The 144,179-nt window shown below is 45.2% G+C and overlaps 1 protein-coding gene across 1 annotated transcript; it reads left to right on the top strand.

Moving 5' to 3' along the window:
- The first annotated feature begins 22,826 nt into the window (after positions 1-22,826).
- Positions 22,827-123,952, top strand: LOC138527267 (galectin-1-like). Its single transcript, XM_069638362.1, has 6 exons — positions 22,827-22,887; positions 26,816-26,839; positions 33,561-33,582; positions 48,732-48,808; positions 95,682-95,865; positions 123,538-123,952. Coding segments are annotated over exons 2-6 (444 nt in total). The 5' UTR covers positions 22,827-22,887; positions 26,816-26,837; the 3' UTR covers positions 123,697-123,952.
- Positions 123,953-144,179: the final 20,227 nt, after the last annotated feature.

Genomic DNA, 144,179 nt, shown 5'->3' with positions numbered 1-144,179 from the left:
ATCTACGTAACCCACTGATGGTGTGATTAAATATAACTAGATCGCCTGCATAAGCTAAAACCAAACAATGAACTTTGCCGATACTAGGAGGACACTTGTTAGCTAAAGATATTACTGCAGGTATGTCATGGACATATAGATTGTACACCAGTGGGGCAGTCATGCACCCCTGTTTAACCCCTCTAGTCTGCGGGACTTCTTCAGTCATATGACCTTACTGATCTAACTTCAATCTCACAGTTGTGTTGTGATGTAACAATCTGAGGTAGAAGAGGAGGTCATCGGGACAGCCCATCAACTTTAACTTACGCCACAGTTTAGACCTTGGGATGGAATCAAATGCGGCCTTAAATCATTGTACATTAGATATAGAGGAGGATACCCGCTTTTCCGAGCTCTAGTTCGCATAATGTCCATACCTAAAATGTTATGTACAGTGGAATATCCCTTTCTAAATCCACATTGGAACTGCAAGAGGATGTTAGTCTGGTCCACCCTTACCGGCAATTTTTTAAGAATTAGAGAAGCAAATAATTTTCCTGTCGTGTCTAGCATAGAGAGCAGCCTGTAATTATTTGTATCAAGGCGGTTTCCCTTTTTAAATACCGGGATTAAAATCACTGTTTGCCAGGTGTACGGAATTTTACCTTCGGCTAAGATTTTTTTAAACAGGATGTTAACAATGAAGCCCAAAATTCGGGCTGAGATTTCATAACAATGTTGGCCTGTCCATTGGGCCCAGGAGCTCTAGAAGATTTCAATAATTTGATCTTGGTCCGAAGTATAGCGTGTGAAATATCAATTGTGGTTTTAAGTGGAACCTTCCCCATAGGTATTGTTTCCTCTAGGGAGGTAGTAGCATTACGATGTTCAAGAAACCTTACGTCCAGATATCCCGTGACCTTTTGGAGCAGCTTTTGACAAGATCTAATTCATTCATCACTTCTCTTGGCCTTAATCATAGCACGATATCTATTCTTAATTTTCCTGATCGTCATCAGATAAGACCCTAAAGGCATGCAGAGTTTCTTAGCCTGCCGGAGCTCGGCCCTCATTACTCTCTTAGCGTCTCATATCTGTCTGTCAATGGGAGGTTGTTTCCCACAGTCACAAATCATGGCTTTAACTGGAGTGAATGCATGTTTACCCGCAAATGCAGAAATCCAGTTTTCAATCGCATTTACAGACATCAAGTGGAATTCCGAGAAATCAGGGTATTCTTGCACTGACAGTGCCTCCTTCGCTAACTGCACATTCTTATCCAACCAACAAATTGTTGTCCCTGCATGATTTACATTTATGTTTCCTATAACTCCACATTCCTTGTTCCCGACTCAAACAGAGAATGTGCATGCTAAGGTGGCGTGATCACTCCACTTATTAAATTCAATGCTCATGTCTTCAACATGCTGCACCATTGTTGGGCAGACAAACATGTAGTCTAGTGTCCTAACCTTTGTACCATTTCTCCATGTGTGTCTGCCCGGGTGGTCACTGCTCATTCTTCCACTGATCATTTAAAACTCCCAATTTTCAAAAAATTGTGACCATCCCAATCCCTCAATGTCAGACTTTCCATGGACCGTCACACAATCAGATTTTAGTTTCACGTTGTTTACTCTTCCCCTTACCCCCACCATATGGCAGTTGAAATCGCCAGCAATGCATACTGCTACATTCTTTTGGAACATCAACCAGTTTGCCAATAGGTCATGCAAGGCATCCTGGATAGTATCTCTCAGTACTGCCCCAGGGGGGTTATAGAGGTTCACTAACAGCAATCTTTCACAGATTCCCTTGCATACATACTCTATTTCAATTGCTATTATATTGTCTTCCTGAAGCAAATTAATTTGCCTAGAGTTCAGGGCATTTGTTACCCCTATTAGTAATCCCCCATAGGGTCGGCCTCTTTCTCCTCTCTTGGCAAAGGCCTGATACACCTTGAAGCCATCAAGAAACAAGTTATCCATAGCCAAAGTCTCTTGTAGACATAAGCAACTGTGCATGGCTATGTGGTCCGTAGATCCCTTAGGTGATAATAAATGGGTAAAGCCTCGACAGTTCCATGACAAAATGGAAAAATCTCATTGCTTTAAGATCATCGTAGGCAATGAGTCTGCCAGCCACTTTAAGATCTGTTGAATGTCTGTTATTTCCGCCTTCTTGTCAGTGGGTAAAATAGGACAGGATGTATTAGTGGCTGGTGCCGTGGTATCCGTTTCTACGCAATCAGGGTCTGCTTGATTCAAGTCAGCCTCTATCTCCACATCTACTGCTAACATTTCATCTTTGTAGGTCCTCAACATTTGAGCTGTAGACAGAAATTTACAATGCAATGCTGAAATGTTTGGGTTAGGTCCACTTAATGGTTCCACAAACTGGAAATTATCTGATTGCAATACTTGTAATTGCGGGACTGAGTACAATCTTGTCATAAATTCTGAGGGCGAGAGCCATTTAAGATCACTACTTTGGTAAAGGTTTTTAATCAGGCAGATACGATTACCCCAGACTTCTTTCTTGTCTTCGCTTGGGGATGATATAGCAGCTACTCGAGCTTTTGATGTTTTGTGTGGTCTGTTGACATTGGACACCCTTGAGGGGGTAAGATCGTCGACCATCCGTGATCCCTCATGAGGACTGGGAGCATTAAGCTCTCTAGACGGAGTAAGGTCGTCATCTATTTGAGACTTTATGATCGCAGCGTCCAGGTCTTTCGCCAACTCCTGGATGGTCTCCTGTTCAGGTATCAGCCAACTAGTCAGACGACCCCCGCCCAGTGCATTCCTTTTCTTAGCTCTGGCTGCTCTTTTTTTTTAGCTTTTTTAGAGCGAAAGGGGACTGCCCCAGAGTCTGCTAATGGTGAGGCCAGAGTATTCGGTCTCACTCTTCTGGCCAATCTTTGCTGTTTACAGGAAAAAAGTGCCTCAGTATCTTCTGAGTTTTCCGATTCCTGGGGTAAGTCCTGCAGCTTCTGTATATCCTCCGCAATCTGGATAGCCTCCGACAAATTACAATCCGTATCAACCTCGGCTTTCCTTCTTTGTACCTTTCTATTGCCAGTAGATTTGTGTTCACCAGGATACGTCCTGACATTTGAAGAAATATTTTAAGAGCAAATTGTAAAGATGCCACTGATGATTGGAGCTCAGCAATTTCCACCGCCCCAGGGTAAGCACCCACAGCTCTTTCCATTTAGTATCAAGCGTAGTGTCTATGACTAAATTGGGGGAGTGTGATAGTCTATCCATACCCCCCACAGGGCTAACTGGTACTACTGGATCTCTAATCGACTTTCCGTCAACAGCATGCTTGTGGTCCCCAGACTCACTGGAATTTGTGGTGTCATGCCCCTCTGAATATTCAGGCTTAATTCCAATAATGAATTATTGTCAATGTCTTCAAAGTTCATGGAATTCACCAAACTAGGAGCGTTGTCCTCTAGGCCAGTAGTTTCCTCCATGGCAGTAGAATTAATTTCCACTAAGGGAAAAAAGCCGGTGATTACACCCTGCTCTGGCGGGACCGTCCTCTTAAGATTCTTTTTTGCGTTAATTCTCTCTCCTTTAGGTTCCTCCTCCGAGAGTTCTTTAGCTTGTGCTTTCTTTTTCCTTCAATTATATTTAGGCTGGGTAATCTTCTTTGTTGCTGGCATTTCGTATTATCCAACTCAAGATTTCAATGAAAATTTTGTATTGCTGATCCCTTTAGTTGATTTGAGATCAAATACAATTCAGTGTGTACTTTAGTATGGAGTGCTTGCACCACTAGGCGCTAGTAGTTGGCAAAATAGGAACACACTCAGACAAAAGGAAGATCAACTCTGTAGTTCGCAGTTCCAGAGAGTTAGGGCCGTTACTGTCCTACAGCACTGCAGTCATTAAATTATCTTTTACCCCAGTATCTCTAACAAAAGAACTCAGCTTGAAGGAGATCACTCAGAGGGAGTCCTGAGGCCACCGCCCCTTGATACCCCAGGAGTCCCCCTATTTTACAGGCAGCTATGTATCCTAGCAAACCGTAGATAAATGAAGCGAGCAGGATCAAAGGGTAACTCTCCCCATAGTCTCCTGCTCACTTCAGTAGTGTCTTATGTGTTCTACAAATGCTCTTGGTGTTACTAACTCAGAGCGAATACAAAAACACAGGTAAACACTACAGGGTGCCAGCCACAGTGTCTGACACTGGTACACTAGGCAGCCTCTCAACCCGGTGTCAGAGACAACTAGCACATGGCTCACCTACTCCGCATATAAGACTGTATGCCAGATGTGAGATAACAGTAGAGGATGGGCCGTACTTGCACCAAAAGGCCGTGCTTGCACCAAAAGGCACAATAGCACAGCACTCTGCAGTGGTTGCAGAGGTTGTTTTCAATCGCCTCCTAGCCCCTCCAGCAACACCAAAGATGGGGCGTCACCGCTCCAACCACTCCAACACCACATCTCGCCTTAGCCTGGTGTCAAAAGACAACTAGCGTATGGCTCACCTTCTCCGCATGTAGGAATGTATGCCAAATATAACATGACGGTAATGGTGGGGCAGGACTTGCACCAGAAGGCACAGTAGCACAGCACTCTGCAGTGGTCGCTGGGGTTGCTGTCAATCGCCTCCGAGCCCCTCCGGCAGCCCCAAATGACGGGGCGTCAACGCTCCAGCCGCTCCGATACGACCTCTCGACTCACGCTGTAGCCGCTCGGCTCATTCAGCCCAGCTCAAGGCGATCCAATGATCAGAGTAACGGACCCTCGGTCAACGTAACACGGCGCAGCCTATCCAGTGGGAATACGTGTGTCAAGCCGCACCTCGTTAGTCTCCAGTGAACAGCGAACAGGGAGAGAGGCTGCCTCTATCACACGTCTCTGCACGCTCCACCACACGCTCTAAGGCACAATGAAAGAATGCTACATCAGTGAAGCACTCTTTCCAGTGGGTTTGCACCCCAAACTTTACAAGTTATATAATTTTATCGAATTAAATCGCGTTTGAACACTGAAGTAGTGCAAAGCTCACCCGCAACCTCATAACAGAGTCATTTCTACTCAGTGATGTCTTTTTTTAGTTTGGGCTATGTGGTGGTGCTTTTCGCCACCTATAAGGCACAACTACTGCATCAGTTCAGATAGGGAGACATGGAATATGAAGAGAGACACAAATCTTACAGGTGTTGTTTGGTTATTTGCCCACCCATTGACTGCCCATGGCCATGCTAATACCTATGGCCGTTCCCACCAAGTTCCTGCCCCTCCCCGCACAAAAATCCTCCTTACAGGGACTCTGAGCTTGCTTTAATTAAACCTTACCATAAAACTTTGCAATCAAGTGCCGGCCAGTGTTTTTTTCAAAGCAGTCCTCTGAGATTTAATACCATAATTGTAGCTGTAAATGCACTACTGATGTAAAGAAATGTCTTAGCCAGATCTGCCATCAGCCACTCGATTTATAAGTATAAGCACTTTGTCATTCGGTAAAGTCCAGTTAAAAAAAAACAAGGGCAAAGCCAACCGTTTTGGCTTGTGTATAAGTATTTGGTATTGGCCAGGTATGTTATTAGATACGCGGGTACTAGCACCATTTTGCACATGCTATCATCAATGGCCAGTTAATACCACTAAGGCAGTGCCTGGCAAGTGCCTTTCCAATGCCTAAACAAAATACAAAGTGGTTGGCATTGCCAATACTTGTTTAAAAGTGTGACAGCAGCAGCTTGAACTGCTGCTGTTAAACTTGCATTTCTATTCCTCAATAAGGGATAGAAAGGCTTTTTTCTATTGAAAAGTGGATTGAATGTTCTGCAAATACTAGCTATTTCTGATATCTTTTGTTATGGTTGACTAGGCTTGTTTCTAGATTGGTTGGCACTATTGATTTAATTTAATACATTTTTTTTAAAGTCCTGATTGCTACTGAATGATAGATAGCCACTCAAATGTAGCCAGCTGAAGAATTTCACTCATTGGCGAAAAGACAAGATATGACCAGGTTTCCAAAAACTGAGAGGTATCATTTGGGCTATCGCTAGGACTTACAATGTTAACTGGTCTTAATGAAATGTGGTCTTGCAGTGCTTAATGGGCATAATAGCCTTGCAGTGCTAACTTGGCACAATAGGAATTCTAATTCCATTGATAGAATCACAACTGTCAGTTGAATCTTAGGACTGATTGGTACTCTAAGGCATAACATGCAGGCTCCTATTATGCAAATTTCAAAGGCGTGAAAAAACAGTTGTTGAAGCATGCAGGACAGGTTTGTAACAAAATTTACAACATGTGGATATTCAAATGGTGTGCGGCAATAGTGTATGCAAAAAGAAAAGTGTTAAAGAAATAATATGTCAGGATAGTTGAGCAGTTGGCTTACCTTCCCCACGTTTTCAGCAAAGGTCAAGGTAGCATGTTTGAGCCTTGCACACACTCTAGCTTCTCTGCCATGAGGATGCAGTTCAAAGCATATGTATCAGGGCTTTCTGTCAAAGCATCTTTCTTAATAACAGTCTCTCACTGCAGAGGGCCTGTCGTAACAAACAAGCACCAAAGTTCCTTTCTTATCAGGATTTTCACATTCACAAGTTCTCACCTCCAGTGTTCATCATGAGTCTCCCCTTCCTTCAGGCTTGGGCCCCTTTTCTACAAAAATGATCACAATTCGTCTCCCTCCATCGGACCATGATCTCCCTCATTCAGGTTTGGACCCCTTTAGCGCAATGTTCAGAATTGGTCTCCCTCGCTCGGGCTCAGACCCCTTTAGCACAATGTTCACAATTGATCTCCCTCATTCAGACTCGGACCGTGTAATCTCACTTTCTACATTTTCCTCTTTATAAAAAAAATGGAAGACTTTCAAATGTGCGATGGGTTTGGCTTGAACCGTTGCCGGACCACTTCCATTCACTTCACAGGGATAGACGTTGTTATATCTGTGTACACATGTGACTCTAACTAGAGTCACATTCTCTAGGTCTGTTGTTGTTGTAACCAAATCGGCTCTTATGGTGGTCTGCTTGCTGCCTGAATCAATTAGTGCCTTCACAGGTCTTCCATTCACCTGGGGTTTTTCAAATGTAAAGTCAGTTAAAGACTGGCATAGACATATGCTGAAGTTTCTTAGATCTGCCTCTGTTTCCTCCCACTCGTCCTGTCTTAGCACCCTGTTTCCATAGGTTCTTCTTTTAGATTTTTAGGGTAATGTCGGGCCAAAAACAAATAGGAGTGGACTCTTAATTCCTTTAAGTTCTTCTCTCCTGCTTTCCTCTCAACCCTTTGGGTCTCGTCTTGACTTCTATTCCATCTTTCAGGATCCACTCTTTTGGTTTAGAGAGCCCTCCCCCCTTATCTGGTACCTGGGATTGGGGGCAGTAAGGGGTTTTGTGATCTTTCCGCTACTCCCTTCTCTGTACAGAGTGAAAGTATTTTACTGTGTCTGAGTGCTTTTGGGAAGTCTCAATATACATGGCTAGGGTGGGTCGGTCTAGCTGCAATACTGCTTTCTGTAAAAGGAGGCAAAGAATTGGAGAATTGTTCCAGAGTGATCGTTACTACCAATTCTTCCATGGTCTTGTTGTTAATCCAAAGGGATACCGTGTACTTAATTTGTTCGCCCAATTCGAGAGGGGTTTTGCCGGAGTTTAATCTAATGGCCCTTAATTCTGTCGATAGAAGTTACAGGTTTGGCCTAACCTTTTAAGAAGTCCCTCTTTTATGGAAATAAAGGTAACCCCCTTGGCAAGGTTGCCTTCTCCTGCTAACAGTAGCATGAAAGAGACAGTGCCACCCTCCCCCTGACTAGGGTTTACCCGAGATGTCCAGCCCTTCATTATCTCTGGTCTCCCTTCCTGGTCACATGCGCACAATTTTATAAAAAGAGATGCTCCTGCAAGCAGGTTCCTGCTTACCTAACTACTCTGTTACCAAAATGGAAACTTGCCCCTGCCCCCACCAATTCCGTCGCCCCTTGAGTTAAGGTCATATAAAAAAAACAAACCCAATCCACATAAAACCCCCTGACACTTGCTGTACTTGCACTTTGCCTCTCCAGAGAGAATTCCGAGTCCATTCTGTAAAATTCAGAGTGTGTACGGCAGAAGGCAGATGAGGGTTTATGGGGATAGAAACTCCCAAACGCACCCACCTGTTCTATGAAACAGAGCCATGTTGCCACCTCCGCTGTCACTCCCAGACTATGTTCGACAGAAGGGACAGGGCTCATGTGAACCTTGATTTGGTTGGATAACATGTTGGGAGAAAGAACTGTGGTCTTTAAGACCCCACCACCACATATCCCTCCTGCCAAACAGAGATCCACTCCATAGGCCTCACCTCTATCTACTGTACAGCTGGTCACTGGCCTTACTTTGCTAACTGGGTATAGTAGAATCTGGCTTCATTGTGATAACCGGCCCTAAGTAGATTTGCTTCAGTATGCTAAGCAGTCATGCTGGAATCTACCCGTACTGTGCTTCCTAGAATCTGGACCTGCCTACCTAACTTTGCATACTTCCATCTGCATTTATTGTGCTAGCTGAGCACATGTTAATCTGTGCTAACTGGACCTCTGGAGTCGGTCATACTCTGGAAACTAGGCCTACATAATCTGCTAAGGAGGCATACTGTTATCTCTCCATGCTATGTTAGTTGGTCAAACTATAATCTGGTCCAACCAGGTTGTTTGGTATACTGCAATTTGGCCTCATTGTGCTAATCGGGCAATAAATGGCTCTCCTATACCAACTAGTAGACAGGGTGGCAGCTTCCCTCACTGCTTTCATTGAGCATGAAGGAAATGTACCGTACTGTGCTAACGTCCCATACTGTAATATGTGCTTGCACCCCTAACTTGATATACTGAAATGGCACCTTATTGTGTTAGCTTGTCATACTGTATAATATGTGCTTGCAGCCCTACCTTGATATACTGAAATGGGACCTTAATGAGTTAGCTTGTCATACTGTATAATATGTGCTTGCAGCCCTAACTTGATATACTGAAATGGGACCTTATTGTGTTAGCTTGTCATACTGTATAATATGTGCTTGCAGCCCTAACTTGATATACTGAAATGGGACCTTATTGTGTTAGCTTGTCATACTGTATAATATGTGCTTGCAGCCCTAAATTGATATACTGAAATGGGACCTTTTTGTGTTAGCTTGTCATACTGTATAATATGTGCTTGCAGCCCTACCTTGATATACTGAAATGGGACCTTATTGAGTTAGCTTGTCATACTGTATAATATGTGCTTGCAGCCCTAACTTGATATACTGAATTGGGACCTTATTGTGTTAGCTTGTCATACTGTATAATATGTGCTTGCAGCCCTACCTTGATATACTGAAATCGGACCTTATTGAGTTAGCTTGTCATACTGTATAATATGTGCTTGCAGCCCTAACTTGATATACTGAAATGGGACCTTATTGTGTTAGCTTGTCATACTGTATAATATGTGCTTGCAGCCCTAACTTGATATACTGAAATGGGACCTTATTGTGTTAGCTTGTCATACTGTATAATATGTGCTTGCAGCCCTACCTTGATATACTGAAATGGGACCTTAATGAGTTAGCTTGTCATACTGTATAATATGTGCTTGCAGCCCTAACTTGATATACTGAAATGGGACCTTATTGTGTTAGCTTGTCATACTGTATAATATGTGCTTGCAGCCCTAACTTGATATACTGAAATGGGACCTTATTGTGTTAGCTTGTCATACTGTATAATATGTGCTTGCAGCCCTAAATTGATATACTGAAATGGGACCTTTTTGTGTTAGCTTGTCATACTGTATAATATGTGCTTGCAGCCCTACCTTGATATACTGAAATGGGACCTTATTGAGTTAGCTTGTCATACTGTATAATATGTGCTTGCAGCCCTAACTTGATATACTGAATTGGGACCTTATTGTGTTAGCTTGTCATACTGTATAATATGTGCTTGCAGCCCTACCTTGATATACTGAAATCGGACCTTATTGAGTTAGCTTGTCATACTGTATAATATGTGCTTGCAGCCCTAACTTGATATACTGAAATGGGACCTTATTGTGTTAGCTTGTCATACTGTATAATATGTGCTTGCAGCCCTAACTTGATATACTGAAACGGGACCTTTTTGTGTTAGCTTGTCATACTGTATAATATGTGCTTGCAGCCCTAACTTGATATACTGAAATGGGACCTTATTGTGCTAACTAGGGGTGGGAAACATTCGATAGGGTGAACCAAAATTAGCACATTTCACTGTATAATTCGGCTCTCCCATTATGTGGAAAATTACTTCTGGACAGATAAGCGCCTCACAAAACCCGAAAAATGTGTGCTCCACTAACACATATTTTTCGGTTTACAACTGCAATAGGTTTACAATAGCCATTTCGCCTGCAAAATGCAAAATGGATACACTTCAAAGATTGCGTGTGGGAAGCAGGAATTATGAGTGGAATGGGGTGCAAGCGAGTAAATGTCCTTGTGCTAACTCGGTAACTCGGTATACTGAAATGTGGACGTACTATGTGAACCAGGCATGCTTAAATCGTACTATGTAGTGTTAGCTGGGGATCTGTACTCTGCCTGTACTCTGACCAGTAGACACACTGAGATCCAGTGCCTACAAATGGAATTTGCCCTCCCTGTGCTTATTGGACTTCTGCAATCTGCTATGTTATGTCAACTGGCCATACATAACTATGTCCTTACTGCACAATGGAGCCTTTGTGGAATCCTACCTTATTGTGCAATATTACCACACAGGGATGCGCCCTTGCTCTGCGAACATGCTTCCTTAAATCTAGGCTTAGCATGCTATTTGTGCATACTGAAATGGGGCAACGCTGTACTAACTGGGCTATACTGTGCAATGTAGACATAACGGACCTTGTCACTATTTCTTTTAATGAATCTAATGCAATGTGGCACTTCTATACTCTGACAAAATTGCTGCTGCACTGTCTGAGTACAGCGATGAGTAGTGGCTAAACTGTCTACTGAGCCCCACACTATTGCTAAACTAGCAGTGATCCCAATTATAAAGGTGAAGCAGGCACAGTCCTTATGCTGTAGTCCAGGCAGGGGGCACACTATCCTCAGGAGGGCTGTGAGCTGGTAATCGTAGCAACCATAACAACTATAGTACTTAGACTACAAAATAAAATAATGTCCAATCAAGGTTCTATACAAATATATACTTTTTAAACAATACAAATGCAATCAACTAACTAAAAAAACGAACAAAATCCCACCTCTTTAAATAAAACGTAAAATGCTGACTTTTGTACAGTGCGGGGTAGATGAGCCGGGGTGATCAAGCTTTCAATTAGCATAATGTCAATGTTCAGGAATGTCTTACAAGACAAAGGCAGAGAAGGAGTCACTAAGGTCCCAAAAGGTGGACCAGGGACCCTTCACAGTACCCAATTTCTTTGTCTTGGGTGCTCAACAGCAACAAGCTAGGTTTCTATACATTTTCCTGTGTTCGAGCCGGTGTCGAGACTGGGCGGAGTGCGCTGATGCAGCAGCGATTCAGTGTCAAATCAGTTAGGAGACAGACTCTGTGTGGAGTGAGTCAGTGCTCGAGACAAAATGGGTCAATGATTGTCAACATCTATGAGTCAGCGGTTGGGTCAGGTTGAAACAATGCTTCTGTTTGGTTGAATTGGCTATGACATGATGGCTTCCAGCGGTTCGAGCCTGGGGTTGAGTCAGGGGACGACACGTTTCTGTTGGGTCGATGCACTGCTCGAGATAGTGCAAGTCACATGTTTATGCTTCCACACCGTGAACCGATGTGCGAGTCACTATAGCGGTGCTCTTCACTGGTGTGAGATGCCACTGAGGGCTTGAGTAAATGGGTAAGCAGTTTGAAGTTTCTAGAGTGCAAAAAGCAGCACCGTGGGTCCTGCATCAGCTCAGAGGGCGTTGAACACGTTTGAATCTGCTTGAAGATGTCTTGAGGCAGTAAAACAGGACTGAAGTTGCTCTTGGCCATCTAGGTTGCTGGGAGTCACAATCCATGGGATCCAGGGAATAGCGAGTCTTTCTGATGCATTCCCACTCAAGGGAGCTACACTGTTAGCCACAGGGGTTCATTCACCTCCAGTGGCAGGAGCCTGGCTCCATTGCAGCCAGCAGAGAGTGTCTTTCGTCTCGCAGCAATCGCCACACTGTCCCCCGGGATGGTTAGGGGACAGAGCTCTCTTCTACAGTGGATGCCTTCTGTCTTCATCTGTACCCAGAAGAATTTGGTATTGACGGCACTCCCAACAGAGGACCAAAAGTGCTTCTTTTGGTTCTCTTGAGGGTCCAAAAATGAATCAAAAAATGATAAGGTTCCCCTCGTTTTATGAAGACAAAATGTCACCGGGGATTGGTCTAAAGCAAACCTGCTTCAGGTGTCTAATCTCTTTTGTTGTAATGAGTGCCCTTTGCCTTATGGCATCAAACCCAGACTGCTTTGCTGGTAGGAAATGGAGGGGGCATGAAAAAGTAAGAGAGTCCTAAACAAAAACCAAGATGGTGGGACCCCTTCCCAGACATAACTTCCATATCTGGCTATTCTAACCTTACCCTCTTTTCATGCCTGCTGACTTCAAAGAGACTCCAGTGGACAACACCCTGGTGTGATGCTGGCTTTGCTTTGTCAGTGCTACCCCCGAAGCACCATTCCCAAAAAGACCTGCTGGGGATGTTTCTATTCCTGAGGAAAGGTACTATCCTTCCTGGAGGAGAAGCAGCATGGAGCTTCCTTGCTATTGTGCCACATAGGAGCTATAGTGACAGTCAGCCTAGATACCAAAATACATCACTCCTGTTATAGCTGGCCCTGCTCACAGAGCTGACACTGTTGTAATTTCAAACTGCTGTGGATGCATAATTGGTTGTCCTTAGCAGTAACCATGCCACAGCCAGGCATGGCTTATGTTTGAAGATGTACGTGGCACTTGACCGACCAAGGCAAGCGATCATAATTTACATTGAAGGTGGAGAAGATTAAAAAGACTTTGTGTTCCAGTAGCAGTCAGGGTTCCACAGGTGACCTTTCAATCTGCTCAAACGAGAACACCGAAATAATTTCAAGAGCACTTGCAAGATATTTACAAGAAAAATTACAGGATATTACAAGATAATTACGCAGTAATTACAAGGTGATTAGGCAATGAGGCAGAGCCTAGCAACGTAAAGTAGCAGAGAGCAGTGTGGGTTATTGAGATTGTTGAGACAGGTGGAGGATTTGAGTGTCCTGCGCTATGAGCCACATTTTAGCTTTATTCTTGAAAGCGTGGAAGGAGGATCCAGATCTAAGTGGATTGTGCCATGCCTAGGGATGTAACGGTATACCGTTAAAGATACCATGAACCACTTAATTGAACAATAATAACCGTCACATTGTTTATACCGGTATACCGTTTATACTGTTAAGTGTGCTTTTCAATCTGATTTGTAAAGGCTGCAGTAAGAAAGTTCTGCGCAGTCTTGGTCTTGCACTGTTGGATGTGTCGTCTGCAAAGTAGTTTCAGTTGGAGCAGTTTTTAATGCCATTCCATAAACCACACATGCCTGACACAAAATCAATGTTAGCAACAGGAAGAATAAATACAGTGCCAAGAAGGAAAAGGGTTTACTTTGGGTTGGTGGCTTTGGGGTTTATATATTTATAATGGATAATGTTGGCTAAACATATGACAATGGGGGATTTCCCTGGCTCTATCATTGAATTTACATATAAGTCACACTGCAAAATTCACTCATCTCTGTGGGTATTCCCTGCTGCCATACCAAAGGGTAACATGTCCGTGATTACTGAACACCTTTTGGCCCGCAAGTAAACTAAAGGCTGTAACGTAAAGCGAGAGTGCGTGTGTGTATGCGCACAAGCGTATACTACCATCAGCCTCCATTGATCTGTGGCATGCAGGTTATCAAGATGGCAACATGTTCATCTTCACCAGTAGCCAGTGGGGGAGCTAAAAGCCTAAATGACCACTTAAGAAAAGCTATTCAGTTTGCTTTGCCAGTCGCAGCAGGGCTCCCCACCCCCCCTCCTCCTCCTCTCCACACGTGCGTTTGTGTTTGGTGGAAGCAAGGGGTGACATTTCAGTGGAAAGTATGTTGAAAAGCCCAATTCTGGCGCTGGGTGCCTGGTTTTGTTTGTGTTGATAAATCTGACAATTTATGACCTTTTAGAAAATATTTGTTAAGATTAGTTAACTCCACCTGCTATACTGCGATAACCATGATATACCGTCATTTGGCAAGAAGGTTATCGTACCGTCATAAAACTAATCTGTGATACCCCTAGCCATGACTGCTTGTGCCTTCTCCGTACCGGTCTTCTAATGGCACAATCGTGGCATGTGCATTATAGTGCCACCACTAGTGTTGCAAAGGGAGTGGCCTGACATACAAAAGAGCATGAACAGGACTGACACTATCACATCCCCTCCTGCCTTCCAGAGAGCACTGCAACAGGGAGGGTTGTGTGTTTATGTGTTTTTCTTCACTTTTCCTTTGCCCCTGAACTACGTAATAACACATTGTGCCATTCAAATGCAGAAGACTGCAATGTTTTTGCGGTTTTGAAAATCTGTATGCATGCCTCTCTGAACAATCTACAAATCAGGCCTACAGGCAGGCACTTGTAAGGGAATCAAAAATCCCAGAAGGGGTTAATTAAGCCATTATGCTTTTGAAATGCTTCATTCCATCTCTGCATGAGGAAGCGCTCAAGACCTCAAAAGCTTGCAAATAAATGACTTTAGCCAAATTCATGTATCAACTGATTTTCTTTTGGAACTACCCTTGCCTAAAGCAGTACAAGCAACCTGAACTTCACATTTGGAAGATTACATATTCACATTCTCTGGGTAATTTGTATGTGTTGTTCTTGTAATGTCTTCCTGTCTCTGAGTGTTTCTCCACAGTTTTGGGGCATTTTATGGTTCAGTATATTGTTAATCATGTTGCTCTGTGTTCAACTGCCTTGTCAGTTGGATATCCCATCCATTATTTAATGTGTCCCTACTGATTCCTATGGATCAAGATCCATTCGGACAAGATCTTATTAGCCGTCCTTTAGTGGTCATAGATTGCGGCAAAGAGTTTGAAATTACTAAAATTAGTGATGTTTTAAGTTCCTGGGGTTGATTGCAGCTTTTGGTTTCTGTGGAGAGCAACATAGCGAGTGACAGATCTTGGCAACTTCCTATGTGATTTAGGCACAAACACCACCACTAACTTTCTTGTTATGTCGATATAGGTGACATGTCCATGGGGGCGTGGCCAAGGTCCAAGCTGCGAGGATGTGTCTGGTGTGAGCTCCTGCTCTGATCCTGAAGTTAATCCGATCTGTGGTGTGAAGGATCCTGTATCCATCCTGATCTACAAACTGGAGCGTTCCTGAAGCGAATCACATGCCTTGTGCAAAATCTGGCAATCGGCGGCGCCGCCTGGAGCCGCTGCAAAGTAGGTGGCATGCTTGCACCTGGTGCCGACAAGATGGCAGGCTTGGAAGTTTACTTAGTGCTGTGGCTGAGGGGAGGAGAGCCCGTACAGCTGGGGGATGCTGCAGGAACTCCCCTGATAGTGGCGCTCAGAAGCAGGGACACGCAGTGCAGGACTGCATTGGAGCTGCCAGGGATTGCGGCATATCACCAGTGATGCCGCAGTATAGGTGACCCCATACCAGGTAAAAAAGTACCACCACATCAACCTTCAGATCCCATCCACAATTTATCAGTCAGTGGATCAGCTCCAAACACTTCAGGAACCTCTCTACCTTTTTTTAGAAAAAAGACCCGATGTGGGCACAAGATCAAAAAAGAAAAACAAGTGATAGGGTCAATTGTTCTAAACATTTCCAGTAAAACCTTATCAGATAGCCAATTGGACATTTTGAACAAGGGACTTTCCTTTGTTCCTACTTCCAACTCGAGTCTTTTCGAAGAAAAGGTTAATCTCCATCTTTTACTTTGTAAAATCAAACTTAGATTGTTTTTTGCATCACAAGCAGAGAAACCAGTATTTGAAGGTTTGGATGATCAACTAGAGATGAAGCCTAAAAGTATGTTCGATCCACCGATTGACAATCCTGTAATTAATATGTTTAAGTTGAAAGTTGAGAATGATTTAAAGAAGATCAATTTTCACTTAAGGAATCCAGTGAATTTGAAAGATTTTCAATTGAAGGAGTTGGAAACATTGGCTAAAGATCTTGAATTGACCATAAAACCGGCCGATAAGGGTGGGGCAGTGGTAGTAATGGATTCTGCATTCTACCACGCCCAGTGTAGATCTATGCTGGATGACACCACCACATATCTAAGGTTGAATGGCGATCCTACACCCCAAATTAGGGAAATAATTGAAGATTGTGTTAATGAGGCTTTAGATAATGACTGGATTACTGTGAAAATTAGGTCCTTTTTATTGAAGAAATATCCAATCATGCATGTTCTATATGGCCTTCCTAAAATACGCAAAGATCGAAATCACCCCCCCCCCCCCATTAAGACCGATCGTTGCTGGTACAGAAAGTATTCTAGACCCCTTATCTAAATATGTAGATAGAGTCCTACAACCATTGGTACAATCAATACCCACGTATCTAAGAGACACTGCAGATTTTCTTTTGAATGTGAATGAATTTACTTGTCTGTCATCAGATTGTATACTTTTTTCAATGGATATATGCAGTCTATATACCTCAATCCCACATCAGGAGGGTATTGAGGCTACTGAGTGGCTGCTATTACAATCAAATTCTGTTACAATGTGATCCACAATTTATCACTATTATCCTACATAATAGTTTTTTTTTCGATATCAACGAGAGTATTACTCACAAACATCTGGTACATCAATGGGGTCAGCAATGGCCCCAGCATATGCAAATATATACATGTACTGGTTTGAAAAATTGTTTGTATTGGATAATTTGGAATGGTCTTCTAAAATTATTATGTGGAAAAGGTATATAGATGATATTTTTGGTGTGTGGTGTGGCTCTAAACAAGAATTGGAAGATTTTTTGAACTACCTCAATTCAGTACACTCTCGGATCAGGTTTACCTTAAAAATGGGGGAACCCACACTTCACTTCCTGGATGTTCAATTGGAGATTTTTGAGAACCAAATTAAAACATCTATATATCACAAACCTACCGATGTGAATAGCCTATTACACTATGCGAGTTTCCATCCCAATCCAATGAAGTCTAGTTTACCATACAGTCAAATGTTACACTTAAAAAGAATAATTACAGACAGTTAGGTCCTAAATGATGAATGTATTACTCTGTCTAAAAAATTCACCTCAAGAGGGTATCCTGAAATGAAATGAAATAGTAGAAGGTGCTCATGTCACGACACTTCCCATCTCGAGGGAACAGCTATTAACTCCGAAACCTAAAAAAGGTAATGTTTTCATTCTTCATATTTCTAAATATTCAAGACAATCATTCCACATCAGAATAATTTTTCAAAAACATTGGCCAATTTTGCATTATGATCCTTCCTTGCTTGAATTGCTCCCTGAACCTCCAATGATGGTTTATAAACGGGGCACAAACATCCGTGATAGGTTGGTTAAGGCTGAACGAGTACCTAAAGATATGCAATTGACATTGGCCACCAAGAAGAGGGGAACTTTTCCCTGTCTATCTTGTAGCCACTGTAATAATGTCTCCAAGGGTGATTATATCATGCGTCCCCATACAGGGCAAAAAATTAAATTGAGACATTTTGCAACCTGTCGTTCAACTGGAGTTATTTGCAGTATTAAGTGTCCGTGTGGACTAATGTATATCGGGCAGACTGCAAGGTCTGCCCGAGAAAGGTGGACTGAACATAAATCAAACATCAGATGTAATAATGTTAAATCACCGGTTGCAAGACATTTTTCAGCCGCACGTCATACAATAGCCCAGATCAGATTCACCATTTTGGAAGTTGTTAGATGACCCACTAGGGGAGGTGATTATATGAGGATGTTATCACAAAGGGAAATGTTCTGGATAGACACCTTGGATACTATTTCACCTAGATGACTCAATGAAGAGTTCTCCCTCAACTGTTTTGTATGAATCCCCACGGACATGTGCATTGTCCTCTTTTGGGACAATTGTTTTCTATCTCTGGTTTTTACTTTTTTCATTTTATATTATTTTTCACTTGATCTGTTTGACTCCTGTCTTAAGTTAGTTTAACTCTACATTTTTTGCTTATTTATTTAGTTTGTGTTTGCTTTTCCTCATTAGTATTTGTTTAATTCTATTACTTTTGAATTTTTCTTCATTGCCCCATCTCCTTTCGTTTATTAGGTTCTGGAGATTTTATTTCGAATAACCATTAATGTGTTATAGATATTTGAATATTTTGAGCATATTTTACTTTTTTAAATTAATTTGTCTTTATTGGACTCCGTTTATACTTGACTTTATTAAAGAGTTCAAGTAACTTGATTCCACATTTAACAGTTGCTGTTAGCAATCACTGCTTATATGTGGTGCCCGCTCGAGATAGGGACCACGATTCCGCCTCCATGGCAATAAGATATGGCCCGGTACTTTGTTCTGGTTTACACTTATATGCACTCGCTGCGGCTTTATATGGGACATTTTTTTCATTTTTTTTACTGGATTTACATATTAGTTCTGTGACGAACGCATTTCCGCGTCGGATCAGACTAGATTAGAATTAGATTTTTAACTCACAGAGTTGTCTTGAATAATGTATATCCCTGTTTTTCTGAAGTGCGTCATCTACGTTTGTATGTTCTTGCCGTTTGACAGGAATACTTATATTTTGAGTTGGGTTGTGTTTCTGTGGAAACGAGTAATGCAGTCACATGCTTAAGCCACATGACTTGGCCACGTGACTTTTTATAGTCACGTGTTTAAACACCTTTATTCAGAATATGTCACGTTTTTTTCACGTGACTCGGTCATATGACCAAGAAAATGGCCGCCGCCATAGAAAGGGAAAACGGAGTCCGTTTTCCCTTTCCATTGCGGCCATCGGGAGCGGACGCGCTGGGAACATAACTGATCCCAGCGCGTCCGCTCCCGAAAAGGATTAAAAAAAAGGTAAGTGGGTTTGGGAGGGCGGGAGAGGGAAAAAAAACAAAAATAAAACATACCTGCATCCCCAGCAGGGGACGAGGGAAGCCCCCAGCCGTGTGGAGGCGCAGAGCGGGGATGGCCCCGCTCCGAGTCTCCACACAGCTGGAGGCTTCCCTCGTCCCCCATTGGGGACGCAGGACTAAGAAAGTAAGTTGGGGAGGCGGTGGGAGGGAAGGGAATTAAAAAAAAAAGACTTACCCCAGTCCCCGGTGGGGGCGAAGTCAGCCTCTCAGCTGCAGGGAGGCTCGGAGCGGGGATGGCCCCATTTCGAGCCTCCTCATTGGCTGAGGGGCTGCCACGCCCCTCGCCGGGAACAGAGTAGCCGGCACTCACGGCGTAACTGGTAATACCATGTGGTATGGCTCGCAAATGAGCTAACCACCACACATTATTCCCTTTGTGGCGCGCGTGCCGGGTACTAATGCTTAAAAATTGATTAACTTCTCTGGCTAGCGATAAAGGTGTGAGAAAACAGTGTGAAAAGTCAAAACACATGATTGAACATAGAAGTTGCATTAAAAACAAAATTAAAACAGACCACTCCATACATGGTTACCAGAAAAGTAATCAACCAAAATGGAGAACAAAGTACTTAATCCATCTGTTGGAGATGTGGCAGCACAGTCACCCACGCCATTAGTTATAGTCACAATCACAGCCAGTCAATCCACAAGACCTACACCAATAGGTGTACAAGTGGAATCTGTTCAGCAGTTGAAACGTCAATCACTGATTAAGCTGAAATATTAAAAGGGTCTGACACATCCTTTGCAGAGACATCCATGGGTTCTTTCCTGCTCACCATATGAAGTTGTGATGTAGTTTTCACAGCCTACATTAATCCTGTGGTACGAGGATAAACAACACTTTAAATGTAAACAGGATTTGGCGCAGCACCTTCCTTTTCACACATATAACCCCTTATTGAAAAGTTTACTTTAGTCAATCTTGCCATGTCTGTTTCAATATCCCTTATCAGGCTCTAAAGATTAGCTTTAATTACATAGGACTTTCTTGAGAATTCGATACCCAGCTATTAAAAATGCTCTGCCAACGATTCCATCCTCTAGTTCACCAGGTGGCCTTGGAAACTGCCCACTGAAAGAAAGAAATCCTCTGACTAGTTTATATTCACTTTGTGCCCTAGGAAATAGCCATCATAATCTGTGTTAGACACTAGGACCTACTTGCCATCTGGCCATATTGCCTTTATTTTCTTCGACTCACCTATAGTGTCAGTTGGTGGTTCTAGGCATGATGATAAAATATAAGTGGGTTAGAGGGCATCTTAGCCTTGAACCACTTTCTAGTTTCAAACTTGCTGAATGACGGCCATTCACAGAAACACATGTAAATTCTGCATCCAACCCAAACAAATCCAGTGCATTGAACATGAAGTTCAACTTGACCTGATCAAATGCCTGCATCTATTCTTATTGCTGACAGAGTACATTTCAAACTGCTTGCCATATTCTGAATGTCCAACAAAAGAAAAGTATTAGGTTTGCCCTCTCTTCCAGTTATTAAGCTATGCGATTTTTGTCTATGATTTTCAGCAACACCATACTCGGTCTGTTTACCTCCACATCTCCATATATCTTTGCATCATTGTTAATCAATGGGATGTGCCTTTGGCTGGGGCAACTGTGTTTGCCGTTGCCTTCTTTATGGAGAGCTGTTATAATTTCCTGGCTCATTGCTGGTGGGGTGTATTTTGTTTCGATTCTCTAAACATTTTGGCAACAGATTAGCTAGCCTGTTTTCAAACAGTTTAAGCAATTCTGCTGTATATATATGTCAAGATCAGGCATCTTTCCAGAGTACAAGCCCTTGATCACACTTTTTACCTTACATTCCTCCAACAGTTGAACCAAGGCTTCTGCTTCATGTTGTGAGAATCTTGGCAGGTTTTCCTTTCTCATAAATTCATCAATTTCAGCATCACCCAACTCGCTGTTCTCCTGGTAAAGGTTGTTGCAGAAATCGGTTTATTCCTTGTTTATTTTCCCAGAGAAGTACACATCTTGCTTATCTGTGCATCCGTCAAGTTCTTAGTGAGCATGCTAGCAGTATGAATGCCTTTTCTGTGGATTCCCAATAATTATGACTCATGCCCATTCTGCATGGCAGGTGGGTGCTCATGATTTCATTCTTATTTGACAGCCAGCAGTTCACAGAGATTCAATTCACATAAATCATATTGAAATCTTCACACATTTCTATTTTTGTTCCTGTGCATTTCAGTCTTACAGTCCTAGCTCTCCGTTTTTCTTTTGAGTAGGACATACAACTGCTCCTGAGGTGCCCTTTAAATGATTCCCACAAACTACACCTGATTGACACTTTTTACATTAATCTCTCACAAGTATCTGATTTCGTTGGCTATCAACAGAGAGCAGGGTAGTTTTGAGTGTACAGATTGTGTTCCTTAGCAGAGCATCAGTGTGAAGCAGATTTATTAGTTGGTCTGGGATACTAAAAAATCTTTTATCCTAGAAAATGTGTCCTATGCATCAGAGTACAAAAGTTTAATCTCTGCTCGTGGGATTATTTTAACTCCATACATCCTCCAGCACTGGGTTCTTCATTGTTTTCAAAGACCTCCTTGCCATTGAACTGCGGCATGGGCCACTGGCAGTCTCCTCAAGAACTGGATCAAGGCACAGATCATAGCTATCGCACTGAGGTCTAGAGGCATGGAAGGCCAAGCATGAACTGCCAGCTCGAGCCTAGATACGATGATGTTTCTCTTCTTTTTTCTGGTTTATGGCGTTTCTGTTGCATGTTTTGGTATTATTCTTTATACTATTTGTGTATATGTTTGTGCTAGCATCAGTATGCCTACGGGCCTGCATTTAGGCACTTTACAAATACATTTCTTTTAAAAATGTTAGCTATTTGCACCGCAGGGCTCTGTCCCGGGTGCCAATATTTTAAATGGTTTTTATTGGCAGCAAACAGGCTGCACACATTTTAAGTGCCCAATCTCTCACAAAAAGAGATGGCCGCCACCATAGAAAATAGAAAGGGGCTAAGTCCCTTTTCTGTTTTGATTGCAGCATCCTGGCGCAGACAATGGGAAAGTGCTTAGCAGCCGTAGTCAGCCTGCAGGTAAGTTAAAGGATCAAAAGGGGGTTTGGGGATGAGATGTGCACAAAGGGGGCAGGGAAGGGACGTGTGGGATGGACTGGGGGCAAGGTCCAGAGACACCAGAAAAAATATGGAGGCTGGTGGAATGCTGGTGGTCGCTAGCAGTTGCCTCTAGTGTTTCCAGCCACCTGATTGGTTGAGCTCCCTTCCCCGGTGGGAACGGTGATTGGGGAGCATTAGTATTCTCGCTCTAGACCAGCCTAAGTTCTTGACATACTTGCTATAATTGAGGAATATAAATTAACAGAATCTAATAACGAAGCAATTCACTATTGGGCTTAGTTCAGGTGTATTTATTTTTTAAAAGGTTCCATGGGGTTAAAACATGATTCCTGTGTGAGTTTATATTCTTTAAACATTAAAATGCTATCTGGGAAAATATGACAACGCTTGCCCTAGGGCAGGTCTTTATCTGCTTCTCATAATTAATTATAAAATGCAAACTTTAGTCTGAGTTTTGCTGAGCAAAGCATTTGGCAAACAAAAGCAGGAGGTGGGAGGCGGGACTGCTGGTTGAGGGCTTTAAAAGAGTGAGTTCTGGGAACGACAGACCACCTTTTCAGCAGAGCACCACTCGCTAGCAGAACAAATCAGAGACCGCACGACCTGCTTGGGTAATTATTCTATTTCTGACTAGGAAATATTAAAACTACTGAAATCTTGAAATTTTTATTTAATTTGTAAATGTTTCTGTGGGCTGTACTATTTGCTTAAGAAACATAACTCCATTTGCTAAAATGTAAGTGTAGAAAGCTATTGTTTATGAAATAAATCATATATCGCACCATGCTTAATATTTGTCGATTTATAGAGCACATCAGGGCTTTTTTAAGGGTGTTTCACCTTGCTGGAGAAAGAGCAGAGATTGCAGCTAGAAGTAGCAAAGGTTACAGCTGTGCTGGGCTTCCAGCGAGAGGAGGAGAGGGGGGAGGGACTAGGGGGGAGGGAGCCAGGAACAGATCCTTTTACTCAGGTTTGTAAAATGTATTTTGAAGACAATGAACATTTATTTTCTGATATTTTATCCTTGGCTTTTACATGTATGTCTCTTTTTAACAGAATAACAAAATAACTCAGCTAATTTATTTAAGAAAAAAAACTTTTGCTAATCACTGCATCTTTTGTCTAGGGGCTCATTTTCAATGGCGAGAACATATATGTCCATACAACTGCACTAGTGCAAACATCCTCTTCCAGCCATGGCATCTCTATTTAAATTAAATTATAATATTACAATGGCCACACAATAGTGCACTGTTGCCCTCCAAATGTTATTGCAATATTTTAATTTAAACAGATGTATATGTCAAGAATTTACGGTTCGAAAGCTGGTCGTGTTGTGCTGCAGAAAACCTGAAGTTCATTTGCACTGTCAGAACCTAGCACTCTAAAGATGCACAGAGACCAATGCACACAGGTTTGCACTGTGGACCACTCAGCTTTGCACCATCTACATTAAACCTGATTTTAAAAGTTCTCCACCGGAGGAAAGCTGCAGATGCCTGAAGAATCCCAGAGACGCTTCAGTGTAAACACGATTAGCAAAGATTTGCTCAAGTGCGTCTCAGAGATTCTCCAGTCACCGCCAGATCTACTCCAGGTTTAGTCTTTAACAATCAAGTATAAAGTGGTAGGAGCAAGTATGCCATTTAGCAGGAGCAAATATGCCATGTAGCAGGAGCAAATATGCCATGTAGCAGGAGCAAGTATGCCATGTAGGAGCAAGAATGCCATGTAGCAAGAGCAAGTATGCCATGTAGCAGGACCAATAATGCCATGTAGCAGGACCAAGTATGCCATGCTCAGGTCATCATTCCCGGTTTTGTTCCAGTGCAATTAGTGTGCATTAGGCCCGCACCCGTTTTTGCATGATTGCACGCTTGCTTGTATTGAGTTAAGAAAACTTAAAAAATAAAAAAAGCCTACAGCTGTTTAAAGAAATGTTCTAGTTTTGTTTTAAGAGAAACACTTTTGTAAGTGCTAAATGCAGTTGTTCCAGTATCTGACAGATGGAGGAGGATATTTTAAATCTTATGATTTTGAAGAAGATCCATTTTTGAGGAAATGGACACAGGTCATCCTTTAACAAAGGGCAGCACTGGCAGGGTGATTGATGGTCGGCATTGATTTTGGCAAACCTCTCCCTCGGGCGCTTTGGGCCTCTGAATGTCCCCCAATATATAACCTTTGCTAAATTTCTTCTCAGCAAGAGCGGTAAAAGGTGCATTAAGGAGCCCAGGTTAAATCATTCATAAGTAGTTCATTACAGCAAGAGGTCTCCAGCATTTGGGCTGCCACAGGACTACATGCTTGGTAACAACTAGCAAGTAAGTGGTTCCTAGTGTTGGGGGCGAGTGGCATTACAATATCTCACTAGTGGATCGGGACAGAGGGTGAACCCCAATCGTCCAGCCCATGCTGCATGAATACCAGAAGGAGGCGTGCTCCAGAGCTGTCCACCTCAGAAGGCCAGGTCCTCCTGACACCTGCAGCCCAGCACTACTTTGCCACTACACACAGCACCATTCTGTTAGTACAAAGGTGGGAGAAGTAGGGAGGCTTCTGGCGTGGAGCCCAGAGGCCTTTTGGAAAGCCACAACGGCACATTTTACTTAGTCCAGAACATATAATGATGGATGTGTGTAAGTTTTAATGCACTTACTCAGTTGCAGTAGGTATTCTTTGATGGCAAACATTAAATTCTCATGGGAATATAATGGGATGTAAGGAGGTGGAATATTATACTGGATCAGTGGTTACAGTTTTAAATATTGCAATGGCATAGTGGGCACAGAGAAGGGAAATAGATGATGTTCAAGCAATTTCTCCCAGGTTCCATTCATTAGAAATCATTACTTTGACATTTGCAGAAGATTGTTTAGGTTCAAAAATGATAATGTTTGCAAATAATTTTATAGGTAAACTTTAGCTTATGAAAAGGGTAACAGATACAAAAGAAACTCTCAATTTTATCAGTTTTGCATGTGTTCAACGCAGAGGTGTTGCCAGGGGGTGGCTGAGGGGGCTATAGCCCCTGGTCTTTTGCGTGTAGCCCCGGATAGAAGCTCAGGGGCTACAACCAAAAGGCTAGCCAGCCCGAGTCCCAACAGTCCCGACATTAGCATAGCCCTGGATCTTTAGCAGACCTAGCAGCAGGTTCAACGTGCAATTGCCCTAATCAGTTGTTCAAATATTATACATTTTTGCAAGGGTTTAAAGAAACACACAGTAACGCTACTGCACAATTGGGTGTGCTTGTTCCCTTAAGGTGATCATCAGCATGCCAAGCTGTCAAACCTGTTTCAGTCACATTTTTCTAGCTGGTCTTCAACAGGTGAAATAAAAATGTCGATACATTTCTATCACACTCAGTCCCATGGCATTACAGCAGGATTATGAGTGGTGATATGGCAGTGTAAGTCCCTTTCTTAGAGTCCGTAGGACTACATGAGGTGTTTTGGCAGATTTACCATAAACATCAGTGGGGCCCAGTATTTGTACTTCCGAACCTCTGGAAAAACTAACAGTGTAAAAACACAACTCCTATGTGAGAGTAATAAAAAAAATAATAATACACTCCTAACTTTTTCATACATCCACAGCTTCTCCTACAAAGCTCTGCACACCAAAATGTGTTTAGTATTTCATTCAAACCTTCGCACACAACTGCATTCACTTAATTCAATTAAATAAAAAAATTAAAACAGGTACATGAATACAACACACTCATAAAAAATAAAACCGTAGAGTGGGGGCTAGTAGGTGAGGCAATGCTGTACTCACGCCCAGTTAACACACTTTTTCTGGGCTCTTAGAATTCACCCATTGTAGATACTGAGGCTTGAGGCACACAGCACGTAAACAGTTTTTCAAGTGAAACATCAGTGTCTCATCACAATTCTGAAGTACGGTTTCCCTCCTGCGAACACAATCCAACACCACAGACACTAGTGCGGTGCTCATGCACCCCCCTTCAAAGACATTGGTTACTTGATTGCCACGTTATACAATGTCCAGTTTAAAATGGCCAGCCCAGAAAAAGTGTGCCAATTGGGCATGAGTACAGCATTGCCTCACCTACCTTATCAAAGAGGTGGCGCGTGGGGGATCTTCTCACTCCAAGCCTCGGCACGCCCAACACACTTAGAATGACTTGTGCAAAACTGAACAGTGTTGGATGGGAGGTTTTGAATGCAGTGAGTGCCTAACGCTTTATGTCCCACAGCCTCTAAGGGTGAAGTCTGTGTTTCACACTTCAAGAAATGCACCTTTTCAGATCAACATGCCATGGTTTATGGCTCCAAAGTATATTCATCTCGAGGTGCAAGTGGAATTATTAATTTACTTTAAAACTATGAAATATTCATTACATATGCATTTCTAAACATTCATCTATTAAATACAAGTGTAAAATCTGCGCTGGTTGCATAAAGTACATGTCGGTTTTGGGAGTATGGAAATGTAGAGCAGCACTATAGATGGGGCACAATTAGCACATTGCTATGGATAGATAATGAATGCATGTTTGCTTTTATCTGCCAGGTGCTCCTGCCTTCTTATCACAATGTAAGTACAATTTACATACAAACATTTTGTTTCATGGATGCATTTACTATTTTAAGAAATACAAATATTTGTATTCTACACACACACAAAACTCTCTCTCACTGGGCTGGGGGGCATGGTAGGAAGAAGGGGGCACATGCCCTCCACAATATGGCAAATAGTACATGTACAAAAACAAGGTGGACGTTGATGAGAACCCTATATTCTCAGGGGGGAGGGGCGCATCCCCACGGGAAGGAGGGATTCACAGTCAAGCAATCCGACATCTCACCAAGGTGGTAAAGGCCTGAGAGGGGTAGGTGCTGTAGCAGGGGCAGGGAGGGAATAGATGCAGTAGCGAGGAGGTTAAGTGAAGTAGCAGGGGGGATGGGTGCAGTAACAGGGGCAGGGAGGGAATAGATGCAGTAGCGAGGGGGGATAGGTGCAGTAGCAGGGGGGATAGGTGCAGTAGCAGGGGCAGGGAGGGAATAGATGCAGTAGCGAGGGGGGATAGGTGCAGTAGCAGGGGCAGGGAGGGAATAGATGCAGTAGCGGGGGGATAGGTGCAGTAGCAGGGGCAGGGAGGGAATAGATGCAGTAGCAAGGGGGGATAGGTGCAGTAGCAGGGGCAGGGAGGGAATAGATGCAGTAGCAAGGAGCTTAGGTGAAGTAGCAGGGGGGATAGGTGCAGTAACAGGGGCAGGGAGGGAATAGATGCAGTAGCGAGAGGTGATAGGTGCAGTAGCAGGGGGGATAGGTGCAGTAGCAGGGGCAGGGAGGGAATAGATGCAGTAGCGAGGAACATAGGTGAAGTAGCAGGGGGGATAGGTGCAGTAGCAGGGGCAGGGAGAGAATAGATGCAGTAGCGGGGGGATAGGTGGAGTAGCAGGGGCAGGGAGGGAATAGATGCAGTAGCAGGGGGATAGGTGGAGTAGCAGGGGTGGGGTAGGTGCAGTAGCGGGAGGGGGGGATAGGTGCAGTAGCTGGGTAAAGCACCACCCCATAGGAAACCTGTGGCTTTTAACCCACCCAGCAGGCAATGGACACACTCACTAGATACCCACACCCACCCATACACAAACACACAATCTCATACCACCTCACATATCCTACCCAGGCCCACTCACTTCGGTGTGCCTGGATGGGGGAGTTGGCAATCTCTTACTCACCTCAGTCCATCTCTTATAGTGCTCAGAGTGCTTAGTGTGGATGTACAGACTATAAGAAAGTGTCTCAATGCCTGCTCAAGCTATAGCTTGCGTTGCTCTGGATTGCCTGTTCGAAGCTTTTATCCTGCACCCCTCTCTCTGCGGTGCAATACATTGCAAAGAGGACATTTAGTTATGCAGTGCCCACAATATAAATGAACTCCCTGACTCGCTCTTTTGCAAACACTGAAAATCCGTATGATACTGTATAATATTTATTAATAAAATCCAGGGAAATGAGAGCCGCTGTGACTTCACCTACCGAGATTTTAAAAACCGTAGTAATTCCTATCATAATTTGTGTCATTTCACATCATGGAGCGTCAATGATGCGTGTTAGAAATAATATGGTGTGCTGTGTGCTTCATGAAAAGGACCCCGCCAGGTGGTCCTGCATCACTGTTTTGCTGTAACCTCCATCTTGTAAATCACTATTGTGATGGGACCCTCTCCTCCACTTCCTTCATCCCCTAAGTGTTCCTCGGGGTATTCACCTCAGGCAGACAGGGGTCTAAAGTGGGGGTGCCCACCTCAGCATGCATCCCGCCTCTGCTGTCTGATAATGTTGAAATATCTGCATGCTGATAGGTTTTGGGGGCCAGAGCATGAATGCCTACAGACGTACGCTGGACTTGGCAGTTCTGAGGCAGGGAAGTTAAGGGTAACTACTTCTTTTGGTACCAAAGTGAGTGCAACAAGACCTGCCTTCCTGTGAGCTGTGCTGGAGACCCTGGGATTAAGAATAATGTGGTTGAGAGGGGGAGAAGAAGCTGTTGTGGGCGGCTTGCCTGTTACTTCCCTTTCATTGTTCTTTTCTTCTTCACTCTTTTTCCACACATAATTTATATGACCCCCATGAGTGTAGTTTCTGGTGGGTTCCACCACTTTTGGTTCCTTGAATTCTTCAATCCCCCCTCAGTCAACACAGAACCACAATGACAGAAACAGCAATTGGCCAATGATTACAACATTTACGATGGTTACCAATTCTACTCGGGGATATTAACGAGGATCCAACAGAAGGGTGAAGGAGATTGAGGCAGCAGTGGAGAAAATGCACGGGCGAATGTAGAGTCGCAACGGTCTGGTGAAAGAACTATCAAACTGTCCTAAAATGAGAGTATTATCCAAAAAAAACTTAAGATTCAAGGTGAAGGAAGCTTGGGAAATAGATTACCCAGCATCTGGAAAGCACAGCAGTGGGCATACCTATATTGAAAAAAGTGATTGGAAATTTACAAAGTTTCAACCAAGCTCAGCCTGAAATGAAGGGGCCCCATGTACAAGCACAACAATGGCAAAATTAGATGATTTAGAGAGCAAAGTGGAAATAATCCCGCCTCAGGGAGTCAAAACCCTAAAATGTGATGGCCCGGCTAAATATGTTCACTGAAGTCAGTTTAAGAACGATGCACTATGCACTTGAAACAGACAAGCAGGAGGCTACGTGTCTGAAGGAAATATTAGAATAGAAAAACAGGAATGATCCAGTGGCATATAACCCGCATCAGATCTCCTGCATGACCACAGAATTAACATCACTTATAACTTTTTAGGCGGATCCTAGGAGCTAAGGTGGATTGTACTGAGCAAAATATAACTAAGTGAAATATGAATACTTAGTGAGTATTAAAAGTATTACAGGGAATTCAAGATCATTTCCAAAACTCCATTTACCATAAACCACTGATTTGGGCCCCATTGCTGATCAATTCAGATATTTGCCTGATGCAGAAAAAGGCACGGAAACCCCTGCTCCAGTAGAAACCCCTGCTCCAGTGGGATTTCTGTGTGTGTAAGCAATCCAGGGGGGCAATCTTGGGAATCTCCTAAACTAAGCTTTGGCCATGGAGGAGGATGCGGTTGGGTACTCTCTGCCAGATTCTCCAGCACAATCATGAAGAGGCTGACAGCAGCACAGAGAAACTCAGCATAATATTGACAAAAAAGCGTGCAACCACTCCAGATAATAGTTAATGTAATTTTATTTCATACTTTTTATTTATTTGTATAGCGCTTTTGCCAAAGCGTTGAACAGAAGAACATATATTTTAAAAAACAGTACAATCAAAATGAGTAATACATTCCAAACATATGAACAGTCAAAAAGTATAATCAGTTATTTGCGAGAGCAAGTAAGAGATGTGTTTTTAGATTGGTTTGAAAGATACGCAGAGAAGAGTTTGAACAGACAGAGGTGGAGAGTTGGGGGCAAGCAAGGCGAAGGAGTGGAAAAGGGACGATGCGCTTGGCGGCTTGAGGACAGAAAGTAGGAGGTGGTTCTGAGAGCACAAGACACGGGTGGGGGAGCAGTGAGCGATTAGTGAGGAAAAATAGAGGGAGCAAGGCCATGGACACAATAGTGAACAATAGAAAGGAGACAAGACTCAAAGGGAAGGCAGGATTTAGAAAGCAAAGAGGAAGAAATAGAGTAACAAGGAGGGAGAGAGAAGAGAACATGAATGGATTAATTATATACAGAGCGAAGAAGGGTAAGACGAGAGGCAGGAAGAGCAAGAATAAGGGCAAAGCAATAGTCGATGCGAGAGAAGACCAGGCAGGAAAGAAGCAGCGTAGAGGCGCGAAAAGAAAGACAAGGACGGGTGCTGCAAACATTAAAAAGAGCACAGCGGCAAGAGCGAGCAGTGGAAGAAATACAGCTGGAAAAAGAAAGAGGGGCAAAGATGACACCTAGGCTGCAAGCTGAAAGGGGGAAAAAGAGAGGCAGGAGGGGGAAAAGAAAGAAAGGGAGGAGGAAGGGGAAATCAAAGTAGCAGGAAAGAAAAGGACCTCAGATTTTCAGGGGTAGAGGTGTTGAAAATGGGACGATATCTAGGGTTGAACCGCAGGCAAGCAGTTAGACACAGTAGAGTGGGATGTGTCCGAAAAAGAGGAGAAAGAGAAAATGATTTAGAGATGAAAAGAGAGCTGAGCATAGGAGATAAGCGTAGCGAGTGGGATTGTGTAAATGGAGAATGACGAGCAATGATAGACCCTTGATGGACCCCATAAAGAGGGGTATAGGGAGGAGAGGTTTGGCCCAGCGAGTAAGAACGATTAGAAATATATGAGTGAACCCACCTAAGAACAGACACAGAAAAAAACAATGGAGGAGTAGAAAGAAGAAGTAGATGGTTGACAGTGTCAAAAGCTACACAAAGGCCAAGAAGAATAGAAGAGAGGATTGTGTGTCGGGCATATGATGGCATAAGTGTCCTCTGTTGTAGTGATTGTCCTGCTAATACGTTTTCACTTTATTATGCAGCTTCTAGTTTTCCTGAAAAGAGTGGATCCCCCCCTCACATAATTGTGTCATTTGAAGTCATGAATGACAAGGTGCCACAGTTCTTCTCTGTGATTGGCTCATAGTATTTTCAGAGCATTGACAGATTTAGAAACTTTCACAGAATCCAAACCTGCAAAATGTTCGGGGCCAGGTGAGCACAAACTGCGCTAGCTGGTGTAAATCAGCACAAACATACAATTTACTAACAGAGTCAATGCTGACAGATAAAATAATTTACATTAATGATATAAAATGAAATGATTGATTGGTTGATTGGTTGATTGATTGTTTATTTGTATAGCGCCTATACACAATGTGTTTGAAAGCGCTTCAAGGAGGGAGGGAAACAAGGGAAAATACAATACATTCTTACAAGTCCTTGAAGCAAATCAGAATGTGAGAAATAACTATCATATCATAACTGATAGTACAAGTGCATGGAACAAATAATGGAGAGGTGAGGGGGGAAAAAAGAAACAATACAAGCAGTAGCATTACTATGCCTGACGGCAATTGTTGCATTGCAAAAATGACAGAAGGAGGGGGAAGAGGGGAGGAAGTGGGGGAGTGTAGGGAATGGGAGGGGAAAGGAGAAAAAACGGGTGACTATCTTAAGGGTCAATGAACAATCAAGGTAGTGCTAGGGGGAGGGGAGGAGAAAACACCAAGGAGGAGGGGGAAACAGACAAGCTCTTTATCAGAGGCCAAGGACCGTGATAAAAGTAAGTGCTTGTAAAATAGAAGGAAAAAAAGGGGGAGGAGGGAGGATGGAAGCATAAAGCAGGCGCTACACTTAATATGCCTAACAGCAATTGGGGTAGTGCCAGAGAAAAGACAGAGAGGGGAGGGAGGGGAAGGAAGGAAGGGTGGGGTGAGGGAGACAAGAGGAGGCAAAGGCAAGTATGAGAGAGCAGGAGGAAGAAAGGGGAAGGGAGAGGAAAAGAAGATGAGCCAGAGGGGGAATCAGAAGGATACAGGGGGGCACAAAGATGAACATGTGGCAGGGGGGACGAGCAACAATGGATGCAGGGGCAAAATGGGGGGACCACATGAAAGGACGCAAGAGGGAGTGGGGGGGCAAACACAGATGGACGTAAGGGCAAGGAGCCACCAAAACAATGAGGAATGGGCAGGAGGGCACAGATACAGGACTATATCTTGACTTCAAGTGGGTAGGGGGACACAGAGAGACAACACAGGGCATAGGAGATGGGGGTACAGAGAGAAACATGGGGATTCTGAGGAGGGTGGTGGGGATAGGGAGACAACACGGGGCATCATCGGAGGAGGGGGGACAAGAGCACAACACGGGACATGAGCGGGGGCTCTCCGCAGAACCGTCACCGAACAGGAAACGAACAGGAGCCTTAGAATCGAGCCTTGGAGGCGGGCCGTCATTCGCCTGCCGGCTCGCCCGATTGGTGCAAATGTAGGACAGCTGCACCTATCATAGGCAGGCAGTCAGGGCTGCAGGGAGGCACTTCGAGCCACGAGGAAGGGGTCGGCCATGTTGGAAAGGCCTTCGATAACACAGGGCTCATTGAGCAAATGCAAAAAATAAACAACACACGATGGAAAGCAGTGAGGGGCACAACGTAGCAGCAGGCTACATAATCCATCAAAGTCATTGGATGTTCCAGATGAAATATGGAGCTCAATTTCTCCCAGCATAGCGTTCAGTACATAAGCCACAATGGGCTTACCTTCCATAGAGAGTCAGGTAAAGGAATCACAAGGCCTCCTAGCCACACAATGTGAAGAGGAAGGGGTCCTCCAGGGTCGAAAAAAGGCAGAAGAAGAATGAATATTGAATGAATAAGAATGAATATACAGCATGAATATTGTTCCCGGTTCAAAGAGATCCACCAATCCAGTGTGCCCCATAGTACCCCAATTAATTACCAAAAATACACTTTTTGCACTGTTCAGTGAACAGCAGGGCAATGCTGCCTTTTGAAAAGATATGTTTCTAGAGGTAAGCAACGGAAGCAGAAATAGGACTACAATCATTTCAAGAAGAGATTTTTCAAAGTTGCAGCATGTGGTCTCAGCTGCCAGTGGTATTTATAGTGGAGCAAGAAGCTACTATGTGCCTGCTACTGTACATATTGCTTCATGTACACTGCATGTATGTGAGGTCTGGTCAACATACGTTTTAGTAATTTACTTTTTAATATTTTAAAGTAATGCTATTTGTGGTCAATATTTCACAACATAACCTTTTTGTTTTAATTTATTTTGGTTTTAGGTGCAGCGTCGCAAGTGTATTTGTAAGTTTACATTTATATATATTGTTCCATGTATGTTCCTTGATTTGTTAAAAAAATAAATCCAATGGACCCCTGAGCCTCATTGGATTTCTTTGCTTCTTATAAACATTCCTTTTTTTTGCAATTAGTATGTGATGTTTTGGCCAATCTGCTAGGAGTTGGAGTGGGCCTGCCATGTCACATTCAGTGCTTGTGCATTGAAGAGGTTTTGCTTCAATACCAAGTAAATGTGTGTGCAGTAAGAATAAAACCAAGACAAAGCACGCTGCACTATAACGCAACAGGCGTATTTGTAAAGTGCACTTCACCCGCATGGGGCCTCTTGGCGCTCATAAGGCATGTTTATTGTTACCCAACTTAATGGTACTCATTTTATTGACCTCGGAAGGATGAAGGGCTGAGGGGACCTGCCTGGATTTGATCCTGTGACCATGAGGTAAAACGCAGGCGCGTGTAGTGGATGCATTAGTTCTCTGAGGCACAATGTAGATTACCCCTGCTATCTGCGCAGGGAGTATTAATTCTATTAAAGACTAAGGAGGCGAGCATTATGCTTCATCTTCTTTTATTACTACTCCTCAGCAGTTGAACAACATATATAAAACCATGGAAAATACCCAACAAACTTTTCCATTTTCATTTTTTTTTTTTTTTTTTTTTTTAACTACAACCCCCATGAGTCTCTGTAGTCCGTGCTCATTCCACCAGTCCTGATCTCCTTCCTGTACTTAGGCTCCTCCTCTGCTTTTACTCGCTCTGATATTCACTCCTGTCCATTAACTGATCCTCGTCAACGGTGCGAAGAATCTTCAGAACTCTAACTCAACTGCCGGTGCGCTCCCGGCCTCCTGATGGTCTTTTCTACAATCCTGTCTTCAGTTATTCTTCTGCTCTTCCCCTATGAAGACACAATCATAAATCTTAGGGTGGTGCGTATGTACTGTACTCTCACATATAAATTTCTCAACATTTTATACAGTACATCAATCGGGCGGGAATTTAATGCTCGCCTCCTTAGTCTTTAATAGAATTAATACTCCCTGCGCAGATAGCAGGGGTAATCTACATTCTATGACAAGACAGGAGGCGAGCATTATGCTTGTTCAAAGCTTCCCCAAGACCGTACTAGCCAAACCCTCTGCTGGCTTAAAGTAAAACTCTTTAAATGTACGATCGCTCGCCCAATCCGCTGCTCTCATTATTTCACTCAAAGGCACTCCTGCTCTCGCGGCTGACGAAGCCATCGCCCCTCTCACTGAATGAGCTCCATACTCGTCCACATTCACTCCTGCTGCGCACATAATCTCTTTGACCCATCTGGCTATGGTGGCCGATGCCACAGCGTGATAAGGTTTCCTACGCGCTATTAACAACTGAGTAGTGCTAGCTGCTCTGTTCTCTGCTGTTCTGCTCTCGTACTCTTTAATGCATCGAGCTACGCACCATTTCGAGTTGTCCGGAAAATAAGGGTAATGGACTGCGAAGGTGCCTGTCTTAGTCCTCCTGACTATGGAGAACGTAACTCCCTCCGGTCCGAAGACTCGTCTATTAATCTCTAGCGCCTTAACGTCTGACACTCGTTTACATGAGATCAGACACAATAGCATAGCTAATTTACCTGATAGCTGTTTGAGAGAAAGGTATCTATCTGCTGGCCAGTCTGATAGTAATCGTAGCACTGTCGCCACGTCCCATGTAGTACTATACTTAGGCCCTGGTGGCGCTCTAAATCTCGCTCCTCTGATGAGCCTCACTACCGCTGGATGTTCCCCTGCCGGTACTCCCTCAATTGACATATGTCCCGCTGATATAGCCGACCTGTACACTCCTATCGTACGGAAAGCTTTCCCATTCTGCAATAGATGCACTAGGAAATTTAGGATCTCCACTACAGGTGCTGAAACGGGATGAACACTTCTGTTCTTGCACCAACTCGTCCATTTTGCCCAAGCTGCGTCGTAGCTCCTCCTAGTGGAAGGAGCCCAGGATTCAGCGATAAGCTGCGCAGCCTGCTCCGAAATTCCTGGCAGAGCCCAGCGTCTCCTGATATCCTGCACGCGACTAATGGGAGTGTCCCTCTCACTCTCAGAGGATGACACGACCCAGCTGGGTCCGTGAGCAGTCGCTCTCCTTCGGGAAGAACTCTGGGAACGTCTGCTGCTAGCTCCATTAACGTTGGGAACCACACTTGAGACTTCCACAAGGGTGCTACTAATACTAGTTCTGCCTTCTCCCTCCGACACTTCGCTAGAACTCTGCTCAGCATCGCGAAAGGGGGAAAGGCGTAATGCGGACCCCCTGTCCACTCTTGCAGAAATGCATCCGTCCCTAGAGCTCCCGGATCCAGCCTCCAGCTGTAATATAAGCTTGTCTGAGCGTTGAGCCGGGAGGCGAAAAGGTCCGTATGCAATGGACCCCACTTCCTGTCCAGCCTCCGAAACACTCCTGGGTCCAGTCTCCAATCGCTGGAATCTGTCAGGTAACGGGAGTTCCAATCCGCTACTACATTCAGTGAACCCGGCAGGTACTCTGCAGTCACTGACGTTTCTGACTGAAGGCAAAAGTGCCATAAGTCCTTCGCTAACTCCGCCAGCATCTTGGACCTCGTGCCACCTAAGTGGTTTATGTACCTTACTGCCGAGATGTTGTCCATCTTCAGCAGCACACAAGACTTCACTCTCCCTCTCGTGAAGGCCTTGATCGCGAACGATCCCGCTAGGAGTTCCAGACAGTTTATGTGAAGCTGGAGCTCCTCTTCGCTCCACTTGCCTCCGGTCTGTAGGCTCCCGCATCTGGCTCCCCAGCCCTGCCGGCTGGCGTCTGACTCTATGATCAGATCCGGCTTGTCTCCGAATATGGCACGCCCATTCCAGGCGTCCATATTCTTTAACCACCACTCTAGCTCTGTAATGGAGTCTTGATCTAGAGGTACCTGTTGGTGATACTTCAGACCCTGTTGAAGATGTTTTATCTTCAGCCTCTGCAGTGCTCGGTAGTGTAGAGGCCCAGGGAATATGGCCTGAATGGATGCTGCTAATAGCCCGACTATCCTCGCCAATGTCCTGAGGGATATTAGCCTTCTCTCTAGGCATACTCTGATCTCTCTCTTTATATCTCTCATCTTCCGCGCTGGTAGTTCTAGAGTCGCTTTCTTTGTGTCTAGCACAAACCCTAGGAAGTCTAATCTCTGCTCTGGTATGGTATCTGATTTCTCTATATTCACTAGGAATCCTAGCGATATCAGAAGGTCTTGTACCCATCTCGTTTGGTATAGCAGCACATCCCGATTTTCTGCTAACAGCAGAAGGTCGTCTAGATAGATGATCAGCCTGACGCCCTTCTCTCTGATCGCCGCTGCTACGGGTTTCATTAGCTTTGTAAATGCCCAAGGAGCCGAAGCCAGCCCGAACGGCATCGTCTTGAATTGCCAGAACTGTTTGTGCCAGCGGAAAGCTAGGTAAGGTCTGTACTCCTCGAGCACCGGAATCGTGAGATAGGCATCCTTCAGATCTAAACGCGTCAGCCAGTCTCCTTCCCTTAGGGAGTCTCTGAGCTGATGAACGCCCTCCATCTTGAAGTGGCGGTATACGATCCATCCGTTCAGCTCCTTGAGATTTATAACTGGACGCACCTTCTCTTTCCTGTGCACTAGGAACATATTGCTTACGAATTTGGGCTCCCTCGCGCATCTCTCTATCGCCTGTTTGAGCGCTAGCTGCGCGATCTCGCCGTCTAGCCATGCTTGCTCCGCTTGCGCTAGTCTCTGGCCCTGTGGCCTGTGCCTCTGAATTGGGGTTTCTATAAAATCTAGCTGCAGCCCTCTGACGGTCTGCAATATCCAGGAATCGCTTGAAATCATGCGCCAATTTTCTAAAAACATGCGCGTCCTCCCACCTACTGGAGGATACTGAATCGCTCTCACCTGGCGTAAATCCTTGGCCTCGGCCTGATCCCCTGGATCTGCGACCTCTCGGGAATCTTCCTCTGGACGGGAAGAATGTATCCTGGCCCTTGTTCTCCCAGTATTGTGCTCTGGGATTATGGGGTCTTCTTCCTCCTTGACTGCGACCGGCTGCGCGACCCCGACCGCGGCCGGTCCCTCCAAAAACTCTACTCGGAAAGATTTTGCGGATCGATGCTTGGGCTTTCTCCAGGGAGGCATATGTTCCGACGAATCGGCCCATCTCCTTCCCGAAGGTCTCTCCGAATAGAAGGCCTTGAGCCCCTTCTCCCGCTTCATACGATGATAGATCGCTGAGCTTCGAATCAATCTTGAGTAGTAGCCCCTTTCTCCTCTCTGAGGCTATGGCGCGATTCGCATTTCCGAGCAGACAGACCGCTCTCTGCGCCCATCCGGCGAGAGCCTCCGGGTCCACTGCTTCACCAGTGTCCTTGGACCTCTCTGCGAGGTCCATTATCTTTGCCAGTGGCCCTGACAGGTCTAGGATCTTCTCCTGGCAGCTTCTCCAGGACCTATCGATACCTTTGCGGGGGTCCTTATTCGTCTTTGACACGAAGGTCAGCATTTTCGGGTCGAGTTCGGGGGCCTCTGCTACTTTGCCCGGGAGATCCGGTCGCGGACACTCTGCACGCAGCCGTTGTCTCACTTCCTTGTCTAATGGCTTGCGCAGCCTAGCCGTCATGTACTGAGCTACTCGGGGGGATGGCTGCCACTCGGTGGACCTTGGATTCCTGATGCTGTCCGGGTCAAACATATCTTCTTGGCCATCAGTCAAGTGTTTCTCTTTCCGAGCTCTCTTGCCCCCACTGGGCTGGGCCCAGTCTCCCTCGGTCTCCTCGTCTCCTTGTGAGGTCTGATCCTCCCCCTGCTCATCCTCCGAGCCTGGGTCATCTCCAGTATTGTCCTCCCCTGGAGAGGGGGTCATGAGGTCTGGCACCGCCTGTCGTCGTAGATAAGCTTCCTTCAGCTTTGCGAACGCATCAGGCACCTCTGGGGCCTCCTCTTCTGCCCCGTCCCAAGAGCCCCGGGGGTCGGCAGAGGCTTTCCTCTTAAGGGCTAACTTACTCCCCTTGTGTCCCTCTATCAAGGGATCTGTGGGCGTGCGCTTGCGGTCTGTGGTGCTGTCCTCAGGCTGTGAAAGCATAGCTTCCAGCGTCTCTAGCCTTTCTTGAAGGGGCCTAACGCCCTCCGCCACTGCATCAATGAGGGAGCTCCCTAGCACTTTTTTGAAGCTGGCAGCGAGGTCATGTGACTGCTCCTCCTCGCTCCACTCAAATTCTGACATTTTTAAAACAGTGCTGTGTGCCAAATTACCTGGATCAGGTGTCTTAGCACGCCCACTGCTCCCTCCTGATGGTATAGAGACAGTAGGGTCACCTACTTGTATTCTCTTATGTTTTTTTTTTTTTTTTTTCTTTTTCAGTGGCCGCACCTTGCTTGTCCACAGCTCAGTGGCTCTTGAGAGGTATTCTCTCCTCAGTAGCGCCGGTCCTCTGCTAGGAGCAGTATCGTTATTTTTTTTTTTTTTACACGTGAGCTGCCGTGTGATGTCTTTCTTAGGCATGGAGCTCCCGAGCGATCTGATCGCTACGGCCTGGCGCTTCCCTTGTTTAGGGGAATCCTGTCCGAACTAGCGGCGTCTTAAATGTCGTGTGGTCGCGGAGTTTGAAGCCGTCGCAGAATGTACTGCGCGGCACGTCTTTGGTAGGCTCCTCCCACCCGCGGGTGGGGGCTGCTCTGAGAGCGTCGCTCTTCGCGCTCCTCACGCGGTAGTTCCGCCCACCAGCGGGTGGGGGCTACCTCTGCGAGAGCCGTCTGGCGGCCTCGTACAATTCGCTAGCGCCGCGAGTGTCCCGCGGCCTCAGCCGCGTAGTTCGCGAGGCCTGACTGAGCCCCTGCGGTGCCGGGTACTCGACACGGGGCCGTCCGCCTCGCGAACCGGCTTCTGTCGTCTAAAGTGAATCCCTGAATCGGCTGCCCGCGTGTACGCGAGCTCCCCTCGAAGTAAACTCGCCTATGCGTGCTATCAGTAAACTACTATTTTATACACATTTTTTTTTTTTTTCTTTTTCTACATAAACTACAATCTCCTATACACTCCAGCCGTGTCTCAACTTATTTGCCGATAATCACCCACTCTCACACAGGCATTTTACCCCAGTCGTACAGAGAGTGGAGAAAAGGTACTTATCTGCTTGAAGAGCAGTAAAAGAAGAGGAGGAGCCTAAGTACAGGAAGGAGATCAGGACTGGTGGAATGAGCACGGACTACAGAGACTCATGGGGGTTGTAGTTAAAAAAAAAAAAAAAAAAAAAAAAGAAAATGGAAAAGTTTGTTGGGTATTTTCCATGGTTTTATATATGTTGTTGAACTGCTGAGGAGTAGTAATAAAAGAAGATGAAGCATAATGCTCGCCTCCTGTCTTGTCATAGAATCTCATCTCATATGTAGGCCTAACAAGAAATGGAGTGAGCTCATTTCTGTCCCAACTCGTTTATACCACCAGAAGCCTCTTCAAGAATTTTGAAATGAGGTAGCACCCATAGAAAGGGATTCAAATACTTTGGAAAACACCTGAGCCTGAGGCGCTAGGGTCGGTGGTTGTCCATATGTTCTTCATAAAGGCCCTTATAGAGAGAACGATAGAGAAATCCAAAGCTCTGAAAGGGGTCCAATCCCAAGGCAAGGATGGACAGAATCACAGAAATGTGAAAGTGGAGCAAGGGCAGCACAACATAAGTTTGCTCACATGTTTTTATTCACCGTGGTACAAAACATTATGCACTTAAAGACCTGGCCAGATCTGGAGCTTACCCTGCAGATCCCACCTTCCACATTAGCCACTATTCTCTGAGGCGTATATTACTCAAGCAGCACGAATTGCCCAACATGGATGTGTTCATGTCTTTGCACCATTGTAAACTAAATAGGGCAATCAAAACTTTTTGGGGCTAGCACATCTATTTTGACCAAAGGAAAGGTGCGCCCCAATCCACAAAGGGCAATTGAATGTGTGCATCTCTGGTGTGCACATTCAGATGCCATTGCTCATTCCCTTTGCACTTTTGTGCAAATAGGACAGTGTTTCTGCACATGTCAATGCATATATCAAGCTCAGCAATGCAGTCCACTTTGAAATGCAGCAAAAACCAAAGGCGCCGGTTGCACCTGTTTGGACTAGCCACACAGGCAGGCCCAATATAGGAGATGCTCCTTTCTGAACCTTTCATGCATTTTCTTCGAAGTGTTAGAGCAGCGGTCTGATCTGCTATTCTTTCACCTACGTTTTCATCTTTTGAAACGGAATGCATCTGCCTCAAGGCCAGCAAAACAGAAATTCTCCCTATTGTGTCCCCTGCACCATACTTCTTCCATGGCATTCCTCCATGCAGACCCCTCCCCCCCAAATCCCCTCCACTGTAGGCCAGGAATCTCAGAGTCACCTTCAACTCCTCCCTTTCCTTCATCCCTCATATTTAGGACATTGTCAAGAAGTCCTACTTTCAACTCTTCTCAAAGGGCCTCTACCCTTCCTCACCTTCCCTCAGAGACTCAATGTCACCCGTGCTCTGGTTCTCTCCAGGCTAGACTACTGCAATAGCCCCCTCCTTAATATTCCTTCCTCCACGCTGCAACCCCTGAGCTGGTGGGAGATCACTTTCCTTGACTGGCTCCCTCCTGTGGAACAGCCTCCCTCTCCCTCTGCATCTTGAGCAAAACCTCCTTAAGTTCTGAAAAAGCCTGAAGACCTTTTTCTTTACCTCCTGCTTCTCTGCTAATATTACAGCTGTGTGACTGATGTGCAGGGCCCTTATGTGTCCTCAGGGCCTTGACCCCCCACATCTCTTATCCCAGCCACTGTCTTTCTACTGCACTTACTTGGCTCACACACGAATCGGTGGTTGCACTTACTTTCTCCTCCTCTTAGCACTTACCCGGAGCACTTATCCATGAGCTTCAAAGCACCTTATCCCTTTCCCCTCCCCACTTTGCACCTGCACATTATGGACACTTACAAGCATAGTAGGTTTGTCTCCCCTTCCCTTACTCTCATTATTTTGTACTACATTGTCTTACCCTGTCCCCATCCTGTCTGCCCTGTGGGCGCTTTGAAACAGTTTTGCTAACTGCATAAGCGCCTAATAAGTGACCAATGGATAAATAAATAAAATAAAGAAATGCATTTCTCTTTCTTACCACCTTTGACAGTGACAGGAAAGGCTCCCGACACTAACGTATGCAAGGTGGCTGACCAGCACATGTTTGTGCTACTGTTCAGCCCGTCCCAACCCCTGTGGAAATGTGCAGGTCATTTTTGAGAATTTCATCAATGGGCCCAAATGAAAAACGAAAATCCTCTGCACTTTTCAATCACACCCATTTAGTTCTCAGAATTGCATCTCAGAGACATCACCAAAAGGTATATTCCACATTTTGTTTGACTATCAAGCTGGTTGAATTACATTGTGCTGCATTATTAACCACCTTTTTAAATGTATTTTAAAATATAGGTGATCAGTTGCGGTTTGGTGTAAAGAAATTAGTGCGAGACAGTAATTGAGGGAGGTGTGTGGGACTCCCATTTTTCAGTAAAAAATAAATCAATAAAAATAATGTGAATTGACTAGTTAGAAGCTTCAAAGATCCCTTCACAGTGGTGAACATCTAAAAAACATTGTCTGCCACCGCCCCCCGAGCCATGTTTTTTCTCCAGTGCACCCTAAAATCTAAAATGCTTAGTTCAATCTTCTAATTATTAATTTCTTCTAATAGCTCCATGTCCAAAAATTAGGTGTGCAGGCCATACCCGAAACAAATAGACACCTAAGTAATGGATCACTGGGGTCCATGCAGTGAAAAACCATCTGGTTTTTCACACTGGTATGTGGGATGGTGCGGCATCCCCCATTCTGTTACCTCCCACATCTGCTCTAAATGTGCCCTACCTTTCTTGTCTGCACACCCAACACTGGGGTGGTCCCGCCATTGGTCTCTGATAGCCCTCCTGAAACCTCTCTTTCCCTAGTTGCATTTGATGTCCACATCCTCTTCCACTGGGCGCTTCTCCATGACCCTCTAAACCTGTGGTGTACGTCTCCTCGCCTGGCGAAGCCTCCTCCCATCGTTGGCGGTCTGTGCTGTGCCTGCAGCTTACTGGCACTTTCCCCACTGGTAGAGACTGCTCCTTCCATTGTGTATTTTGATAATTTCTTCTGCACTAGCCTGGCTTCCTCTTATTTTCTCTCCTCACACTTCTTTCTTGCGTTCTCTTGCATTAGTCTGAATAGTGCACTATAGCTGAATTTCTGACCAGGATTTGGCCCCCATCCCCACTAGTTTCTTGAGCTGCTTTTGTACCTGGTCAGGCAACCCCTGACACAATATATGATAAAATAACCCCACAGTTTTATCCCACGGTTTCCATGTCTTCAAATGCCATTTCTCTTGAATAGATTGAATATATTGAAGTGAATCCTCGTCCTCCCTCATCTTTCATGCCATAATTGTGCCGATGTCTGATGTGTCTGGGTATTGCACCCTTAGAGCATGCCATACAGTCGTTTGGCAATTATTGAAAGGCGCACTATTGTGTGCCGTGTTTTGTACTGTCACTCCAGGGTATCCAGCTCTTTTCCATACATCATCTGCTACTTCCGCGAGAATTGTAAAAAGTAAACTCTTCATGTCCCCTAACCACCAATTTTGTTCCTGCCGCCAGTCTCTCTAGTTCATAAATCCATTTCCCAGCCCCAGCAGTCAACAAAGGTAACTTGCATCTCAAATTGTCTTTTTCCATCTTCTGCCATGGTATGTATTGAGGTCTCCCTCCTCCCTCCTCTAACAGTGGACACTGTGTCTGTCCTATCCCTCTGCTTTGTTTCCCCATGGGCTTGGTGGTGGGGAAAGCCCTTGTCATTTCTCCTTTCCTCCACCTCGACAGGGCCCTAAGCTTCTGCGCATGTGGGTTAATATTGCCTGCGCTGCGCGATATACCCTTAGGACGTGGCAGCCATTCTCCCACAACTTCCCTTTGTCTGTCCATGTCTCTATTGTCTCCCCACACTTTGGGCATCATTACACGGATGGCGGTGAACCATGGCACTATTAGCGCCATGGCTCATGCCGGTAAAATACCGGCACCGCCTTGGTGGAAAGGGGAATAACTGCCCTATTCCAAGGTTGGCGGGACGGTAATTCCCCCTTCCACCATTGCCCTTCCCCATTCCCATTTCTGCCCCATAGGGCTCTATGGGAATAGGGAAGGTGCTAATTACGGTACCGCAAATTGCGGTACCGTAATTAGCTCCCTGGTCGTCCCTTTGCGGGTTGGTTTTTACCGCCTGCAAAAAGCAGGTGTTAAATTCCCCAACCCGCAAATGGGCCTCGTAGTAAGGCGGTACGGATTTACCGGTACCAGTAAAATACTGGTACCGGTAAACCCTTACCGCCATCCATGTAATGAGGCCCTTAGTCTCTGTCTGGGTTTACATCTCTGGAGCGATGAGAGGCTCTCTCCTCTACGTCATCCTCACTCCCCAATGAATCGTTGTATGACCCAGTGGTCCCGTTGGCACTGTCACTGTCCTCTTCAACTCTAAGCCTCCTCAATACTACATCTCCCTGCTGCTTTCCTCCTGCTTAGCTGATATTTCTGCATTCCCCTCTCATTGAGTACTCAGCCTCCTTTCTATCCACCCATGCAGTAGCCCTGCTATTTATCCCGCTTCTGTCTGGTTCACTCCTCCATTGTGTCTCCTTGTCCTCGCCATCACTAAAATGTGCCAAATCCAACTTGATTTCTGTCACCCTTAAACAGCGTCCCTCGTCTTCACTGCCCCACCGCTCCCTGAGGAGTCCAAGTTTCAACTTACCTTTGTTCTTATTAATTTGCGCTTGCCTCTCCTGCTCTTCTTCTGCCTTCTTTTGGCTATATCCTCAATTTTTACTTCATATATTTATACCATCCACCTAGGGACCCGAGGCTTATGGGCACAAGCTCTCTCTGTCTCCTCTTTTCCCTTTCCTCTCTCTCTTGTGCATCTGCTCTTCCTTTCTCTCTATGTGCCCTTTTTCTCTCTTCCCTTTCTTCTCGCTCCCATCTTTGTACTTCTTCTGCGTCCTTGTTACCCGTGACTTCTCTGCTCAAGCACATTAAATCTCCTGCTCTCTTCCCATCCAGTTTAAGCAATATCTGTCCACCTACCCATTCATTCAGGACTATTGCCTCTTGCCCCTCATTAACTCCCTCTTACTCCAGGTCATTCTTCGTAAACCTTGCCTGGATCTCGCTAAGCTCCTTGCCTTCTCTCCCAGCATTCTGCACTTACTTGGTAACCTGTCCTGCCTTGCTTTGCCCCTTATCCTTACTATACTCTGGCGGTGCATCCCGCTGTTGCTTTTAATTCCCCCGTAGGGTATAATCCATGACTTTTCGCTGCTGTTCCTTCACCCACCATTTGAGGAGGAGGATGGGGAGCCAAGGGTAAATCACCTCCCACCTCTCGCTGGCTCAGCATCCATTGTCACCTCGCCACGTCCTCTTCCTCGTCCTGAAACATTTTCCACAACTCCATTATGGCCATTCCCTTGCTTAACCTTTTCCCCTTGTAAGATGTATGTAAGTAAGTGTGTAATTGTTGCTGCACACATTTGGAAAAGCTCTCCTTAGGCCATTGCTTTGCCAATTTGCCTTCTATACCCCAAGTCCATTATGTGCTATACTTACAGATTTTGTCCTTTTATTGTGGGAGGGACTTGCACATATGCTGTGGGGGTGTTACCTGGATACATTTGTCAATACTTACTTGACCGCAAATCGGGATGTCGTCACCTCCACTTACTGGAGTACTTTTATTCAGTTTTTCACCTCAATACCACTTAACCGGTACCACTCATGACCATTAAATCACCACTTTAACCTCAGCCTCTCTGGCTTAAACCCATTACCATGGGTGTGCTCCACGCACGCCCATCTGCAGCCCTGCGCCCCAAAGTCTCACCTAACAACCCTGCTCATGTGCTTTCCATGCATGGCCCCAAAGGTGCGGCCACTGTTTCGAACCTCAATTGTAGTTTTTATCCACCTAAAGCTGCGCACCTCCAGTGTACCTGAAGTCCTACACAAAAACCTTGTTGGTGACATCACCTCTACAAAGAAGAAGAAATCATCATCCCCCGCCCCTTTGAATCTGTCTGCCTATACAGTCCCCCGAGCACAATGCTAAACCTGAAAGAACATAAATAACATATACAAGGCCACTTCCCTGCCTAACCAACAGGGAATACCAATAATTCATGTGATCCTGTACCTATAGCGTCACATTATAGATAAAACATCTCTGCGAGACTTAACCAGGAGAGCACCTTCCGTGACACAAGCTAGCTTCCTCTACTAACCCCTATACACAGGAATACCATCATCCATGACGCAAGCTACAACGCTCAACCCACAAGCAATATGATATTTACATGTATTTTGTCATACGTACCCTGAAGTCAATCGTCTAAGCTGACTGCCAAAACCGATTGACCCAAGACTGAATGTTCCCTAACTAAGAACAAAAATTCAACAACAACACTCCCTGCTAGACCAAAACCCCAACACAACCATGAAGTGAATCCTTTGAAAACCCTCTCCTTTTGCCACATAGCAAAAGTCTATACTTAGATTCTGTGATCCGCTGATGTCGCTTGGACAGCGACTCTGCCCTAACCTGCTGCTCTGCATTTCCAGTCTGCTGGGCGTCCCACGGAAAGTGGGCAGGAATTTCTCCAAGGTGGTTCTTGAGGACCTCTTCACGCACGGTGTGCACCTGCCATGTGACTCAATTTCTGCCGGTCACCTTACAGCCCTCCAGGCATGCAGCAGGACAAGACAGCTTCTTGCCACCCAGACGTAGCAACCATCCTCTACTGCCAGCTTTGTGGACTGGCATGTGGAGAACTCACTGTATTTTTTCCGGTAAATAGCGGAGACACTTGGGCACATTAAAGACTCTGCACCGCAAGAACGTAGCTCCATCTACTACCACCCAAAAAATGTTGCAACCTATACTGTTGCAGAGTTGCAGGAAGACCATTGGCCCATGCACCATTTTATAGCATCTCATGAAGAGGGCCTCTGGATTGGCTAAAGCAGGGTCTCCCAGGTCTGGGACCCTGTCTGGTCACAGAGCTCAGTGTACCTTTTTGAAGGTGATGGGAAGGAACATTGAGGGCTGTGTGTTCCATATTGTTGCCACTGTTGCTCATCTAGCCTGAGAGAGTGCCTGCAGATTACAGTTATTGGGAGCAACACTTGTATCATTCCACTCCCCGTCTTGCTGGGAACGGCTCCATTCCCACCACGAGTGAGTGAGCATTGTCCTGCTCTGCTGGGTCATGTGTGAGAGGACGGCAAAATAAAGCCTTTCCATCGGTAATTATTAGGATTTTTAGTCTTAATTCTTGCAGGTGGCTTGTTGCCTTGGGAACCATGAACTTTCCACCTGCCCTTGTCCTGTGATGTGAACAGATGCTCTGCACCTGTGGCAGGGATAATGTCTCCTCCCCTTCCATGTATCTGAGGCCTCTGTTTCCTTCCTGATTCACTGAAGTCACCCTGTAGGCTCCTTATGTGTCTCCATGGCTTCTAATGGTTAGTTGCAATAAAGCATGAGAAAGCGTGGTCCACGTGTGTTCGGCATCTTGCTTTTTCCACTTTGTTGAAGAAATGAAAGGTTCTCAGCGTTTTGTAAATGTATCCATCCTTTACCTACCGGAGTCATAAGCATGTTTTTCATGTCTATAAGAAATACACTAGTGCATGTTTGTGTAGCTTCATGCATGGTTGCATATATGCGTCATGACTAATGCAGCTATGTCAATAATGACGCCATCGATATCTGGCCTTATTGTCAGTTGACCTGGTCTATTGATGAGACCTCTGTGTGCTTGAAATCATCAACTGGATATGGTTTAAATGGTTGTCTGAGTGAGTAGCGCTTCTTATATCTGTGGGGTAGTCGGTGACATCATTCCTTATCCTGCGAGCTGACATTCACGTAGGGGTCATAAGGGCCATTCCTGGGACCCACTCTTCAGACTTGTGCCTGGTAATTTTCTCTTTTTTATGAATAAGGTCCATGTAACATACAATAGGTGCAAATTGTGCCTTGTGCATAAGGGGTCCTTTGTGAATCCCCATCCATGTGCAATTTGTATGTCATCACAGTTGCACATTTTGCCTACCTCACTTTACATGCGTAGATGGATTTCCTTGTCAGGTAGTGTATTTGACTCAGCAGCAGTAGTGTTAAGCTTGACACACCCTTCATGGGGTACCATTTATAATTGAAATGCACAGCTTCCCTGTGAATTTTCTGGGGATGTATGGATTGTAAATGGAAGTTCTGCCTCGGCACCTTCTATTCAGCTGTTCTGCTATTCTGAAAGCAGATTAAACATGATCATTTTTTAACTGTAATGAGTGCATTATGTGAACTGTGAGTGTTTATTTAATCTATTTGTGAGCACTGACACTGCCTTCTTAAATTAAGCTTTAGTAACTACTTTATTATTTTCTTGCATATTTCTGTTTTTTTTATCCCAGTTACAGAATATAATCTTTACCTGTGGAACAGCCCATGTACACGGGCCAAAGTGTGTGAGGAAAGACATTTTCAGAGTGTGAATAGAGACATTGTGGCAGAGTGATATGGTGAAACTAATTGTATTTACAGAAAGCTCTCTGGATGGGGAAAAAAGTAATTTATTTTGTTGGAGAAATAGTGTTTAATATAATGAATTTGTGTTTATATGTTTTTTTTAATGTATATATTTTCTTAGTGTATGCAACTTGAAGTCTTATTATTGTATGCATAAGGCAACAGCTCCCTGTAGCGGTGATAATAGGTGAAGCAGGCAGTCTCTACTGTGCAACATGAAGTTATATTGTTGTATGCGTAAGGCAACAGCTCCCTCTATTGGTGGTAACAGGCGAAGCAGGCGCATGCCTGCTTCGGACAAACATATCTGGCCTTTTATCATATAGTAATATGCAGGTGTGATCAGGTGGAATTTTCGATGTGCCAACTTTAATGAACTTTTGTGAGCAAAAATAGGTGTTGAAACATCATAAACATTTTGAAGAAAAAATGGTGGGTATCATGAATACACATTTGTATTAATGATATGCTTTCTTCCACAGCACCGTGATTTATGTGGTCCTTTGCAACCTATGAAACGATTGATAGTGGACTTCAATGTACCAGCTGATGTAGAGAGGTATGTACCCAAATCTATTGATGAGTGTTTGTTGTGCAGAACATGTACTGATTTAGTAGCGATTTGTAATGTGCAATATGCACAGATTAGCATCACCACTTTGTCCCTCTTTCATTACCCAGTACTTAAATGAGGTTGAGAACATGAATGTAAGCAGTGGATAAGGCAGTTTCTGGTGCTGATGAGGCAGGGGACTGCCTTCCTAGGGGGCACAAGCGTTCTAATTAATAACAATCAGTTTAGCCGATGAATATTTGCAATGCATGGGCTAAATAGCTTCCAAAATTAGTGTGCGTGACTGAGCCTAGTAAGGTAGCACAACATAAATTATGGGTGAGGGGGCTTCTCCACTCAAGATCATTTTTTGAAATAATGAGTTGAAATGGTGCAATTAAAGCACAATTTCTGTCTGAGAAAAATGGGGTAAAAGCAATGCTAATACATGCCAGGTAACCAACAGTTAAAAAGCATTTTATGATGCTCTGCCCACAATATATGCCAGCATTACCATTGTAAATCCCTTTCATGATGCTGTGCTAACAAATATATGCAAACATTGCTACTACAAATAACTTTCAAGAAGCAGCATTCACAACATATCACAATGATCAGGGTCAGGATGGTGCATCCGCCGAGAATACATTCCAGCATTGCCACAGTAAATCACTTTCATGATGCTGAAGCACAATGTATACCAGCAATGCCACTGTAAATCACTTTCATTATGATTCTCCCACAATAAATGCTGGTTTTATTAAAGTAAATCGTTTCATGGAGCTGTGGCACAACGATTTATGCCATCATTGCTAGGGTAAATCATTTTTATAAAGCTTCCCCCATAATGTATGCTGGTATTGGCACTGTAAATGACTTACAAGATGTTGCACCCGCTATACATGCCAGCATTGCCAAGGTATATCTATTTCACAAAGCTGTAACCACAAGGTATTGTGGCATTGCCACTGTGAATCAATTCCATGATATAGCACCCATAATTTATGCTAGTATTGGCACTGTATATAACTTTTCTGTGGCCACAATGTATGTCGGTATTCATATTGTAAATCACTTTTATGATGTTGCCCCTGCAACATATGCCAGTATTGAAACTGTAAATCACATTCATAATACAGTGTCCAAAACACATGCCAGCACTACAATTGTAAATCACTTCCATGATGCTGCGAAAACCAAATATGCGGGCATTTTCACAATTAATCACTTTAATGATGTTGCTATCAAAAAAATGTGTCAGCATTCCTAGTGTACTTTCTTGAAGATGCACCCAAAATATGTCACTTTATTTCACTTCCACAATGCTGGTGAAATATTGCTCACCATGAAACAAAGGGGATGCCTGTCACGACCCTCGCCCAAAACCCCCTCTGGCAAACCCATTGGCCAGGTGGAGTCAGGACTCGGGCTTCTAGAGCCTGGCATCCTCTTCAAAATCCCTCCTGGGGCCAGTCCTGGCACCTATGGCGAAAGGCTCATACACCATGAAAAACATGTGCTTGGGAACTACTTTATTGTGTTTGTCAGCCAACACGGAGGCATCCACATAACTTGGTTCCTAGGAATTAAGCCATGCGGTACAGTGTTTTGGGTGTGGTAGCCTAGGGACTACTTTACCTGGACTATTTTGTTGGGGCTATTTCCACCACACCCGAGCAAGACAACACGCTTCGCGTTGCTTTGCAGTTTGCAACATGACGCTCACTGTGTCCAGCTATACCCACGAACCTCAGAGAAGCAGAACCTGCAAGGAGACAAAAGGAACATCATTAGCAGCAGCATCTTACCTGCAGTCTTCATCTTTAGCTACTCGCAGCTCCTGAGAACAGCTTCCTTGAATCTGTACGCCTCCCGGATTGAACGACCTGAAAGAGGAAGATAGAGGCAACATTAAAGAAAGCATACGAGACATTGCAAATTATGAACTGCTCTAAAGGCTTACCTGGCTGGTCGCCTCTCGGCTGGCACCACTCTGGAAATTCCACACCCGCTGAAGAACACCGCAACCTACAAGGAAAGAAGGAAAAAACAGGTTAGCAAAGGCAAGACATCGTAGCGCTGCGCATAGCGCTTACCACATCATAGCACTCTTAATGCGCCATCATTTACCAGCGAGGCTCAACCAAGCCAGTTCGCCACGCTGAAGCTCTGCATACCTAAGGGAGAAAAAGAGACATTATTAAACAAAGAAAGGCATGCAGGATAGCAACAATACTAAAGAACAGCAATAAGACCTACCTGAACGATATCAAACAGGGCGGCGTCAGTGAAGTAACTGGACCTCACACGCCCACGAAAGACAACGCGCCCCTGCAAGAAGGCAGGACGGAGAGCACGTCTAACTCTACCACAAGGTGAGGAGAGGGCCCCAGAGCAGCTGAAATCATACCGGGGTGGAGGGAGGATACTTACCCCGGTCGGCCAGTCCTGAACACAGTCCTCCTATATTTTTAGGCGGAACCTTCCCTGCAGACCACATCTGGGCACCACTGAGAAGTATATTAGCAAGTAACCCGGCTGGGTGGCGTCCTTGTGGATACCAGATGAGCGTAATAATGTCCCTATGCACTTGCACATACAGTGAGTCACACTCACAGAGACGCGCATCGAAACATACATGTGGGCGAAACATTCCATTTTTATATTGTGATTGTCAGTGAATAAAACCACCAGGGATACATTTTTCAATGCACAAAAATAAGTTACAGTTAACAATGCTCCTAATAATCCTGATAGTGTAACAAGAACGCATAGTAAAAAAAGTATTTTATCAAAAATGTTTTGTCACAGAGTCCTTCAGAATCTACTAAGAAGAGGACCGAAATCATCCTCACCCCTTAAAACCTACCGTAGACAGTTAATCCTACAAGGTCTTGTGGACAGTGAAATCCTTCTCAAAAGAAAGTTGTTTATATTAGTGTTAAATAGGATGAAAGCACTAACAAAACTAAGTACTAAACTACAAAAGAAACTGAGCAATAAACAGAATGTGAACAAAAATAATTTCTTACATGTTTGTGGTTGTGAATGGAGTCACACAACAACCACAGAACCATATTTTAATGAAGAAGCATACAAACAAAAGCAAAAAAACACAATTGCCATCCATAGCAGTGGACGAGGGTATGAGAAAATCAATACTACCATCATGGAACAAGAAACACTGCTTACAAATGTATTCCCTGAAAACTCGGAATTACCTCTCGATTCAGCAGAACCACACCATGCAGTATACAAATGGCTGTGCACATCAATGTGTACCATTCCAAACAAAGCGTTCAAATCTTTATGTCAGTTCCTTAATCAATATGTAAAAGGTAAAGAGAGAAGTAAAATGAAAGTGCTGCAAAATATGGATATTTGTCCAGTGTGGAAATACACAGGACTAAAAAGACATTCATTAGCCTGCATTTCTGGACCTATTTTCAAAAGCAACTTTCATGCTATCAAAAGGATATCAATACATCATTCCAATGTAAAAAATCTAGTGTATAAAATATACTATGCAAAAAGTCCAGCTTCAGAATTAGGCAACTTAAATACCACTCTTCTGCATGGTACACCCAAATACTTACAAGAAGAAATTGACCGTATTCAGAGAAAGTATTTTGGAAGTGAGAGCCACTTACAAAATGCAACAGTTTTAGAACATAGTAGCAACAATTCTGCACATACCAACCTTCTACTACACACATACAGAAAAGAAATAGTAAAATTTAAAAGGTCATCGGCTGAAGTACCAAACCATGTGTGTGTGTTGCTGCAGAAAGTTTTACAAAAGGAACACAAAAAATGTGGACATAGCATACAAAATAGAAGACAATGAAGATTCTAAATGGTTTGAATGAGCTCTCTATCTTTTAGCAGAAAACAAATATGAGCTAACTGAACACCTAATATTTTGCAGTTACTGTACTACAAAATTAGACAACAACCACACTCCTTCACATGCTATTACAAATAATTTAGAATTGTTTCCATTACCAAAAATCTGGCAGCAGCTCAATTTGTATGAGAGCATAATAATTCAAACAGTTCACGCATTTCAAGCAATTATACGCCTTCATCCAAAAACAGCAAATTTACCTTCCTCTGAATTGATGAAAGGCATTCGTGGCAAAGTAGTGTATTTGCCATTAGATCTAATGGAAAATGTACACACTCTAGGAGTGAAACGTTCAATAGAGCATTCTTTAATAGTCTTGGTAAATGGAGTACCAACAAAGGACAAAAAAATTTGGCAACAATTTGTAGACTTACACAAAGTTAGACAAGCATTGCAATAGCTAAAAGAAAATAATGAGTACTACAAGGAAATAAATATTGATGAAAGCTTAAGGGAAACAACTGAAATAATTCAAGAGCCATCGGAAACTGGACAATTCGAACTTCTGGATCCTGCTACAGTATCCACTCTTTTGGACCATTACACAATTCATCCATTGCATTCCAATGAAAGCATAGATGATGCACTAGATACTTACCACATGCGACAAACCAAAGGGTCACCAATGAGTATATGGGAAAAAAGTATAGAAGCACGTGCCTTTCTACTGCTATTTCCTACTGGCAAAGGTGGAAGACACGATGATAGACCCACTCAGATTGGGGCATCAGAATACTGTTCATTACAAATGTATTCGCAAGATCCCAGATTTAGACAAAATGTGGAATACATATTCCACCTACTCTATGAAAGTGAATTAGCAGCACTATGTTACGGAGTTGCACACATTCTTAAATCTGGTACCCACTTTCAAAATATGTCAGCTACACAGTTAATACAAAAAGTACAGGAAAAAGATGAGGTTTTACAATCAAGTATAACAAATTTGTTTGCAAACATGCATGGTACAAAGGAATACTGGTTCCGACGGCACATAGACGTGCGTTGTATGATCAGAAACCTAGGACCACCGACTTGGTTTGTTACGCTAAGTTGTGCCGAATATGCAGGGAAAGATTTACATGAGTTCCTACGCATACCAAACAGCAACAAAAACAACATAGATATAGTAACACCTGGAGAACTTTGCTCTCTAGATCCAGTTAATGTGTCAAGATATTTCCATCATCGTTTCACTGCCATGCTACACTTTATTTGCAATAAAACTGTTCCTCCCCTTGGAGAAGTGCAGCACTTCTTTTGGAGAAAAGAATATCAAGCGAGAGGAGCACCACATATTCACATGCTGTTATGGATCAAAGGTGCACCGAAATGTGGTCACGACAGTGACAGCACTGTTTTGCAGTTTATCCAAAAATATGTCACTTGTGAAATCCCTTCTGAACAGACACATAGTGAGCTGCATGGGCAGATTTTACAATTTCAAAGACACACATGTGGCAAATATTGTTGCCGCAAATACAAACACAAAGGTAAATACTACACCAAATGCCGCTTTGGTTTCCCTAGACCAGTTACAGAAACAGGTGAAGTAAACAACTTCATGTCTTCAGTTCGACAGAGTGTTAAAGGTAAATCACCTAAGAACACGAATTACATAAAAAGAAGGGAAGAATCAAAATATATCAATGATTTCAATGTAATCATTGCCCTCTTATGGAATGCAAACATGGATATGCAGTACATTGCAGACAATTTCACTGCTGTTGCACGATATGTTACAGCCTACTTAACAAAAGCAGAAAAACAGAGCTTCAAAACCTCTGGGATGACCTAGCATCAGACAAAACATTACCACAGAAATTGTACAGCCTAGGCATAAAAATGCTCTCTCATAGAGAATGTGGCACCTATGAAGCAGCAGATCATTTAACCAGTATTGCTTTGTATGGAAAATCAGACAACATAGTATGGCTCAGTCTTGGTCCTGCAACATCTAGAAAAAGAGTGCTAAAATCATATGAGGATATAGAAACAATTGCCAGAAATGATCCCAACAGCCAAGACATTCTGAAAAACAATTTACTGGACACATACTATTCAAACAGGAGTAGCACTCTGGAAAGCACATGTCTATACCACATAGCTCAAAACTTTGCATACAAAAATAATGTAAAACCGGATTAAAGTAAAAGTAGATATAGAGTGACCGATTGTGAAGGGAGCTTAGTGAAACTAACCAAACGAAGCTTAATTAATCATGTAAAATTGTAATTAAAAAGTCCTCAACAGAAAGAAGTATATTACATGTCTCTGTTACAACTTTTCAAACCATGGAGAAAAGAGGAAGACATACTAGATGACTATGACTACTATGAAGATGCTTTCAAAGCAAATGAAAGCGCTATCATCAATGTGAACTTTACACAGTATAAAACAATGTTACACAATGAGCAGCAACAGGAAGAACTACTTCAGGCCCAACTAGATAAGGGCTCTTCCAACAATAGTCAACCTTCTGTAACAGGAAGTCAAGAACCACTAGGACAACCACTAATAGCAAATGAGGCTGAAGTAACTATGGCAGAAGTAAAAAACACCATGTATCAGTATCAAGAAGATACAGAAGACTTAACTGTACAACAAGCAAAACTTAACAACGATCAGTGCACCATTTTTGAAGATGTAACAAAACTAATTGTACATGGTGTACAACATGAAAATAAAGAATGTACCTGCCAAAAATAGAAAACTATACTGCTGTACGTCAGTGGTGAAGCTGGATCAGGGAAAACATTCTTAATCAAAATCATCAGCAAGTTCATTCAACAATTGACAAACAACAAACTGCCAGCTGTTGCTACGGCCCCCAAAGGTCTAGCTGCCTACAACATAGTCGGTGTCACTTTACACCGATTGCTACTGCTTCCAGTAGAACATCAAAATAAATTAGACTACTGCAAACTTTCTGCAGAAGCTGCAATGGAATTACGCAGAGTATTGAAACAAATGAAAATGCTACTAATAGATGAAGTGAGCATGATCTCCAACCTAATGTTGGCTTTGATTCATCTCAGATTGCAAGAAGTACTTAAAAGTAACAACAAAGAACTCTTTGCAGGGAAACACATTATCATTTTCAGAGATCTTCTACAATTGACACCAGTGAAAGGTGAACCACTTTTTAAAACCTTAGGCCACAAACTCTGCCGGAAAACTGTTGGTAGCATAGGTAATGTTAACCTTTGGCAACATTTCCAATATAGAGAATTAACTGAGAACATGCAGCAATCTGCAGATCTCACTTATGCCAACATCTTAAAGAGTAGTAGAGTTGGAGTATTATCGCAAGAAGCAACCAATACTGGAAATTAGTGCCACAGACAAACTAGACGTACATGGTATGACAGTACCCATGTGTGAGCAAACCACAACAAGACTAAATAGTTTAAAAAATTCAATCTCCAACATAGCTGGGTTGGAGAAAATATTGAAATTATCCTTAAATTGTAGAGTAATGCTTAAATGTAACCTTGACGTAGCGCAAGGGCTAGTTAATGGAGCACTGGGCACAGTTGTTGGCTTTCAGTCATACCCATGTGATAGCAACATTCAGTTTGTCAATATTCGCTTTGATAAACTTTCAGAAGTGAAAAGGTTAGGGGGCTCAATTGCTTGATTCCTTCTCTTCAAAGACATGTATGTAGGTAGAGAGCAATTTTCTCTAACTCTTGCATATGCAGTTACCATTCATAAATCCCAAGGTCTTACCCTAGACAAAGCATTGATAGATATAGGAAACACAGTCTTTAAGGAAGGCATGAGCTACATAGCATTATCACGCTTACGTACACTTGACGGTCTATTGCTAATGAACTTTGATGCAAGTAAAGTCAAAGCTGATATTCCTTGCATTGTAGAATACAATAGATTGTGTTCACTGTACACCCCTCATCTGAAACAATACCCCGTTTCAGTTAAAGTAAAACGCGGTAAAAGAAAACTAAATGAAACAGAAATGCAACAGAATCCAACAGCAAATTCCGGAAAGAAAAGAAAAGAAGCTAAACTTTCATCAATTACTGCAAACATAGAAGAACCTACTATGGAATGTAAACCAGGGACGTCGGCAAAGAAGCAACAGAAATTCCGAAAAATGCCCTCAGATACAGAACTTGCTGGACCATTCAAATTTGCAAACGAAAGTGGGGTAAGTTGCTATGCAAATGAAGAAAATGATATTCTATTTCAATTGCCACCGATTGTTAACAATATTTACCTCCACAGTACAGACCAGTTGTGTTTGAAAATGTTAGTGCTGCATAGAAATGCAACAAGGAATCCTGACAACACATACAGTGTTCATGGTGTGAGGCAGCAATTGGACAACTGTGCTGGAGTGGTGAGAATGACCATGAACTCACAAGAAGATCCACAAGAATTTCTAATGTACATACTGTTAGTGTTGGAAAACAAAAGCATATCTGTAAATAAAATTTTCCAGATTTCGTACATGTGGAAACACACATGCACTCTCTGTAGCAAAATGATACAGGAAGAAATCCCAAATGAGCGATTTGTGTATGTTTACATACCAAATTGTGAGAGCATTCCATTTCAGCAACTTGTACAAAAAAACAAACCATGGCAGATTATGTACTCTTTGCAATTCAGACAATCGCTCCACCTTACTGATACAATCACATAGTGCCTACATAATACTTATGCTTCTACGTTGTAATCCAGATGGCACCAAAAACAATTGCAAACTGATTGGATTCACACACTGTCAAGTGTCACTTGGAAAGAAAACCTTTACAACAGTAGGTATAATCTACCATGCAGGAGCTACAACCAATGCAGGTCACTACACTGCATACATTAAAAAGAATTGTGGATGGTTTGAATGTAAGGATAGCACCATTACTCTAAAGCAGAGATTGCCAGTTAATCTTACAAATGCGTATTTAATGTTCTTAATGCCAAAATGTATGAAATAATGTGTACTTCAAGATTTAAAAAAAGAATTATGGGAAAGACTACAAACAGTTAGAATATGCCAACAGGTATCTAACTACCCAAGAGGTTGGAAGAATGACACAAAGAAATGAATATCACAGATCGTTGGAAACACATGCACAGGTAGAATACGCCTACAGGTATCTAACTGTTGGTAAAAATCGGCAGGAAGACAACAAATATTACATTAATGGAAAAGATGAAGGAAACAGGATATAACAACGACACAAATGAATGAATATCATGAAGCTGTAGGAACAAATGCACAGTTAGAATACGCTTACAGGTATCTAACTGTTGGTAAAAATCGGCAGGAAGGCAACAAACATAACATTAATCAGAAAGATGAAGGAAACACTCAAAGGAAACAAGGAAGTAGTTACTACCATAGTAAATGAAGGTTTTTTTAATCCAACAAGGATTTTTTTTCCCCAGACCCAAGCATTGGAAAAGCAAACACAGAAACTGAGCGCAATGCACAGTACACTGGTTTGTAAACTAAATATGAGGGTAAAAAAAAAGGTAAACTGTCTATTAAGAAATGTAGTAAATTTTCAAAAAATGCAAAGACTAACATACCAGTACAATAACCATTTAAAAATTGTATGTGGATTCTGAACAAAGTAAGGAGTAAGTATATTGGCAATCATTTTCTACACATGCAAATCTACACGTCTGATCTATGGTACTAATATGCTGCAGTGCCTGTAGGCTGGCCCTTGCATCTCTGGTGTGTAACCTACCATGTACGTCTTACGACCAAGGTACAAGGAGTATAGGTCCTAGCCACAACCATTGCTGCATATCAAAATCATGGTCCTTGTAAATTAGCTACTTATAAATTTACTGTTCGGACCAGCGTCTGCAGCCATGCAGGCAAGACACTAGGGCGCCAAACACAACAAGCGCATTACACCACACCCATATTCACTTGTAACCCCACTGCTTATGACTTCAGTCTTGGGTGCATGGCCTTTGGGCAAGCAATCAAGAGTCTGGGTCCTGGCTAGAAACACCACAGCATATCAGAACCATTGTGCCTTGTCATTGTACTATGTACAAACTTGGTTTTGGGAGCATGGCCTTTGACCATGCTCCCAAAACGCTACGCACTCCCCACAACCATCTTAATGATGTTGCATAGTACAAGTGTACCAATAGCTGTGATATGATGCAGTAGTTTGTAGCCACAGGCTACAGAGGTGAGTTTGAAGCCATAGCATTATGAATGTATGGGTATACAGTATTTAAAATGCGTAGTTACTTACAACTGCAGTGCTTATTACTTTGTTCAAATACTCTGCATTCTGGCCACTACTACCACACCATATGACATCCATTGTGGCATATAAGTACACTACGAACAAATCTACTTTTGTGGGCATGGCCTTTGGCCATGCACCCATGATTGCAGCCCCTCCCCATAGCCGCCAGAGTGATGTACTACCACACCATATCGTACCCATTGTGCCTTGTAAGTACACTGCATATAACTGTGCTGTTGGGTGCATGGCCTGCGCCCATGCACTCATGACTGCGGACTCTCCCCACAGCCACCTGACTGATGTTCAATACTAGGGGTGTCTCTGTAGCTCTGAAATGCTGCACTGTTTGTGCGAGGGGCCTAACATTGTAGGTGTATGGCCATACATTTCAATATATGGTTGTGAAGTGTCTTATAACTGCAGTGCTTACAAGTTTCCTGTTGGGTACATGCTTGGGTGTATGGCATACAGCCTCCAACCATGCATCCAAAAGTACACATCTTGTCCACAACCACCGCACTACATGAAACCCATGTGGACTTGTAAGTGAAGAGGTTATAGTGTTGTTGTTGGGGGCATGGCCTTCAGCCTTGCACCCAAGAGTACACACACTCCCCACAACCAGGCAATCGATACGCATTAGTAAGGGGGTATCCATGGGTGTGACATGCTGAAGTATTGGTGGCCAGGGCCTAGAGTTTTGGAAGTAAGGCCTTTGGCCTTCGGCCGACGGCCATGCATCCAAGACTCTAGGCCCTTGCCACAACCACTGTAGCATGTGACACCCATGGCGGCGTACTAATGATTATAATAATAATAACCATCGGGGAAAAGTAATGCAATCACGGCATGTTGTCAATTTCAATGTTGCCTACCACTACGCGTGTGCTTTCAACAGTTAGAAGTTTCCTGTCCACTGCATGGACTAAAATACTGTCCTTATTGGACCCCTCATTTTCTGTGCATACAAGGTGGGCATAGGAAATACATCATGAAGAGATCATAGCTGTGTTATTGGTTGCAGGGTCTCTCCACAACCACCTCAGTGATGTGTGGGAGTAGGGGTTTTGCTATAGGACTGGTGTCCTTCAGTGCTTCTGGCCAGAGGCTTCACTCCTAGCTGTATATCCATAGATTTTACATGGGATGGCTGTGCAGTGGCTTCCATGTCTAGTACTTATAACTTTGTTCTTGGGTGCATTGCCTTCGGCATTGCACCCAAGATTGCACGCACACCCCACAACTTGCCAATTGAAACGCAATACTACAGGTGTATCCATGGGTGTGACATGCTACGGTGGTTGTGGCCAGGGCCTAAACAGTCTTGGAAGTAAGGCCTTCGGCCTTTGCCGACGGCCATGCATCCAAGACTCTAGGCCCTGGCCACAACCACTGTTGCATGTGACACCCATGGCGGCGCACTAATGAATATAATAATAGGCATCGGGAAAAGTAATGCAATCACGGCATGTTGTCAATTTCAATGTTGGCTACCACTATGCGTGTGCTTTCAACAGTTAGAAGTTTCCTGTCCACTGCATGGACTGAAAAGCTATCATTATTACACCCCTCATTTTCTGTGCGTACAAGCTGTCCATGGAAAGAACATCATGAAGACCGACCCCCATAACAAATTCATTGATCACCCATGTCTTACTGTCTGAACCTTTCCCAACGGTCTGTGACACAGCAAAACAGTTTTATAAATAGAGCATGTGTACGATGGTTCTTGCTCCGCTTTCAGCGGATCAAGATGTCGGCCGCATCCAAACAATCTGACGCAAAACACGTCTTGCAGCAGCCAATGGGCAGAGACGTCGCGTGTCCGCGGTCATGACGCCAGCCCCTTAGCCAATCGGTATCTTGTCTGTGGAATGAACAGGTAAGTGTGACCGCGAAGCGGACATGGATATCACTAATTTTTTCAGACCTACTTTTTGATAATTTAAAAGAAAAGTACAGCACGGCAGGTCACCAAATTTACAAAAGCATGCATTGTGGACCAAGCCCCTGTACCTGCTGCAGATTTTGTGAAAATCCGTCCAGCGGTTTGAACTGTAGCCGTGCACAAAGTTTTTTCCCCCATTCAGTCTATGGGAAAAAAAGACGTTTTGGGACCCGCCCTATAACTTTTGCCCCCTGGACCAAACATCTCCAAACTTTGCAAACAAGTTCAGAGTGGCACACATACTTCCTTTGCAAAGGTTGGTGAGGGTTCGTCCAGGGGGAGCAAAGTTATAATCCGCCCACAAAGTGCTCTTCCTATGGAAACCGCAACTTAACCATAACTACACAGCCACTACTGTGGCCGTGTAATATATATATATATATATATATATATATATAGGTGGCACGTCTGGGAAGGTCGCTGGCAAACCCTTTATGAAGGTTTTAACTGCAGGGTTTGAGACAGAGGATGTAACTCCAGGACCTCAGGATTAAGGCATGATGTCTGGGACATTAACCTTGACAGAATCCTGTGACCGGACAGCTGTAGCCAAGTGAATCAGGTCGGGCAGCAATTTGCTTACTATGGCAGATGAAGGGTCCAGCTGTTGTGTCCCACCACAGGTTGTAAACTGGTTTTCTTCCTTTCCATATGGCATGCATGGGGCACCCTGGATTCTCAAATAATATCGCAATATTTGCCTGCCAACGTTAGGTTGGTGTGTTTTTGTAGTTCAACAAGCAAGTTCTGAGAGAGAGAAACGCGCCGGCGTGGTTAAGGATTTGCTTGTTGTCTTGCAATACTAGCGCTTGGTGCACTCTGATATGGGTGGGTGTGGGACTCGCCGTGTGCAGGAGAATTGGATACCATACTTGCTGTGCCCATGCCAGTTTTATTAAAATCATACTGCAGGGTTGTTTTCCTGCTTGCCTCAGTGCCCTGACTAACCAGGTCATCGTCAGGAAGGCATCTGGGGACTTGCCAGTCCATGCTAGGGAGAAGACAACCCCCAATGAGTCCTCTTCTAGGTAAATGAATTCGAAGAGAGGGCATTCGCTTTTGTGCCTGGTGGCAAACAGATCAGTGTGGGGGAGTCCCCATCTTTTGAAAATTCATTGGACCTCAACCCATACAAATTGCCATTTGTGGGATGTGGTGAAAGTCCCTGTTCAGTTGATCTGTCAGAATATTGCTGTGTCCCTGCAGACCACAGTGCAGATATGATACCTTCTTGCTTGTTGGTGTCATGCGTTGAGGTTCTGTTGTCCATCTGTACGGTGACCACCTTCGCTGTGAGGACCGGTTGAAAGTGTTCCGGAACCCATTGAATGGCTCTTAATTCAAGGATATTGATGTACAATTCTGACTCTTGGGTGGACCATGTGCCCTTGGCCTGCAAGTGCGCAAGATGGGCTCCCCATCCTGACATTGACGTATCTGTCCCGAGAAGAAGCTTGGAAGTGGGGGCCTGAAAAAGGCATGATTTGCTCTAGGTTTTTTGTCCACCCACCAGGAATGTAGAGTATGGTGGAAAGTGTGTGACCAATGTACAATTTCTTCCCACGAGCCCGATGCTTGAATCCATTGTCGGTCGTGTTCTTCCTGGATTGCTCTCATTCTCAACCTGCAAGTAGGAACTAGAAATATACATGATAACAAAATGCCCAGCAGGGATTTGTAGTGACGCACGTGAGTGTTTTTAAGAACCCATTGACCGGATGGGAGAGCTGCTCTGCTCTTGGATAAAGGTCTGACTTGCAGAATGTGGGTGTCTAATTCTGTGCTTAGGAAAAGGGCGTTCTACGCCAGCATAACTACTGACCTTTTGTGATTGATGGAGAAAAACTAGATTTCTGATGGTCTCTTTCGTCTGATGGACCACTCTGGTTTTCTGTACCTTTCAGGTTGCTTTAATGAGCTAATTGCCAAGGTACAGAAAGACTTGTACACCTGCTCTTGTTAGGTGTACTGCCACCGGGGCAAGACATTTGGTAAAGATCTTTGGTATTCACCTTAGGCCAAAGCACCCGGAACTGATAATACTTGTCTCCTACTGTAAACCCAGGTAGTGCTTGTGCGTTGGATGAATGGGTATGTGGAAATATACATCCTGTAGGTGGATTGTAGCTAGAAGATCGCCTTCTGAAGCCAAGGAAGGCCCTGTTTGGGTGTGGTCATTTTGAACGGCGTATATAGAATCTCATCCCTCCTTCATTGTGAAGAATAGCCTTTAAAGTGGCTTTTTGTAGAAATGTGTCCCCTTCTAGCTTGAGCAGGGCCCGGTGGCATGTATTGCGTGCACGTGGGGGTATGGCTGGTGGCCAGGTGAGGAACTTGATGTTTTGTCCATCGTTTATTATTTGTAGCACCTACTTGTCTGATGTGATCTTTTGCCATTGATGCCGGTGGTGGTTGATCTGGCCGCCAATGGGGGTGTGATGTGGCAGGGGATGGTGCTTCCTGTACATTTTGCTTGGACGACTGAGCCCTTGTCTGGCCCGTCCCATGTCTGCCTCTCTGTATCGTGTATCTGGATGACGGCTAATATCTGTCGCAGATTCATTTGTTGACCTAGCCCTTTTGTGTGGATTATGGCTTTTCGCTTGAACAAAACATCCCTGATCCATCACAAAATGTGCAGCTTTCTTTGCAGTTGTCTCTCAGTGAACTGATGGCCCGGTCTGTATCAGTGTCCAAATTAATACTGTGAGGGGTCAGACATGTGAGGCGGACAACTTTGCAAATGTTTTTCAAAAGATGCTATTTTATTAATTCAAAAGATTTAATAAACGCCTCACTGCCTTACCCTGGGGAGAACTTCCATGCCTATCAAAATAAACTAAAGGAAAACAAGTATTCTGTCCCTCATACTTATACATAAAACAAAATTAACAAGGTATTGTATGACAATTCAAATATAACAGACATAAAACTTATTTTCAAATTCTGACAACGGTTTCTCCTTATAACCTGGTTGAATCCCCTTCCCCAGATTCCAACAGGATTTCAAGCAACAGTTCAAAAGGATAAGGAAATCCCGTCTTGCAACAAAGTTCCCATAAATAGCTTCTGTCAAAAGCGCAGCTTTCCTGCCACTCTGGTCTTCTCACTCTTGTATTAACCAAATGCTGATACTAGTTTTCTCTCACTCTTACTCTTGTTTGGCTCAAGCAATGCTTGTTGAGGTCCGTTTCCCCTATTGCTTTTTTTTCACACTCTGGTGATAGGTTTTACAATCACCTTCATTCTTTATTGCCCTCTCTTTGCTTTGGCAATGTTGCTTCTTTTAAACTTGCCTTGCAAAAGTTCTCTTTGGGAAATAATAATTTGTGTTGGCTTCTCGTAGTATTGACCTCTTTTGTTGCTGGCAATTATTCTGACCCACATAAATACAATGGCTTCCCCATTTCTTATTCTGCCACTTTGTCCTCTTTGTACCAGCTTGGTTTTCAAAAGGATCATTATTCTGCCTTTAATTCGGTATTCGTAACCCCACTCTTGGCCATCGGGTGATCACAGCGCGCTCCGATGTCACAATACACTAGTGAACTCACCTGGTCTGGTGTGTGCATCTGCTCCCTCTGCTGATTCCAGGTCCTCTGCTCCTTCCACTCTACTCGGCCCAGGAACCTGCTTTCTCTTGGTTTCTATGGCCGGTGCCAGTCAGAAAAGGTGCACTCCTCTGACCAAAGGCTCTCCGGTGCTCGCCTGCCACCGGAGCCTGACTTGCTAAGGGGAACGTTTTCAAACTACCCGCTTCCTGCCATGTGACCTCTGCAGCTATGGTCTACAAGGGAAAGCTTCCAAAGCTAATGCTTTCAACCGCGCAACCTCTCCAATCAAGGTCTCTGACAGTAGTGACCCTCTGAGGACAGGGATCCGTTCGGCAAACAACGGTGGCCCCAGCGTTTCTGCTCTCCTCCAGCTTCTGCTTACACAACAACATGTTGCTACAATGTTCACTCCAACTTCTACTACTGCTGTCTATGTCCTGCACCTGAGGGGGCCTTTTAAGCCTCCCAGTTTCCCTCAGGTGTGGGTCATTAATCCTATTAGGCTGCAACTTGCAGCCTCGTGCCTCTGCAGCCCTCTTCTTCGTCTCAGTACTTTGGGCATTGTGGGACTTGGAGTGCCCAAGGTTCCCATCTTTCTTTAACAGGGACTATCGTTGTCACTTTAATTTCTATCCTTACTTACACTTTCTAAATAAATATTATAAGGATTTAATGAGTAGTTTGTTTGTGCAGGAGTTTTAGGGATTTCAAAATCTGAGATGTTAACATTGGAAGATTCACGGTTGACATTCCCTTGTTGACTACAGGAGCTTTCACCTCTATGAATGTGAATGACTTTGAGAGGGGGTTTATTATTCCTAATATATGACTCCTTATGATAGTTTTCAACAGCATTACGATAGTTAGCTTTTGGAAATAATAACTCTCTCTGACAGCAATTCATTACATATAACGGTATCCCTGATATTTCATCCTTCGAAGAAGACAAATACTGCGTCTCACCCAACAGAGTCCTCCTGTTCCCTTGGGGCCCTTCTCTTCCCAGGTGATCCTCCAGGCTAATACCACCCCCAAGGTCAGGATCAGGAAGCAGCTGCCTTCCCCTGGGCACCTGGGAGGAGACTTTAGGTAGGGTCTTTGTGAGGACTCATCACAATACCTGTCAGGTGATCGTCAAAGGTTTTGCCAAAGGAGTTTTGTCCTTCGAATGGTATATCAAGGATCTGCAGCTGCATTTCAGGTCTGAAGTTGGCTTCATGCATGATTGGCCCCTGAAGACCAGTCCATGAGCCATCTGCCTGACCCGGACTCTGCGGCCTCCACAGCTGAGTTAATCATGTGGTCAGATGTTGCTACTCCATCTCTAATGATGGCCCTTGCTTCGTTTTACAGTCCGGCTAGAAGGTGGAAGACAAACTTGAACCTATTGTGGCACAATTTCCTGTCATATTGCACTGTCATGGTGAGGACATTGGATGTCCTAATAGAGAATTATGACGAAGCCGAAATTTTCCTGCCTACAGCTTGGAGTTTCCTGCCTTCTTTGTCTGGCGGGGCGTTAGTGATGAAGCAGGATTCACAAGTTTCTTCCTGGTGGCCACAGTGATGACTGAGACAGGTTTTGTGGGGCCTTGTATTTCTTTCCTGGCCTAGCTGTTGTGGAACGAATAGAAAGTGGATTGGCCAGGGTCTTCTCGCATGCTTCCCATATAGTGTCTAGAAAGGGTATGGCCGTGGCCATCCCCCTTATCTTGTCCCTATGCTCATAGATCGATGACTTCTTTTCTGTGCAAAATACTTGGAGATTGAACATTGTTGGTGCAATGATTATATGGAAGGAAGTGATGTCGTCTGGCAGTGAAGAGCTTCCAGGGGAGTCAAGCCTCTTTTGCTACTGACCAACGTACTCCTCGCATTTGTCAGTATCTTGTTGCAGTGAGTGTTGTGGGATTATGCTTATAAGTCCAGCTCTGAAAAAACCTTGTAGGGGTCATCAGCGAGATCTTGTCAGTAGGTCAGAGACAGTAATAAGGGTGCGCTTATGAACTGTGGCAGAGCAAGATGCTCTTTTGCCTTCATGGTAGTGAAGTGTCCATCCGTCCCCGAGGTGGGGAGATGATTATGGGACTCCTAGTTGGAACAATATGAGCTTCTTAGCGAAGCGAGACCCTTGCCTCCTCTGAAATTTGTCCAGGATTCTTCATTCAATTGACTGTATCAACAGGCTTAAAAGGGGTCTAAAGTATCTGCCGAGGGCAAGTGCCATGCAGGGCTGTGCTCCTTGGGCACAAACTGTGGCATGTCGTCTCCTATGTCAGATAATTCCTCTTGTAAAATGATGTCTGTAGGTTTAATCATTTCTAGACAGGGGACAGGTTAACATTAGCCACTGAGACCTGTGACAGAGGCATGGTGTGTTTATCACTGTGCTCCACTCATCATTGTGCTCCGTGGATGGGCTAGGTAGGGGATTTACAGTTTTTTCCCATGAACGGCAGAGTAGTCTTCTCATTAATGTGTTTTCCATTGACTGTTCAGTCGTGGACGAGGGTTCCTTCATGGACGAGTAAGTGGTGATGGGTGAGTGGCTTTCCAATAGCCGTGGATGAGGGTTTTTTCATATACAGTGGGTTAGCCATGGACAAACTCCTCCCATTGATGGTTGTGGATAAAAAGGCTGAAAAGGTTGACTCACAACTCGATTATGAGGACATCTAGATTTGACAATGATCCTATGTAAGAGAGTATTAGCTGGTAAGGAATTGAGAAGAAATGTGCAGCCTGCTAGGCCCCTAGGACTAAGAACACCAAGAAGGGAGCAGGACACTATATCCCTAGGACTGAGACTGCTGGGTGTTGATTAGGAGTTGTATCCCCGAGACTGTAAGCTTGAATCATGAGACTGCCTCTTAGAATAGGGAATCAGGAGAAGATCGGTATTACCATTGACAGGCCATTGAGTTTTAACCATCGTGATCCTTTTGTTGCATACATTCTTATCAGAAAAGAAGATCCACATTACAAATAAACTTTGATTGAACCCACACCTGAATTGTGCATGTTCTGTTGATCTTTCTCACAGGCCTGTCTGCTATTCAGCCACTGAGTACCCCGGAAGAGGAGCAGTGTTGAGAGGTGTCATGAGCCTGGTCCAGGGGAGGACAAGCAGTATGTGGGTGACCTTAGGGTTGGAGGTAGCACACCATTGTTTCTGATTTTGGGAAAGAGCTGGTAGTTCTGTGAGAACAGGATGAGGTGTGATTTTGACTTTAATGGAGATATATATATATATCCAGGTAGGACTGGATCCTATGGGCTGGCTGTGGTTTGACATGGACCCGGAGAACTGATTCTGTCACGACTTAGATGATGGGGGCTATTTTTGGTGTGTCCTGGACCCTGGTGACTGGTTGCGGTGTAAACCAGACCTTGAGGGATGGTTGTGGTGACCTGGACCCTTATTCTAGTTGCCCTGTTTCTATTTTCTGCCCTTTCCGTGGCCAGTTCACCAAGTCAAACACCCACACACGTGACCATGTTACCACCATTCGAAAGGATTGTAACTGGCTGCTTCTCCCAGCCAGGATCCATTTTAAAACCCTATGCATTAAATAAGAGGCATGCTTAGAAATCAAGTGATTACCTCTCACAAAAAGTGACCTTCTCGGCGGGACTTTAAATCAGAAAATGCAACAAAATAAAGTCTGCAGACATGTCTCCCATCTCCATCCAAAGACTCTGGAAGGATCACACTCTCTGTCTTTTTTACAGATGCAAATCAATATGCACTCGCAAAAGCCTTTTTGATTAAGCCCTTCATTTATAGAACGTTATCTGATCCTTGAACACATAAATGGGCCTGTACGTTGCATAATTATTAGAGGCTGGTGTATTCATTATTATTTATGCAAAGTTCAGCTCTTTTGAAGAAGACAAGTCAAACTTGTGGGCGGAAGGGTTAATCTAGTTCACCCGAAAGCGCTTTCTGACTTGCCTGCCAGGTACCATCTGTAGATAGTAGAGTTAAATTATTGGTTTCAAGTAAACCATGCTAAACCATATTGCAATCACCAAGCAAACGCAGCAACACGTCACCCATCAGATTTGTTTTGGACTACGCTAATTTTCTCATTCCGTGTACCCAGCAAAAGCTGAAAGCAGAATGTTGTAAACATTAGTTTACTTTGCAATTCTGTTGTTACATTGAACAATGTGTAACCTTGGATCCAGTTTGACCTCTGTTTAGGAGAATAGCAGAGTGAAATAGTAATTAGGATTGACTTTGTGGCTCCTCTATTATTCAATCTGTACACTGATGCCTTGGAAGAACATCTTCAAGTCTGCTTTGCTGATGTTCCCACTTTCCTGGGGCTTAAACCCCACGGTTAGCATATATGGATGATGCAGAGCTATATTAGTCAGAACACCCAAAGCCCTTCAAACTTCAGTCAACTCCTATCTTGATTTTATGGAATCCAAACGAATGAAAGTGAATAGTTCCTTATGGTGCACAATAGGAATACACAGGCTAATCCTTTCTATGGCCACTAGCTCCCGGTCACGGCAAGGATCAAGCTCAAAACCCTCTGCATCGACCACAGGGCTTTCTGGGGCCGGGGCTCGCACTACACCAACTCGCTCTTCCGAAATACCTCGCTTCTAGAGACCTTTGCTCAGCTACCACCAACTCTCTGAGCGCGACACACTTCTCCAGGTAGAAAGTGGGGATCTCTCTCCTCTGCAGGTGCCTCACTCTGCAACAGCCTCCCTGCCACCCTCAGACTTTTCACCAGAGCACCTGAAGTTCCAGAAGCAGCTTAAGACCCTACTTTTCTCTTCTGCTTTCTCTCTCTCACTCCCTTGCTAACTAAACTGTCTGCTACGCCGACTGGTTGCTTGGTTCTCTCAGCCTCTCGCTGGGTACCAGGCTCCTCCACGACCAGTCTTCCTTTGCCTCCTAGCCTAGCTCACACTTAGGGGCTGTAAATGTAACCTCTATACACCGCCTGCCTTCCTGCACTTACCCAGAGCTGTGATGCCCTGGCTGCACTCACTCATAGCCATGCTGCCCTGATCGCACTTCCCCCTTTCCTTTCCTTTCCTTTGCACTTCCCGCTCACCTTCTCTGTGCACTTCTATTGTCACACTTGCAAGATCCAAATGACACAAGGCCTAGTAGGATCATTTATCTTGTCCTCCCCATGCCTTCCCTCCCTTGTCTTGTGGCGACTATAAACAGTTGTGTACAGGCGGGTTATAAATGCCATATCATATCATACTGGGTAGTACAAAAGTATAATGGGTGAGACCATTGATTAGCTAGGCATAAGGTTTCTGAAAAATAACAAATGGTGGGCATACATGTTAAAAACAATGAAACTACTTAACCAATCCAATGCTGAGATTCTGAGCTTCTATGTCACTTCTGGAATATGTGCAGTTTGCCCTTCGTTAAGGCATACCTGGCAGATTACAGAGGGTTTGCACGCAATGGTACTGGCATTTGGGGGTTTACACCTTCACCAGAAATTCCAGTGATTGTGCATACATTTCTGTGCTCATTGTTGGGTGTCTCCCCGGCAACAGCTGCCAAAGCTCATTTTCTTGAAACTGTTATTACACCACTAGTCAACCAATTAAAATATAGCCCTATAACCTTATGGCTCTTCATTTGTACTAAAGTCAAGGCTAATTTGAGCAACATTGTTGTATGTGATATGTTTGCCTTGATAATAGACAAGCGATCTAGTTGGATCGATTAATTCATTAAAATACTGCACCTTCTATTTTTCCAAGTTCGGTATAAATCCACATTCTGTGTCTCTTAGTCAAAGGAAATGAATGTCACACCGTTTAGGAGGAACCAAGTTAAACATGATGGTGTAAATGAGATCCTTACAAGAACTGTACAGGCCTTTCTGACTTGCATGCAGTAACAATTCAGCAATGAGGTTTGCTTGTCCTGTGTTTATAACACACACGCCAGGAAGCTCACAACAAGCTTAAGCTCCAACCAGCTTCCTTTGGCAGCAAATAGGATGTTGTGGGAACCTTTCGGTGATTCTAGATGCCTTTATGACAAAATACTGTTCAAAACCAACATACTTGCCATGTTCTTCTGCCCTTGGTATACTAACACCAGGTGGAACTATTTAATTCCTCTTCTGAGGCCACTGGGGTTTACGCAGTGCAGGGTTGCCTACTATAAGTTTTGAAGTTCTAAGTCTCACATTTCTTTCCTGTTTTCTGAAAGATCGGAGACTCTCACAATTCTTCCCTGCTACTTTTTTGGTCTAAGAATTGTCTTTTTGTTTTTTTGAAAATCAATTTTTATTAGCATTTTATAACATGGAGAAGGACAATGCAGAAATTAACAACATTAACAACAGATCGCTAGTCGAGACCACCAATATGAATTCTCCCCACCCTCACCCGTCAGCACCAGCCCCTAGAACAACATGAAACTACCAATGGTAGAGGCAGCTTCATTTCCCTTGCTTTTCCTCCCTAATTCGGTCTGTCCACCCAGTTAGCTGCCATATTTAGCAAAAAAGGGTAACCACATCTCTCCAATCTTTACCCTGGGCTCATTGAGGATATGTGTCAAATATTCCATTTCATAAATCCCTCTTACTTTCCGCTACCATTCCTTTTCCGTAGGGGTTCTGTTCCGTTTCTACACTATCATGGTGCGGGTCATGTGATTTCCCAGGTCTTACACTTCATTTTCATCCCATACCTCACACAAGAGCCCCCATTGGGACAGCTGTCATGAAATCCCATCAATCCCCTTGATCCATGAGAGAACCTCCCCGCAATTAATCTTAATATGGGAACAACCCCACCATGTGGTAGTAATATGCACCGCGGTGTCGCATCTCTAACACTGTGAGTCTACACCTGGGTACAATTTAGCCAAGAGGGTGGGCAGGTGGTGCCACTGATGAAGGATTTTAAATCGCCTGCATTCTATATTGGAGGGAGGCTGTGGAGTGTGTGATGCTTTTGCACATAGTCAACCATAAATCATCAGGTACCTCCTGCTGAAAATCCCTGGCCCATCGTCCCCTGGTCACTGGGCCCTGTAGGGTGTCCGCCCTTAATGCTTTAGTGGGGCTCACTAAACAACCCTTTGTGTCTCTGCCCTGTAAAAGTAATAATTATAAAGTCGTGAGGTCCTTCCGCAAATTGTTCACCCATTTTATGTCGTGAAGAGCACCCTTCAACTGCAAATAGCGAATGGGGAGAGTCGACCTATCTGGAGACAGTTCTCCAGTGCCTCCATAGGTAGGAACTCCCCATTCTCCCAAATCTGACCCGCTCTACTGAGGCCCGCCTCATACCATTTCTGAAATTGCAGGGGTTCCGCTATCAGATTCCTTAATGGGGGGCCCAGATGCAGCTCAGTGGGGAGGGCCACATTGTGAACCATCTCATACTACTTCCTTCCTTTCAAATCGACCACATCACCTCTAGCAGGGGATGCTGCAACACTATTTGGAAAATCTCCTTCTGGGGCACCCACAGCCATTTACCCAGGGAGACCGTGCTGAGAATCGAATTGTCCATGGCCACCCATTGCTTTTCAGATTGCGGTTGCGTCTCTAATTGGTCAATGAGTATCTGTAGCTGGCCCACCTTATAGTAGGTCTTCAAGTCCAGAAGCCCGACCCCTCCCTCATCCTTGATATGCTATCCTGAGCATTTTCCCTGCCCACAAGAACTTCAGGAGTCTGCATTTGACCGTCTCTAAGAAAGCCAGGGGAAACACCACCGCATTTGGAACAGGAAGAGGAATTTCGGGCGGACTACCATCTCATATAATTAAGTTTAGCCATCCAGGACAGGTTAAGACTGGACCATCGGTCGAGATCTGTTTTAACTTCATCCCATGGGGTGGGGGGGGGAGTTTTTACTGAACAGATTACCAAGGTCCCTCAGAATCGTCATCCCTAGGTACTGAAACCCATCGCTTCTAACATTAAACCTCACTCCCTTTGTGTACTCTCCAATGTGGTCCCTCTCAGATCCCACCAGGTGGGCCACTGATTTATTGAGATTCTCTGTGAAACCGGATAGTTGCCCATAGACCTCGGAGGGCATCATCCGCGTAAAGACTGTTTATTTTCCATCCCACTCACCCAGACCCCATGGATCTGGCTAACGCCTATGGTTTCATTACCAGTACATATAGGGGATGCGACCAGCATCAGCCCTGTCGAGTGCCTCTTCCCAACACGAACGGTTGTGATTCTGACCCATTTACTACTATTTTCACCCTGGGCCTAGAATATAGGGCCGAAACCCAGTTCGCCCATATTTCTACTATTCCTGCCAACTCCAAAACCCCCCGCAGGAACGACCAGCTAACACGGTCAAAGGCCTTTTCGGCATGGAACGATAATATCAATGCTCCTTGACCCTAGGCGAGTGCAGCACATGGATGGTTTTACTGATGTTGTCTGCCCCCTGCCTTATTCCTGATAAAACCCGTCTGATCAGGGAGGATCATCTTTAGGAGGTATCTTTCCAACCCTGTTGCCAAAACCCCTGCAAAAAGCTTGGCATCCACATTGAGGAGCGGGATGGGCCTGTATTTATTTTTTACATTTGTAAAGCACACAAGGCGGCCCTGGGGCATCGTGGCACTGTTGCATTAGGGCTTGCTTAGTTACATGAGCGTGACAGTAGACAGGAAAAAACACAGAACAGTGCAAAGTTACAGATTTGAAATACTATTTGAAAGAGACGCAGAGAGGAGAGCTGTCAACTTAATGATTCCGTGGAACAAGTTGAAGCTTGTGGTGTGTATCTGAGGCTCATGTTTAGTTTAATAGCTTGGTTTTCAGACCCTTGTGGAAGGCAGCATAGGATGTTACATTTCTGAGAGATGGGAAGGTGCTCAATTCCCAACATGCAATAGTAGATAAATAATGAGGACACACCCCAGTAGGGAATGAGACCAAGAGATTGGTTGTTAGTGAAATAAAGGTTTATGTAATTCAGCATCCAGAGACCTCTGCTGCCTTGAGAGCGCTCTGGCAAACATTACAAAAATCATACATTATATGGACTGGAAACATACTATTGACGTCTCCCTATAGGGATATAGGGTTACATCAGGATTGGTGGAGAATACAACTACATTATAGCGACATAAGGGCCGTCTCCATGGGATAGGCTGGTTCAGATCTGCTGCTTCGTGTGACACGTTGGTCGGCCAGGTTCATCTGGGCGGCGTGAAGGTCAGGTTATCTCCGCAGGAGGGGGGTCACCCTGTCTAACTAAACTACATAATATTTTCTGACACATGATGATCAATGTAGGAGATGAAACAACATTCTAGAATGTGGGGTTACCAATAAATTGCAAACACATATAAACACCGTTCTGCTTTGTGTCAGATGTTTGGCCGGGGAGCACCGGGCAAAGGTTATATCTCACAGTATGCACTGCGGATTAGGGGAGATTCCGGAGGCAATGCTAGCATATAACAGAAACAGGGTACATACCAAGCTGATCTGAATTGAAACAGGTATTCACAGGAACTGCAGGGGCAGAAGCTGGCTGCAAACAAAGAGACAGAGAGAAAGCAAAGCAAGCAAATACACTGGGCAACACAGATTGATCAGAATTAAGGGTGTACTGGAATATGATAAGGGGTCTCCAGTGAATAAGGAAAGACCTTGGGATCGGTACCAGCAGATTACTCTTAACAATGGTCATACAGCAGCATAATGAGTTAGGCATGCCGAAGAAACTGTTGTACTTGGTGCAAGGGTAAAACTGGAGACCATATACTGAAGCAGGTAAGACTTCAACGGACTAGGGGAAGGCAACAGAAGTCTTTCCCTTATCTAATCTGAACGGAGACCAACCCAGGGGACACACTGTAAACAGATTCAAAGTGGAGGCACAACAGCGGACCAAGATGTAACACAGGTAGAAAGCAGCGTTGAAAGAAATAACCAGGTACAGGACTGGATAGAGAAACAAAGTGCAAAGCATAGACTGGAATATCAGTATACTCAAGGCAAAAGACTAAGGCAAGATAGATCGCTTCCAACACAGCGAACACGAGGGATTCAGGAAACTCAGAGAGTACTTAAGAACAGGCACTAGAACTATTGACTGAAGTCGGTAAATATCAGGGGCAAGGAACAACCAGGAAAACTTCAAAAGGTTGGGTTTGCAGAAGGAAAGGGAGAAAAGCAAGGCGCAAGGCAGAAACAGGACAAATCTGTGAAGCAGAAATGCTTACAGAAAACAGGGCGTTTACAGAAAGTCAGAAAGGCAGAAAAGATATCAGTTAAGAACTGACTGTCTCAAAAGGTGTCAGAAGTCAATAGCTGGAATTCAAGGAAAGGTTGAATAACAGGCAGGCTGCAAGACAGGGAGCCCAGATGAGCAGGGCAGAAGGCAGAGGAGAGTGGCAGGGCTGCCAGGCAGGGAGCCCGAAGGAGCAGGGTGGATGACAGAGGAGAGTGGCAGGGCTGCCAGGCAGGGAGCCCAGAGGAGCAGGGCAGAAGGCAAAAGCAGACTGGAGAGGGTGCTGCAGGCAGCAACAGCAACATGATTCAAAAGCCAAAATGAGGATTTTCAGGAAAGGTCAAAAACTGGTAACAGGAGCACAAGCACAAACTCCCAGTGGAAGCAGTTGACTGACAACTGCTTCTGTTCAAAGTGAGTTTATAAAGGCCCTCCCTGCCAGCAGGCCAACACAGTGGAGCCGATTGCAGTCTCAGGCAGCTGTGTTCAATTAAGCCCAGCCCTGGCTTCAGTAGCCTGCAGCAGTGGTTTCTAATTAAACTAGCTTGGGACAAGTGAATGCAATCAGGTCCTCTGCAGCTCTTAGTAGTTTACTGCAAACAAATGTATTTAGTATGCCTCCTCCAGCCCTCTGCCTTTTGGACAGCATACATGTACCAGAATGCATCTGCTGGTTTAACCCAAAAGCCGGAATGGAGCATGCAATTAGATTGGTCCAAAACTGCAGCAATAAAACAAGTAAATAAATGCAGGGGCAGTTTTAAGGTTTTAACTCTGCAAGTATACCATAAACAGAGTCTCTGAATGTGTGCATGTAGCAGTGCTGGGTGGCAGGTGAGTAGGATTGTGACATTTTGGGACTTTGTAGCAGTAGAGTATGGGTGAGGGTCTCGCCCCCCAGGTGCGTTATCTGAGGGTTTGGTCTGAGATTTACTGTCAAGGCGCCACAGAGCTCGGATGGGCAGATTGATGTATGTTGGTTATAAGTATAATATATAATGACATGAAACCAGTTATATGGGGGGCACTTAGGAGTGGTCAGTGGTGAAGGGTCACACTTCTGTTACATCAAAAGGGAGAATGGAGCGGCACAGGGTTGTGCAGGCAATAACTTTTCCAAAGGTGGGGGTGACTAGAGCAAGAGCAGGTTTGCTGAGATGAATGAGCTACAAATCAGTATTCGGCCCGGTCACCCACAGAGCAGTGAGCTCAGAGGAAGGATAAAAGAATACACTGTTTGCTTGCAACAATTTGTGCCAGAACATCAGTGAGAACATGAGCTTGGGCCGCACGGACACAGGAGCGGGAGGTGGGGGCTATCACTGATCTCTGTGCACGGCACTGCTGAGGGGAGAGGAGGCTTCACACTTACTTGAATGCAGCCTAGTCTCAAAATAGAGTCTGTGGTGTCCAAGATGGAGTCCAAATGTATCTTGCCGTATCCCCTCTTCCATTGGTACCAGGGATCTCTTCCACTGGGACCAGGAAAGGGCAAGGAAGGCTTCCCCCCACTATTACAAGAGCTGTTGATCTCCTTCGTATCGAATGTACAGGGGTCCAAAATGACCCCTCCTTCCTTACATTCCCCCTTTCGTTGCATTTAAGTAACACATTATTAATTAGTATTACTAACATCCCTGTAGTGTTCTGCCTCCAATACTGCCTCGTCCCATGCTGGAGTACCTTTTATGGGCATCCGTGCCCTACAAAAACCTACAAAAACCTCATAAACTCTGACCCCTTCTAGCATATTCATCCTGAGTGCATGTCATGTATATTCCCCCATCCCCATTCAGGTCCACCCAGGCCTCTTTATACCATTCCAGCTCCCAGGGTTCTTTAATAGTTGTATGATACAAACTGTCCACCCTGTCCCCTGGATTGCAATATACTGCTGTCATACGAAATTTGGGTTCCTTATTCTCCCCAGTTTGTATTTGCGCGTCTTTCATTGTTTGCATGTTTGTCGGGCTGCCCATGGTTACCATCATCATTGTGGTACAAGGCACTGATTTTGCACAGCATTGAACACCTACCTGGTAAACACTAAAAATCAGTAACAGGAAAACTGTGAGAGGGATAAGTATTTTCATAACAGTTCCAAACCAGGATTGGATCCAGTCAAAAAGGAAGTCAAACCAATCGGTTGGCTCTATTCCCCCTTCTTTCTTCATGCTTCCCATGGTTATCGACTGCCACATGTCGGTGGCGGTTATCACATGTGTCGGTGTCAACAAAGGCACAAATGTGCAACATGCTCCCCCGATTTTTCAGCAAACACCACCGTCCATTGCTGTGAGGAGCTCTAGGATGTAGCGGTTCTGTATGGTCATTAACCGCAGGGCTCTAAGTTCCACTTTGATGACGTTGAACCCTTCTTCAGTGTCATTGGACAACTGGATCAGCTCCCACTGGACAATCTGGAGCCCCTTGGCGTCTACTCGAGCCTGGATGCTTGGTACGAGTGATGCGAAAAATATGTCTGCTGAGTTGAAAAGTTTATATTGATCGGGTATCTGTTCCAGGAGTTCTGAGGATTCCTTGGAGAGGTAATTTGATGCTCTCCTTTTGCGCGACTCCCTCTCCAGCATCTCATCTTTCGATAGGATATCATAGGCAGGGGGTTCTTCGGTTGTTGACTGGGGTGCCGGGGATGGTCTGACGGGCACCCTCTCCCCCTGGACATGGCTCTCTGGAATTACCATTAGAGCTGAGTGGAGCGTGGCCAGGGCACAGGTGCCTGTCCATGATGATGGGAGATGCAAGTAAGCTTGTTTGCCACATACCAAGTAAGTGTCCATTATTGCTGCTGTGCCTTACTTCATGTCAGGGAGAATGATCGTTTTGTTGCAGTGTTTGTTTGATTCCATAGGCACTTTTCCTTCTCCATGGAAGCAAACTTCATATTGGAGCTGACGCTGGATCTTGATGGGTTTTTCAAGAGCTGTTACCCATGTCAGTTTGGCAATGTGTTGTGACCAAGATGGAGTGCATGCTTTTTTGACCCATTGGAATTTCACATCAGACAGTCTGCGCAGTGTGTCTGCTTTGCACATTACTGTTTCGTCTTGCCACCTGTTTGCTGTGAACATTGTCCCTTTTATGATAAAAAATTGCTCCTTGATGCAGAGTACTCCCTGCAGTTTGCTGTGGCAGGATTTTAAATTTTGTAGCAGCTGTAACGTTACTTTATGTGCCTGGAAGGTACTCCAAATTCTACAAAGGGCTAGATGAACTAGACATTGGGCGTCCGACAAAGGTGCTTCTTGGGGTATGAGGACTTTGGGCGTTCCGGAGGCATGGGGTATCAGGGAACAGGCATAAAAACTTTCGCTTGTTGTCTGCTTAGCCATTGCACTCATTTCAGAGTACCATTTATTGGATTGATCAGGGTGGCAGGGATCCTCTACTACGTCTAATCCCAGGCCATGATATGCGTCATATCTCTTACGCTCCACCCCCCTTCTCTGCCTTCTGTTCCCCCTACAACACTTTGTAACTTCATTAATGTTTGGTACCTAATTGGAAAAATGCCTGACTATACTTCATCATTGTCTTCAATATTGCACTCCCAAGGTTGTGCGATAGAATATATTTGTGGGGCGGTTGTTGGGGACATAAAGTGCATGTACTCGTCATTTGAAGTAGCTTCATTAGTTGCTGGCATATACATATATGACGGTGCTGTTACATCAACAATTGCATTATCATCATAATAAACAAAAAACTGATTTGTGGCATTGGTTACTTTCGATATTTCAGACCACGGTGCTTTAATTGTGCGGTTCTTGTGTAACAAGGTCATGTTGGTAGGAGCATTGTGATCCCACATTAGCTTTACCCCGTCCCATATCAATTGGATTCCTTCTTGTACAAGAGTGCCCCCCCTTGCTTTATATAACCCAATATAAAGCATATACTCCAGTAGAGCCCCATGCAAAATAACATTGTGGAGAATACAATGGCCACACAATAAAGCCTGCAGTCATATGAATATGTTCTAGTACCACTAAGACTTCCCCTATTGCTATCTACATCTGTGACATTGTCAGTGAGGGCCCTCGTTTCTGCCATGTTTGAACCTGAAGAGGGTGATACAATGGATTAAGTACACACCTAATTATCATAAAATCGCATATTTTAATTACGAAGGAAAAGAGACAGAGAGAACTACAGAAGGAGAGAAGGAAAGAAGGAGAGAAGAAGAGAAACTAGAGAAGGAGAGAAGAGGAGAAAGAGAGGTGGGGAGAAGAAGAGAAAGAGAAGGAGGGATATATATTTTACGTTTTTAATCACTCTTTAACATATTATACTTTTAGCAACTACTTTTGATAATACATTTTACACTTGTCTTCTATGCTGTTATATACATCTGATTTTACCTCAATATCATTTTCCCCATTAGGGTACAGCTACCTCGTGTTCTTGTTGCTGTCCCTCTTCTGTTACCATGCTACCATGTGCTTTCCTTACATCAGATAGATGTATCCAGTACTTCAGGCCCTTAACCTTCACTGCGGAAGGTGTGCAATATATTACTTCATAAGGGCCATGAAATCTTGGAGAGTCCCATCTCCGTCCAAAACTGTGCATATACACCCATTCCCCGGGCATTAACAGAGAGGTGGGGCTGTCTGTTGCTGGCGTGTTCGTGCCTGTTTCTTCCTCCCTTGTAAATGGAGGTGCTATCTGTCTGGCTATGCTTCGTACTGTCCTTATGAGTTGTGTCAGATATTCTTTGCACTGTGGCAGCTCTGTGAGCATCAGATGCTCTTCTTATTGGGGATAACAGTGTCTGAATATGTCTACCCGTCAGTATTTTGTGCAGGGACCAATGTTGGTACTTGTTTGGTTGAGTTCTGAGCTGGAACAGTGCTAGGGGCAAGCAGTACACCCAATTCTTTTTTAGGGTGTGGCATAGTTTAGACAGTCTGCTTTTAAGGAGGCCTTTTTTTCGCGACCCCCCCATTCGCTTGCAGGTGGTAAATCGAACACAGTTATGTTTTATTCCTAACAGCGATGCTACTTCTTTGAAAAGGTCATTTACAAAGTGGGTCCCGTTGTCAGACCTTATGACATCACAAATGCCCCACTGTGGAAACACCTCTCTTACCATAAATATGGCTGCACATTTCATGTCTGGGTGTGCACAAGGACCTGCTTCCACCCAGCGAGAAAAGGGGCACACTACTACTATAAGGTATCTTGCTCTATTGCATCTTTCACCCACGTCTGCATAATCTATATGCAGCTCTCTGAAGTGTCCAACAGGGCGGGGCAGTGTTCCTCGCAGTGTTCTGAGTGTAATTGCTGAGTTATATATTTGGCAAGTGATGCATTCTATTGTTATTTTTGTCCGGTGTTCTTGAAGGTTCCGAACGAACCATTGTTCTTGTATATCTGCAGTCATCTTTTGCTTAGAAGTGTATGCTGGGAAGTAGAGCTGTTGGAACCCTATGTGTAGTAATTCTACAGGCATTACTACTTTCCCAGTTATTTCCTGCCGCCAGATAAGAACTGTTGGTGGCTGCAATCTCTTTTTACCCAAATGTCTTGCTCATTGTTCAGTACTCGTTGTTGAAGATCTATTATCTGTTAGATGGGCAACAAGTTGTATCCTTCCTCCCTCTCTTCAGTTGCGTTATTTTTTAGTATGCATTCTGCTGTTTGGCGTTTGTGGAAGTATGCTGCCTGCTTTAAAGCTGTGTCGGCTACCTCGTTTCCTAATGAGATGACGTCATTGTTGTTTGTATGGGCCTGGCATTTCACTAAAACAATCACTGAGGTTCAGCTAACGCTTCTATCAGGTCGTTCAGTAGCTGGGCATGCTGTACTGGGGACCCATCCGCCCTTCTGAAACCTCCCCTTCGCCATTGTGACAACCCGGGATGCACCGTTGTTGTCATGTATGCTGAATCTGAGTAGATTGTTACTGCGCATCCTTTTGCTGTGTATAGCGCCTCAATGAGTGCTATCAACTCTGCTGCTTGTGCAGAATAATATGAGGAAAGTCTTTTCTGCACTATAATCTCATATTCCTCTCCCTCCAACCTTACTACTGCTGCACCTACATGTTTGTCACCTGTCTCTGGGTCGATAGATGCTGACCCGTCCACAAAGTACACTTCACCTTCCCCCAGGGTGTTTTCACTAGCTTTGGAAATATCGTCACCCTCTCCTTCATAGGTGGCACAATCATGTTCTTGCATATCTGCCACTGTGCATGGCTCTGTGATAAAGGTAGCTGGGTTAACAGTTTTGCAGCGTACTACATATATATTTGAGCTTGAGATTATTATCTCATATGCATTTGCCCGCTGTTTGGTGAGAGTTGATTTTGATTGTTCAAGTATTGCGAATAAGGAGTGCTCAAGAAATAGAGTCACTGATCATCCCATCACTATTGTAGCACTCTTCTCTATTGCACAGGTGGCGGCTGCGAGAGCTTGTTCGCACACAAAATGTCCTTGCATCACAGAGTCTAGTGTGCCGCTGTAGGAGGCCAATGGCTTGTGGCCTAAGGATGTTTTCTGTGTGTTTTCTGTGTTAGTACTGCTGTCATGAGTGTGCCATTACAGTGTGAGAACAAATAGAATTCCCGATCATAATCGGGGGTCGCCAGGACGGGTGCTGTGGAAATGAGATCTTTCAAATGCAAAAACGCTGTGATCATCTCCTGTGTCCAGTTTAGTGCTGCACTCTCTTAATGTGCTTCTTTGAGTGCTTGAAGCAGGGGACATGTGTATGCTGCATAATCCAATATCCAGGCTCAGCAATAATTACATATGCCGAGGAACTGTTGCATATCCTTCACACTTTTGGGCATCCGTGTTGCACGCATTGCTGCAGTCCTGTCTGGGATTATTCTCTTCCCATCCTTAGATATAAGTTGTCTCAGATACAAAACCTCAGCTAGGCAATATTGCAATTTTCCTTTGTATACCTTGTACCTCTTCTGTGCTTACAGGTTCATCAAGGCTATGGACTCTGCACTGTTCTTCACTTTCACTGCAAACTAGGAGGTCATCTACATCCTGAATTATCATACTTTTGACATCAATATTGACAAGATCTTCATGCAATATCCTGTTGAATAGGCTTGGGTTTTCACAATAACCCTGTGGTATTCTGCAATGTTAATTTCTTTCCCCCCCCCCATGGTAAAGACTGTCAAGTTTTAGGTACTGGGGTCAAGCGGTATCGAGAAAAATGCATTTTTCAAATCCACCACTGTGAAACATGTGGCTTCTTTTGGAATACTGCACAAGATGTATGCTGAGTTCGAGACAAGGGGAAACTCCTTCTGTATGACATCATTAAGTGGGCAGAGGTCCTGTATCATCCTCCAAGCCCCGCCCCTCGCTTTTTGGATTGGATAAATCGCTGTGTTATAAGGTGAATTTGATGGTACAATGATACCTTTCTGCAGCAGTGCATGTATGGTTTCTTTTATTCCCACCTCTGCTTCCCTGGACAGGGGGTACTGTTTAACCCTTGGCAGTACTGCTCCTGGTTTGAGTTTTATTTTTACTGGTGTCAACTCTTTTAGGAGCCCTACGTCATGGGGCCTGTGGTCCACAAATTCATGGGTACCTGTTGCATATCTTTGTCAAATATTGACGGCGGTGCATCGACGGTGGCCATGAGGGGGTTGGCTATTCGTCTGTTTTGGATCATTATTTCACATCGCATGTACATTTCCATTATAATTTTCCTATCATTGACATCGTCAGTAAACAGCTCCTCCTCAGTTAAATCTCACAGTGCTAAATTTGGGTCTATGCACAAAACTGTTCTCCATTCACATCCATGGATGTCCAGTTCTATTGCCACAATACGTTTAGCTAATACTTGTACTCCCTGTAAATCTATAGAGAGGACCGAACCAGGCACAATTTCTGGGGCTGCCACTGGGGGACTCCCTTTTCCTTTCACATTATTTCTGGCACCACCCTCGCTAGAACCTGTATGCCATAGATAAACGTATCTGCATTAGTGGGCACCCCCCTTACTGATACTTTGTTTGTCAGGGTGTGGATCATAAGCATTGCTCGAAGTGGGCATGCTCCTGGAGTTGAACATACATGCCCCCTCTCGGTAAAAGAAATTGTCATGTTGAGCTTACTTAGGAGGTCCTTTCCAAGCAGGTTCATTGGCGAGTCTTCGTGACATAGTACGGGTGCTCACACTGTCTTTCCTCCCACTGTCACATCCAAATCTTTTGTGTAGGGAACCTCTAAAATTGCCCCAGAGAATCCCTGGGTTTCCAAAATCTTGCCCGACAGCGGAAACCGGCTTTCCACGAGGCATGATTTTTCAGCCCCCGAGTCCAGCATAAAGATGAACAGTGGTTCCTTGTGTGGACGTAGGGTAGTTGACAGGACTAGACACGCAAGTGTTCTCTGTGGGTTGTCCTAATCAGGATGTATATTTGTACCTGAAAATGAGAAAACGCTTTCCCCCACAACTGCTGTTCTGTGAAATAGTGCTGGTGCGTCATTTGCGGTAGTGACAAAAAGGTTTGAGTGTGTGTTTCCTATTATATTTTGACATTTAATTTGCTGTTGTCCTCTCTTGTTGTGGTGTTTGTGGCCCCTGCTGTGGTGGCTGGGGTCCTTGTTGGTACCCGTTATCATATTCTTCCCGCTGTCCATACACTCCCATTGGCAGTCCATATGGGCTGCCTGGTTGGGGGTGACCAAACTGTTGCTCATCCCCGAAACGTTGTGTATTTTGATAATACCACATGGGGCGGGCGACATTACCTTGAAAAATGGCCCCACCTACCACATGTCCAACATGTTCCTTGTCCCCTTCCTCTCCCTCCCTCGCCTCTCAGAGGGTGGGGCAGCTGTTACCGCCGTGACCTTCACCAGTTTATTTTGCACAAGTTTTGCCTCATCTGCCAACCTTCTCTATGCAATTTATTTTTCTCTTTCTTTGATCCTCCTACAATGGTGCACTATGATACTCTGTATTTCAGGCCAGCATTTGGCCTCTATCCCGGCAATTTTTTCTAGGGCGTTCTGTACCTCCTTTGGGAGTTCTCTTTTCATAATGAAGTAAAAAAGGGAGGTCGACTTGTCTCAAACTGTGCCCGTCTCCACATGTCCGACACCCAATTAATGTATTGCGCAGCATCTTCCTCATCCCCCATGGGGCATTGCATCCCTAAGTGTAAATCACGGGTGTCAGGGAAGGTTCTCCGCAATGCATCCCATACTTGAGCCCTTACATTACTGAAGGATGACCCATCATGACGGTAACAATCAATTGTTACTCCCCGAAAACCTGCCTTCACCCACACCCCCGTCTGCTTGATCACCCATGGCAGACATCAGCAAGCTCTTAACATCCCCTATGGCCAGTGGAACCCCTGCAGTGTTTTTCGTGAACGCGTATATCCATTTCCCGGCCTCTCCCGAGAGCGGTGGTAATGCTTTCAGTAGGTTTGTTTTATCCATCGGTGCCCAGGGTACATAGTGGGGCCTCCCTGCTCCCTTGTGAATGAGGGGCATCTATAATTTCGTCTTTCCTTTTGTTTTACTTACCTTTACTCCTTTCTTTTTCGTCACTACCATGTTCCCTACCCTACTCCTGAGTGTCCCTTGCCATCTCTCCCTCACCGGTTCCCCATCTTCCGGCTCGTTTCGCAGTGGCAGTGGTTGGCCAGCTGTGGCCAGTCCTTCCTCATACTCATCTAAGTCACTCCAACACTCATCTATTTCTACTTCCCTGCCAGGTGCTACACTACCTTGCTCATCACTTGCTTTGTCACTTCCTTGATCTACACGTAGCACTAAACTGGAGGTGTTTTTAGACGTGGCTGGCGATGGACTTTCCCTGCCTCCTGGCAACATTTGGCTCCTATCACACAGTGTTCCTAGCCGAGTTAATTCTGCTTGTGTGATGATCAGTTGTCTTTCTAGATCCCTAGTTAACGTTGCAATGTTTACTGGTGGCGCGCATGTAGGGTCATACAGATCTCTGGGATCACAAGGGCGTGGGGGTGCTGCTGCAGTTGTGGGTGGCGTGCTTGGCTGGTGCAGGTAGGACAGGTCATTAATAGAGGGTACAATTTTGTTGAGACTCCTTTCTCACTTTCTCCCCCTCCTCCTGTTATCACAGATCCCACCTCGGGGGACACTTCCTTCCCCTTCTCAGTAACAGGAGGTGTTTCTTGAAACATTCTCCAGAGATCAAAGACCTCCCTACTATTTTGGAGCTGTTTCCCCTTACACTTTGCTAGCAAATAGGTTGAAACAAGGTCGAATATCCTTTTGTCAAACGATCCTCCTTCTGGCCATACTTGGGACGTCCCTTCCCCCTTAATCTCAGTGAGCCACCGGTCATGATACGTCTTTATTTTCTTGCTGTAAAGAGGGAGGTGCTTACAAATGTGCATTAAGGAGGTATTTGTCCCCATGGGGGGGGATGTGGGGGGGTGTGTGGGGGTGTGTGTGTGTGTGTGTGTAGACATATACATAAGCGGACGTACTTTACTAACAACAATGAACCAATATCAAATATCAACAACACTGTGCTTTTACTCCCTCACTGTTAAAAACCTATTGGGTTCTCTCTCTACATTCAGTCTTTACATTCACCTCTCCATGGGACCCTTCTGGGCTTACTTCTACAAATATCTGCACACAAGAAAAAGAGTTTTAGCAAGATCTCTTGAGTCTCCTTAATATACAAGACTCCTACGTTTTTTCCTTTTTTACTTCCACTTATATCCTGCACTGGTCGAGACAATACCATGCAGCGCTTCCTTCCACCCCCTTTCGGAGCTAGGTTCCTGTATTCTCCTTTTAAACCGTTATCTCTTCCAAAACACCTAATGGTCATATAAGAACAGAGAAAGAAAAGCTCACTTATCATTACTCTCGCCCTCCCATACAAACTTAACCCGACTCCCAGGCAGTTCCTTCACCTTAAAACTTGTATTTCTTTTTTTACCCTGTTAACTTCCCCTCCTTTAAGTTGCTCACAACCAATACTCAAATGTCCGAGGTGATCCGAGAGCCTCGGTTCACGGTCTATCCACAATCAGGGCACTGCCCCCAACCAAGCCATGACCCGGCATGGCAAACAGTCGGGTATTTGCAATGGCCGGGACTCTTGGAACCTCTTTTGGTGTGTATGCTCACTGGTAAGCCACAGGTGGTGATGGTTTTGCTGGGTGCATTCCGGATCTCACCACATGACACGGGGGCCTCTTCGGAGCACCCACGATCGCGTAGCCGGGGCCACCAAGTGAAGGTGCTCACTCCCCAAAATGCAATAGTAGATAAATAATGAGGACACACCCCAGTAGGGAATGAGACCAAGAGATTGGTTGTTAGTGAAATAAAGGTTTATGTAATTCAGCATCCAGAGAACTCTGCTGCCTTGAGAGCGCTCTGGCAAACATTACAAAAATCATACATTATATGGACTGGAAACTTCACCATTGGGGTCTCCCTAGAGGGACACAAGGTTACATCAGGATTGGTGGAGAATACAATGACATTACAGCGACATAAGGGCCGGCTCCATGGGATGGGCTGGTTCAGATGTGCTGCTTCGTGTGACATGTCGGTCGGCCAGGCACATCAGTTTGGTGTGAAGGTCAGGTTGACTCCGCAGGAGGGGTTCACCCTGTCTAACTAAACTATATAACATTTCTGACACATGATGAACAATGTAGGACATGAAACATCATTCTAGAATGTGGGTTTACCAATACATTGCAAACACATTTCTGCTTTAGGCCTTTGTAGAGGTAGACAGGGGTGAGGGTCTCACCCCCATGTGCGTTATCTGAGGGTTTGGTTTGAGATTTACTCTCAAAGCGCCACAGAGCTAGGATGGGCAGATTGATGTGTGTTGGTTTTAAGAGTAATATATAATGACATGAAACTAGTTATATGTGGGGGCAGTTAGAAGTGGTCAGTGGGGAAGGGTCACACTTCTGTTACATCAAAGTGGAGAATGGAGGCGCACAGGGTTGTACAGGCAATAACTTTTCCAAAGGTGGGGGTGACTAGAGCAAGAACAGGTTTCTGGAGATGGATGAGCTACAAATCAGGATTCGCCCCGGTCACACACAGGGCAGTGAGCTCAGAGGAAGGATAAAAGAATACACTGCTTGCTTGCAACAATTCGCGAAGGACACGGGAGGGGGACGAGGGGCTATGATTGCTCGCGTTTCGCGGCACTGTTGAGAGGAGAGGAAGCTTCACACTAACTTGAATGCGGTCTAGTCTCAAAATGGAGCCTGGGGTGTCCAAGATGGAGGCCAAATGTATCTTGCAGTAGCCCCTCTTCCATTGATGCCAGGGATCTCTGCCACTGGGACCAGGGAATGGCAAGGAAGGTGTCCCCCCACTATTGCAAGAGCAGATGATCTCCTTTGTATTGTATGTACGGGTAGGCAAAACGATCCCTCCTTCCTTACAGATGCCAGAAATGCATTCCAGTTTTTTGGAGCTGGACAGAGGAAGCTGGATCCTCCCGCTTTGGCTCTGTTGTAGGTAGGTACAGAGGGCATGTTGGTGAGATGGGGCTGCTTTGGTCTGGTGGCAGTGGCACTAACAGATTTTTTGAAAGATACAGAGGGGCCGTGAGGGCAAGGCACTTGTGAGTGATTGCTAGCGTTTTAAACCAAATGTGCTCTTTAACTGGGAGCCAGTGGGCATCTCTTCTTGCCTTTGAGATGTGGTCCCTTTTTAGAATGCTTAGCGCTGCTCTGAGGGCATTGTTTTGTGTGATTTGTAGCCTGTTCAGGTTTTTGGCAAACATGCCTACAAACAGAACATTGAAATAGTCCAGTTTGGCCCCAATAGTGGCTCTGGGTATATTGAGGCAGTTTTTTGCTGATAGGTAGGTTTTGACAGCGTCAATGATTTTGGTGGTGAGTGCTGCTGAGGAGGCAATGGCACTCACCTGGCGGGTCATGGAGAGAGAGGAGACAATGTAGACTCCTAGGGTTTTCACGGCTGGTGATACAGTGAGAGGGGTATTCTCAATGTTGAAGGAGCGGTGTTTAGTGTCTAGCTTGTTCAGGGTTTCCTTGGACCTAACCAGGAGGATTTCGGTTTTGTCCCCATTGAGACACAGTCCATTAGCTGCCATCCATGCCTGGATGTAGGCATAGATTTTACAGCATGCAGCAGTGTCCTGTTCGTAGGAGCCAGTGAGTGGGTGGACGACTTGGGTGTCGTCGGCATAGTTTGTGTAGGCTATGCTGCTATTATCCAAGTCATTGAAAAGAGGTAGAGTGAAAATATTGTAAAGGGTGGGTGATGTGCTTGAGCCTTGAGGGACTCTGCAGTGAATGGTGGTTGGTGGGGCTCAGGCTCTCGTGAGTCTTCCTTCATGGAAGGAGATGACCCAGCTTTTAGCATCAGGGGAGATGTGTGCTGAGTTTTCGAGTTGATTGCAGAGTGTCTTGTGATCAACAAGGTCAAATGCTGCCGATAGATCAAGGAGCAGCGCAGGCTTCCTCTTGTCAATAATTTCCTCTAGTTGATTCTTGGGGTACAAAAGGGCCGACTCAGTACAATGGCGTGGGCGAAATCCCAAATGCCTTTTGCCAAGGATATTGTTCACTTCGAGGAAGTGTTGGATTTGTAAATAAGCGGCTTTGTCCAGAATTGTCAGCAGATAGGGAACGGTGGTGATGGGTCTGTAGTTATTCGGTGAGTTTGGGTCTAGGTTGTTTTTTTTCAAGAGGGGGCGGACCCAGGCCTCTTTGAGACAGGTGGGGATGGTGCCAGCGGCAAATGTGCATTAATAAAGGCTGTCATGAATGGGACTAGTGTTACTGTGCAGTCTTGAATGAGATTAGCTGAGCAGATATCACCCTTGCATTTGGATGGTTTGGTTTGTTTGATGATGTTTAGTACTTCAGTCTCAGTTACTACCCTAAAGAAGAACAGTGTTAAGTCTTCAGTGATATGGTTCATCGTGGGAGATGTGGGCCTGTTGGCACACGGTAATGCATTAAAGTGGGTTTTAATTTTCTTCTGCAGAAGATCTATTTATTCGAGAATGGCTTTTTGCACTCTGCTGCACCAGTCCTCATCTTTCACCAGATCTTGTGTAGAGGTGGCAGTTATGGCCAGTTCTTTGAAGGTGACGAAAAGCTCTTTCGACTCAGATTTGGTGTTACAGATTCTGGAATTAAAGGCTGATGATTTAGCTAGGATGATGGCTTTTTTATTATTCTACAGTAATTGTTTTGTACGCCTCTAGCGTGGATATTTGTGAGTTAGTTTACCAAATGGAGAGCGCCTTGCGCTTGTGGGAGCATAGTTCTTGGAGATCCTTAGTGAACCAGGAGTTTGTGTGATTTTTTTCTTTTCGCTTTCTTGCTCTCTAGGGGGGCAATGGTGTTGTTGGCTGTTTTAATTGTGTTGTTATGTTGTTCAACGAACACCAGGGGGTTGTTGGAGAAAGGAGGCTTGAGGGCCTGCACTTCAAGAAGTGGGAGGATCATATCCATAGTCAAATTACCTGAACATCTAGCTAGTGCTGGTGGGGCGGGAGAGTTGGTTTGGAGGATAGAGGTGGTGGTTGGGATGGAGAAGCGGATGTGGTGGTGGTCTGTCCAGGGGCAGGGAGTGTTTGAGCTGATGTCTGCTGCACAGTTGTGGTCAGCTACCCAGTCCATGATACGTCTTTTGGTGTGGGTAGGGTCTGTGATGTTTTGGATGAAGCCCATGTCCTGGAGTGCTGTGGCCAGGGACTTTGCTTGTTTATCTTTCGGGTCAATGAAACCCAAATTGAGATCCACAAGTTGGATGGATTTTGAGGTGTTTTTCAAGTTATCTCCTAGCATATGGAGTAGGCTTCCATTGAAGTTGAGTAGGTAGCCTGGAGGGCGGTATATGACATGGATAGCCATGGTACAGTTAGGTGAGAGGGAGAGTTTAACAGATAGAACGTCAGCGTTACCACCTAGTGGTGAGTTAGTTTGGCTGACTGATAGGGATTCCTTGACGATCAGGGCTACTCCTCCTCCTTTGGTGATGGGTCTATCTTGTCGGAAGTTGGTGTATCCTGGTGGCAAAGCTAGTGCAATGGCTGGGCCTGATGCTTTATGGAGCCATGTTTCTGTGATGGCAAGGGCATCCAAGTCTAGGTTGGTGATCAAGTCATGTATCTCTGTGGCGTGGGCTGCGAGAGAGCGTAAATTTATTACGTCACAGTGAAGTGGGGTGGACAGGCTTTTTTTGTGGCTTGGAGTTGGTTTAGTTGCCCATGGGGCAATTTTGGCGATGGGTGCCATAGAAGGGATGGGTTTGGCGGAGTGCTGGGGTTGTTCTGTCCGCTTAGGTTTAGTGTTAGTAGGTGCGTAATTGGAGCATGTGCCTAGAAAGTGGTTCCTAATGGGTGAAGGTCTCGGGTAACTTGGGTGCTGCTGGGGTTCAGTGCAGCATCTTAACCTAGCTAATCTATCAGCTAGGAAGTTAATGGGGAGATGGGTAGTGAGCTGTTGCTGGGTGAGGTAGGCATGGGCTTACTGAGGAAGGATGGTAGAAAAGGTGTGGGGGGAATGTCCGAAGGGTTTGGTGGAAGAGAGTGCTTGGCTGGTGGAAGTTGTGTAGGTGTCTGCTCGTGTCATGATGCGTAGATGGGCGTGGCCAGCGCCGGCTTCCATAGCAAGGGCAGGTGCTGTGGGGTACATACTTCTAGTGCACTGTTCTAACGTGTCACACAGCACACAATTTCAATGAGACAATGTAGTTCTCATGAACTGAGCAATATGTAGTTATAAACAATTTGTAGGATGTAGTTTTCCCCTACAATTACTAATAGTTTACAGAATGAATTTTTCACATACATATGAGTAATAACAGTTTGGAGGATGCAGCTACCAGGTAACACAGTTCTAGTGAGCCGAGCAGTACCTAGTTCTAGCGAATTGTGGCTAAATGTGGGCAGTGCAGCAGCCTAGCTAGGTGGCTTTGGCCGGAGGTTATTAAAAATTGTTTGCAGGATACAATTACTAACAGTTTAAAAAATGCATTTTTTCATATCCAAATAAATAATAACAGTTTGGAGGATACCATTTGCATTTACAAATAGTCACAGTTTAAAAGAAGCAGTTTGCAGATATCATTTCTAACAGTTTGCGGGATGCAGTTTGATATTACAGTGAGCGAGCCCCTACATGGCCAGTGTACTGCGCTCTGGAGTGTGCCATGGGATTCGGCCAGCAGGGTAGGCTAGTTCGGGCAGGAGTGTTGGGGAAGGAGCAAACGGGGTATCGGGCACATTCTTTTTCACCCTTCCCTGTTAATGGGGGGTGCAGTATAGACCTTGCGGAGGCAATGTGTGCTGGAAGGCAAGGCTGACAGGTGGGCACAAAGTTTGGAAGTAAATGAAGGTACTCGCGATTATAGTAGACACAGTGGTGTAGCACTTGGTCAATCAGCGGGGCATGCGGGTGGGAGTCTGGCACAGCGGCACGGACAGGCACATGCATGGAATGTCTTGTGCTTGTGGGCCTTAGGTGTGGCGGGCCGGCTTCTGCCTACTGGTGCCCTTCACTGCCTATAAGCCAAACGAAGAGCGGTTGCTAGGCAACCAAGTAAACAAAAAGAGCTTGAAGAAGCCTTCTTAGGTGAAAAACTCAAGGAGCAGCAGCTCCATGTGGGGCGTGCTGGTCAGCCAGGTAGCCTGGCCTGGTGAAATCAAGTTATCATCCAGTGATGGGTCTCCTGACGTGGGATGATCAGGGTAGGCGTTAGCTTGAACGACGGCTGGTTGTGGGCGATATTAGCAGGCAGGAGGATTCAAAGTCTAGCTGCTCCTGCAGTAGACAGGGACGTCGGGTGGAGGGAGAGCTGATCCCTCAACTCCGGCCGTGTTCTCAGCCAGCCCTAGCTGATGCACTGTGCCACAGATAGGGAGGGCCTTGTGCTTGTGGGCCTTAGGCGTGGAGGCCGGCTTCTGCCTACCGGTGCCCCTCACTGCCTATAGGCCAAACGAAGAGCAGTTGCTAGGCATGACAATATGTATGCCTAACAATACATCGGGTCTTTCCCCGGTTTCGGTATTACTACTATTCTTGCTTCTAAATATGAAGGGGGAAACTTACTGCTCTCACTAATGGCATTGAAGACCTTTGCCAGCTGTCCTGCAGGCAATTCTTGAAATTATATACCCATCTTCCTCCGGGGATTTCCCGGCCTTCAATTTCCCTATTGCTGTCACTAATTTTTCTGCTGTAATCTTGGCTTCCAAAACAGCAATAGCTTCAATGAAGATCTTTAGGATTGCCAGGCTTTCCAGCTATGTCCTAACTGAATCTTCCCCAGGATCTGGAGTCTTTCTGGAGCCTCATAGTAATCCGCAAAGCATCCAGGGATTCCTTCCTGCGGTCAAACCAATCCCCCATCTTTGTCCCTGATCTTTTCCACATGCCTGTGCCCTCTATTTCCCCAGACGCTGTTGGCCAGCAGTGACCCCCCACGATCGCCTTGTTCTTATTACCATTGCATGGCACATCTCATTTTCTTGACTACCTCTCCCATTAGTGTGGCATGTAATGACTGTCTCTTATCTAAAATATCTTTCAATAGGGCTGTCTTGTCACCGGATCTCCCAGTAAGCCTTGCCCTAAACCCCCAGATTTCCCTTGGTAATCTGTTTTCAATGAGTCCCCTTTGTGGCTTTTTCCGTGCCCCATCCACAATCAGCAGTCCCCCTATTTGTAGCCTTGGTGGCAACCCACACCAGATTGGGCTGGACTTCCCCTGTGCTATTTGTCTCGAATAACGAGTGGATCTCCTTCCCCAGAAATTCCCTGAAAATTGGGTTTCTAAGCAGGACGTCATGACAGCGCCTTCCTTGGGTGGCCCTCCATTTAGTGTTGAACTGCCTTGAAGCCATGACCATCTTGTGATCCGACCATGTGACTGTTTATACCTTAGGGCAGGTAATGTCCCTCTTCTGCTCTTTCAGGATGAGCAGGAGATCGATCTTAGTATAGGTCATGTGGCGTGGCAAAAAGAAAGTGTAACCACCAGCCTGAGGGTCGGAGGCCCTCCAAACGTCAACCCAGAAGTGGTCTTCTAGGAGGCTAGCAAAGCCCCTATTCTCTTTCCCCATTTGCTTGGTCGTAAAACCTCTCGCTGACCACCAATTCCAAACTCGGGTCGCCCACTAGGTTAAAATCCACCCCTACTAGCATATGTCCCTCCCCCTATTCTTCTAATGCTACAAAGATACTTCTTAAGAAAGGGAGCTGGTGCACATTCAGTACGTATACCGTGACCAGGATGAACATTACTTAATGTACCTGTTCCTTGAGGGTGTGGAATCTTCCCCCAAACTCCCTCTTAACCTTCTGGTGCCCTTTTATCTGGAAGGATCTTGCCAACACAATTCCCACCCCTTCCTTTGTAGGGTCTTTATAAGAAGCCCAAAACATTAGCCCCACCACCCCCCTCCTCAATGGCCACCCCACCCCCTACCTAAAGTGCATTTCCTGCAGAAACAAGACAAATAACTGGAGGCTTATATGTCAGTGACCGTTTGTTTGGGAAGTCAAGAGCCTTGAGGTTAAGGGTTGGCATTTTTAGCTCGACCATTTCCTTTTCTGGGAAATGTTCCTATACGAGAAACCTCTGCCCTGTGTGGGGCCCCCAATGCTCCCCTCTATGTTTGCTGGATGCCTGTCCTTTGCCCTCCCTTTCTCCTCTCCCCCCACCCTGTCCACCCACTCTATCCTATGAAAAAACTACCACAATCAAATTGCATATAGCCCTACTAAGTAGAGACACCTGGATATCTCCAGGTTGCCAGGGTATGTGGAGGCTAGTGGTGGGCCTCGCCTCCTCTACCCTGACTGGTAGGCAGGGGACAACAGTCTTGTTCATGACCCCACCACTGACTCATATTTTCATCCTCACCCGTTCATTTCGGTGGCAGTGACTGCCGCACCCTGGACTTTCTTGTTCCTCTTGACCTCCCCTCCTTCCTGTGCTCCTTAGGCTGGGCAAATGCACTATTGAAACATTCCCTCAGCTGCCACTGACTTTCCCTTTCTGGCTGTGCTTCTTCACTCTGCGATTTCTCAAGGAGGTTATCCACTTCTTCTCCCTGGTGTAAGACAATATTCTCCCCCTTAAACTCGAATGCCAGGGAAAAAAGGAAGCACCAGCGATATCTCACCCTCTTTTCCTGGAGCCATTTCATCAGGGCTATACATTTACAGCGTTGGTCCAGGGTATACACCGATATGTCTTCATACATTGTTACCTGGACTCCTTCCCATTCTATCGCGTCCAGCTCACGCGCCTTTTGCAGGACCTCTTCCTTGTTGCTGTATAGTGGCACTTTGCCAACACTCACCGCGGTCCCTTGCCAGAACCTGCGCCCTGGTGGAACTTATCAAATTTGATGTCTCTCTCTCTGCTGGGGCCCTCAGTAGCTGGCGTAGCATCCACTGCACATACTTTTCCATGTCTTGTGGCATTTCTGTGTCTCTGCTGGGGAGCCCCAGAATGCACAGGTTGCTCCCCTTTTCCCTGTTTTCAAAGTCATCCACCTTGCAACAGACCTCTCTGTCCCTGCGTTGAGCTCCTTTAGCCTCATCTCTACCTCAATGTCCACCATGTCTGTTGAGCGTTGCGTGTGCTCCAGTGCCTCCATGTGGACCTCCACCTTTATGACTCTTTCCGTGAGGGTCCCCTAACGAACCCTGGCCCTCTGCCCGAAATGCTTTTTACTCCATAAGGACAGCCTGGATATCCTGGTGTATGCCATCCAGGGCCCCAATCTCATGTCTGGCTCCATCTACCCCTGCCATAGTGCCCTTTCTGGTGAGGCCTGTCTTTATGCCCTTCCCTCCCTCTTGCTCTGCCTTGTCAGGTATGTGGGGATTTCTCACTCCTCAGGGTGGTAAGGCCACTCCAACCAAGTCCTTTCTGTGGCCCCCCTAGGCGGACAACTCTTCTCCTCTTACAAGTCCTCTGTGGGCCTGTGTGCTCTCCCAGGGCTTCACCAGGGTATGGCTGCCTTTGCTGCAATGTTGCTGGGGGGTCGGGGGGCTATCCTGTTGGAACCGGGCCACTCCTCCCACTCCTACGCCACAGGGTGCTGTGGGTCTGGGGCCCCCACCGGGCTTGGGTCGTGTCTGGGCCACTGCTGCACTTTCCCACCGTCTCACCTCTCAAAGGCCCCTGCCTGTGTGCTCTTCCCGGTTCTCCCCAGGGTATACACATCTTGGTCCAGGCCGCACTCCCCGATCCTTCACCAAAGGCTGCTACGGGCTGAGGGCCACCACCAGGCGCGGGCGTATCCGGCCCACCACTACACTCTCCCACCATCTGCTGTGTTATATTGGGGGGCGGCACCTCCTCCACCAGGTCCTCTCCCTGTCACCCTCTCTGTCGGCTGATCAACGGTTCCGGTGCTTCTTGTCAATTAGGCTTCCACTGGGGGGGGGGGGTTGCAGTTCTCCCCCAGCTCCAGTCTTCCCTGCACCACCTCCGTGGACATTTCTGTGGATCGTGGCGTGCCTTAGTGTCACTCCGCTTCATGATTCGCACTCCTAAAACGACAGCACTGCAGGGCCCAGGACCCGATCTGTCCATCATCGCTCGCACTGCAATGTGGGATCTGTGGGTAGGGGCTAGACACTGCAACACTCCGGGCATATTCCAGGCGTCCAACCAAGTCATGTCGGGTCCCCTATATTACTTCTTTTCAAGGCCAAGCGCTGAGCTCCTCTCTCACGCAGGCCATCTTCTTTCACGCCCCCTGGTGGTCTGGAATAGTTTGTTTTTAATAGTGTGAGCTGTTTTATAGAATTTTTTAGGTGTTCTTAGCTATCTCATTCAGCTATTGCATTGCTGTTGATGATGAGGCTGATGGATTGGTATCTGGTATGCAATTGATATTTGAATATACAAAAGAAAATGCATGTGTATTTGTCTGCTGTTTGCATTCAAAATCTTGCACAACCATCAACTTATGGCATCTTCGTCTTTTACAGATTCACAATAAATTTCCACAAAGATGAAAACAATATTCTGTTCCACTTTGATCCACGCTTTAACTATGGCACCTGCCAAAGTCTCCTCGTGTGCAACATAATGCAAAATGGCGAATGGGGAATAGAGGATCGCTTTGCTGGTGATGAACATCCATTTCCATTCACTCCTGGAAGACATTATACGGTAATTAAAACTGCATCTCTTTCATTGGTCAATATTTCAGTCATAATGTTATGCTTGAAAATTGCTGCAGGGCAATTAAACTTTCATTGTAAGCATGGTGGTAACCTTAAAACATGTGGCATTTCAAAAGGTTGCAGTATTTAAGATAGCACCCAATGATACGCTAGGATTGCATGGGATGTTTGCTGCCTTGGATACCCAACATGGAAGGCACTTGTTGGGATATGTATCCCTTGCAATGCCAACTCATAATTAGATTGCCTTTTTACAATGGGAGAAGTTTAAAATAGCTTGTTTTTTACCGTCACCTACACACTAATAATGAGTCTCAACAGTAAATATGTCAAAGGTATCCTACATTATTTATTCCTACAAAGGGGAGCCCTCTCAATTCACAATCCACTTAAAAGGGGCAGGGAGGGGGATTCATGACGGTGAGCAATATTTTCATTTTGATGCACTTTGCTGATGTTTTCCCCTGTGTCTTCTATCGACGTAGGATTGTAATATGTGCCCTGTGACTGTGAAAGAGGCAAGCCATCCCCAGGGCTGTGCTTGTTGACTCCCCGAACAGTAGAGTTGGGTCTCTTCAAAATGACCATCAAATTAATCACATAGTAATCATTCACACTCATTATCTGTAAAGTTAGCTAGTGCACAAGTGTTGTAATTTGGTTACGATGAAGACATCACGATTGTGCATTATCGCTCTGGGCCAGAGTCAATGCGATTTTATATATATTTTGACTCTATGCTTAAGTCAATTTCTGTAATAAGATGAAAGTCAACTTCTATAGTGAACATAAGGAGTGATCAGTTTGACATCAGGAGGTGCTTGATATAAGAATGCATATTTCTCAATTGGTTGTGACAAAATTCAACAATATGCATATTCAGCATAGGGTTGGCATGAAGGGAGGACAAGGTTGTAATGGCAATAAATATTTACCAAAAATGTTTCCAAAGCGCCTCACTGTAATTTTCTTGCAAATGTTCGCTTCATCACCTTTCCAATTCATATACGTTTTAGCAGTAAGTACTCTTGGAAGGAGTGCTGCCCCAAACCTAAAGGATTTAGCCTTGTACCACTGGCGTCTCTTCTTTGGAATTTGGCTGTGACTGGTATGTTCGCATGATGTTCTTTGAAGGATATGATCACAGTTATGCTAAAGATTCCTGCTCATCTCCCAAGTTACTTAATTCCTGTCGAGGCAAATTCTGACAACTCTTGCTGGAGACCTGCTCTCTGTCCCATTTAGCCAGATGCCTGCCAGAGCATCCTCAGAGCACAGTTTATTGCATCATAAAATGTCTTTATAGCATTATTTGCTTTATTAAATGAAACTTAAATACATAGTTCTAAAGTTACAAAATGATTATACACCCATACTTTTGAGGTCTTAATTATATTCACTTACACATAGCTTCCAAGATTTTAAGTTCCATGCTGAATCCTTGAGCCATTCCTGTTTTTTTCGCCGCACTGCATGCTGGGACTTGTAGGCCCCCCCCTTGCAATGGGAAAAAGAAACTACAAATTCCAGCATGTAATTGGAAGCAAAAAACAGGACTGGCGCGAGGTCGCTGCAAGAAACTGGGAAACTTGGTAGAGAGGCTTACATGTATTTAATATATAGAACAACATTAAAATACATCTCCATGAATGCATTACATTGATCCAGATCTCAAGAAGATAATTGTTGAGAAATTGCACACACAGCTAATTAAAAAGTTAATTAGAATAATGCTTTTTTTCCCCCCTACAGATGCTTATGGGTTCATTTTGGATTGTCCCATTGATTCCACTGAGGGAACTTCATATGAGTGCACTGCTGTACGTGCAGACCCCTCAGTGCAATTTCGGTTGTTTGCATTATGTTGTGTAGACAATAGATAAAGCAAGGAAAGCTGGGTTTCTGTACTTTTTGCTAGTAGTGGAAGGTGAATTTTTTAATTGAAAGGGCATAAATGTTTACCACAAATATGAAGTAGTGACCGAGCTTTGTGAAGCAGACCGAACCAACCAAGTGAGATTGAGGAGGAATGCCGGATCTCCCCCCAAGCAGCAAATTTTACAACTAATGGGTAAAATGGTGTATTTTACAGCACACCTTTAATGAGAAATTGGGTTTAAAAGCCACACAGTTTGGAATCAGCTTTGTAGAGCAACACATGAGAAAAATCCATTAGATGCCAAGTCACCAACAGTGCACAGGAGCATATCCCAATGCAGTTTCATGATGCCTTGCCAACAATATGTGTCAGTATAAAAACATTTTCAAACTGGCTGTGCCATACAATTCATTGCTGTCTGCACAAATATATTCCCACATAAGAACATATTCATGTTTGTTTTGCTCATAATGCCAGCAATTATACTATATGAAAGCATACCATTATAAATGGCAGTATCCCCATGTAAGAACATACTCCTGTTGGTTTTGTTGCCAAAAAACAAATGCCATTCTACAGCAGGAAAACATGTCCAGACTGGCTGCACCACAGTAGGCTAGTATGACCACTTAAGAGCACTCCTCGTGTTGACTTTCCTGCCAGTAAAAATGTGCATACCACAGTAAGAAAATATGCCCAGAGTGACTGCAAACATGTACGTCAGCATGGGCACATAAGAAACTCATGTTGGCATTCCTCTTGGTTCCAGTAGTAAATGCTATGCTACAGTAAGAAAACAAAATTGGTGAGGAAAGCCACATAAGGGCACTCCTCATGTTGGCTATACACTTGATGTCAGTAAAAATGCCACGCCACAGTAAGAAGATATGTTTAGACTGGATGTACAAATGTATGCAGCAATAGTCACGTAATAAGGCTCATCAAGATGTCTTTAACTTTGAAGGTTGTACAAATGCCATGCTGCAGTAACACAATTATTCCCATATTGTCTGCACTAATGTAGTCCTGTATAGCCATGTAAGAACAGTCACTATGGTGTCTTTACCTTACATGCCATTAACAAATGCCACACCACAGTAAGAACATGTTCCTACATGGCCATACTTGCTAACATCGGTGCAGCCTGGCTAGACATGTTTAGAACATGTCTAGAGTAGACACACACATTTGGACAAGTATGGCCACGTAAGAACACTCATCATGTTGTCTTCATCCTTTATGCCAGTAGGAAAAGTCCTGCCACAATAGGAAAATATCTCCTTATGGCCTGCACTAATGTAGTCCAGTATAGCCACATAAAAACACTCATGTTGGCTTTACCCCTATATGCCATTAACAAATGCTACAAAACAGTAAGAAAAAGTTCTTCCATGGCCATATTTGCCAACATTGGTGCAGCCCGGCTAGACATTTTTAAAACATGTCCATACTGAATGAACGAATGTAGACAAGCATGGCTACATAAGACCACTCATCATGTTGGCTTTACCCTTGATGTCAGCAAACCATGCCATGCCACAGTAAGGACATATGGCCAGACTGGCTACAACAATGGAGTACAGTATGGTCTCAGAAGGGCAGGCACTCATCATGTTGGCTTTATCCTTGATGTCATTAAAAAATGCCACACCACACTAAGAATATACCCTCCTTGGGCTCCTAGAACAGCCCTCCCACTTCTGCGTAGCACGTAACAGGAACCAGCACAAAGGGAGAGTTTACTAGTTCCTGCACATGATCGGTGTAGCCCAAGAAGCTCCAGCTCATGGCCCCTGGGTGTCTGAATGTGCAGGGAGAAGCAGGAGCAGCCTTTGGACTTGTTTAGTCCTGCAGTAACCCAACCTACATCCCAATATGGTATGCAAAGCAAAACGTCCCTGACCCGTCATGGTCCATTGGGCATGTGCTCTGGGGTACTCAACTGTCAAAGGGAAACCAGGTTTTCAGGTACAGTTAAAGCCCGGCCAGGTGTTCTCCCTCAACTGCTTGCTGCAGCTTGGGAAGTGCTCAGTGTGTTCAATGGGCTGGCTTTACTGGTGCATCATGGGTGGCAGGTCAGCACCATGTCACCCATTATGTATGAGACACCTCTGTTTACTCCCCATAATGGGGATCAATGTAGACCAAGCCTGTGTCTTTGGAAATCAGCACATCTTACGAACATTGCTCCTGTGAGGAGGAACTGTGCAGGCTTTATGATTACACTGCGCTTATTATATAGCTGTTCCGAAGAATATGTAAACCTTTGCCAAGATTAGAATACAAATCTCTAAGACTGTATTGTTCCTGAAGAATGTTCAGCATAAAGGGCATAAGAACAGAAACATGTCATGTTGAGCATTGCTTGCTACAATTCAAATTGATTATCATTTATGAATAATATTATCATTTGTTACCAGGAAAACGGACAACTGATGATTAGTGGCATCACTGGTTGAGAAAAATGTATCGTCATTTCAAAATATGTATGTATGAGGAATGTGGTGCAACATAATGACATACGTGTTCAAGATTAGAGCCTCCTGGACAGTGTGTGATTAGTCAGATGGTTGGCGTGTTGTGATAAAACGTGGTACAGGACAATAGGTTTTTGACACGAAAGGATGATGAGAGAAGATAGGAAGATTAGATTTGGAAACCCTAGAGGGATCTGCATGCAATATAGTCTTCCTGAGAGAATCCCATAATGAGTAGTCGTATGAGGATGCTTTTAAGTGAACATAATAGGAGTATGAAAGTGATATTATATATGTTTATGAACCTCCAAACTGAGTTAGGAGTAGAATATGATATACGTAGTGTAGTTTCTAAGCCTGCAATGCATAATGAAAGATCATCCTTACCATACATGCAATTTTATAGAATAAGATGCAATGTTTAGAAGAGTGCAGTTGTAAGCAATTGTAGAATGAACTAGGGCATGTACTGTCCTATTAAGCCCTTTCATTTTCCTAAAGATAACTTTCCTATCATTGGCAGCTGTAACTTGATGAAACAATTACAATGCATGCATTTGGCAACAGTGAGAATGCTTTCTTTTGTTATAGTGGTGTGCATACACTAAGGAACCTCAGCAGGACACTTACTTATGGCAAATTACCTATGGAGAGTTTTCCTTTACTAAGAACTATTGGAAAGAATGTCCTCTGAATGGAAAGCAGTGTAAGGCTTTTGCCAGGATTTCAGAATTTCACATTCTATGCATTTGCATCTATGACAAAGTAAAGTTTAATAACTGGAAATAGCAAATAACAGTATTCAAGTTTAACGTAGTAATTGTATTAAATCATAAGACAACATACCATTTAAGTAGCAGATTACACAAGCATTGTCTTTTGGAATTTAAATAGCAAGGGCTATTAGCAGATATAGATTGTTATTGACCTCCTCTCACCAAATAAGATTGGTTAGAGTGCAGTCAATAACTACTGCTATTAACTACTTTCTGAATTCAAAAGAAACAGGCAGCCATTACATTTTTAGGCAAGATTCATTTCAACAAGACACCTCCATTTTGCAACAAACTATTAAACACAGCAAAGAGAAGCTTAAACATTGGAAATGCTTTCTCTTTTATTAAGAGAAGCCATTTACTTTTTACATGGCACCTACTATTTCATGCTCGTGTTAAACCTGCTGCAGAATTACAAAGTTTGAAATTTAAATGGAGTATAAGGACTCTTCCCCAATGTATGGGCCTGGTCTTTGCTTCAGACCCTAATTTAGTGGCCTGTCATTATCTTGCAATAAAGACCCCGCCCTAATCTATTAGGGTATATTATTGCCCAACTTTAATAGAGCAATGTTATCAGGGTTGGAGGGAAGGAATTTTGATGCAAACCTGATATTTATATTAAGATGTCTGCAGCAGCACCAATAACCTAGTGAGTCACTTTTCCAGCATACACGAGTGTAAGAGGTGTCAACTGGGAGGAAGGGAGAGGCTGATGGGCAGCAAAAGGCAACATGAAAAGTGAAACCACTGCTGCCCACCAAGTAGTCTGGGCTTTAAAACAAGTGAAATTATATATCTTTTCCTGGAGTTCCAAAATTCTGCAGAAACGTAGAAATAATAAATACATATACTGTATAGTGTGCCCCCTAAGGGTGTCCCATGTTAGCTTCTGCTCATTGTGCCCCAATGCACACGATTTCCTTTATCCTAGAAGTAGGGATTGCTTCTTTGCCAGTGCTATCATTAATGGAGAATGATGTATGAACAGCTTAGCAGCACAAGCACATGCTCCCTGCTGCCTTGTCACCTCTGCTAGGATGGGGGCAGTCCAGCAAAGGCAGCACTTTGTAGGTTTGGGAGATACATTAGAAGCATCAATGTTGTAGAATATGTTGAGTGGACCAGCCAAGGAAAACACGGCCATAAAGTTTGCACTCCATATTTGGTGGCAAACCTTTTGCACTTTCACATACTTAGTTACCTTTCTTTTGCTTTCTAGTTCCTTAAGATGCTTTCCCATATCTTATTTTATTAAATCCACCTTCACATCTTTTTTAAGCAAAGGTTTCTAATTGTTAATGTTAAGTTTCCAATGTTGATGGAGTTTAGTGCTGTACCAATTCACCTCCTTTGTCACTACGAGAATGGTGTGCTGTGGAATACAAACAGGCTTTTCTAAGACACACTCCCTCCGACCATGTTTGTTCACAAGGCAGAACATCATGGGTGGCACACCTGTGATAGTGCACACCTTGTGCAATTAAGGGATTATTGCCTGCCAGACCTCCGGAACATGTGGGATCTTTCTTGCTGAAGGCAGTAAAAGACACATAACAATTCCCACAAGGGCAGGATTTTAAGCTGTAATTCTTTGTGAATGTTTAACTCCTAGACTGAAAATAAAAAGTGGCGAATGTGTTGATGCAGCAAACAAAGTGAAATGGAGAAAGAATTAGAGGCAAGTCAAGCCTACTATTTCAGATACTTCACGCATCTGCAGAACCCAAGGTTTGACTTCTTGACTCACAGGTTGAACAGTGAAATGTTAAGGGAGAAGACAGGCCACTGTCTCTCTGTAGACTGTAGCTGTACAAGAAATGCACCCAGATCTGCAATCCTTCTGGTTCATGTGACAAGTGTTAGGGCTCTGTATTAATTCATCTTTTGTTAGGCACTTAATATCGGAGACCAGTCTCTAAGTGTGGGACCGAAATTCGGACCTGAGTTGCTCTGTGTTGTCTTGCATCCAAGACAAATGTGTTGCCCCTGAGCTATCCTCTTTTATGATCGTAGAACGCTTTAAAAAAGCATAACTTTTTTTAAAAAAAACACTCTAAGAGGAGTTGCCATCACTGTTCATTTATCTAGGCTTCTAGATGCTTAACAGATTGCACAAATATACGATTATGCACAGTGAGAGACTGCAGCAACATTCTGTAACCTCAGTGTTTGGATTTTATGAATGGGAGAACGCGTTAAATCCCAGTCAAACCTATGTAAAAAAAAAGGGGGTACAAACCGACTGGAATGGTTCAAAACACTTGGCGTTGAAGCCGAAAATTATTCAGATGATTTGAACCCCGAATACTGCAGCACAAAGAGATGGATGTGTACGTGTTGGAATGACCTATCTGGAAATGTTGGAAGCTTTTTCTCTTCACTTCATTTTCATTTCATTTCTCACATTTTTGGGGTTTAATTTAGTGTTTAATGTATTCTAGTGTTGGATCTTTTTTCAGAGTCAAATCCATTCAACCTAATTTAAACCAATCAGTGCCTCAGGTTCATAAAGGTTTGAATCTGCTTGAACCAGGATCAGAAAATGCCAATCGTGTTAAGGGTCAATTCGAATCTAATAATGAACTAACTCGGAAGGTTTATAAATAATTCAAAATGGTTCAAGCCATGAATGATTTGAATTCAGATTTTCAACACTAACGTTATAGAAAGTCATAATTCTATTAAGGACATGTAGGCAAAGGATTATGCTTCACTCTCAACTTCACTTCTCGAGCAACAAATATTAAACAATAATATATACAGTCGCAAAGCATAAAAACTACAACTCCCATTTAGTTTGAGTTTTTGGTAGTTGCTATATTATTGATCTTTCTCAAAAACATGTGATCCTCATGACCTATCAGACTCCCAATCTTGCGCAGAGGTAGCACGTACACCTTCCTCCGCGTTGGGTCTTGGCACCTGGCTCGGTAAAACACACAGGCCACCGCAACCCGCCGGGGAAAGAAAGTTAGGATCCGTTGGATTGGATAGGTACGCGGAATTAGGGTAACCGGGTAAAGGGTAACGAAAGGGTAATGGATAGGGAAAGGGTTTGAGGAAAGGTCCGCCTTGATGTGCCCCGCTGGAGCTCCTGAGATCGATGGTACTCCGCCCATGCACACTTCCACACACTCATGCAAGCTATGGCTCCAAATTACTGTGACATAAATGCAAGACCCTCTAATGGCATTAGCACATTACACCATATGCAAAAGCGTTCTTGTCACGCTCTTGTTTCAAACATTAGCTTGGTTGTTCTTATCACAACCAACCCACAAGGTTAGCACCAACATTACTACCAAACGCAATATTGGAATAATCAAATGAGCACTTAGCTTCGTTAGATGCTGCCGAGTTGCGTGGTAGGTGACTGCAACAGTTCTTGCGTAACGCTACGGCGGCAAATCGAGTTCTTGCTGCTAATACAGCGGGGCGCCGCTACAAAGGACCGAAAAACAAGTATGAGCTCAGGCCACGGACAGCATTCCTTCACACAGCACACAAACACTGGCAATCTGCCCTAAGTATCTGCAAGGGCCGTGATGCTTCACACGGCACACGGAATTAGTTACACCAGATTTATAAGCCGGCCACTTGGCTTTGTCTGAATAGCAAATGTCACCGGGACTTCTCCCAGTCCGGCGCACACGTTTAGCATCGAAGGTTGTGGAGACTTCTCCCACAACGTTGCATGCACTGGCAGTCTAGCTATTGTTAAAGAGGTAGTTTTCTCTTGTCTATTCGCTTGCTCGTAACAGAGTATGAAGAGAAATGCACTTATCTTTGTTAGGCAGAAACCTGTGCAGTTCCCTCTGGGATCACTGCAAAAGATTTAAGACTACAGGTGTTTGGCAGTAAACCCACTTGGTAGCAGTCTGTACCACACAGATTCACTTGGTAGCTGTGGCTGAGCAGTCAGACTTCCCTCAAGAAGAGTTAGGCAGTATACAGAGCATACATAATAGGTACAGAGGCACAGTAGCACAAGCAAACAGTGACCAGAGCTTGTGTAAAAGTATATACTTATTTATTTAAAAGACACACTTGTAAATTACACTAGCACAGAAAAAGGTAAGTAAATTCAAAACACAGTCCTAATTACTATATGTACATCCCTAGTTATTTGTTGGACAAGTCTTAGTTAACACCGCTTATTTCCAGACAGAGGTGAGCGCTTAACGTTAGATGGCACTCCAACAAGTTGTTTAAAAAGGGAGGGAAAAGGCAGAATTAAGAAAGCAATACAGCAAAACACTTTTCAGAGAACCACAGTAAGTATTAGAGAAGGCAGTCTATTGATGAGCAAGGAAGTTCAGTGCCAGGCCCACTTTAGGGAGAGCCAGGCCAAATATGCCCAAGATCACACAATGTCACAAAGTCTCAAAAGTCTTTGCAGGTGAGTAGAAAAGTTCTGTTAAGCTTAGAAAAGTTTAGTTAGGGTGTCCCAGGCTAACCCAGGTTCGAGAGCCGAGGGCTAAATCTACCTCGTACAATCGGTGGCAAGGGAAGCCGGGCGGAACACAGTACCTTCAAAATGGAAAGGATCCTCCAGCAGTGGCAGTGGTTCCTGGTAGTGGGTGCAAGTCGCGGCATCGTCCAGAGGAAGAGAAGATCTCGACGTGGAGGAAGGCTGAAGGTCGTTGCACTACCAGGGAAGAAACCAGCCGTGGAGTTTTCCGGTTAAAAGGATGTTACCCCTCTTTCGCGGTAGAAGTAAAAAGTGGTATTCCGGTTGCCGGGGTGCTTGGCACAGGCAAGGCAGCCACGAGATGCTCAGGGAGGCGAAAAGAAGGCAAAAACTGGTTATCCCCACCAGTCAAGGGAAGAAGACTCTCCGGACTGGAGATCTCCTCTGTCGTTGGGAAGTGGTGAGACGGTTCCGCAGGGCTCCACCGGTGGTGTCGTCGTGGCAGGTCGGCTCAGCTTCTCCCTTTTCGGCTTCTTAGGTCCTGTGACGACTTCTGAAGTTCCAGTCCCCAAAGCCCTGCTTTTATGCAGCAAACCCCCATTCACCAGTCCTAGCTGTCACTCAAAACATGCTAAGTGGTGAGCCGGGGGGCTCACCACTGGGCCAATCACACAAGAGTGCGACTTGAGTTTCCAAGGCAACTCATTCCAGGGTGCCTAAATCCCCCTCCCACACATCCTGTAGACCGAGACACAGTGGCACCACTTTGGAGGGCTTCTGTGCAGAAGCCCGCCAAAACTGGAACAAAGGCTCGACTCGGGTTCAGGGTTACTTAAGTGAACCCAGACGCCATTTTGGCGGCGAGTTCTGGCAAAAAATCCCAACCGGTGAATTAATATTAAATAAATAAACCGGCGGTATCTTTAACATTGCACCAAAAAGTGGTGCATTAAAATCAATGGGAAATCCCATTGGGAAATATTCCGGTGGAATATTTCCGTGGTATCCACTGCCACCAGCCAGAAACTCGGCGAGGGAGGACGGGACAGTACCCCCTCGACAAACAGACCCAGGGGCAATCTAATTGCCCCTACCAGTACTTCCACAGTATGATGGTTTGTACTGGTTCTGTTCACAATTTAAGACTAGTAAAGTCAATGGTGACTTTACATGCCCAGGGAGACAGTAGTCAGTCCCAGGGTATGGAGTCTATGTTTGGGGGTCACTATGACACCCCTGTGTTACTGCACTGAGGGTGCTGTGTAACACACATACAAAAACCAATGATAGCCTATGGGGAAAAATACCCCAAAGCCCATAAGCACATTACAAGTCACAGGAATACACTCAAATCATGTCCAAGAGTGAGGGTAAAAGAGTCTCACTCTTGGCAGGAGAAGAAAATAAACCCCAAAAATCCAGCAAAGCTGCTGGGGGACTCACTAGGTTAGGAAATTCAGCCTAAACAGAGAATTCTCCCTAACAATCTTGCGAGAGGCGCGGGCCTGCAGTATTCTCAGGCGGGGGGTGGCCCCGCATGTCGCAGCCTGCAGGAGCCCTCAGCCGATGCGTCTTCTCCGGTCAATGTCCTTTAGCGCAAGCGGGGATCCGTGCGCGCACCCCGCACATGCGCAGACTGTCGGGCGTTGTCACGTGTAATTCTTCTGCTCGCAAGCGTGCGAGTGTGCTGGGATTTGTAGTTCTTGCTAGCAGATAGCGTGTTCTGCTATATTCAGCCTGTTTCCTGGAATATGGACATAACAGTGTCCTATAATACAATAGTTTACACCTGCACTGGCCCTTACAGGACCCAAACCCCACACTGGTTACAGCTGTGGCATTGGTGGCTCTGACAGTACTCCCCCTCCCAACAGGTCCAGCTTTCGCTGGGTTGTTCCTATGAAACATGCGCACTAGTCGGGGTGTATGAACATTGAATGCTGGTTCCCATGAGCCTTCTTCAGGCCCATAACCCAACCAATCCACCAGGTAATACAACTGTCCTAGACGAAAGCGTGAATCTAGAATCGCTTTCACCTCGAACTCAGGCACCCCATTCACAGTTATCGGGGGAGGCCTTTTGGAGTGAATGGACGCTGGGGTGGGTTTGAGCAGTGCCACATGGAATACAGGGTGGATTTTCATTTGTGTTGGTAAAGTGAGACGGACTGCTACCGGATTGATAATTTTTTCCACAGGGAATGGGCCTAAAAACCTGGGTTGGAACTTGCGTGGGCCTATCAGATGCAGGTTTTGCGTGTTCAACCATACTTTGTCCCCGACTCTATATGTAGGAGCGGGTTCCCTATGTGCATCCGCGTATTTCTTATAGGATGCCTTAGCAGTGTTCAAATTGGTCATGATACCACGCCAGACGCTCTCCAGATGTGTTTTAAATTGGGTCATGGCAGGTACTTCAATATTGGCTGAATGTGGCACCGGCTGGAATCGTGGATGATAGCCATAAATTCCATATAAAGGGGACACCTTAGTGGAGGCATGTATGGTGTTATTATATGCTAACTCCGCCAACCAGATGACATCCGCCCACGTGGATTCATTGTCATACATCATGCAGCGCATGTACTGCTCTAAGGTTTGATTCTCCCTTTCCGTTTGCCCGTCTGTTTCGGGGTGATAACTGGTGGATAGTTTCAATCGCATACCCATATTGGCACGAAAGGCTTGCCAGAAGCGTGAAGTGAACTGCGCTCCTCGATCCGAAATAACATGTAGTTGTATGCTGTGTAAACAAACAATATTTTGAAGGAAAAGGTGAACCAAAGCTTGGGCCGTAGGGATCCCTTTACAGGGAATGAAATGTGCCAATTTAGTCAAAGAATCCACTACCACCAGTACGGTGGTGTAACCTTGACTTAATGGTAGATCCACTATAAAATCTAAAGATATAGTGTGCCAGGGTACCGGTGGAGTGGGTAAGAGACGTAACTGTCCAGCTGGTTTTCGATGGGCTGCTTTGTTCCTTAAACAACATTCACACGTACGTAAATACTGTTGAACATCCTGCTTTAGACTGGGCCACCAAAAATGTTGTGTTAATAATTCGCAAGTTTTGGCATTTCCGGGATGTCCCACGAAAGGAGAATCGTGACACCACTTGATGGCTTGTTGACGGATGGCAAGCGTAGGTAGGTATAAAGCTGTTCCAAAAAAGGGTAGCCCATCCTTTACGGTTTTCTTCTTGCTTGGTTCGTTCCACTGAGCCAATTCCTGTGCAGTCAATGCCTTCCTGATTTCTGTAAGCATGTTGTCCACTACTACAGTTCCAATGATGCGAGTTGGTGATACTATAGGTTTTGGCTCTTCCACTTTGTTGCATTTTAAGTCTAGTTCTGGGTAGCGGGACAAAACATCTGCCTTCCTATTTTCCACTCCGGGGCGGAATGTAACTATAAAGTCGAAGTCAGCAAAATACATGGTCCAACGAAGTTGACGAGGGCTAAGCGACTTGGCGGTTTTTAGGAATTGCAGATTTCTGTGGTCGGTCAAAATCGTTATAGTATGTTGAGCCCCCCATCAGATAGTGACGCCACTCAATGAACGTCGCCTTAATGGCTAGCAACTCCCTATCTGCTATAACATAATTAGGTTCTGCAAGTAATAGGGTGCGAGAGTAGTATGCCACTGTCTGCAGTTGGCCGGTATTGTCTTGTTGGGATAAAATGGCCCCGAGCGCATAACTGGAGGCGTCTGTTTCTATGACATAGGGATGGGTTGGATCTGCATGCAGTAACACTGGAGCTGTTGTGAACGCCTTTTTTAAAGGTTTAAAGCTTGCTTCTGCAGCTGTATCCCACTGGAACACTATTCCTTTCTTCAACAGGCGAGTAATTGGTTGTACTTTTCTCGCAAACCCATCGATAAACCGGCGATAGAAGTTTGCAAATCCCAGTACCGTCTGCACATCCTTAACTGCTGCAGGTGATGGCCAGTCAACTATAGCCCGTACCTTGTTTTGGTCCATGGTCACTCCTTCTGGTGAGAGGATGAACCCCAAAAATTCCACCGTTGTTTGATGAAACACGCATTTCTCAAGTTTAGCGTATAATTTATGTTCTCTCAAACTCTGTAGTATGGCTTTTGCATGGCCTTGGTGTTCTTCTAGATTCTGGGAGTAGATGAGTATATCGTCAATGTAGACGATAGCAAAGAGATCCAGATAACCCTGCAGAACCTAATCCAGGAAATGCAGAAAGGCGGCGGGTGCGTTGCAGTGGCCAAATGGCATGACTTGATATTCGTAGAGCCCATACTTGGTTCTAAAGGCAGTCTTCCACTCGTCCCCCTCACGCACCTGCACCAAATGGTAAGGCCCTCGTAGGTCAAGTTTTGGATAAATCTTTGCATTTCTCACCTGGTCTAGTAAGGTGGGTATTAAGGGCAGTGGGTACCGATTCTTAATGGTTATTTTATTTATCGCTCTATAGTCTATACAAGTTCCTAAATCCCCAGTCTTTTTCTGGACGAATAATAAGGGTTACGACACTGGGGACTTTGAATGTCGTATAAAACCATTAGCTAGATTTGTCTCTATGTAATGCCGTAAGTGTCCATTTTCAGATTCAGTTAAAGCATAGATTCAACTACACAGTAACGCTGCTCCAGGTTCTAAATCTAACCTGCAGTCAAATGTTCGGTGAGGTGGCAAGGTTTCTGCTGCAGCCTTACTGAAAACATGCCTATAGGCTTGGTAGACAGCTAGTAGGGTTTCCGTACTCCCGATCACATGTCTTTGCCTTGGCACAGGTTGTACTTCTGGAATTTCCGCTGAACTTCAACGGCAATGTTCTGAACAGTAATTGGATGCAAAACGTAAGGAGCCCCGAGTCCAGTTTACTTCCGGATTATGGGTTCTTAACCAGGGTAATCCTAAAATCATTCCAAACTGGGGTGCCGCAATTACATTGAATCTTATGTCCTCATGATGTTCGGAGGTGCATTCCAAATGTACCCACCTGGTTTGTTTGGTCATAACACCTGACGTGAGTGGCGACCCTTCCACATATTTTACTTCCTCTTGGCACTCCTTGCCGCAATGAGCTATCCGTAATTGCAATGCTAAATCTTGATCAATGAAATTTCCTGTAGCTCCGGGTGTCTACCATTAATGTTACTGGTACTTGCTGGTTAGCCCAACTAATAAGACCTGAGATTGTCACATGAGCTACCTGCACATGATGGGTGTTTGCCAAAAGTCTCAGGGTATTTTCTAGTTGGCTCGCCCGGGCCACCCTCACTGGCGAGCTCTCTCATTTCCCAGCAATTCCTTCTTGAGTTTGTTTGGACATTCTTTAACGAAGTGTCCCCCCTTACCGCAATACAGGCAAAGTTGTTCTCTACGCCTTTTGTCTTTTTCATCTTTAGTTAGTGGTCCCCGTACTGTTCCTATTTGCATAGGTTCTTCGGCTGGTTTTTCAGGTTTTGTTGACTTGGGTTGTTGATCTAACCTAGCTACGGGTCTTGAATCCCATTTCCTCTTGTCCTGCCTTCTTTCGCTTTGCCTTTGGTCCAATCGTAATGCAAGATCTATCATGGAGGAGCAGTTTTCAGGCGGTGGATCCACTTGCACTATGAGATCTTTAATCTCATCACGTAGCCCTTGGTAGAATAAGGCTAAACGTTTTTCTTCCGGCCAATCTGTTTCCACAGCTAATAGATTAAACGTGGTTACATAATTAACCAAATCCTTTCCCCCCTGACTTAGAGAGAGAAGCTATCTATCCTTAATTAAGGTTGCTGCCTTACGGTTAAAGATCTTTCCAAACTCCTCAAGAAAGGTGTCCCAACTATACAGTATGGCATCATCCTTAGTCACCAGTGGAGTGGCCCAAGACGCTGCATCCCCTCCCAAATATGATATAACAAACGCGGTCCGGGATTGGGCCCTGCGGAAGATGTTGGGCTTGGTGATAAAGTGCAATTGACACTGCATGATAAACTGGTTATAACGTTGTGGGTCCCATGATACCTTTCTGGGGCTGATAAGGGCAAAGGAGGTTCCGTAGACACGTGTACTTGAACTGGGGTGGGCGGAACATGATCCCTGGGCAAGGGGGTAGCCTGGGCGGTGCTCGGCAGGGTAAGTGTATGGCGGGTAGCCTGTAATTCCCCTTTTAAATCTTGCAATGCCGCCAGGACCTCCTCCATGGTGTCGTGCTACCCAGGCACTTGATTATCCTTGGGCTTGCATTACTATCAGACTCCCAATCTTGCGCAGAGGTAGCATGTACACCTACCTCGCTGTTGGGTCTTGGCACCTGGCTCGGTAAACAACACAGGCCACCGAAACCCGCCGGGGAAAGAGGGTTAGGATCCATTGGATCGGATAGGTAGCGGCAATTAGGGTAAAGGGTAAGAAAAGGGTAATGGATAGGGAAAGGGTTTGAGGAAAGGTCCGCCTTGATGTGCCCCGCTGGGGCTCCTGAGATCGAAGGTACTCCGCCCATGAACACTTCCACACACTCATGCAAGATATGGCTCCAAATTACTGTGACATAAATGCAAGACCCTCTAATGGCATTAGCACATTACACCATATGCAAAAGCGTCCTTGTCACGCACTTGTTTCAAACATTAGCTTTGTTGTTCTTATCACAACCAACCCACAAGGTTAGCACCAACATTACGACCAAACGCAATATTGGAATAATCGAATGAGCACTTAGCTTTGTTAGATGCTGCCGAGTTGCGTGCTAGGCGACTGCCACAGTTCTTGCCGTAACACGACGGCGGCAAATTGAGTTCTTGCTGCTAATACAGCGGGGCGCCGCTACAAAGGAACCAAAAACAAGTATGAGCTCAGACCACAGACAGCGTTCCTTCACACAGCACACAAACACTGGCAATCTGCCCTAAGTATCTGCAAGGGCCGTGTTGCTTCACACAGCACACGGAATTAGTTACACCAGATTTATAAGCCGGCCACTTGGCCTGGTCTGAATAGCAAATGTCACCGGGACTTTTCCCAGTCCGGCGCACATGTTTAGCGTCGAAAGTTGTGGAGACTTCTCCCACAACGTTGCATGCATTGGCAGTCTAGCTATTGTTAAACAGGTAGTTTTCTCTTGTCTATTCGCTTGCTCGTAAACGAGTATGAAGAGAAATGCACTTATCTTGTGAGAGGCGCAGGGCCTGCAGTATTCTCAGGCGGGGGGTGGCCCCGCGGATCGCAACCTGCAGGAGCCCTCAGCCGATGTGTCCACTCCGATCCCTGTCCTTTAGCGCAAGCGCGGATCCGTGCGTGCCCCGCGTACATGCGCAGACCATCGGGCGTGTAGTTCTTCTGCTCGCGAGTGCGCGAAAGTGTTGGGATTTGTAGTTCTTGCTGCCAGATGGCGTTTTCTGCTATCTTCAGCCTGTTTCCTGCAATATGGACATAACAGTGTCCTATAATACAATAGTTTAGAATAGTTTACGCCTGCACTGGCCCTTACAGGACCCAAACCCCGCACTGGTTACAGCTGTGGCAGTGGTGGCTCTGACATGACCAATCACCACATCACTAGTCCCATAAACACTGAAACCATCTTGTTCTTATCATCTTTCTTTCGCTGATCCTTCCTTGAACTTTTGCGTCCAAACAGATAAATACGAAGTGAAAAATATAAGTCCAGCCAACTCTTCAGGTCCCTGTCGGCTTATTATTTGCGTTGGAACCCACAACATAAAATCACATCTCAGGAATCTGGTCTATTGGAGTGGGTAATCGTGACACAGCATCAACTACATAACAATACAGTAACATAAACATCATAAGTAATCAACAGAATATTTATAATCACGATTGTTAGCGTTGGATAATCTTTTTCGTCTTTGTCTTTAATAGAATTATGATTTTCTATAACGTTAGTGTTGACAATCGGAATTCTACTTCAAAAATTGGAGGCTCGCTTGTTCAAAGCTTACGTACCACTAACGTTGGCATCTTTTCAATCGGTTTGAAATAAAATGTTGTAAATGTCGACTCATTCCACCAATCTGCTGCTTTCATAATATTCGCCAAATCAGCTCCTAAATTACATGCCTTAGAGGCCATCCCCCCCTCTCACTGAGTGTGCGCCATAGCTTTCTACATTGATGCTCGCTTGTTGCATCACCGATCTCGCCGGGTTGCCTGGGTTACCGACCCAAAGGGTCTCTGTAATGCTATGAGTAATTGCAACACTCCTGCGTGCTGCAGGTCTCTTGTCATGTTTTCGTATGCAGTTAAGCATCGAACTGGACATAGCTTAGGTTGATTCAGGAATGAGTCATAAAATACTGTCCTCAAACGCGTCTTTTTTCTGTTTGTGATATAGAATGTCACTCCCATTCGGGATAGCGATTTTCTGGTAACTTCTAACACTTTCACATCAAATACTTTGGCTGACAGTGCCTTTCTGGATAAATCCATGTTGTCAGGTCATGTTGAAAATAACCTCAATATATTGACATCCCACATCTGAGAATACCTCGCCGTAGGTGGCTTGAGCATTTTGATTTCATTCAGCAATCTGCATATTAAAGGATGTTCTCCAACAGCTTGCCCCTCGACATGCGGGTGACACACAAATTTCTGAGTGTGCTGTATTAATGGTCCTTGTAAGCTTTCCCTTGTGCCCCCATTAGTGCTAGGAAATTTGTTATATGTACCACATCTGTTTCAGAGGAACGTACTTTCCTCTCTATACACCAGATGCTGATCGATGTGCTTTCCTTGTCCCTGGAGCACAGGACTCTTTAATAATGCGCTCAGCCTCACCCGATAATCCCAACCTAGCCCAGGATCTCCTGAAATCAACCATACTTCAGGTTGAGGCTGCCTGCTCATACCAACGGGTGGCTGCCCACTGTGGGATTTCGTTTGATGAATTTGTCCATCGGGAGAGCTTTCGGGTTGTTGTAAGTCATGTCCAAAAGATTGGGGAACAAAGCCTGTTCCTTCTAATCTGGAGTGATGAGAATCAGAGGGACCTTCTGTCTCCTCACCTGGGCCAAAGTCATCGCTATCATTGAAAATGGTGGGAATTCATACTCTCTGTCCATGGCCCCAGGATTGGAGAAACACAACCGTTGCTTACGATTCTGGATCTGGTCTCCAACTGAAGAAGCAATGTAACTGTTGGTTCAACCTCGAGCAAACACATCCGTCCGGCACAGGCCCCATCATGCCACAAGTTCTTGCAATACTTTCACGTCAAGCTTCCAATCGCAAACATCCCTGAAGAACCTGGAGTTCCAGTTGGCCACTTCATTCTGCTGACCACGCAGATATCCTGCTGTCACTGACACTTTCTTCTGTAGGCATAAATGTTAATGTTAATGTTAAAGGACATTTGTACCGCACACTATCACCACCGGAGTGGACTCCTGGTGCTCTGGCGGCTCTGAAAGAGGAGGGGAGGTTGAGTTAGTGGGAGGAAGCAGGAAAAGTGCAAGAGAGCAGTGATGTGCTGTTGGCGGCCTCAGCCCGGTGGGTCCGTTGGCTGGGCCTGGGGTGTTTGCAGCCGGCAGTCGTCGTGTACTGTTGTGCAAGACTATGTGTTTTTGTTTTGTTGTTGCAATGTAGTAAAGTTTGTGCCGTTTGTTGTGCTGTAGGTTTTGGTTGTGTTTGGTTTGGAGTTTGAGAGGTGTATGCAGAAAGGAAGATTGTTAGTAGGGTTGGTTAGTTTGCGTCTCTATCCTGAATTGAGGCGCTCAGCTTGCGTAGTCTCCCCTGATGCGGCTCTGTCCTGATCTGGGTCCAATTGGTAGGCAGGGTTCCTTACTCCTCTGGCCCGCACCTCTAACATGCTCTCTCATAGCTCCCCTTATCCTCCCTTCCTACTCCTGTGGCCAGTGCACCTGCCTATGTCAGCCTCTCAGGTAGTGTGGTGACAGCCAATATCTGACAATTCCACGCTACTGTGGTACCTGTCGATAACTAAGGGGGCGGGCGAAAGTGTTGGTGGGATTGTCTGGGATAGTTCACTCAGTCTCTATGCGTGCCGCTTGTGTTCCAATCTATCTGGAGTCACCCGTTAAGGTGTTGTGGGAGCTACTCTCTCGGGTCGGGGATGTCCGTGTCCTTTCCGGCTTAGTCATCCTTTTTCCGGTTTTGGGTTCCAGATTTAGTCTACGGTGTTGAAGAGCCAGGTTTTTAGTGATTTCCTGAATTTTAGGTGATCTTCAGTGTTTCTTATTTCTTTTGGGATGTTGTTCCAAGTTTTTGCGGCTAAGTGGTAGAAGGAGGTGCCTCCAAGTTTTTTCTTCAGGTATGGTTTTAGTTCCAAGCGGGTTTCGTTGCTTGATCGGAGGGGTCTTGTTGGTTTGCAGAATGTTATTTTCCTTTATAGGAATTCCACTCCTTGTCCGCTGATTGCCCTATGCGTTATGCACATTGTTTTGAAGGTGATGCGTTGTTTTACTGAGAGCCAGTGTAGTGTTTTTAGGGATGGAGTGATGTGGTCTCTTCTGGATAGTTTGAGGAGTAGTCTTGCTGCCGCATTTTGGACCTGTTACAGTTTTTTTTAGGAGGTATTCTGGTATTCCGAGGTAGAGGCTGTTTGCATAGTTGATTTTTGACATGATTAGGGCGACAATAGTGAGTGTTTTGTGCGTGAAGGAGAGGAAAGGTAGAATTCTTCTTGCCGTGTGGAGGAGAAAAAAGCATTTCTTCACTGTTGCATTTATTTGTGGTTCCAGGGTTAGAGTATTGTCCATTAGGACTCCCAAATTTTTTACTACCTTCGATGGTGTTGGTGTGTTTCCCATTTCCATAGGCCATGGGATGGTGGTTTCGTTCTCTTGGTCTTTAGATACGATCATGATTTCTGTCTTTCCTGGGTTGATTTTCAGGTTGTTGGCATCCATCCAGATGAAGACTTCTTTTAGACAGTCGATTAGGGTTGAATGATCGGCATCGGTGTCTTCGATTTTGTAGATGATCGTAGTGTCGTCCGCGTAGTTGTAACATGTAATGTATTTTTTGAAGATTCTGATGACCGGAGTCTGATAGATGTTGAAATATAGTGGGGATAGTGAGGATCCTTGGGGCACTCCACCGTCGTTAACTCGTGGAGTGGATTTGAAAGGTTTGACCCATACGGTTTCTGTCCTGTCTGCTAGGAATGATTTGGTCCAGCGTAGTGCTGTGTCAGTTATGCCTATGTCTTCTAGTCTTTTGGTCAGGGTGTCGTGGCTAACTGTGTCAAAGGCTGCGGAGAGGTCGAGCAGAATAAGGGCTGAGGTAGTGTTCGAGTTTGCGTTAGTTTTGAGGTCGTCCCAGATGGATAGTAGTGCTGTTTCCGTTCCTCTCTCTGGTGTGAAACCGATTTGAGCTGGGTCCAGGAGGTGGTGTTTTTATATGTGTTCTTGGGTTAGTTTATATACGTAGGTTTCTAGAAGTTTTGCTGGGTAGGGGATGTTAGAGATCGGCCTGTAGTTGGAAAAGTCATCTACATCACCACTTGTGTTTTTCAAGAGTGGCTTGATGTATGCTGATTTGAAGATCTTTGGTACAGTCCCTGTTGATAGTGATAGATTTAGAAGGTTTCTGTAGTGTTCTGCTAGCGATCCTAGCGCGAGGATCGATTTGTAGATGTCTGGGAGACATGGGTGATCCCGCTTTCTTGCTTTGTTTTACCATAATTGCGAATGCCTCTGCTGATATATCAGGAAAGCTTTGCAGTTTGTGCTGTGGTTCCGTGTTAGGTTCGTTGGGTTGTATGTTGTGGTTGGTTGGTCGCTTTTATATGGTTTGACTGATGTGATTGATTTTCTTTTTGAAGTGGACCGCCAGGTCGTTGCATAGTTTTTCTGAGGGGTTTGGGGTGTTATCGCTGCCTGGGGGGTTTCTCATTTCTTCGATGATGCTAAACATTTCTTTTTGAGTGTTGGTGGCATTGTTGATTTTGTCATCATAATGTCTTCTCTTTGCCTTTTGAATTTCCTTTTTGTATGCACGGATTTGTTTCTGGTACAGTTTTTTTTTGGGTTGTATTCTTTCCTCCATTCTAATTCCGTCTTTTTGTTTTCCTTTTTCATGTCGTTTAATAGTGGGGTGAACCATTTTGCCGTTGATCTTTTTTTTGATGGGGTGAACGTTTTTTCTGGGGCGATCTTGTCTATTGTATCCGTGATCCATTTGTGGAGAATCTCTGCTTTCCCGTCTAGGTCCGCAAGTTCCAGTTCTGTAGTTGAGGGTTTTTTTAATTCCAGTTGTTCGAATAGATTGCTTTCTTTGACGTGTTTCCAGTTTCTTTTTGTGGTGGTTGTGAGTTTCAGATGTTGAATGTAGGCTTGGGTAGGCATAGGCAGAGTGATCACGAATGGGATGATGAGATGGTCGCTCCACAGTATTTGTATAGGAGGTGCCGTGGTGATGTGTTTTTCTTTGGCGAAAATTGCGTCTAGGGTGTGTCCTGCTGAGTGCTTTGCTCCTTTGACTAGTTGTCGTAGTTTCATGGTGCTGAGTTGTTCAATTAGTGAGTTTTGGGAGTTGGCGTGGCTGTCTTCAAACCAGATGTTGAAGTCCCCCAGGATGATTAGGTGTTCGTGGTTGATGGCTAAGTTGGTTATGGCTTCTATGAAGTTATCGACGAATGTTGCATCATATGTTGGCGGTCTGTATACCAGGATGAATGTGATGTTGGTTTACGGGCTCACTGTTAGGTGTATGACCATGGTTTCACAGTTGAGGATGTTGAGTGGTTCGTCAGTTTTTATTTTCAGGTGTTCTTTGAATGCTAAAGCGATGCTTCCTCCTTTTTTGTTTTTTCTGTTTATTTGTAGGCATTTTAAGTCGGTCGGAAGGCAGCTTTGGAGTGTGATTTTGTAATTGTCATCCAGCCATGTTTCTGTGATGAACAGGATGTCCATGCTGTTGTCATTGAGTAGGTCGAAGATCTCTGTTGAGTGTTTTGACATGGATCTTGAGTTTATTAGATTGCAGTGAAGTTTGGAGGTGTTGTTTGGTTTGGGCTTTGTCGCGGTCTTCTTCTGCTCGGTGTTGAGGTTTCCTTCCTGGTCGGTAACTTGTTGGGCTGTGGGATTCAGGGTGTCAGCGTCTTCGAAGAGTTCTTCTAGGTTTTGTCTTGGGTTCTTTGTGTTTTCATCGGGTTCGTCTTTCGGGAGTTGTGGTTGTTGATTGGAAGTTTTTCTTGCTTTGGTGATGTAGGGGGTTATTGCGTCAGTCGTCTGTTTGTTGTTTGTGTTGGTCATCCTTCTTCTCCTTGCTTGTGTTATATTGTTTGATGTTGCTGCTTCTAGAGTTGGATTGGGTTGCCGTGGTGGCCGGTTGTCTTTGAGGTATGGAGTTAGGTAGAGGGATTTTTCTCTTCGCTCAGAGTTGCTTTGGTTTGTGTTCTTATCTGTGAGGGTCCACTCTATGGTTGTTGTTCTAAGTTGCTGTTCTGAAGTGTTTGTTCTTTTATCTCTTCGTCTTTTCCTTGGGATGGGTCATTTGCGCGGCATTGTGAGATTGAGTGTTGTTTAGCCTTCGTTTGGTGACATCAAGTTGGTCCTGCTTTGGTCTGGTTCTCTTGTGGTCTTGTGGTGTAGTGGCGGGTGAGGGGTGTCTGCTACGAGTTTGGGCTCTGCCTGTAGGTGGTATTCCGGCTGGAGTTGGGGACTCGTTCAGTAGCTGTCCTAGGTGGGTAAAGGAGGTGGTAAGGGTTATAAAGTTGGCTGTTATCGGTGGCTCTCTTTACTGTCCGTCTCCCTGAGCGTGGTACATTGTGGTGAGCAGGCTGTGTGGGTTGGGTAGGGTGCCTGCTGGTTGGGGGGTGGCTTAGAAGGGCGCAGCTTGGACTTTCACCTTGTGGTGCGAGAGGTCCTAGCCAAAAGTCCTTTGCCACCTCTGCCAGCATTTTGGATCTCGTACTGTCCAGTCTGTTAATGTATCTGCCAACAGGCGCATTGTCCATCCTGAGGGGCACACAACATTGCGCACTGTTCTGGTTCCAACATCTCACTATGAACAACCCCACTAGCAATTGTATGTGCAACTCCAATTGTTGCTGTGACCATCTGCCTCCTGTCGTCAGTTCTCTGCACCCGGCACTCCTGCCCTATCTGCTGGCATTGCACTCTATTACTAGGTCCAGGGATGAGCCAACTATTGCTCTCTCATTCCAGGCATCCATAAGTTGTAGCCACCACTCGAGTTCCACTCTCGCTTCTTGCAATATCAGAACTGTTTGCTCATAGGATATACCCCTTCTTAGATGCTGAATCTTCATTCTCTGCAGGGCCCTGTAATTTAGTGGTCCTGGGAATATAGCTAAATTGATGATGCCAAGCGCCCCACCAGTCTGGCTATCTCCTGCAAGGACATCACCTCTTTGTCAGTGTGTTCCTGATCTCTTTTTGATGCTGTTCACTTTGCTCAAAGGCAATCTTAATGCTCCCTGTTTCATGTCTACCACATAACCCAGGAACTCCATGGTCTGCTCTGGTTGTGGCTGGGATTTCTCCCAATTCTTTAAAATCCCTACATGTTGTAGCAGTTCTAATGTGACTTTCACTTGATCTCTGATCAAATTCTTCTCCTGGCACATTATGCATATGTCATCCAGATATATGACCAATCGGATACCTTGCTCTATCAGGTTGTTCACCACCGGTTTCATCAATTTGGTAAAGCACCACGGCGCCGATGTCAGCCCAAATGGTAGGCATGTGAACTCCCATGTCTGTTCCCTCCGGCGGAACCTCAGATATCTCTGGTGTTCTACTGCAATGGGAACCGTTATGTAGGCATCCCTGATCTCTATCCGGGCCAACCAGTCCCCTTGTTGTAAGATGTCTCTAAGGAGGTGGATCCCCTCCATTTTGAAATGTCTTTATAAAATGAAGCCGTTCAACTCCCTTAGATTGATAACCGGCCTCAGATTTTACTATCCTTTTACCAGAAACATATTGCTTCTAAAGTTGGCTGCGGTATCTGCTACTTGAACAATGGTTGCCTTTCGCTTCTGCCCCCTTACCTCCATGTATAGCAACTGCTGGTATTCTTCTCTTTGCACCATTGTCCTTGGTAGCTTTACTTGCACTGGTAGGGTATAGAAATCTATGTGAAACCATTGGACTGTGTCTAGTACCTAAGAATCTCTGGATATGAGACTCTAATTCTCTATTCATTGAGCAAGCCTCCCGCCTATTGTGTGTATCACTTTGTTTACTATTTGCGCTTGCTGCCTTGCGCATGCTCTCACATGTGCTATGCTGTTGTCGAACTGCATGCCGCCAACTTCTTCCTCTGCCTCTTCCCCTAGAGGGGAAGAATGGGTTTCGCTTACGGCCATCCTGTTCCTTTCATTGCCACCTGTCATTGAAGGACCTGCTACATGCGTAGCGGCTGGCAGAGTGGCCCCTGCCTCTGCCAGTACAACTGAAAACATGTTTCCCAAGGACCCTCTTCAGGGATGCTTGGCCTTGTCTAAGGCAGCGTAGGTGTTGGAAAACCTCATTAGTTCCTGCATGATTGAATCTCCAAAAAGTTTGCCTTTGGCCGCAGCAGCCGTCTCTGAAGTAGCCAGCTTGCTTAGTTTCGGGTCAATCTTAACTAAGATGGATCTCCACCTCTCTCCGGTGATCGCACTTCTGCCATTCCCCAACAGGCAGATGGCCCTCTGAGCCCACCCCATCAAAACCACAGAGTCAATGCTCTCGTTATTCTCTTTTGCATCTTCTGCCATCTGCAAGATTTTCGTAAGCGGCCCCACAATGTCCAGCATTTTATCCTGAAATGAACGCCAGGATCTATCCAGACCCTTCTTTATGTCTTTGAAGGTGGCCATCCATTAATGTATATCAGGGGTTTTAGCAATCCCATCTGGTAGATGTGCTCTAGGACACTCTGTTCTAAGCTTACTTCTAGCTTCTTTTGCTAGAGGTGTCCTGAGTTCAACAATTTATGTCTGAGTCTCCCACTCCGATGACCGTGGATAAATGAGGGAACCTGGGTAAAAGTCATCTGTGTCCTCGTCTTCATTCTCCATGGCTTTCCTTTTCTTGGGAGCTTTCCTGCGTTTTCCCTCACTGGAAAATGATATTATCTCCACCTCATCCTTGATGGATTGCTCCTGACAGTCCTCATCTTCCTACTCATCTAAGCTGCTTGAGGATATGTCCTGCCACCTGCTTTCCTTCACCCTGGACCTCACTGCTTTTCTTTTGCCACCTTTCACCTTTTGTGGTGTGCCAGTGGAGTTCTGGGCATCTCGTACCCTACAGGCATTTTTCGTTCCGCTTTTCTCCCTCCCAGGTTCACTTGCTCCCTTGAGCTCGTCCATGCCCCGAGGGAGAATTTCAGCCAGTCTTCCATGAGAGAATTGTTGGGACCCATGTCCCAGACTGGCCCATATGACCTTTTCAATGACTTGGCCCATGCTGGGATGTATTTTTTTCTGGCTAACATGAACCCTTTCTTCGTCACTAGTGCTAATCATTTTGCTCAGTGATTATTGGGAAATTTTAAACACAGGAGTCTTGGGCTTGTTCCCAATAACATATATTATAACAGTGTAATGTATATCAATGGGTCAGTGTATTGCTGAGTTCTTAGATTGCAGTTTTTACTGTGGACTGTGCGCATCACTGTTTAATGATAAATCACACATATCGGTAGCAGGGGTGATCTGCCGATAGCGCAAGCTTCTGGCAGTCTTCTTGAGGTATTATGCCTCACGCTTGCCACGTGTGACTACAGGTTCGTTTTTATAAATATATATTTGTTGTATTTCAGACTCTTAATCACTTGCTCCCGCACTGGTCGCTAACGGTCACGGACGTGTGATCCAAAAAGTGCCAGAACTACGACACCCTGCATCGTTTCAAGCACCTCCTGTGACCATTACGCCCCCTACCAGCTGACCTGTTATGTTGTGGACGCCAGGGCATGAGCCCCGTTGTGACCGCAATAACGAACCTGCTGCGCTCGCGCAGATCCTGCCTATGAGAGTGCTGCTTTCATCATAAAACAATAAACATTAAGTATTAAAACACACAAGGAATACAGTCATAGGCCCTCATTCCGAGGTTGGTGCTAGTCATGGCGCTAATAGTGCCATGAATAGCACCAATACCGGTACCGCCACCAACTTGGTGGTATGGGGACTTACCGGTCTATTCCGACCATTGCGGGACCAGTAAGTCCCCATTTGAAATGCCATTCCCCATTCCCATTTGAGCCCCCATAGGGCTCAAATGGAAGGGAGAAGGCGTCAATAACGGTACCGTAAATTGTGGTACCGTCATTAACCCCGGTATCGCTTTGCGGGTCCTGTCCTTAACGCCTGGTAAAACCAGGCCTTAAAGGAGGGACCCTCAAAGGGACCTCGGAATAGGGCGCAAAGGGATTACTGTCACCGGTGTCATTACCGTTGCCCCGTGTCCCTTTGCGCACAGGTCGTAATGACCCCCATAATAATGAAAGGTCTACTTAACTATAAGAACAAGATGATGTCAGTGTTTATGGGACAAGTGATGAGGTGATTGGTCATGAGGATCATGTGTTTTTGAGAAAGACCAACAATATATGAACTACCTCAAACTAAATGGGAGTTGTAGTTTTTATGTTTTGTTACTGTATATATTATTGTTTAATGTTTGATGCTAGAGAAGGAAAGTTGTGAGTAAAGCATAATCCGAGCTTTGAAGTAGAATCAAGATTCAAGCAGAGCATTCACAGGCTAGCAGAGTACTTGTTTGGATGCCATGGGTCACATGCTAACAGGGTGTTTCTTCTAATCATTAAGTTACATTTGCATATATAAATGCCTGAGATTGTAAGGAGAATGTCATTATCTGAGGGGTGTGATGTGATGACTTGTGGGAGGAGCACATTATGAAGAAAGTAAGTTGACAACCTGTAGTAGGTGAAGTAAAAACTTGTTCCAAACTGGCAACGACAGGAATAGAAGTTGTGACGTTATGATCATGTGGAGACATAGCTGCAGTTTAAAATATGTACATAGTTGTTTAAAATGTGTTGTTGGATACCTTGAAGTGGTAAAATGGCATAACTAACAATGGAAGAATCGTGTATTTATAATACCAATGATATCTAACTACCAAATTGCAAACATGCATATACTTAAAGCAATATTTTTCTCTGTTATTATGATTTCAGGTTGCCTTTGAATTTGGAGATAACGAGTTTGTGGTCTTTGTTAATGACAGTCCCTACATAACATTTAAGTGTCGTGCGCCATTTTCGATGCAAGACATCCACTATTTTGAAGTTTTTACAGCCGAGGTTCGCATGGCTAAAGTTGTCAAGTTGCTTTAAATTGTCATCCCTTAAAAATGATGACCGGCTGTGCAATATTCATCGAGGAAGTTGAGAGAACATGATTGCTGTGATTTTAATTTGGAAAAATGTTACATAAAAAAGATTCCCCTCCACTTTTTTCTTTTCAAAAAGCTTCATTAAAGTTTCATAAAGATAAGAGATCCAATTCAATAATGAAAAAACCTGATCTCTTAAATGAAATAAATTTGCATCAATAAACATACAAGCTTCTGAAAAAAATAAAAAGTGCTGTGTTTTGTCCTCCAATTTACAGTGTTCTGTCGTGTGTCTGTATCTATGCATCAATGAGTACAAATAATGGTAATTATTTATTTCTTTATTTATGATATTATTTCTCTGGTGCTGTGTGCAAGAACAGGGAGTAAGCGATTGCAGGAAGTAGGTATTGTTGTAGAACGGCCACCTTTGTTCTCATAACTGCTCAGTTTCAGGTGCTTTAGATGCTAAATGCTTGGTAGAAGTGGGCCTCTTTTATCCTCCTGCTGAACCTGAAGTGGTCGTGCTTATGGGGCAGTGCAGTGTTCTGCTACCATAGGGCTTCTAGTTAATGGTTCCACTGTAGAGCAGTTGCCCTTTTTAAAGATGAGTCACATTGTTTAGGTATTTGAACCTTTGGGAACAAGTGTCACGTGGACAAGGAACAACATCTTGAAGTTTGCCCGCTGTTCTTCTGAGAAGTAGCGTAGAGGCCTGTAGGTAGGATTTATGTGGCTTGTTCACTTAACACTTAATCGCTTCAGCTGTGTCAGTCTTTGTTGGGCGGAGTTGGTATCTGTTGTCAAAGCAGTATAGTCACAACATTACCTGTGCATTCATTAGATCTGCTGATGTTGGTGCAACAGCATATGTTCATTGATGTCAAGCTTGCACTAATTGTCAAGTTGTTTATTTGTGGGATGAAGCATAGTGTTCTTGTGCGAAAATACCATCTGGCAAGGGTGCAAAGACCTGGCTTTTTATATTTTTATTAGTACATAAAATGACACAGATAATTACTTCTCCAAAGGTGTAATTTGCTAATCTGACCCCCTATTTGGCAACTCAATGCCAATAGCATTGTGTATGTGTGCCCTGCTGCATCAGTAGCCTGATCCACAGTACCAGCTCTGCTTGTGGGGCAGACCAGGTTTCACAGTCACAAGACGCCCTCTCGACCACTGCAGCGAAAGCAAAGTCACTGCAGCACAGGGGCGGCATTTAAGATATGTCCCCTGTACAAAACTACAATGATCAGGAGTACGCCATGCTGGTGGCAGGGTAATCTCCAAGAATGAGCTATCCCAATTTTAGGCATAGTGTATGGTGTTACTTGCGATCATGGCCCCCACATCCCATTTGATATTGGACACGTGTCAGCCCCTGTGAGCTCACTTTGCTGTGGAAGGGAATGTGTATTCAGTCAGATAGGTCGACACTGCCACACGGCAGGACAGAAACCCAGACGACTCAGCCTCTTTTTGATTCTCTTTGTGAGGGCCAGTAGCACCCTCCCCCAGAGACTGCCGCACAGCAAGCATCTGTCCTGGGCCCAGGTTTCAAAGGAGCACACCCATTCAGCAGGAGTTGCCTGACACCAGGTTGCTGCATGTATAAGGTCGTTGTTGCAAGCAGGAGGGAAGGGGTGGGAGTACGATAGGCAGGGGTGCTCTGGACACTGGAAGAAGCATTCCACCACCTTGCTGTCTCTCTTTCCCTTTACTGTCTTCTCCACGTCTTCTAGAAAAAAGACTTTAGGTGTGACATCAATAAGGCAAAGTCACTGCAGCCAGGGGCAGGGATTGGTTCACTGAAGCAGGCTAGCTTTAGACCAATCACCTGGGGACTTGGGCTTTTAAAAGAAGGGGGTTTGCACCCCTTCAGCAAAATTCACTCAGTTCCTCAAGGATTCTTTAAGGCCGAAGAGAGGTTCTGAACGTTCTCACCTGGACTTCCTTTGGGACAGATGCACTGTCGAAAGCCCTCAGCCTTAAGTGAAGAAGGCCCCGCCCAAGACAGAAGGGAGATCTGCCCCTAATCACACCAGGGAACACGGGAGTGATTAATGCTATGGACCAGGGCCAACCACTCTGCAACGGGTCTTCTGATCCAGAAGAACAGACCCTGAAGTGGAGTATCCTGTCCTTGAGTCTTTTACGAAGGCCTCACAGCAACCAGAGGGCTGGATCAGCCGAAGCTCCCTGTTCTAGCGCACTAAACTCGTCGCTCTGTGTTCCCTGCATCCTGAACAACAGGGAACATACTGGGGCTGGTGTCTGAGTCAGTGGCGTAACACAAGATGTGGGGGCCCCCCTGCGAGCCATGCTGAGGGGGGCCTCCAACTCAGCAACAAATCAAGGGTCGCGCCACACTCTGGGCCTGCCTAGATTATCACACTTGCCCAATACGCACAAACCGTGCTGCTGAACGGATATGCCGCACAATGCACTAGGAGAAAGATATACATATGTGTTTTAATATAACATACAGCACACTGAGAAAAATTGGCTAAAAAGCCAGAGTGTTTGCAATTGTTTTGTAGGGTAACACCAATCCAATAGATGCAAGTCACAAACAGAGCACAGGAACATTAAAGCTTTACTATTAAATATGCCATGCCACAATGAAAACAAGTCCAACTGGCTGCACAAGGTAGATCAGTGTCGACATGTAATAACAATATAGTAAAGCTTGCCAGGCCACATTTAGACATATCTAGACTAGTTGCACCAAAATGTCCGTCGAAGCAATAACACTCATCAAGAATAGAACACACATTCAAGCCTGTGTCTCTGTGACCTCTAACAACACGGCCAAACTCTTTAAAATCTGAAAAAAACTGGTCAATCCTGTTGAGGTCTTTACATCTCCTGTTCCCTCCCAGGCCCTCTGTATGGCTCTGTCATCTCACTTCTACGCTAAAACTCAGGACATCCTGTCCTCCATCTCCTCTTCCTCTCCCTCTCTCGGCCGCCCTTTGGCCATCTCTACCTCTCTTCCTCCTTTCTCCTCTTTCTCTCTGACAACACCTGACGAGGTTTCTAGACACGTCCTATCTATGAAAGTGTCATCCAAACAGGTGCTCTCCTGCTCCACCAGAACCATCAAGAACCATATTGACACCCTTGCTCCAGGCTTGACCGATTTCTGTAATCACTCTTTCCCCTCTCCCGTTAAGCAATCCCTTATGCACCCACTCTTCAAGAAGCTTTCTGCCGATCCTGCCTGCCCGGCAAACTATCGCCCAATCTCCATCACCCCTTTCCTGGACAAACTGTTGAAAAAGCTGGCCATCTCCCAGCTTACTCTACACAGGGAATCTGTTGGTTGTCTCCATGACCATCAGTCTGGCTTCAGTGCCAGAGCCACGGAAACTGCTGTCCTGAACACCTGTGAAGTTCTGCTCTCTAACCTTGATTCCAGCATTCCTTCGGTCCTCATCCTCCTTGATCTTTCCTGTGCTTTCCACATGGTCAACCATGCCATCCTGATCAATCGACTCCATGAGAACCTGGGCATCATGGATCAGGCCCTTGAGTGGCTGACCTCCTTCCTCTTGGACTGCCCCTCCCAGGTCCAACTTAGTCCCTTTCTCTGCGCTCCATCCTCTCTCTCCGGTTTTTCAACCTCTAAGTGGCCCCTTTGACCCACCTGATCTCTACACTCTCCTCTAACTTTCAGTGTTATGCAGATGACACTCCGCTTTCCTTCAGGCTCCCCTCAGACTCCTCTCATCTCTCGCTCATTCCCGACTGTCTATCCGCGATTCAGAATTGGTGTGCCTCCAACTATCTCTGCCTTAATGTCAGTAAGATGGGGATCCTTCTTATTTGGACTCCTGCCCCTGCTTTCCCTCTCTCACTCTGGCCGCCCCCCTGGGGCCCTCTTCCTTCGCCTTCCTGTGAGGCAAACACTGGTGTCATCTTTGACTCCACTCTCTTTCTCTCCTCACATCTCAGACGTTGCCAAGAAGTCCCACTACCTGCTGCTCCTCCTCAAAGGGACTCTTCCCTTTCTCACTTTCCTCCAGAAGCTCACTGTCTGCAGAGCCCTGGTCCTCTCTAGGCTGGACTACTGCAACAGCCTCTTTCTCAATCTGCCTTTCTCTACTATCCAGCCCCTGCAACTAATCCAGAAAAGGACTGCAAGACTTATCCTTGGCCTCAAGCACAGGGATCGGATCTCTCCAGCCCTGAAATCTCTCCACTGGCTCCCTGTTGCTGCAAGTATCAAGTTCAAGCCCCTTTGCATTGTCCACAAGGCTTTCTGGGCCCGGGGCCCGCACTACATCCAACGATCTCTTCCAAAATATCTTCCTTCTCAAGCCCTTCGCTCAGCTACCTACAACACTCTAAGGGTTAGACGCTTCTCCAGGAAGAGAGTGGGGGTAGATCTCTCTCTTCTACAGGTGCCTCCCTCTGTAATAGCCTCCCTGCCCCTCTCAAGCTTTAGCAGACCACCTGAAGTTCTGGAAGCAGCTCAAAACTTTCCTCTTCTCCTCTGCTTTCTTGCTCTCCCTCCCCTGCTGGCCTACCTGACCTACCTGTCTGTTGTACCGACTGGTTGCTTGGCTACCCTCAGAGTCTCACTGAGTCGAGACTCTTTCTTGATCAATCACCCTTGCACTGCCTCTGGTCCAACCATGCACTTAGGGGCTGTAACTGTAACCCTACAGTTCCTTGTTCTCCTTGCACTACCCAGAGCTGTGCTGCCCTGACAGCACTTACTCAGAGCATTGCTGCCCTGTTTTTCCCCTCCCCTCTCACTTGCACTTCCCCCGTCCCTTTCCCTTTGCACTTCTCGTTATCGCACTTGCACGATCTGAATGACACAAAGCCTAGTAAGATCGTTTGTCTTGTCCTCCCTATATCTTCCATCCCTTGTCTTGTCGCGCCTAGAAACACTTGTGTGCAGGTGTGTTATAAATGACTTATATCATATCATTTGATCACAGGTGCCCAGAAAAATATACAATGCTGCAGTAAAGACACAGCTGACTGGCAGCACCCAAATGGCAGTCTAGCCAGGTAATTCACTGCCCCATTAAAAAAAAGTCATACCAAACTGAGGAATGACTAGACTGGCTGCACCAAAATGCCTCTCTAGCCACTAATACCACATCTCATGCCTGCTTAGCCTGGACATGCACAGCCATTATAATTTGTCGTATAATCCTGCCCCCCCCCCCACACATCCCCTCTCCCTCCCACCCCAACCTCCAAAATCAGCTCCTTGGCCCAGAATTACCTCCACGTCCCTCTTCCTTGCCCCAGAGCTTCGGTTGAGGCTCCTTGCCTCATAGGTAAGTACTAGGATGAGGAAGAGTGGGCCTAGGAGTAATGAAGATTACAGGTAGCTAAATCAAGCATTACTTCCATGTACCTCCACCTCATCCCAGTACTTGTGTATGAGGCAGAGTGCCTTATACACAAGTACTGTCTCATACACACTGGGACGCGGAAGAATAGGGCTAGGAGTAATGAAGATTACCAAGAAGTAATCCAGGCATTAAATACAAGTATTGGTGCAACACCATTGAGTTGACTGGGATTCAACACTCCCCTCCCCCCCCAAAATGTTGGGCTATGTTGACCAGACATGGCTGACCTTCACAGCAGTTGCCAGACAGAAAAGGACACAGATGTTAAATGGCACCTGGGTTTCTCTTTTAACAAGAACACACCAATTACTAACATAAAGCAATTCACTGTTAGTACCTGCATTCAAATGCCAAATTTTGTAGGCAATTGAAATCGTGATGTTGGTTTAATACTTTCATGCCAGGGGAGTGATTGGAAGGGTAGAGAGGGAACAGGAGACCACTCATTCTCACAGCTGTCCTTAAGTGGGTGCTTTAAACCTTAAAAGAAAGAGAGAACTGCTTGTAACATTAAAGCTGCACTAGAATAGTCTCATAAAAATGCATAAAGAAATTAGATGACCCAAACAAATAAGTTTGCCCCTCCCCCACCGCCCATGAAGTTGGCACCCCTCCCAACATTTGAAGGGTTAGCCCTCGAAATGTAGGTTTTGTTGCGCCCCTGAACGCTAGCACACACACCATTCACCATATACACACACGCACACCCAGCCATCCATACATTTAAGTGTGCATTCTTTCACTATACTGGCACACCCAGGGACCCACCCGTACATTAAAGTGTGGACCCTTTCACCATACACTCGCACAGGCACACATCATGGGGTTGAGGGGAGCCCTAACACTTTAAAAAGAAATTGGGCCTCATTACAACTATGCCGGACTGTAAACAACGGTGCTGGTAAACTCACTGGCACTGTTTCAGGGCCAGCATATTACAGCTCTGCAGGCGGTTGCCGTCCTGCTCGGCAGGTCAGACCTGCCGGGCAGAACGGCAGCGACCCGCATAGTTTTCACAGAAGCACTGGCACGGTTATTAACGGATCCGGTGCTTCTATGGTCCCCATTCCCATAGAGTCCGATAGGACTTTATGGAAATGGGGACTTACCATTTGCCGGCGCCTGACTTCCCAGACCGCCGGGATTGTAATTCCCCGGTGTTACCGGGAAGTCGGGCGCCGGTAAATCATTACGGGTCTGGCGACAACCTGCTGGTAGCAATGGCACGGTTGCCGCCAAACCCGCAATGAGGCCCATCGTTTCTTTTTGAAGTCACTCTGACTTCATAAAGAAATTATTTCTGTTACAGAAATAATTTCTTTATAAATACAGAGGAATTCAAAAAGAAAAAAAATATTTTTTTTTGCTAAAAAAAAATATTTTTTTTTCAACAAGTGGCGGCCCCTCCCAGGACAAGTGGTGGCAGGGCCCCCTGCACCGCAGGGGCTGCGGGTCCCCTGTTGCGCCAGTGGTCTGAGTTCCTCCAACCAGCCAAACTATTGCGCTGCATCTAAACCAGCTCAACACTACATTGTCTCCTAGCAAAGCAGGTCAACCGCTAGGCCCAAAGTGACTGCTCAACACCGGAAACCAAACCGAATCTCTTGGAGGGTCACTTGCTGACTGTAACCAGGGGTTACAACCATGGCGTGGCCCAGCTAGTCCGAGAGCTGCAAAATCATCGAAAGCACCTTGACTCATCCTCAATCACCACTTCGACGACCGTTGCACGCCGACTCAAACAGCTGGAGCATCACTCGTCGACCTCTTCTAGCGGCTAATGCCTGACTGCGCCTCGCCAACTGTAAATCGTTCTTAGGATACCCTGACCTACATCATTGAATCATCACAGCTCGACCACACAAAGCATCTGCATTCGCCCCTACTAGATACCTGCTTGCTGCTTGGGACGTCACGATCCTACATGCCCAAACTGAGCCTGACCAGCTTGCATCATCGTTCGACACCAGGTCTGATGAGTCAGCCCACCAAGAACTGAATCCAGGTACTGTTAACAATGAACTGCCCCCACGGTCCACTAGGACCCTAGAGAATGGTTAGGTCACAATCACTCCTGTTTTCAACCCAATATCCTTTTTATAGTAGTACCTTACCTACAACCCCTGGAACTAGGCTCAGAATGCTACTTTCTTCAGTCTGTTGCATCTTCTCTGTTTTTTCCTTTGGGGTGGGTTGCTGTGTAGTAATCTCTATTCATGCAGATCGTTTGTTTTATTAAAGTGTTTATGTTTATAGAACCCTGAATGGACATTCCCTTTATGTTGGTCTGTGTCACGTCCACCAGGGTTCACACTGATGTACAGAACAACCCGCAGCCACTCGCAACCCAACTGAACCTCAATCATTCTCTGGCTCTCACACGAAGCCTCAGGCAAAGGCAACAGTTCCCTACCAGTTTGCTTGGTACTTCAGGAGTTTATCGACCCTCTCTCTCCTCTGGCAAATGAAATGGTGGTACCCTTTCCTCTGGCGCCGCTATCGGCTCAACCGCCACGGCAAAACGGACTAGTTGTCAGGTGACCAGCAACCAGTATCAAGTGACCAGCAACCAGTATCACGTGACTCTAGTGCACGTCGACCGTGGCTTCATGGACCTGTCATGTGACTGCTGTTTTGTATAAAGCCCGCTGAGAACTCGGAAATGGTGCTTCTCAGCTGCTTATTCAAGTACTGCGTGGCGCTTTGGATTCTACTGGTTTCTTTAGAACTTACGACTACGGATTTCTTCTTTGGATTGGTTTCTGGACTCTGCCCCTGAATTGCTACGACGACTCGGACCCTTTTGGATTGCTTTTCCCCTATATTTTGATCCGGACTTTGCTTATTGTTTTCCCTACGGATTCTGCTTCAACGGACACCACAGGAACTTACTCTTGTTGGTTCTGGTGTGTGTCCACTCTATTGGGTTCTACCGGACTGCAACATAACCCGGTCCATTGGTTATCATTTAAGACCCCTTCACGTTTCCTATCTGGTGCCAAGTCCCGTTTCCCATTCGTGCTAGCTTACACAGCCTTAGGTAAGCAGTGTTTCTATTGCCTGTATATTCATTTATATTCACTTGCTTATTTTGCACTGCTTGATTACTTACCCATTGCCTTGCAGCGCTCAAGGGGTCTCTTCGGCAGTTCCCGGTTGCAGTTCCCGGTTCCACCTCGACGACCTACCAATCACCTGTGGCCGCAAAGACTCCACAGGCAGTGGTTACATTCTGCCTGTGGGGTACTTGGGGACGGAGGTATCACATAATCTGCACGACCATCAAGGCTACAGAACAGACTGAGAAGCCGCTTGGTCATCCAGATTATGGATCCCTCTGCCGGGGACCCTGTGACCGCTTTAATGCAGGTGGTTGCGGCTCTTAGGACCGACATGGCCGCAGCCACCGCCGCGATTCACCATCGTTTGGACACTCTGCAAAGCGCACACCACCCGTTACCCGCAGATGAAGAAATAGGTGATCCTGAACCCCAAGTCTTGCCACCACCCATGCCTCCTTCTACAGCACCTACCCCAGTATTTCTTTCTACCTCATTCCCACTTGCGGCTCCTGAACGATACCAGGGTGAACCCCGGAAATATCGCACCTTCTTAACCAGTGCAAGCTCCACTTCCTATGTAAACCCCAGGCTTTCCCCGATTCAGTGACCAAAGCCGCCTTTCTTCTCTCCCATTTATCTGGTGTGGCGGCAACCTGGGCAAATCCGTTCATGGAAAATAATCACCCCGCTTTGTATGATTTTGATCTCCTAGTGACAGAGATGGCAAAGGTGTTCGACACCAAATATAAGGCCCAATCACGGGATCTAGAACTCCTGGACCTTAGGCAAGGTAAACATTCACTGATTGAATAGATCACCCACTTCAATCAACTTGCCGCAGAAACCTCATGGCCCGAGGAAAAAAAGGCGGTAGTATTTTACAAAGGTCTTAGTAATGCCATGAAAGACGCGAAGTCTGTGATACCACCCCTTCCCTCTGTCTTTTCGGACCTAGTTGATCTAACCCTTCAGGTGGACGCCCGTAAGACCGAACGCAGGATCGAGGCTGGTCGTTTCACTCACTCCTCTCTAAGCCTGACACCTGCAACCTCTGCTCCAGAACCCATGCAGATAGGCGGGATTCGGAGTCCCATAACTCAGGTCGAACGGGAACGCAGGAGGACGGATAACACCTGTTTTTACTGTGGAATAAATGGGCATTATGTGAAAGAGTGTCCCCGCCACCTAAGATCAAAACTACGGGTTTTCAGAATGCTCGCCCTTAACATCGGGGGTACGCACGAGCACTTCAACAACCCCCGTTGAACCGACTTTTGGTCCCATTAGACCCATAATAGTGCAAGCAGTGTTAAAACCCACCAAGGAAATCATTCATCCTGTACATTTAGTGATTGACTGCGGAGCCTCTGGGTGCTTCATTGACATCTCACTAGCACAACAGCTCAATCTACCATTGGTCAAGAAGACACATCCAGAACCCGTGCAAGCGGTGGATGGGACCAATCTTGCTTCTGGTCCAATCATCCACCAAGCCGCACCATTAGAAGTAATAATCCAAGATGTCCACAAAGAAACCATGTCCTTTGACCTCATTACTACTCCACAGTTTGGTATTATATTGGGGATTACTTGGTTGAGGCAACACAACCCTCTAATCAATTGGGGAACAAGACAGGTGGTGTTCGAATCGGACATCTGCCAACATTTCTGTTTATCGGAAACCGATGCAACCACCTCTCCCGCCAGTATCCTCGGCGCTATGGCCGCTTCCCATATCAGTGACAGTGCACCTGACGCCCCCACAGCACACACCGTGGGGGCTGTGCTAACCAGTATTCCCACCGATTACTACGAATACCTCACGGACTTCGATAAAGCCACTTCCGAAGGTTTGCCACCACACAGGCCTTATGATTGCCCCATAGATTTGGTACCGAATGCTGTGATTCCAAAAGGTAGGGTTTATTCATTGTCACAATCCGAGGAGAAGGCATTGAAGGAGTACATCCAGCAAGCACTGAAGTTGGGTCATATTCGACCCTCTTGTTCCCCTGCTGCTAGCCCTATCTTCTTTGTACCTAAAAGAGAGGGGGATTTACGCCCTTGTGTCGATTACAGACGATTGAATAACATTACCATCAAGAACAGATATCCAATTCCACTCATCTCCACGCTACTGGACGGGTTGGCACGGGTTACCATCTTTACAAAACTAGATCTGCGGGGGGCTTACAACCTGATCCGTATACGTCAGGGAGACGAGTGGAAGACGGCATTCTGTTCCCGACAGGGTTTATTTGAATACCTGGTAATGCCCTTCGGGCTCTGTAATGCCCCTGCTACGTTCCAGCGTTTTGTTAACGAGATATTCACAGATATCCTTGATATCTATGTAGTGATCTATTTGGATGGCATCTTGATCTTTTCATCATCTCTGGAGGAACATATACTCCATGTCAAGGAATTGTTGTCCCACCTGAAGAGTAATCACCTGTTTGCCAAACCTGAGAAATGTCTCTTTCATACCAATGAGGTGGATTTTCTGGGCTTTCACATAACACCTGGGGGCCTGTCCATGAACCGATCTAAGGTCCTTGCGTTCACTGAATGGCCCATCCCATCTACTCTAAAACAGCTACAAACCTTTCTTGGTTTTGCCAATTTCTACCGGCGATTTATCGCCGTTTTTTCATCAATCGTATCCCCGCTTACAGCCCTGACTAGTCCTCTTGTTCCGTTTTCTTGGTCGCATGAACAACAACATGCCTTTGAAACTCTTAAAGCCAGATTCACCATGGCCCCAGTCCTACAACACCCTAACCCAGACCTCCCGTTTATCCTAGAAGCTGATGCATCTTCCTTTGCCATGGGGGCGTTCTGTCTCAGCCTTGCCCGACCACCGGTCATCTACATCCGGTGGCATACCATTCACGAAAATGGACATCGGCAGAGTCCCATTACACGGTCACTGAGAAAGAACTAATAGCCATCAAGTACGCACTTCAAATATGGCGACACCATCTTGTGGGGGCTAAGCATCAGACCGTGGTCTACACCGACCACAAGAACCTACAGGATCTGGCCAGCCTAAAATGTTCAAACAGTAGACAGGTCAGTTGGCACTTGTTCTTTGCCGCCTACGATTTCGTGGTGAAGCACAGACCTGGCATCACCCATGGTAAAGCGGATGCTCTCTCTCGCTCGCCTGGGGGGGATTCCCTGTCTCAGTTTCCTGATACCATACTAGACGCGGGCCATGTCATTTGTGTATGTACCCCGTCCCCTCCCATGATCTCCATCATTAAACAATGGGTTTCCGATCACCCGAATGCTTTGCAAGAATGGGATGTGGTACTACAGGCGGGTTTACCTTTCATCCAGGGGAAACTATTTCTCCCTTCTTGTGAGGTACGAAACCAAGCGCTTGCATGGTCCCATGTCGCCGCCATCAATGGTCACCCAGGACTACATCGCACCCTAGAACTATTGCAACGTTGGTGTCCGTCAATGAGACGTGACGTCGAACACTATGTAAACACATGTTCAATATGTGCACAAAGCAAATCACGTAGGGGTCGTCAATTAGGCTTACTCCATCCTTTGCCTATTCCTCCCAAGCCCTGGCACACAGTCACGATGGACCTCATCACGGACCTGCCCCGCAGACGAGGTTATGATACAATCTGGGTTGTAGTTGATTCCTTTACAAAAATGACCTGTTTTATACCCTGTACCGGGATACCGTCTGCTCCAACTCTAGCCCGGTTGTTTTTTGAGTCCGTTTTTTGTCTATTTGGCCTACCGCAGGTCATAATCTCAGACCGCGGTACACAATTCACGTCCCGATTTTGGCAAGCACTTACTAAACTCCTGGGTATTGATTCACACTACTCCTCGGCTTACCACCCAGAGAGCGATGGGCAGACTGAAAGAGTAAACCAGGCCCTCGAGCAATATCTACGATGCTTGACCCTCCAATATCAGGACTCTTGGCTTCGTTTACTCCATCTTGCGGAATTTGCCTACAACAATTCACAGAATTCATCTACTGGCTTTTCCCCATTCTACTCATTATACGGCCAACATCCGCGTACATTTCCACTTCCCGATTTTACTTCCACAACCCCTGCTGCCAACGCCTGTGCCCGGGATCTATTCACCATACATGCTCAGACCCTTGTCCATCTGCGTGAGGCCCAGTCTACAATGAAAATGAAGGCTGACAGCAAACGTTCGGAAGCCCCTAGTTACTGTGTGGGCGATCGTGTCTGGCTGTCGACACGTCATCTTCGCATTCCCGGCTGTCGCAAACTATTGCCTCGTTTTGTTAGCCCTTACCGGGTCGCCAAGGTTCTAAACCCCGTGGCTTATCGCCTCTCTATTCCTCCATCCTGGCGTATCCACCCTGTTTTTCATACCTCCTTACTCAAACCTTGCCCTGCTCCTACCCGTCTCCTTGTACCACCTGCTCCTGTCTCTTTGTCTTCCCCGGATGTCTACGAGATCAGTGCTATTCTGGGTTCCCGTTTGCACAGGGGTAGGTTCATGTATTTAGTGGATTGGTTGGGTTACGGTCCTGAGGATCGCTCCTGGGTCCCGTCCTGTGATGTCCAAGCCCCTCTGCTGGTTTCCCGTTTTCACAGGGACAATCCCTCCAGCCCACGGGGTCGTGGGCCTTTGAGGGGGGGCTCTGTCACGTCCACCAGGGTTCACACTGATGCACAGAACAACCCGCAGCCACTCGCAACCCAACTGAACCTCAATCATTCTCTGGCTCGCACACGAAGCCTCAGGCAAAGGCAACAGTTCCCTACCAGTTTGCTTGGTACTTCAGGAGTTTATCGACCCTCTCTCCTCTGGCAACTGAAATGGAGGTACCCTTTCCTCTGGCGCCGCTATCGGCACAACCGCCACGGCAAAACGGACTAGTTGTCACGTGACCAGCAACCAGTGTCACGTGACCAGCAACCAGTATCACGTGACCAGCAACCAGTATCACGTGACTCTAGTGCACGTCGACCGTGGCTTCATGGACCTGTCATGTGACTGCTGTTTTGTATAAAGCCCGCTGAGAACTCGGAAATGGTGCTTCTCAGCTGCTTATTCAAGTACTGCGTGGCGCTTTGGATTCTACTGGTTACTTTGGAACTTACGACTACGGATTTCTTCTTTGGATTGGTTTCTGGACTCTGCCCCTGAATTGCTACGATGCCTCGGACCCTTTTGGATTGCTTTTCCCCTATATTTTGATCCGGACTTTGCTTATTGTTTTCCCTACGGATTCTGCTTCAACGGACACCACAGGAACTTACTCTTGTTGGTTCTGGTGTGTGTTTCCACTCGATTGGGTTCTACCGGACTGCAACATAACCCGGTCCACTGGTTATCATTTAAGACCCCTTCATGTTTCCTATCTGGTGCCAAGTCCCGTTTCCCATTCGTGCTAGCTTACACAGCCTTAGGTAAGCAGTGTTTCTATTGCCTGTATATTCATTTATATTCACTTGCTGATTTTGCACTGCTTGATTACTTACCCATTGCTTTGCAGCGCTCAAGGGGTCTCTTCGGCAGTTCCCGGTTGCAGTTCCCGGTTCCACCTCGACGACCTACCAATCACCTGTGGCCGCAAAGACTCCACATGCAGTGGTTACATTCTGCCTGTGGGGTACTTGGGGACGGAGGTATCACATAATCTGCACGACCATCAAGGCTACAGAACAGTCTGCGATACTGTGTTGTTTGGGTCACTACTTGTTCACCTTCATACCTCTCTTGAGAGCGTAGCCTTCCCTCAACCCACATTAGCACAAAAGAAGGAAGTATATCTTTTGATTGTCCCTGTTTTACCTTTATCATTGCATTGTATTTTGGTTTGTAGAAGTGTGAGGGTTGAGTTGGCCATTTTACCGGACTTATCCTTGTACTCCTGCAAGGCAGAATCCAATTTGTCACACTTTTGGCAACGGTAGGATTTGAAACAACTGTGTCTACTGCTCAGCCAGCCAAAATAAGTGTATGCATTAAACTTTAGTTTTTTCTGCCATGGTATTTTTCTGACCATGGAACCCGACATGAGCATGGTATAGACCCTGACAGTGAGTGTATTGTGCAACCTCTGTCGAGAGAAGAGTCTCCCTAGTGGTGGTAAGCTTAGGGAGGCTGAACTTCTGAAAATCTTATAAGCTTTGAAGAAAATCCCTGGGGGCCTGCAGCGAGCTGGATCCCCTGGCCGTATTGTCCACCACCTGGGGGCGTGGAAACCTCTGAGGAGAGCGATAGTGCTTCTCATCATTCCTCCTATGGGTGGGCATGGTGGTCTCCCAAAGGTCACAAGCCTCCCACAGGTCGCAAGTCTCTAGGAGTTCAAGAGCTTCAGCCAGACACCTAAAGCATCTCTCTGTAATTGACCCCGACAGGCTATATCTCCTGTAAGAAAGGAGAGTATCCCTGCAAAAGAAGAAGCAGATGCACTTTTTGATGCTCCACAAGATGGAGCTTGAAGCCCAGAAAGAAGCCACCAAATCTTCAGAGGGAAGAGTATCCAGTGGTTGCTCTCAACGAAAGCTAAGCATCACCCCATTGCAAGGACTTAGTCCAACAGTATGAGGAGGGGAAGGATATTTTGACAGGTTCAAAAAGCTGAAATTAGCTTTCCGTCTACAGGAGGTGGAAGAGGAGTTGTGGGGTACATCCCTTATGAGCAGTTGGAACGGATGTCATTATTCAGACTCCAGAGGAGAGGCCTACCTATGCCCGGATGAAGGCAGTAGTCCCCGGAAGTGCTGCAAGTCCTCAGAACAGTACCTCAAGAGCTTTAGAGAGTTCACCAAGAAGGAGAGTCAAACGTTTTTAGCATTTATGCATTCATCACTGAAAATATCTGAGTGGTTGGGTCACAGGTAACAAAGTTGACACATTCCTGGGCATATTCAATCTGATTTTATGTGAGATTAATTTTAAGCAATGTGAGATAGAGTTACACCCGTATTTCGTGGGCAAGACTATCTTGGACCCTCAGGAGCTTGCAGAGGCTGCTCATCTGTTCATGGCTGCGCGTGTCCAGAAAAAGACTTTGGTTAGTGTATCCAAACCAGATGACAAAGAGATAGAGAAACATAAATCGAAAGAGGGTATGTTTTATCCTCCTCTTGCCAGGAAAAGGCTCCAAAAGTCAGAGGGGAGAACCGCATCACCTACATCGTCTGTTCCAGCAGAAAGGAGAAGTGAGGGCACCCCTTGCACTGGAGAGTCTGCACCCACAGCACCTCATGGCTGCTATACCTGCAGAGATCGGAAACATAGGACGGGAGATCCTGCATGCAAGCGTAGACCCAAACCAGATGTAGTTAGCACTACACTCATGGATGAGGAAGAACTAGTCAATGTGGGCATCTTAAACAATGAATTGGCACTGAGCCTGGGTTTGGCTGAATTCACTGTAGTATCCCTGATCAGGAATAGTACTGGGTCTCCCACAGAGGTCCTGGTTCCCACTAACACAGAGATCTTTTGAACCCTGTGTACATTAATGGGAGCAAAGCCCCAGCACTTTGTGATACTGCTGCAAGTATCACTGCTATCTGACGACAGTGGTTGAGAGAGGACCAGAGCATCCCTGGTCCTCCCAGATTAGTCAAGGGATTCAATGGTCTCATCCGATGCCCACTGGCTATCGTGAGGTTCAGTTGGAAGGTGGGACCTCTCAGCTCTGCCTAGCTGTAAAAATTGCCATTCCGGTAGATTGTCTCTTAGGGAACAATAGAGTTGATGACAAAATTATTGCCGTGGTCACACGATCCAGGGCCAAGGAAGCAGCTCTGTAGCAGCCCTGGCAGCTATGTGTTCAGGGGCTCTTCCGGCTGATGTCATAAAACCGGTTCTGCCGGCACTACCCAGTCTTTAGCTGAGGGTCCAAGGTAGGCTGACTTTTTGACTTTTGCCGGTTGGAGCGTGACTGTCCAACCTTGGCAGATCTGTGTGATGTGATGAATCACTAGAGGTCGGCAATTATCCACAAGGGGGAGAGCTTCCCCATGAGGCCAGGGAAATGAGGCCGTTACCCAATAGTGCCCCTGGGGGTGGTATAATGTGGGAAGATCTCATGGGGCGGGACTCACTCTCTAGGGCTAAGGACGACAATTTAGGGTACATTCCATATGAGCCATCACACCCCCACATACTCTATACTCTCCTTCCTCTGCTAACCTTTTTGTAGACAGTAGACCTATGTACTGTTGTAAGGCAGAGTACTTTAAGTTTCTGAAAGGTACTGGGAAGAAGAAGACCAATAGGAACCCTAAGTAATCCAATTACTGGGATGAGTTGGCACCTGGAACAATAAAGATAAAACATGTGAATGGGACAAAGGACTTAAACAATGGGCCCAGACACTGCTGGCAACATTGTATAAAAAGAGACAGTGGAAAGACATTGTGTCTTGGGTAGCCGTGGAGGATGGCAGGTGTGCTACGCACCGAACGCGGGAGATTCTATCCTGCACTGCTGATCCAGAGGCAGAGAACTCCAAAGATGCTGGTAGTCTGCCACATCGGATGATCATGAGGTCTGCAGAAACAGACTTGTGCACAAAAGTGTCGAGAGAATGAAGGAAAGCAGAAGTTAGCTGGGTATGCCGTCGCAGAGCCGCAGGGAAAGCAAGACACCAGAGAAGCTGAATGGAATGCCGATCATGCCAGGAAGCCCGGTAACATGCTTAAACCCTCATCAAGGTAAAGGGTGGCATGGAGAACTAGAGGGGATGCAGGGAATACTACCAAGAGGGCACATGCAGTTATACCTAGGTCCGTTTGTAAACATAATACTTGGGTGGCACGGCAGGGGCAGAAAGAGTACAAATCTCCCCCTCATTGCAGTGGTGGAACAAAGCCTGTTTATTAACAGGGAAGTGTTGAGGACCCCAGGTACCATAATAAGAACTTGAGAGGGAAAGTCCCTCACACAGTGGCAGGGATGAACCCATTCATCGAGATGCAAGTCATCTTCCTCGTGGCAGTACCTGGCAGGGAAGTGAACCAAGTGGGCCAGTTCAAAGAAGAAGAGAAGCCATGGTTGCAGACCCTCCTAAAACTCAAAGTGAGTGTTCTAGGTGTGAAGTTGTTTTGCTTTTGCTTGGCCACGTGGAGGGAAGAAATCACACTTAGACCCATAGTTATAAGAAAAGAAAATCGCTCGGTATAGGCTTTTTATTCATACCTTATACATACACACATAACTAGCACATAACATGTAGTCAATTAAACATAAACATTAAGAAAATGCATCACTGTTATAATGGTTGCAGAAGACACTTTCAACTCGGCCGCCTCGACACTGCTTAGTTCCAGAGCAGAAAGCAGAGATATCACTCATGCTAACGGGGTCTGGAGCGGAGCCCTCCCTTTCAGCGAGACTGCATCACTGGGGGTCCAAATTCTAACTGTCTTTCCAAATGGAAAACCTCTTCTCTTTATGGGGTAAAATCCCCACCATTATTGGTTATGACTGCCCACGGCCAAAGAGCAGACCACAAGCATAAGGAGCAGAGAGTAGAAAAATCCAGCTAGAAGTGGAAAAACCCAGCTTCCCTTCGCTCCCAGTATCCCCTATCACTGCACCTGCAGAGCACTCTGACTGCCTTTCTGGCTCATCCTTTAGCGGAAAATACAACAACTATTCTCCACAGTTTGTTTATTTCACATCATTATGTGACCTTGCCTCTACTGCAAAAATGCATGTTTATTTACAGAGCCCACGAAAACATAGTCTTTCATTACGGTGTTGGAAAAGTGAATGTTCAAATGGCCATGCACCGGCCCCATGTTGTTTTAGCTAATTTTCGCATAAGCGCTTCACTCCACCCCTTGGACAATCAACTACCATAACTCAATGGACGAAAGGATAATTCCCAAAACCTCTAAAACATCCTCCACAAATTCGGAATCCATGAAATACAACAACAAATCAATATAATAAAAACACCAAAAATTCAAATGAAAACAGAACGTAATGTCTCGGGAATCCATGTACACAACTGATCCACCAATCCCTGTCCTGATCCTGGGTGACTCGGGCAACAAGATTTTTTAATCCCTTGATATGATTTTCAATGGAACAGGAATGGTCCTCCAAATTAAAACAACACATCCCTTCTTCGGCATCATACCCCAAATTATGCTTCAAAAACAAATAATCAATAGCAGCCCTATTCTGCAAAATAGCTTTTCTAAAATATCTATTAACTAATGATAACTCTGTTAAAGCCTGCAAAGTCTTGTTAATTCCTTTCACTACCAAGTAAGCCAATTTCATCATGGTTTTATAACCCCCTGCTGCTAGACACCAAATCCCTATCAACGAAATGGCCAATGCCAACACTTCGGTTTCAGGCAACAAATGCACATCAGAATTACAATCAGGTGATAGGTCGGTATAATGTACAGATCACAAAGATCGCCGAAACATCATTAGGCCAAGATGTGTTAAAGCACAGGGGCAACCTGAAATGTTAGTAGTAATATATGAATAGGTATAGTTCCCACAGGAGAACAACCAGCCCGTGGGAAGTTTCACGTGGCTCAGGTGACTGGCAGTTAAAATGATAAAATTACTCGTTATTAGATACATAAACACAAACACTTGTTGATTGTGCACATAAGCGCTGCTCAAAACAAGTGCTTCCCTCATCCTGGTTGAAATCCAGTTGTTGACATTTACCAATATATTTCGGATCACAAGTCATTTGATAACAAACATCAGCAGGAGCGATATTGTAAGTAATGATGCGAGTCATGTTTTTCCATCTGCAGTCTGTGTCTGCACAGAACTTACAATACTCGTGAGATAATTTCTGACATCAGAATCCTCGACCAAAGAATCCTCATACAAGACCCCGAATAGATTTTTTAATATTGGGCTAGGCGTTGGTATAGCCACAAGGCAGTTAGAAATCAAATTTGTGGAATCATGCACATCCGCCAAACAGAAATGCAAAATATTCAACACCCGTCGAGCCAGGTAAACCCATATATTCTCAGGCTGCCGGCAATGGCACAAAAGGCATAGAAACTGCAGATGGGGGCAAGTGCAAGGCATTGCGCTTCTGCCCTTGCCGTTTTCTCAAAGCACTGCTATATTTGCTGCAATGGACACATCATCCGGTGCAAAGGTGCTAGCAGGCGTGTCATTTTTCATCCATATCCCCTATTCCATCAGTAGAATGGAGACATTTGCCACCTCTCACAGCATGTGCCGGACCCTCCCGAATACGCTCCATCGTGCCGCACACTGAAAAGCAGCATACTCAAAAATTCAGAATTAAAAACCAAAATATAAGCCGAGTGTTAAGGAGAATTCTCCAGAATGGCTAATTTCCCTTACCTACTGTGTCCCTCAGCAGCTTTGCTGGATTTCTAGGATTTCTTTTTTCACCTGGTAAGTACTGGAACAGTAAATAATTATCCCTTTTGTCGGTTTCTCATGGAAGATTGTTTCGTTCCCCTTTATCTAAGATTTGGCTGGTGGCAGTGGTATCTACCATTTTTTTTATACCGCAGACTATGAAAATAGCCTTGGTACTGTTAGAGGCTATGGTGGTAGCCTTGAACTTTAATCCGCTGGACCCCTTTTAATTTTATTTGGTTTCCGGTTGGGTTTATTTGCCATTTCTTTTTGTAAAGGTCTTTCTCGTGTTTTACTATGTGCGCCAAACCAGGTTTGGTTCCTTTGTTCGCCGTCCTTTTGCGGGCTTCTGCACTGAAGCCCTCCTTAGTTGCCAGAGAGTCTGAGTGGACAGGATGTGAGGGAGGGGTTTTAGACCCCTGCACATGGTCTCCTTGGAGACCCAAGTCGCACTCCAGTTTAATTGGCTAGATGACTGTCCTGCCAGGACAGCCACCCTGCTGTGTGACTGACAGCCAGGCTGTGTGAATGGGAGAAAACTGCTTAAAAGCAGGTCTCTGGGACTTGAAAGGCAGAGTCGCCACTGGATTGAGAGAACCAAAGAGAAGCTGAAGGAAGAGGACTACTGAAACTACTGAACCTCCCGGTTGACGCCCTGCTGTGGGACCGAATCACCTGAAACT

Source organism: Ambystoma mexicanum, chromosome 14 (genome assembly GCF_040938575.1).
Source record: "Ambystoma mexicanum isolate Mex_15411 chromosome 14, UKY_AmexF1_1, whole genome shotgun sequence".
Lineage (NCBI taxonomy): Eukaryota > Metazoa > Chordata > Amphibia > Caudata > Ambystomatidae > Ambystoma > Ambystoma mexicanum.
Note: the sequence above shows the minus strand (reverse complement) of the source record. Positions and strands in the feature narration are given on the sequence as shown.

Bases quoted from the DNA above. Each gene is read 5' to 3' on its own strand.
- LOC138527267 (XM_069638362.1), top strand. The intron at 48,809-95,681 runs GTATGTACCCAA...CGTCTTTTACAG, and splicing joins GTACCAGCTGATGTAGAGAG to ATTCACAATAAATTTCCACA. The intron at 95,866-123,537 runs GTAATTAAAACT...TTATGATTTCAG, and splicing joins CTCCTGGAAGACATTATACG to GTTGCCTTTGAATTTGGAGA.